At 41.3% G+C, this 140,600-nt stretch overlaps 12 protein-coding genes across 20 annotated transcripts in view; 5 read left to right on the forward strand and 7 right to left on the reverse strand.

Annotated features, from left to right (window-relative positions):
- The first annotated feature begins 12,241 nt into the window (after window positions 1-12,241).
- Window positions 12,242-22,322, forward strand: nkpd1 (NTPase, KAP family P-loop domain containing 1). Its single transcript, XM_030046671.1, has 5 exons — window positions 12,242-12,309; window positions 17,491-17,607; window positions 19,694-20,022; window positions 20,160-21,641; window positions 21,986-22,322. Exons 1-5 carry the CDS (start codon window positions 12,297-12,299, stop codon window positions 22,271-22,273), a joined length of 2,229 nt encoding a protein of 742 aa, XP_029902531.1. The 5' UTR covers window positions 12,242-12,296; the 3' UTR covers window positions 22,274-22,322.
- A 1,034-nt stretch (window positions 22,323-23,356) lies between these two features.
- lims1 (LIM and senescent cell antigen-like domains 1) lies at window positions 23,357-31,148 on the reverse strand. Of its 2 annotated transcripts, none has more exons than XM_030046687.1 (10): window positions 30,950-31,148; window positions 29,638-29,794; window positions 29,395-29,461; window positions 28,082-28,202; window positions 27,731-27,880; window positions 27,376-27,526; window positions 26,761-26,853; window positions 26,447-26,495; window positions 26,246-26,321; window positions 23,357-25,273 (listed from the first exon to the last, which is right to left on the reverse strand). In XM_030046687.1, the coding sequence occupies exons 1-10, from the start codon at window positions 30,976-30,978 to the stop codon at window positions 25,159-25,161; spliced, it is 1,008 nt and encodes a 335-aa protein (XP_029902547.1). In that variant the 5' UTR covers window positions 30,979-31,148; the 3' UTR covers window positions 23,357-25,158. The 2 variants fall into 2 exon arrangements, with proteins under 2 accessions (XP_029902547.1, XP_029902538.1); XM_030046678.1 differs by having other exon boundaries at window positions 29,638-29,797.
- A 1,793-nt stretch (window positions 31,149-32,941) lies between these two features.
- LOC115355499 (F-box/LRR-repeat protein 3-like) lies at window positions 32,942-44,821 on the reverse strand. Of its 2 annotated transcripts, XM_030046342.1 has the most exons (7): window positions 44,538-44,821; window positions 43,034-43,244; window positions 40,316-40,480; window positions 39,985-40,107; window positions 37,228-37,399; window positions 34,979-35,663; window positions 32,942-34,934 (listed from the first exon to the last, which is right to left on the reverse strand). In XM_030046342.1, the coding sequence occupies exons 2-6, from the start codon at window positions 43,241-43,243 to the stop codon at window positions 35,023-35,025; spliced, it is 1,311 nt and encodes a 436-aa protein (XP_029902202.1). In that variant the 5' UTR covers window position 43,244; window positions 44,538-44,821; the 3' UTR covers window positions 32,942-34,934; window positions 34,979-35,022. The 2 variants fall into 2 exon arrangements, with proteins under 2 accessions (XP_029902202.1, XP_029902194.1); XM_030046334.1 differs by having other exon boundaries at window positions 32,942-35,663.
- A 1,314-nt stretch (window positions 44,822-46,135) lies between these two features.
- Window positions 46,136-60,199, reverse strand: tgfbrap1 (transforming growth factor, beta receptor associated protein 1). Its single transcript, XM_030046355.1, is given in 14 exon segments — window positions 46,136-49,613; window positions 49,903-50,369; window positions 51,419-51,578; window positions 52,663-52,809; window positions 53,127-53,270; window positions 53,378-53,435; window positions 54,085-54,245; window positions 54,354-54,534; window positions 55,101-55,182; window positions 55,439-55,600; window positions 55,829-56,023; window positions 57,881-58,179; window positions 58,181-58,591; window positions 60,063-60,199. Coding segments are annotated over 13 exon segments (2,637 nt in total). The 5' UTR covers window positions 58,573-58,591; window positions 60,063-60,199; the 3' UTR covers window positions 46,136-49,424.
- A 116-nt stretch (window positions 60,200-60,315) lies between these two features.
- On the forward strand, window positions 60,316-72,942 carry cul4a (cullin 4A). The gene is made up of 21 exons (XM_030046322.1): window positions 60,316-60,433; window positions 61,035-61,322; window positions 62,057-62,172; window positions 62,652-62,755; window positions 63,918-63,987; window positions 64,098-64,171; window positions 64,287-64,449; window positions 64,540-64,629; window positions 64,800-64,882; window positions 65,309-65,376; window positions 66,175-66,293; window positions 66,447-66,639; window positions 66,809-66,913; window positions 67,033-67,143; window positions 67,639-67,724; window positions 67,916-68,023; window positions 69,009-69,122; window positions 69,214-69,319; window positions 69,443-69,615; window positions 69,984-70,136; window positions 70,891-72,942. The coding sequence occupies exons 1-21, from the start codon at window positions 60,364-60,366 to the stop codon at window positions 70,984-70,986; spliced, it is 2,490 nt and encodes an 829-aa protein (XP_029902182.1). The 5' UTR covers window positions 60,316-60,363; the 3' UTR covers window positions 70,987-72,942.
- Window positions 72,943-73,943: 1,001 nt separating this feature from the next.
- Window positions 73,944-82,769, forward strand: lamp1a (lysosomal associated membrane protein 1a). Its single transcript, XM_030078075.1, has 9 exons — window positions 73,944-74,344; window positions 77,727-77,833; window positions 78,579-78,798; window positions 79,709-79,870; window positions 79,973-80,172; window positions 80,267-80,392; window positions 80,503-80,569; window positions 80,649-80,816; window positions 81,451-82,769. The coding sequence occupies exons 1-9, from the start codon at window positions 74,293-74,295 to the stop codon at window positions 81,588-81,590; spliced, it is 1,242 nt and encodes a 413-aa protein (XP_029933935.1). The 5' UTR covers window positions 73,944-74,292; the 3' UTR covers window positions 81,591-82,769.
- An 826-nt stretch (window positions 82,770-83,595) lies between these two features.
- Window positions 83,596-95,887, reverse strand: grtp1a (growth hormone regulated TBC protein 1a). Its single transcript, XM_030078087.1, has 8 exons — window positions 95,254-95,887; window positions 92,787-92,938; window positions 92,540-92,698; window positions 90,134-90,258; window positions 87,295-87,391; window positions 86,575-86,747; window positions 84,668-84,853; window positions 83,596-84,532 (listed from the first exon to the last, which is right to left on the reverse strand). Exons 1-8 carry the CDS (start codon window positions 95,325-95,327, stop codon window positions 84,440-84,442), a joined length of 1,059 nt encoding a protein of 352 aa, XP_029933947.1. The 5' UTR covers window positions 95,328-95,887; the 3' UTR covers window positions 83,596-84,439.
- Window positions 95,888-102,506: 6,619 nt separating this feature from the next.
- On the reverse strand, window positions 102,507-107,649 carry adprhl1 (ADP-ribosylhydrolase like 1). The gene is made up of 7 exons (XM_030048123.1): window positions 107,275-107,649; window positions 105,645-105,809; window positions 105,392-105,517; window positions 104,748-104,888; window positions 104,379-104,506; window positions 103,656-103,788; window positions 102,507-103,564 (listed from the first exon to the last, which is right to left on the reverse strand). The coding sequence occupies exons 1-7, from the start codon at window positions 107,486-107,488 to the stop codon at window positions 103,395-103,397; spliced, it is 1,077 nt and encodes a 358-aa protein (XP_029903983.1). The 5' UTR covers window positions 107,489-107,649; the 3' UTR covers window positions 102,507-103,394.
- Window positions 107,650-109,132: 1,483 nt separating this feature from the next.
- On the reverse strand, window positions 109,133-118,174 carry dcun1d2b (DCN1, defective in cullin neddylation 1, domain containing 2b). 3 transcript variants are annotated; one of them, XM_030081132.1, is made up of 7 exons: window positions 118,037-118,174; window positions 116,025-116,241; window positions 115,708-115,876; window positions 115,139-115,269; window positions 113,450-113,532; window positions 112,877-112,973; window positions 109,133-111,937 (listed from the first exon to the last, which is right to left on the reverse strand). In XM_030081132.1, the coding sequence occupies exons 2-7, from the start codon at window positions 116,197-116,199 to the stop codon at window positions 111,858-111,860; spliced, it is 735 nt and encodes a 244-aa protein (XP_029936992.1). In that variant the 5' UTR covers window positions 116,200-116,241; window positions 118,037-118,174; the 3' UTR covers window positions 109,133-111,857. The 3 variants fall into 3 exon arrangements, with proteins under 3 accessions (XP_029936992.1, XP_029936987.1, XP_029937000.1); XM_030081127.1 differs by lacking the exon at window positions 118,037-118,174 and adding an exon at window positions 117,095-117,345; XM_030081140.1 differs by lacking the exon at window positions 118,037-118,174 and adding an exon at window positions 116,728-116,834.
- On the forward strand, window positions 116,677-130,520 carry tmco3 (transmembrane and coiled-coil domains 3). 5 transcript variants are annotated; one of them, XM_030081024.1, is made up of 15 exons: window positions 116,677-116,861; window positions 119,234-119,328; window positions 120,093-120,373; window positions 120,918-121,085; window positions 121,911-122,090; window positions 123,726-123,926; window positions 124,131-124,259; window positions 124,434-124,526; window positions 125,938-126,124; window positions 126,342-126,459; window positions 126,567-126,762; window positions 126,959-127,109; window positions 127,230-127,309; window positions 127,410-127,559; window positions 128,630-130,520. In XM_030081024.1, coding segments are annotated over exons 2-15 (2,049 nt in total). In that variant the 5' UTR covers window positions 116,677-116,861; window positions 119,234-119,327; the 3' UTR covers window positions 128,744-130,520. The 5 variants fall into 5 exon arrangements, with proteins under 5 accessions (XP_029936884.1, XP_029936878.1, XP_029936899.1 ...); XM_030081018.1 differs by lacking the exon at window positions 116,677-116,861 and adding an exon at window positions 118,173-118,286; XM_030081031.1 differs by lacking the exon at window positions 116,677-116,861 and adding an exon at window positions 118,244-118,286 and having other exon boundaries at window positions 119,234-119,363.
- A 1,508-nt stretch (window positions 130,521-132,028) lies between these two features.
- On the reverse strand, window positions 132,029-136,334 carry LOC115380062 (potassium-transporting ATPase subunit beta). The gene is made up of 7 exons (XM_030081115.1): window positions 136,042-136,334; window positions 134,093-134,221; window positions 133,884-133,997; window positions 133,527-133,732; window positions 133,341-133,403; window positions 133,143-133,235; window positions 132,029-132,463 (listed from the first exon to the last, which is right to left on the reverse strand). The coding sequence occupies exons 1-7, from the start codon at window positions 136,151-136,153 to the stop codon at window positions 132,305-132,307; spliced, it is 876 nt and encodes a 291-aa protein (XP_029936975.1). The 5' UTR covers window positions 136,154-136,334; the 3' UTR covers window positions 132,029-132,304.
- Window positions 136,335-138,363: 2,029 nt separating this feature from the next.
- The window catches only part of grk1a (G protein-coupled receptor kinase 1 a), a 7,568-nt gene continuing 5,331 nt past the window's right edge, over window positions 138,364-140,600 (forward strand). The window contains exon 1 of the mRNA XM_030081082.1: window positions 138,364-139,485. Coding sequence (XP_029936942.1) covers window positions 138,778-139,485 — 708 coding nt within the window. The 5' untranslated portion in view covers window positions 138,364-138,777. The remainder of the gene's footprint in view (window positions 139,486-140,600) is intronic.

Raw genomic sequence — 140,600 nt, forward strand, 5'->3', positions numbered from 1 at the left:
ATGGAAGTTGGCGAGAAAAAGAAGGACATGGGGAGACGGGGTGAGCAAACACATCGGCCTAAAACATTAGCAAAAGCCTAGATATTGCAAAAAAGATGAGGACATGTGAAGGAGTTAGAAAGAGAAGAAAGGCAGAGGAAATAAAGAGTGTGAAAGATAAGATAAATTAGGAAAAGGGGCGAAAAAAGAGAGACCAGAGTGGAGTAACAGAGACATAGAGAGAGTAGGAAAAAAAAAAAAGAAGAAGCTTATTCGTTGTGAATAAGAAAAGCCTGGCGTCTCGATGGGCTGAATAGTGAGTTTCAGTCATCATGTCCCTTTTTCCTCTCAGAACAACCTGTTTGATGTGCACAGAGTAATATGGTGAACAGTGGGGGGTGTCCACAACATCAAAAAGAATTTATACCACACACTGGACCATTACATTCAGCTTTAGTGTGTGTGTGTGCGTGTGTGTGAGAGAGAGGCTGCATGTTTGAATAGATATAACTTAATTCATGTGTGCCACTGTATGCATGCAGCATGTCATACACCCTGCGATTACCGTATCTCCATATTCAGACAATTATCAAACAGTGTGTGTTCCTAGATTTGTATGTCTTGCCAGCCAATCACAAGCAGACCCATGTCTGTTGCTCCATCGCTGAATTTAACCGTGATAGAAAAAACAATGAGCTCCTCTTTATGATCCATACAGACCAGGCTGGGGATACCGTTTGTTTCCTAAAGGGCTCCGTCGTGCCCACCGCATACACGCTTCAGTAAACAGGCTCTGCTCTCTGGTAGAAGAACGGGGTGGTGGCGCATAACTCTCCTCAAATGCACACAGCTAGAGACTTGATTTTCTCTTGAGAAGAAAGTCAATTCCATTTAGAGTGTGCTGATTGATGGTCCACTTAGTTTGGCTCAGAGCTCACATAAATAAACATGCAGGGCCAGTGTTTTTGGGCGCTAACTCCAGCTTTGACTATGCAATCAGATAACAAAAAAAAAAAAAAAAAAAATGAGTAATTTAAAAACTGTGTAATCTGATTATGGATACTGCTCGAAGGGATTTCAATTATACCTGAATTGCTAATATGATTTTTGAAGGTTACAATTACGAACCACAGATTTTTTTTTTTTTTTTTTTTTTTTTTGTCTCAGCTTTGCCTAAGGGGAGCTTTTGAAAGTGCACAAGCAACTGAAAGCCACACACGACCATGTTCCTTTTGTAAAAGCACAAATAAGCCTGTTGTGCATTGTGGGACTTCTATTATGTACTTGACATGTGACTGCAAGGCTATGAAATGTATGCAATCACCGAACTGATTGCAAGTATAGTCACAGCTATACCTGGTTTGACCTTAAGACCTCTGCTAAGCGAATTATTAACATGAATTTTCACGTATAATTATGAAATATAGATTTACCAGTTTAGCCTTTATCTGTTTCCATAAGGCGAGGCATATGATGAAACCCTTGGGTTGCTCCTGGACAGCGGTTGATTGGCCGACGCTGCATGGCTGTGGTAGTACCAGGCAGCGTGCACCTGATTTTGTATAAGTGCATGACTGTGACAAATGGCTGAAAATGAGCATGCATGCACCGTAATATTCCTAGGAAAAATGAAATTTATTAGAGTCCTCTGAGACAGTGCACAAATTAAATATCACATGTGACTGCCCCTTTTGTTCCCTGAAACAAACATAGCCAAGTTGGACATGTTTTTAGGGGATTTTATGGGTATGAAAAGCATATTATCACCCAATAAGAATGGGATTCACTTCCTTTTTGTTCAGCACTTTCATTTTTGCCATGTGTGCTAGCAATTTTTGTCCAAATCACTCCATTTTTGCAAATTGTGCCTTATTTTAATTAATCTATTTATGTAGGGAAGTGAGCATTACTTTTCTTTTTTTTTTTTTATGGCCCCCAGCCTGGCACATGGAAAGCAGAACATTGTATCATCATAGTGCCGTCTGTGTGTCTGTGTAAACACATGGTTTGAAAACACAACAACTCAAAAACAATACATGATAGAAACTCTCCAACACCACAGGTTCCCCCTACAGAGAAGATGATTTGATTAGATTTTGGAGCGCTTTTCACATAAATTTGCATATTAATGAAGGGGGGAGAAATGATTCTCTTGAAAACACTACAATTCCTTAATGCTTTAAGATATGGAGTTCATAATAATGCCGCCCATGTGTTATGAGAAGTATGCTGACACGGAAATATTTGCTAATTAATGTACTAATTAGTTTAATTAATGACCCCATTAGCATAACGGGTTGTGTTTAATATATCATGGTGATTATTTTGTTTTTCTGTTTAAAACAGTGGGATAGCTGAGAGGCACAGCTACATAGAGGCTCGAGGGACTTGAGGGTTAAAGACAGGGCACCTAACTACTACACCATCTCTGGGCTGAGGACAAAAGATATTTTTTGCCTGGTTAACCACACTGAATCAATTTTATAATCATTAGCATTTGCGTTAAGTTGGGTCCTTAACCTAACTCATTTTATGTCCTGAAATAACCTAAAAAGAAATCGCTGAGCAGTGACCGATTGCTCTGAAATTTTAGAGATAGCAACCGATTGCTTTTCATTGACAGGTAATCTGTTCAGATTACAGTTTCAGAATAATCCAGTCAATATGGTATAGGGTTTAAGCAATATTACAGTGTTCATTTTGAGGGGTGTAACGCCAACCTTTAACTACATATTGATCCTGTCTCCGCAATTTAGTACTGCCTCTCTTCCCTCCGGCTCTCATCCCTGGAGGATAAGCAATATAGCCTTATCATACACACAGAGACACACACATGCACACACACATAATAACACGCGCAGTGAACGTGGGTGGGGACAGGGAAGTGTGTGTGTGGAGGGGGGGTTCACACTCGAATACATGACTAATAGACTGTCGACATAGATAAATGACTTTTTAAGCAACAGAAAATTGTTCTGTATTCAATTCACTGGCCAGGGAGCTTCCTCTCTTCTCTCTACTTGTCTGTCCCTCCTCTTCCCCTTGTCCTCCACTCATTCTCTCTTTCCTCCATCTCCTCTCTCTCCATCACGTCTCAATCCTGCCATCCTCTCATTTACCCCCTGGTGACGCTGAGTCTTTCCCCTTCCTCCTTTGCTCTCATTCTTGCCCCACGTCTCTGGCTTTTCGACTCCTGCTCTCCGAAGCAACAAGTAGCGGTGGCTTGAGATTTTCTTGCCATGTGATGATGGGCAAAGGAGGAGACAGGAAAAGATCTAGGACTCCACAATGGTGGAATTATGCAAATTAATCCACCCAGTGACAATGGATTAGAGCAAGCTCTCTCACAGCTGACAGAAGGGGTTTAGAATGAGCTGTGAGAGTCACTTTAAATGATTCATGCTTCACAAATCAGATCCCTATTCACACCAGCTCTGCGTCCACCCACTTTCTTTCTTCAGCCTGGTGGTTTGAATAGCTGGTGAATCTATGCACCAAGTAAACAGGACTGACATCAACTTCTTCTCATCAGCGGCTACAGTAAAAACAAAGCAGATTAAAACATTGCACTGGATAAGAGGACTTTGCCATTACATCTTGATGCCTCTGTAATCAGGAGAGTTACTGGAGACGAATCTTTTTTCTCCTGGCAACAGAAAGCTAAGTTAGCCCTACATGTCATATGTATAATATCCCAAGCCCTCTTTGCACCATGCTCTTGCAGCTGGATCGTATCAGTTTATCAATTATCACACTTCTCCTACACCATTGCCCTAAAATGCCGCTCACATGGAAGTGGATTACACTTTCTTTTGCAAACTGTAAACAGGCAAAATGATTAATCTTGTGTTAGGGGTGTTTAGCAGTGTCCTGGGTGTTTATAACACTGCAAGTGTATTCACTTTAATTCAAAATTTGGCTTGACACACCACGAGCAACAGCTGATCAATTTCAATCAAGCTACTAATCACACATGAAGATTGCTGTAATTCTTCTACAAGTCTGAAATTATCTCTTGCAACAAGAACAAATACAAAAATAGTAGACAATACATCAACAGCGCAAGATACTTATGTGATTATGGGTTTATTTCAGCTTGCAGAGTTGTTATAAGTGGTTCACTTTTTTTTTTTCATTGACATTTTTTGTTACAATCTCCAACTGCCTCTTTACGTGTGTTTTGCCGGTTGAATCCTATCCTTTATGCATATCAGAAGCATTTGCACATTGACTTTTTTGGTTTGGTCCAATAAAGATAAAATCCAAATTCTGAAGACGTGATTATCACAGGCACAAAAAGGTTCTAATACACAAAACACTCCTGTGTTGTAAAATCAAACATCATCTAACAAAAGCATAAACAACAAAGTGAAATAGCTTGAGTGCTTCTGTCGCCCCCTCCCACCCCCCTACACTGTGGATACACTCAAGAGAAGATCAATGATTTTTCCCTGCAGTAAACCTCATCATTTTGTTTGATCTTTCTGGGTTCAGTTAATAATATACAGCAGGTACATATACATCTATACAAGACAAATTCAAACTGAAATGTCACGCTCGTGTTACCATTTTACTGCTTAAATACTTTATCCAATCCAGTGTTTGCACACGTGTGTGTGTGCATGTTTGTGTGTTTGCACATAAACAGTTGATACATTATTGCAGATGCATACAGTTTGTTATTGATTTGCTGTAATGATTAGTGGAATCAGAGGTGTCCTAAAGTTTTTCTTCTTGTCCTCTTTTTGCTTACGAACGCATTTCAACTGAAAGCTATTTGGGACAGTTTATTTGCTGCTTCATCATCAGAAATGGACGTGTGCTTTTGATGAAGTAGTCTCTAACTGATGTTGCACAAGCCTGCAGCAGACCAGTCCAAGTTTTTACCAAACGGATATATTACTATTATTCTGACAGTCTATATTTTGCTGATTATCATGGGCTATGCAGTAGCTCTATGCAGTCTTAGCACACATTCATGGATGAAGCTTTTTCCTCAGCCTACGCTGATGTATCCATTTCCTTAGTGTGCCAAATTCTGACAAATTCTACTCATGCAATATTGCTTCTGCGAGATACTGGAAATTAAAATAGGCCCTTCCTACATATCAAAACACTGCTGTTGAGTGAAAGCCTCCCCCTACCTTTTTTATCCAAATAATTCTGAGAAAGTTTCATCAGCCCACAAGTTATAGAAACTACAGAAAACATCCTATCTAGGATATCATGGAATCCTTCTGAGGAGGTTAAAACATGAAAACCCACCAAACTGTTGATATGATGTTTTCACCCAGCAGAGACAATGATCCCTTATGGTCTTTTGCTTCTGTTATGGTTTCTCAAGCTTTGCCAGTGATGTACACATCTCATCATGTTGTGGGCGTGGTCACTGTGACATCGCTGAAAAACTTCCTGGAGGGTGCATCTGTTCATTGTCCACAGAGGGACACTTCAATAGTGGCTTCTTTCATTGCCTCTATTATTAAGACAGCAAGAAAAACATGGCAGCACTGACATCAATCTCCAGATTATAGAGGAAAGAAGAAAGCAGTGAGGGGAAGAAGGAGGTAGTGGAGGAAAGGAGTGGGTAGTGAAGAAAAGGAGAAGGCAGTGGAGGGAAGGAGGAGGCAATGAAGGGAAGGAGGAAGTCATGGAGGAAACAAGGAGCCAGTGATGGAAAGGAGAAGGTAGTGAATGACAGGGGGAGGCAGTGAAGGAAAGGAGAAGGTAATGGAGGAAAGGAGAAGGGAATAGGGGAAACAAGGAGGTAGTGAAGGAAAGGAGAAGGTAGTGGAGGGAAGGAGGGGTTATATTTGGAGCTCTGGGATGCAGCCAGGTGTTGTGTCATGAGTCTGGGAGCTTGTGCCATGTGCCAACAGGTTCTGGTGTCATGATGTAGTGCATTCTGCATGCCTTGAGGTGCAGGTGCTTATGAAATAAAAAAACATACCAGATTAGAGTCCCTTCTGATCTGATAATACAACCCCTTCTTGCAAGTGTGCAGGGAGACTGCAGGCTGTGTTGACTAAAAAATTGTTGGTGCGATGCAAAAGGGAGATATGCATATAGCTTTACCTGTTCTGGAGGAAGAGAGAGTTGATGATGAGAGAAAGATGTCAGTAGGCAGGAGAGAGTCAGCACTTGTACTTTGCGTTGTATCTGGCTATTTCCCCCCTCAACCATCCTCGCCTCGGTGAAGATCTGATAGGCAGCAGATTTCATAACAGCCTAATAACCTCCAGGGGTTCCCAAGATGCCGCTCTAGTATCTCTGCAAGACCTGTCATTATCTTTACCTCAACAATCCAGCTCCCGTCAACCCCTGCACCCTCTCAGCCGATTGATACTGACAATAAAACAGGAGAAGAATAAGATGGCTGGTGTGATGTGTGAGAGCATGTGTGCATGTCTGTGCTGGCAATGGGTCCAAGGGTGAACATACTGTCCTGCAACCTTATAGAAACATGGAGAGGAATATAGAAAACCAACCACATAGAAAAAATTATGCATATTGATCTCCATTGTCACAGCTATGGCTTTTCAGCAGATCTGGTTACTTGCAATATGCCGCAGAGGAGATGGAAAAGTGTAAGTCTTGTCATGCATCATAAATGTAATACCATATGGGAATACACCTCACACATGGCGGAGAATATGAAAATTGCCGCTCCCTATAAAGAACAATGTATAGCCTTTTATGAGGCAGTGCATTCAGGACACATTGTATGGCAGGCTCCATAAACACACATTTCCCATATGAGTTTTGCTTGGATCTGAGAGAAGGGTTGTACAGAATGAGAGAGGCGGATTAAATAGAGGCGGATAAGCGGAGACACTATTTACATTGAAATGGCTGGACTGCTTGTGAGGGAAGAGGATGAAGAGAAGGACTTGAAATGGAAAAAGATGAGAATGAGACGGCGTGATCTGGGATGAATGTGAATAGGAAGGAGGTTGAAAGTGGAGGAAAAAAATAATCATGTATAGGATGTTTGTGCTGATAGATACAAGATCAGCATGCATACCATTTCATTCACCCATGCCCCAGAAGGGCTCCTTCTCAGCAATCTCATATCTGCTATTTTTCTAATATTCGCTACAGTGGTGTCAAACAAAAAGAGGATCTTAAGAGTGTGGCGGGGATTTCATCTTCCTGCCTGTGATGGCATTGTTAAAGCAGACAGTGTCTACAGATCTTTGGGGGTCACAGCATTCAGAAACCTCCATTTGGTGGAGCCATCATTCCCTTGGTAACAACAAAGGACAATCAGTGTGTGTGAATCAGCTTGTGGCAAGGACCTGGACCCCTGCACCCCAGGGGTGGAGATCCTATCATCGTCTTTGCTTGCTACACAGCTCAGCTCAGCGAGCAGCAGAGCTTAAGACATCATGTCCTTATATGGCAGTGGTCACGTACTGTATATCTGTCTGCTTCTCTGTCCTCTCCCTGCGACCCGTCTAAATCAGCTATGTGACTGATCAATAGAATGGACCAACAAGAGGTCTCTTGGCCAATTACGCCAGGCAAGCTGGATCAGGGCCAAGTTAGTGTCAGGCTGCATGTCAATACAGAGGCTCGTCTGCCCTTAAGAGCAATGGATAAGGAATAAAGGCAGACAGATATGCTATTGATGTATGTGTATGTGTGTGTGTGTGTGTGTGTGTTCCGTGTCTGTGTGTTCGTGTCTGATGTCTTTTGTGCACTTGTTTGCTGTTACCATGAATTCACTATGACAACCTATATGACAATCCCTTCCTATCAGTTTCTGATTTACACCAAGTGCTCATCAGCCCATCCCTTAAAGTTGTAGCGGCTCTAAAGCCCTCGACCGCACCCATTTTTATTCTCCCCACTCAAACAACACTGAGTACCATCTTCACTGACACAGTAAATGCCTCCTCCACTGTTGGGTTTGCTCCTACATACCAAATAGAGCAGAGAAGTGTGATGAAGGGTGGATGATCAAATGTCACTGTCCTGCTTTCAGCCACGGTGCTTTAGCACCCTCTGTTGTTGCGTTAGATGAGAGCATGTTTGTGCAAACCTATTTCACACCATCTTGGTCACACTTTGCTATTTGGGGGCTGCACAAGGACTTGTTTATGCACCACCATTAACACAGATAATCTTAAGTGCACAAGTTAGCCTGGAAATGTAAAATGCTTTCCTGAGCCAGAACCACTGTCATTTCTTACAACGAATATGCCAGTGTAATTTCCCCTTGCCTTTAGCAATTTTCACAGCCAGAGCCAATCCTGAAATATAGTTAATCAAATCTGCGTTTGATACCTATCTTGAATTAATCATGGGTGAATTCATTAACCTTAATTGCAAGCTTTATATGGTGAAAGGGCAAGGTGTTGTAAAGGTTCATAGAAGAGGGGATCCAATCCAATTCATTCTGTATTGATTTGCAACAGACCTCTGGCCGAGCAGAAACTGAGGATAAGTATTCTGTGTGTGTGTGTGTGTGTGTGTGTGTGTCTCCCTCCCCCTCTCTGCCCATGACAATCAAGTTAATTAAAGTAGTTGAACAATCAGGTACTTCAAGTAAAGACAGAATTAGACGCCCTCAGGCCAAGCACTTTAAATCTTAATCAGAAATACACTAATTAAACGTCATCTCAGCATCTACCGTAAAAATGTAGAAGTATTTTTAGCCCCAGATGCTTTTATACAAGCATGGACATCAAATGTGCGATTCTCATTAAGTACACACACAAACACGAAAAAAGAAAATTCCCACATTTAGAGTGTAACATCAGCCTGTGTGTTTTGTGCGTGTGCCTGTTTGTGCTTTTTTGCTGTATGCATTACCAGCTATCATTTCAGATCAATCTGAATATCTGTCTGTTTATAAATTAGGCCTATGCACAAATATGATGCGAAGACATTCTGCAGTATGAAGTTACAGAATGAGAAAATGCCAGCCTGATGGGAAATATATAAAGTATATACACATGTTGAGGAGGATGTAAGGGTTTATGGTGACACCAAATGGTAAAGGCAGGCTAATGCAAAAAAAAAAAAAAAAAAAAAAAAAAAAAAAAAGTGAACAAATAGAGAACCCATTAGTAAAAAGGAAAATTTTTGAGATGTGCACAACATGAAGGGCCGAGAACTAGCCTGAAAGTCAATATGACCTCTCAACACATTTTCTGAGCAAAGTAGAGGACTCTGACCTAGTCAGAGGGACAATCCTGTAAGAGGTCGCAGGTTTGACCTCTGCAATAATCAATATTTCAATCAACATACATTTAAGTGCCTTGTTTAAGTGTCACTGAGCCCTACATTTGCATGCATGCAGTATTGAGGTATTATTCAAATTACTGTTTACTGCAACTGATTGTTTCTGTTGCCATGAATAAATCAATAAACAGAATTTTTTCACTGATTCCTGTCAAGCTGCCAGCTACCTCCTCCTCATATCAGTTCTCAGCTCTTTTGGTGTCAAGGGCCCCAAAATTGATAAGGCTGCAGACCTGTATTTGATAAGATGTATTCTCAGGGATCCCTATCTGATCATATTTACTTATTACATAACTATCAGAACAGTCATTCGTATACATTCTCTCTATGGGCTAACTTCTAGTCCACAAAATAATCGTGAAATTAAAATATCCCCCATTTTTCTAGGGACCCTCTGGAACCCCCTCAGCGACCCCTGGGGGGGCCTGGACCGCAGGTTGAGAACAGCTTACCTATATGACTGAGGTTACTGTAATTGTAATCCAGTGGAAAGAAGTGACAATCCCAGTAGTAACAGCAGCAGTAAAAACTGTGTGCTGCCATGTTTTTTGTTGACATCATATACCCATGACACTGCGTGATTTTGCACAGACAGCAAAAACCAAAAGTAACTTAGGTAAGGAGCGTGTGTGTGTGTGTGTGTGTTACAGTAACCTGTTTAACATCAGAGAAAACCAGGCATCAATTTTCTCACATTCAGAGTATGACCAGGTTATTCTGAACTGTGATAATCACACACGCTGACCCAAAACTAGGCTCTTGTTAAGGATGTATCACTCTGTGCCTTTAAATGTAACACCTACATCACCAGAAAGCAGTACTCCCTAATGCTCATAGAGAACCTAAAATATTTTTTTTCCAGCAGCACACAATCACTGTATTTTACCCTGTGCCAACCAAGTACATCACAGTAACAGGGGATTCAGTATTTTCACCAAAGTTAGCGCTTAATGCAGTGAGGAAAAGTGATTAAGTCATAACTGTTTTCTGCTTTTTGGAGGGTTCAAGGTACACCATCTGTAACACGCATAAGCACTGAATGGCTAATAAATTAAAGGCCATCTCAAACGTGCCGCTGATGCAGCAGTCAAGAATTATAAGGCAACCCTCAAAGGCTTATAATAACTCATTATGTAGTACATTTTATCCTTCGGTGCTTAATCTCTACTTTGAATTTTGAAGCAGACATCACATTCCGGTTATGGGCAGAGTGCATTGACAAACTGCATAATACCTGTTGGAAATCTTAATTACACATTAATCTAACTGCATCTTGATTATGATCACAAAAATTAGGAAACATGCAACATCTACACGGTTATGAGTTCCACTCTGAATAAGATGTAATTATGTGTGGGCTGCCATGAAATGAAAAGAGAGGTACATTGTGAGGACAAAGTATTTTTTGGGTTGCACGAGCTTTACTATTCAAATCACCTTTTGAACGAGTTGAAGAATCAAAAGTTTTTACATCTAAACTTTGTTCTGTTGGCAAACGCTGCATGTGAAGATGTGAACACCTGTACTTCTAGATGGCAGTCAAAGCTTGACTAACAGTTATGATGTAATCCATCCTGCTCTGGGGAAAATGGGTTTGGTGCAGGAGCTGCTGCCGTGGCAACCTAACTGCGGTGCATGTCAGTACAGGCCAGAGAGAGCAATCCAAAAACTCTCAACCTGAGGGGCTCAAAACTAGAAATTCTGCTTTGTTCGTGACTCGTGCAGATCCTGGACCCTCAGCCATGAAATCTCTCATTTGTTCCATTTTCCAAGGATTGAAAAAGTTAGACGGTTAATGCCGAAAGCTGTTGCAAGAATGTGGATTTTTCTGCATCATAATGCTCCCAGCAACCATCCACCTCGCTCAGATCCTGTGAATACAGAGCAGATTGGAGCCAGGAGTATGGGACTCGCATAGAAATGTAGCAGCAGGGCAACGTCTGTCCCCTCTGAAATAACGCTGCATTCTTTGTGACCTCACTTCCTGGAAAGAGCCGGCCTATAGTTGCTTTTCTCTGTTATCACTGTTGTAAAGTTTTACAGCCTCTTGGTCCTGGTGGCATAAAGTCCAGGCTGTGTCGCAGTGCCTTCTCCATATTCGGATATTTTACCACAAACAAGACAAGATCCCATGAGTGGCAGTTTCGATTAAACCAGGTAAGCCGGTATGATCACTAACACATCTGGCGAGGAATAACTTAGTGTTTACAATCATGAAAGGTCATAACATATTTACAGGAATTTTATGATCATCTGTGTAGTTAAACGCACGCCCTGTCGGCTCTTTTGAAAAAACAGACACGCACAAACCAGAGGCTGTGAAGAAGTGCCCAGATAAAGCCATATATTCTTGCAGTTATAAATGTTTTCTGTCTGTCAGCCCGTCTGTCAATCTATGTCAGACGAGGTGACAGAAAAGCAAACTGACAATCAGTCGAGTAAGTTTGCACAGGAGATTATTTAAATACAAGCAGATATGCTATGGCAGAGACATGCACAGGGTAATGTCATGGGATTTTGAGCAAACAAACAAACAAAAAAAGAGCTCTAAGTCTTGGAAGGCACATGCACATGTGTGAACGACAGGATATTACCTTACAAATTTCTCTAACTGCCTGTCAAATGACACTTGTTGGAGCTGTTACATATTCCAGAGGATGTTCATAATTTAGGAGTAAGAAGGAAAACAGCCACTTGAATTTGTGTCTTTGCAGTGTTATAGCTCTAAGCATTCTTATGGAAGCTGCCAGGAAGAGCACATTCATTCATTCATTCATTCATTCATTCATTGTTGTTGTTGTTGTTTTTCTTTGAGCTGCAGGAACATCATGTTATTGCAATGCATTCCAAAGGTTTTACAACAAATGGCAGCTAGTCAGCGCTCACCTTAAAGTGTGCTGATGTAAATTATACCATGATCAAATGCTCTGTGACATGATCCAGCCACACCCACAAACAAACACACACTCACACACACACAACGACGCTACTTGTCTGTTGCCTCTTATTGTTCGCAGGCTGAAAGGTTGGATTTCCATTATCTCTGAGAGCTGTCCGGCTAAGTCACCATGCTTGAAAAGGGTGAGTTCGCCTCTCTGCAATAACGTAATGGAGAACAGGGCAATCAGAAGCACGCAGCTTTCCCCATTGTTATTGATTGTATTTTTAACCTATATCTGAGATGGGCTGCTGCTGCTTCGTCTTATTAGGACGCAATATGATTGGTTTCGTGTGTACCAGTTAATGCGCTCCTACTTGCTTTATTCAGTTATTACAGGGCACCGGCACAATACTGATGTCGCAGCATTGAAAGTTGCACAGAAATAGATCTGAATCGCTCTCTGCTCCTAATCATGTCGTGTCCATCATTTGAAGACAGGCCACACAGTTTAGACAGACACGTGACAGGCACGAATTGCACCAAATCCGGCCATTTATGTGAAAACGAAAGCAAAACCAAAAAATTGCGCAGGTGTTTATTAACTGTTTCATACTAAAACTTTTTTTTTTTTTTTTTTTTTTTTTAAATTTGCTTCATATTTGATGGCTTCTCCTAATTTAATGGGGACAACTGTGTAAACATAAAATTAAAATGATTATGTGTTTCCAATGTCCTGTACACTTCTGACATCTGTATTTCATTGAGATTAATTTGACTTTTTTTTAGCGCAATAAAACATATAATAGATATCAACATTTTACACACATTTGCTTTAGTTGTTTTGGATGACACTAAGTAAGTATAATATGCCATTTGTAATTGTCAAAAATTTTCCTCTGCCTTAGGGCTCTAACCCTCACTAACTAAGCCCAAATGCTATAAACATACACTGTATTGGAAGACACTAATTTTCACATTTGTCAAAGAATGGCTCGTTCTAAAGAGCTCACTGAATTCCAGCGTGGCACTGTAATAGTAATGTAACAGGATGCCACCGTTGCAACAAGTCAGTTTGTGAAATTTCTTCCCTCCTAGATATTCCACCATCAGTTGTAAGTGGAATTACAGTGGTCCCTTGTTAATCGTGGGAGTTATGTTCTAAAAATAACCCGCAATAGGCGAAATCCGCGAAGTAGTCAGCTTTATTTTTTACAATTATTATAGATGTTTTAAGGTTGTAAAACCCCTCACTACACACTTTATACACTTTTCTCAGACAGGCGTTAACATTTTCTCACTTTTCTCTCTTGTTTAAACGCTCTCAAAGTTCAAACCTTCTTAGAAAAATAAGTCCAGTATTATAGAATGAACGCATTCTGTACTGTACAGGAGACACGGCACGGAGGAGATTGATTGACAATGGTCTACAGTCCCTTAGCCAATCAAGACGCAGAACACAATGTGTTGTTCAATTGCACTAAAAAAAATCCGCGACTGTATTGCAAAGTGGATTTGTTTAGGAACCACAGCAACTCAGCCACCAGGTGGCAAACCACATAAAGTTACAAAGTGGGGTCACCGAGTGCTAAGGCGCATAGTGCGTGAAAGTGGCCCACACTCTGCTGACTCAATAACTGCAGAGCTCCAAACCTCCTCTGGCATTAACATCAGCACAGAAACGGTGCGCTGGGAGCTTCATGGCATGGGTTTCCATGGCTGTGCAGCATTACATCACCAAGCACAATGCCGTCACCAAGCATCAGATGGCGCAGTCTAAAGCACGCCACCACTGGACTCAAGAGCAGAGGAAACATGTTCTGTGGAGTGACCAATCATGCTTCTCTATTTGACAGTGTGATGGACAAGTCTGGGTTTGGCGAATGCCAGGAGTTTGGTGGAGGAGGGATAATACTATGGGCTTGTTTTTCTGGGGTTGACCTCAGTCCACACAGAGCCCTGACCTCAACCCCATTGAACACCTTTGGGATGAACTACAACAGAGATTGTGAGCCAGGCCCTCTCAGTGTCTGACCTCACAAATGCTCTTCTGGATTAATGGACAAAAATTGCCAGAAACACACTCCAAAATCTTGAAATCTAGAAATCTTGTAGAAAGCCTTCCCAGAAGAGTGTCATTCCAAAGTTTATATATATACAGTACAGGCCAAAAGTTTGGACACACCTTCTCATTCAATGTGTTTTCTTTATTTTCATGACTATTTACATTGTAGATTCTAACTGAAGGAATCAAAACTATGAATGAACACGTGGAGTTATGTACTTAACAAAAAAAGGTGAAATAACTGAAAACATGTTTTATATTCTAGTTTCGATGAGCTTCAAGAGCTAGTCACCTGAAATGGTTTTCCAACAGTCTTGAAGGAGTTCCCAGAGGTGTTTAGCACTTGTTGTCCCCTCTGCCTTCACTCTGCGGTCCAGCTCACCCCAAACCATCTGGATTGGGTTCAGGTCCGGTGACTGTGGAGGCCAGGTCATCTGCCGCAGCACTCCATCACTCTCCTTCTTGGTCAAATAGCCCTTACACAGCCTTGAGGTGTGTTTGGGGTCATTGTCCTGTTGAAAAATAAATGATGGTCCAACTAAACGCAAACCGGATGGGATGGCATGTCGCTGCAGGATGCTGTGGTAGCCATGCTGGTTCAGTGTGCCTTCAATTTTGACAGTGTCACCAGCAAAACACCCCCACACCATCACACCTCCTCCTCCATGCTTCATAGTGGGAACCAGGCATGTGGAATCCATCCGTTCACCTTTTCTGCGTCTCACAAAGACACGGCGGTTGGAACCAAAGATCTCAAATTTGGACTCGTCAGACCAAAGCACAGATTTCCACTGGTCTAATGTCCATTCCTTGTGTTTCTTGGCCCAAACAAATCTCTTCTGCTTGTTGCCTCTCCTTAGCAGTGGTTTCCTAGCAGCTATTTGACCATGAAGGCCTGATTCGCTCAGTCTCCTCTTAACAGTTGTTCTAGAGATGGGTCTGCTGCTAGAACTCTGTGTGGCATTTATCTGGTCTCTGATCTGAGCTGCTGTTAACTTGCGATTTCTGAGGCTGGTGACTCGGATGAACTTGTCCTCAGAAGCAGAGGTGACTCTTGGTCTTCCTTTCCTAGGTCAGTCCTGATGTGTGCCAGTTTCGTTGTAGCGCTTGATGGTTTTTGCGACTCCACTTGGGGACACATTTAAAGTTTTTGCAATTTTCCAGACTGACTGACCTTCATTTCTTAAAGTAATGATGGCCACTCCTTTTAGTTAGCTGATTCTTGCCATAATATGAATTTTAACAGTTGTCCAATAGGGCTGTCGGCTGTGTAGTAACCTGACTTCTGCACAACACAACTGATGGTCCCAACCCCATTGATAAAGCAAGAAATTCCACTAATTAACCCTGATAAGGCACACCTGTGAAGTGAAAACCATTTCAGGTGAGTACCTCATGAAGCTCATCGAGAGAATGCCAAGAGTGTGCAAAGCAGTAATCAGAGCAAAGGGTGGCTATTTTGAAGAAACTAGAATATAAAACATGTTTTCAGTTATTTCACCTTTTTTTGTTAAGTACATAACTCCACATGTGTTCATTCATAGTTTTGATTCCTTCAGTTAGAATCTACAATGTAAATAGTCATGAAAATAAAGAAAACGCATTGAATGAGAAGGTGTGTCCAAACTTTTGGCCTGTACTGTATATATATATATATATATATATATATATATATTAACTGCAATCACATCTTATATATATATATATAAGATGTGATTGCACCATTAGGTTGCCTGAAGATGAACCGATGATTTCCGTCTGGAAATGATGGGGAGAATAATAGTACCCTACGTGGACGGATTGGACCATAGTGGGCAGCTGGTGGGAAGGAGCATGGGTGCAGGTTGCAGCACAGAGGAGCTCTGTTTAGTGAAAAATGTTGTGTCCAGTCCAGTCATGAGTCATTATTGATTATCTGTTTCTGAATGTTTGTTGATAAGGCACCCCATACCTTGCATGCTGTGGCGGATGCCCTCTCTGTTATGATTGGATTTTCTTTTCCAAAACAAATTAAAAATTACATTCTGTTATGTGTAGGCGTGGAGAGTGTGCAGCAAGATAAACATCTAAAAAGAGGGTCCAAAAATAAAAATACACTTTGAGTTGCTTAAAAAGTTACAACAGTTAAACACTTGAAACAGCTTTTAAAATTCCAGACAGCTGATGTGAGATGAGTGGGATTGCACCTTTTATCAAACAACCTATAATTGAGGATGGAGTCAGGGATGATCAGTGACACTGGAGTGTGGCGTAGAAAAACCCTCCTGCCTGCTGGATCTTTAGAGGAGGTTCACAGCCTCATACGGTGGACAGCGGGGGAGGTAGACAGTCTGGGTGCAGCCACAGGCAGTGAGAGCAGCTGTGTTACCTGTATGTTCAGCCACAACATAAATCAGAGTCAGATGTGACAGAGAATTCACATTGCTGGCAGTGCTGACTGATCTATACAGGGGGTCCATCCGGTCTACTCCTGGTTCCCAGAGCTTCATGTTCCTTCAGTGCTTTTTTTCCAACTTGAAAAAAAAAATTCCTTCATTGAAACCTTTTTTCAAACTAATATAGCCCCATGTTCTTGTAATACTGTTTTCTCTCAGTATAAATCAAGAGCGTTCATAATGTCCATGGCCTCTGGCATATGAACAAAAATGGATGGATAATCTGATAGCATGTGTTCAGTAAATAATAACTGAAATGGTGTGAAAAGATGGTGTAGAAAAAACAACATTACATTGAAGAATATAGGGCCCTGCAATACATGGTCCCCATCAAAGGAAAGATAAAGTGGCAGTATGTCAGCCATGATTGTGAGAAAAGGTCGTCTCTGAATGGCTTTCTTTCAGTTTCAAGTTGCCTCTCTTTTGTCAGTGTTAGAGTGTACTCACAGTTTCTCCTCTTTTCTCAACATTTTCTTGAACCTAATGTAGTGTACCTGCTCACTTTATCAGTGTTTGAATGGACCTCTTTCATGTAAAGGCACTAAGGTTGCACAGCAGGTACAGTTCAGCATTATTGAGCCAAAATAGGTAAAACAAATATAACTGCCTTTAATCATGAATCATGCTGGTTTTGTTAATCCTGTGAGCGGGTCCAGCTGGGTTTCTCTAATGGTTTGGTTTCTTTCTGTTTGAATTTGCAATAATCTGTTGAATAGGTTGCAAAGTGTGCCAGTTACTTAGTTACTTGCTTGCAGTTCTTCTGTATGAAAGACCTGAGGTTACTGTAATGTTGCACACATAAGTCGCTCTGGATAAGACTATTAGCAAACAGGAATGTAAGATGACTAATCCAAGTCATTTTTTGTATTGTAACTCTGTTTCAGATGACATTTACGCTTATGCCCTGTCTAAGACCCTTACAAAAGTGTCATCGCCTGCAACTGTGGGACTCTACTCCTCATGTCAGAACCGAATCCACATGATCCTCAGTCAAATAGAGGGTATGTTTATAGACTTCATGTCCATCTGCTTCTCTGTCTGTCACTGTGTTTGTCTGTTTGCTGTATGGCTCACATTCAACCTCTTCAAGCCACAACAAAATGAAAAATGACTCTCACTCTGCTCATCAGTTTTACATAGCTTAATATACAAGATTACAATAGGCTTATTTATTTGTATTTTTTAATATATATCAAAATCCCTTCACTTTCCCATTGATTAGCCTTTTGGTTTATAACTTTGAATGATTCCTTCTGATTTATGTTTGGCCTGAACAATCTTTTTTAACAGTACATACATGGATTCATTAAGCAAGATGCTGCCAAAAGGCTGTTTCACTGTAACTTTATATTCCTGTGACAATATCAAGGCATCTGTTCATAGATGTTCACAGTGGAAATTTGCTTTCAAATGATTTGATAAGACAAACTAAACATAAGATAAACCTAAATTAAAGAGTAACTAAACCCCAAACTTGAATCTCCCTGAAGCCTGACCTCTAATGTTGAAAAGTGGGGTGCCTGGTCTTTGGTGGCAGGTGAGGTCACCGCCCAAACAACAGGTGGTGGCACTGGGGTTTAATTACTCTTTAATGTAATTTACATGCCACCAGTGACTCCCTTGCTTTCATAGTTGAGTCTTTAAAAGAATAGCTAGTGCTAGTCCACAAATATATATTTAAATTAACTGTAATACTCAGACTAATGTAATTAACTTTACTTACAAATTTGCTCATGGTTATTATCAAAAATGACTTTGGGTGTGAGCATTCCAGTGAGTTAACCGTCAGCACTTCCACACTGTGCCAGACATGCAGGTATGTCTCCATGGTTCAGTGCTCAGGTTTTTCCATCAGCATCGTCTCACTCTCACATAGACACATGCAGGTTAATGAGGTCCAGATGTGCCTCGTTGGCCTGCTGCACTGCTCCTCACTTTCTGCAGCTCCGCACTAAAGCTCAGTGCCCCTTGCTACGCTCAAATCTCACTCTGGGATGTTTTTAATCTGGGCATGCTATAGCTCAATATCATAATCTCACCTTTTGTTGCACTATTTATGAGTTTTAAACAAATGTTAGAATGGCATTGCTACTGTTTATTATTATTATTGTTGTTTTTTTAAAGTCACATTAAGAAATATTACATGCAGTATTTACAGTAAAAGGACGCCTTACAATGTGTCTTTCCACTACACAGCTCACAACCAGCCTGTTGTTATATCCTGGTTTCAGCTCTGTATCAGCCTCCAATGAGCTCCTCTACTGCTCGCCTCTTCTTCCCTTAACCACTTCAACTTAATTCAGAGCTTCACTGAAACTTCACATTCTGCAGATAAACGTATCCAAATTTCAGATCAGTCGTGCAAGTGCCTCTGTCACTGCAATCAGCACTGCAGCCACAGAAAAAGTTAATTCAAAGCAGCTTACCTTGTAACCCAAAGTCTGCAGCATCACCTCACTTTCAAATTGGAGGTCAGATACAAAATAATACAATAAGAGCCTGGTGAGAGCCAAAGGTATCCCTCATTTCCATCCCAAAAACACATAACTAAATACATAACTTTCAGTTTTGTCCAACCAAGCTACCATGACAAATAGTTTGTTTACAAACAGAGTTTGAGCTCTCAACACCCTCTAGTGGTCAGACATCACTTAGAGCTTTAAATTTACCCAGCATTCAAGTCTTGTACACACTGGATAAGTTCTGTAAGGCTTCTTGTAGTCATATTTATGTTCCTACATACTGCTTTTAAATACTGCAGTATGACAGATTCATGAAAATCTGAAAATCATGAAAATTTTTACTGAACACTTGTTATAATCATCTTTTGGAAATTAGAAATTAAAAATGAAATTTTTTTTTTTTTTTTTTTACATGTGACTGTATGCTTTTTTTTTTTTTCAGAGTCAGAGTGCTTCATAAGGTCACTTCAGCAGAGTTGATGAGAACAAAAAATGCACTAATAGCCACCCCCTCAGTCACCAACCCATAACTTAAATATTCCCACAAATCAGTTTCAGGAATCCAGCTAACCAGCCAATTATCTTAGTCATCCTAAATGTAAACATTATCAATCTTTCGATTCAGAGTACATGGCACGGGAAGCTGTGAGGATGGAGCAGGAATACAAGGGGGGATCCAGGCCTCGCCCAGCTCAACGCTCCTGTGCTGACAGTCTAGCACTGATTGGCCGACTGCTCTTCTACAGGCCTGTTTGGACTGAGGAGAACCGGAGGCACCATAATATCAGGTTCATTTATGTGCATTTCAGTGCCTGGCACTTTGCAGGCAGTGACCTGCTATGGGCAGGGCTGGCAATACGCCTGTTTCTGGCCATGCAGGCAAACTTTAGCAAACTCCCACTTGCTCTGTACCGAATGGTTCAGCATGATGAAGAGGAAGAAGTCATCGAGAAGGTTATTAATTTGCTTTTACTTGAGATCTTGCAATATTGTAAAAGTTATGTCAGTTACGAGAAATATAGCATAAGTGTCTTAACTTTGACGTTTTTTTTGGGGGGGGGGGGGTTGTTGTTTTTTTCATGAAAATTCAGAAAATCAAGGATGGTCCAAATGAGTGGAGGTCCAAGAAGATTTGCTGTTGCCCTCTTTGGTTTCTCTGTCTGTCCATCTTTCTGGTATCACTGATCATCCTCATCAACCTGGTGATATTTGGCTTTCCCAAGACTGAGCTGGAGCCAGATGAAGGTGGAAATGCCGAAACTGGAGGCCAGGTGGGCATGGTGGAGGGCCTTGCCATTGCTGCATTAGGAGTCCCTGCAGCAGGTGCAGTGAGGTTCACCTTCCTCATGGGTAAGAACCTCATCTTCAATCAGGATCTGAACATCAGAAGAGGGATGGACAACGAGCAGGTCAGCAACAGGCTGGGCTTCATGAATGAAGTGAGAAAGGAGATGTGGCTTCTGTCCAGCTTCATCCATTTTATGGAGGTGTTTGAGAGGAGAAGGATTCGTGTGGTGCTGAAGATCACCAACCTCGACCGCTGTTCCCCGCCAAAAATTATTGCAGTCCTAGATGCTATCAACATTCTGCTCTCAGATGTGGAAAGTCCCTTCATTTCCATTCTGGCAGTCAACCCAGGGGTTATTGTAGAGAAAGTGAACTTTGCAGATGGCTGCTTTAGTAAAGAGGACAGAGCTTATGCATTTTTGAGCCGCATAGTGACTCTGGCCTTCACAATCCCATCGTTGTGTGATGAATGGAAGCACAATTTATTTCAAAGCCTCACTGGCCGATCAGCAGTCACTGAAGACACAAACATGAAGCGAGGCAAACGAACAAAGAGCTGCAACAAGACATGTTATATCTCAGATGAATCTTCAATGGAGAATGCATGGGAAGCACAATCAGGTGTCCAACTGGTCGATAAAACTACCGCCGTGCTGGAGGCGAGAGATGAGGACATAGAGAAATTGATCAGCTCTGCCTTTGAGAGTGTCCATCACAAAGGGAATCTAAACAAGTACATCTCGGATGACGCCATGTCCATGAGGAGGGTGATCAACTCCATTCGAGTGACTGTGATAATCATGAAGGCCTTGAAGACAGAGCCTCCCCAACCAGAGAGCATTGCAGCCTGGGTGGTCTTGGCCAATCAGTGGCCCTGCCGCCTCAGCTGGATCTTCCAGTGTTTGGAGGATAATCAGCAGAGAGCACAAATTGATGATGATGAATGTGATGGTGCGACCAATGCTGATGACACAAAGACCTTATGGGAAATCTTCAGTGAGTCCAGAGCTGAACTCTATGTGATGAGGACACAGATAGAGGAGCTCCTAGAGCAGGATGGAGATCCAGAAATGTTTGAAATGTTACTCAAAGAGGATTTTCCTTTCACAATAACGGATCTGAAGAAGTTTAAACCTGCAACAGTCAACCTGGACCTCACAATTAGGAAGGAGCTGGGTCACATCAGAGGGACGTTCAGACTGAGAGATTCTGATTGGATGAGGAAGCTAGCCCCTCTGCCAGTCAGATCAATTATCAACATGAGTGAGGAGGATGTCTGTAAAGAGGTAAGAGAGCTCTGCAATTTATTTATTGTCAGATTGCTGAAGATGTACTGGATATAAGGTCAGTTATTAATTTACACCATTGTGAAAGCAAACGGCATGTATTACTGCAAATGCAACACAAAATGATTACTTAGACTAAAGATTACTTAGACATAGACAATATTCAACAAAACATACTGTAATTCTCATAAATAATGGTGGTTTGGACCAGATTTTGCTGGACATACATACATCACAGCCATCTCAACAACATCTCAACATTCTTTTAACACCGCTGTTGTGCTAGTGAAGATGATTAACTAAACTATGTTATTACCTTATGCGCTGTTATCATTTTTTCCTAGCTGGAGAGGCTGGAGTACCCCAAGAAGTATGCTGATATTGTGAGAAGGAATAAACTCAATGGCACAGCATTGGTGTTTGGCAATGAAGACGACCTCAAACAGCTGCTTGAGATGAGCTTTAGTGAGTGGACAACTTTCAGACTGCACTTCCTGGGTTTCCAGTCACATCTTCACCTACAGAAAAAGACACTGCCACCGGCCCCTTATCATCCACAGAACCAGCCGCTTAGATCCCCCCACCATGTTCCCCATCATCACTCATCCCCCTTCAGCCTGGCTATCAGATGAATGTGGAGGTCCAAAATATTTAGTCATCTTACAAGTCTGACATCCCTAAATGATGTTAAGACCTGTTTTTGGATCTCAGCTGATAAGAAAAAAATGGTATTAGTGTCAGCATTTAATAAGTAAAAATAGTTTTACCAGAAGAGCTTGTGAAAAGAAAAAATTTTCGTATGTGCCTTGTCTAGTGATAATGATGAATAGATGGGCCTCGGGGTGGAAAAGGTTGAGAGCCCCTGACCTACTGTGTCCCACAACATGTGATTCAGCAGCACTTGGCATTATGGTATTTAATTTTTCAGTGATCTAATTTCTCTCATGCATTACTTCTTCCAAAAACCCTACTCATGTGGTTAAACACTGGTTGTTTTTACTAAATCCTATGACAAGTGAAGTATTTTAGTTTGTCTGGAATGTTATTTTTTAATGAGAATTATGTATTAAGTCTGTCTACTAAAATGTGATTTTAACCAGATTTTAATCATAGCTGTCAAGATAATATAGCCTTTCTTGCCTGTTCATTGTCACAATCTTGTTTTTTCAGTATCAACCTTGCAGACACTGAAATAAAAGGAATGAAGTGGTGATGGAAAATATAATGGCCTTTTCTGCATGAAGTATCTTGAATTCAGCACTTACCCATTATACACCTGCACTTGCAAGTATCCACAGTGTATATGTGCAAGATCGTAGCTCAAAGGTACTTGGTTGGAAGTGTATAAGATTTAGAAATTGCAGGTATTCATTTGCCCCGAGGAGGAAATTGAAGGAGATAGGACATGTTTGGGAATTCATGGGGAAAATGCAGTTCACTGAAATGTGGTCAATACTTTATTGAACACTGAAAAGTGAGAAATGAAATCTGACCATGTAACATGCAGCAGTAAACTAATCCTTTGCAAACATGTCATCAACGCAAGTGGTAAATCTGAAGTAACTACGAAGAAAAATGTCTGCAAAGTTTCCATACAAAAACACACATCCTAGCAAAAGTGTAACTTGTCTAAACTGTTTTTAAAGTTGATGAGTTCAGTGTGTAGTGTAAGATATTACACTGTTGTACTGTAAAAACTGACACAGTTGAAGACCTTAAAGCAATATTTTTTCTTTAATACAACATTTACATTTCAGTGTTATTCAGTGAGTTCAGCAGTCAGCCTCAAACATTTGCCAACAAGGCTTTTTTTTTTTTTTTTTTTAAAGGGATTTTAAACACCAAAAAAATCGGTTCGCATTAAGGTGGACTTTATTTGTAGCTAATGTACAACTGCAGATATGTGAAAGACTTCAGCTCATCTCTCTGCACCACTAACAGGATCCCCATTGTTTAGTGATGCGTTTCTAATTCCCAAGAAAGAAACCGCAGGGGCCAAACACAGGAGACATCATGGAATGCTATTTCGAGCAAAGCGGACTGTAAGTCAGCATTCCTGCCATTTGGTGTGTAGTTCAAAATCCCTATGGAAAATATGCATGGCATGTGCAAGAAGCATCAAAAGTGATCAAAAGTCATGTCTTATTAGCTATTGTTTTGCCACATGAATTAAAACACATCACTTTTGTTAGTGTTCATCCCTTAATTACTTGAATAAACTATTGCTAGAAAAATGCTTGTCATTTGGAAGGAACACAGCAGTTGGAATCAGTGCTTGCAATTTTTTTTTAATATTATGAACAATAATTATTCCTACTGAATAACAAACTGAAAATCTTAATTTGAATTTACAACGGTTGGGATGACGAACCCTAACCCTAACCCTAACCCAAAGTACAAAGAGGTACATCTCTGTCAAAGCAATGATTCACCACTAGTCCACTTAGCCTGATCATTAGCATTTCACTGGCAAAAACTGATGTTAAAAAGGAAAAAGATAAAATGTCACAAATGTGATACCGGTGTTATGTATTTTAATCCTTAAAGGAACATGTCTCTTGAATATCTGTTCAAGGCAGCCTTTGTTTTGCACATTTTCAATAGAGATTTTTGACTACACGCCCCATGGCAGATATGCAAATATATGGCACACAAAATGACGACATTCACTCTTGCCCACTATGGAACATGCAAGAAGAAAAAAAGAAAAAAAAAAACAAAAAACAGTGAACATCAGATTTTGACCCCAGCCATTGAGAATCAAAGAACAAAGGCTTCTCTGTAGACCAAACTTTTTCAATCAACTACAGTCGGAGTGTAAAAAAAAAAAAAAAAAAAAAAAAAAAAAAAAGAGCAACTCAGCCTCAGCAAAGGACACAATACTAGTGGTTGAAACACATGAACTCATGGAAGTATGGTTGCTAAAAAGTCTGACATTTGGTAAAGGGAACTGCTGCTCTCAGTACATCCTTATTAAGGCAAATACATGTAATACAAGCATAACAGTATATTCGAAAATGCATTTTACACATCAGTTGCATATTAAGACACGTAGTTCATATACTCAAGGCACAATACAAGTCTCATTCAAAAGTGCTCTGGATGCAGCACTTTTTAAACTCAAAGTTGTTTTCATAACAGTGGGCACAGTAGTTATAAATGGCTCAAGGTTTAAGTAATAATGATGCATTAGTATTCACTGTGTCAATAGGAGTATTACATTTCTTGGCTGGGAGAGAATAACAAGTTCTGACACTTTGAGGAATGTAAAAATAATTAAACATTTACTTAAAAAAAAAAAAAAAAACTGGCAATACAAAACAAGTACCAACATGATGACAGCTCATGACAGTTTACAAAGAGAGGAAAGGCAACCAAGATTTAAATTATTATACATTGGCACGCTGGTACAATGCTGGGCCCTTCCCATAGGAACTGCTGATTGTGCAGTTCTCACGTTAAGGTTTTAGCAACAGATACAACAGATACCCCCAGGGTGTTTTAGGTATGGAAAACACTACTTGCGTCCAACAGCCTCAGCCAGCTTCTTCAGCCTTTTCTTCAGCTCCAGAGGAAACTTCTCATAACATTTTTTACACACAGGTTTCATGTCAAACTCAACAAACTTGTTCCTGCAGAAAAGGAAGGGAAGACGCCGTGAGCACTCGAGCTGTAGTCTAGAGATGAGCCTCTTGCCCACAGTGGCATCTCATGTTTACTAATCAGCTATTCCTTATTGTTTTTCCCAAAACAGAGCTGCTGACACTACCTATCATCTCAGATGTAAGCAGGTTTAAAATGATTAGAGGCACCATGAGGCTTGCTGACGGTCAAGAGTGTTTCTTTGTCACTGACCTCTCACATTAAATTAAGATAAACATACCACCTCAGCCTCCCATCTGGAATCTATCTTTAAAACCATTATAATAAGTCTGCAACTTCAAAATCCTTTGCCGAGCAACAGGCATTATGGTGCACATTATAACATCAAATTGCAGCTCAATGAACTTCGAATCTATGCCAATAAATGCCATGAATACAAAAACATGCAAGGTGAAGGCTTGATTTTAGAAAAAGAAATAAACGACAAATGACACCATGCTGTCCTGTCGAGGGTAAATGAAGAGCACCACAGAAAAAACAGGAAAGGCAGAGATGATACCGACCAACGGATGGAAAAATGAGGTGAAGGAGTGCAGAGCTGAGAATGAAAAAGAACTAGAGACAGACAGCGGGTTTTTTCTTGCGGTCTCTGGCGTCGCGTTCACGGCGAGCGAGGCGGCGTTTCAGCTCCTCGGGCATGTGTTCATAGCAGTGCTTGCACACCGGCTTCAGGTCAATTTCAACAAACTTATCTCTGAGTTACCCAGTTAGCCGCAGTGAAAGTGGCATATTGGAAGAAAAATTGAATGCAAAAGGGAGAAGGAAAGGAGCCAAAGAGGGAAGGAGAGAGGGGAGGAAAATGACATACAGAAAGGCAAAATTTAGACGCCACTAGTGAGATAGCAGTGTTATAGAAAACTACTACAATTTAATGACACATCTGGTAGTATTGGTCAGGATCAGTTAGTCAAAGAAACTTAGAAATGCCCTGTGTAACTTACTTGAGGGTGAGTTTTGTGTTGCAGGTGGAGCAAGAGAAACAGCTGACACACCAGGCCTTGTTCAGCGCCGACACCACTGAGGGGGAAACAAGGGACAAAAGGAAGAATACATGGGTTTATGAATATATCTCCAAGCAACAGTTTTATGTACCGACTCAATAATAACACTAAATATGAAATGCTTGTCATATTGTCTCTCACCATCGCCTTCAATCACACGGTTGCAGTGATAGCAAACGTCGCCAAAGAGCTAGATAAATGAAAAGCAAACACATCAGGTGTTTTACACAACAAACAACTTGTCAAATACAATATGAGGCTATAAACAAATTGCACATATCAATTAATCTGGATGACTAATGAAGGATTAATGTATTATGTCATTCAGACTTAGCAATTATATAATACATGGCATGACTACCAAAGCCATGAATTCAATCAGTTATCTGAATGGGCCAATGTTTAGTTCATGTTAGCTGTGTTGTTTGTCTGTTTTTTTGTTTGTTTGTTTTTACCTGGTTGTAGTGAGTCTCACAGTAAGCCAACCCCTTCCTCTCATAATGGCGGTGACCAAGGAAAGGCTTCTCACACTTTGCGCACACAAAATGCTGTAAACACACACAAGTACAGAACAAACTGTTTTAATCTGGGCTTGCATTACTCCAGGCAATTAAAACAGATTACTGAAGGAATGTGGACGAACTAAATTTTCCACCAGGTACTGTTGAAACAAACACTTCACTTCTATGAACACTGTAGACAGCTCCCACCCCAGTCATTTAAGGACACGAGGCTGGGCTGCAGCAACACAGAAGTGTTACTGTGTATATGGGGCTAGAAATGGCACAAAAAAAAGAGAACAGAACTGCACAATAATAAATTCTTTGGGTTGTTTGGTCAATAAAATCGTGTTGAACATGAGGACAGAAATCCCCAATCTAACTGAAAACTTTACTCTCCGCAGCTAATCATAGTGAATGACGAAATAAATCAACCTCTTACATACTGCGTACACAAGGTGCTGGATCGAATGAGCAGAAAACAAAGAAAGACAATACTGTTATTTATCCATACATGGGTAAGTAAATGTAAGCAGGTGAAATCATCTAGTCTTATCCTCGCTCACAAACCTCCACATGCCACTGCTTGCCCATGGCGTTGACAACACGTCCCTCGATGGGTCTCCTACAGGCACCACAGATCGGCACACCCATCTTGTCATGGCAGGGCAAACAGTAGAGCTCTCCCTTCAGCTCCCTGGCATCAGCTGTCAGCTCCTTCCTACAGAGAGAAAAACAGTCAGCTCCGTTCTACAGGGACGACGAGCCGGCTGTTAAGCGCAGCCTCCACCTCATGAAGGCTCATAAAAAGGAGAGGAACATGGTGGTTGACCCCACACTCATACTTAAGATATTATGTGGAGCTGAAGTTTATATACAAGTTAAAGCAGCAGTTAAGAGGGGACGACTGAAGCGTAAGACTGACCCACAGTTGTTGCAGTTGAAGTGGTCAGGGTGGTAAGGGTCATTCTTAAAAATGAGCGGCTGCTCTTCAATTATGGCGTGGCACTTCTGGCAGATGTACTTTCCGAGGCCACGGGCTTTCTCACGGTTATGGCATGGGCGGCACAGGTGCCTGTGGTAAATGGAGGAGAGCAAAATACAGGCATTTCAGGTATGTCAAAACAGAAAGGTGACTTTTTGACTTATGTAACAGCAAGCCTACATTACATTCTTCTTTGAAATATAAATGTCAGTCATTTACTGACTTGCATCTAACTCTAGGGTTGCCATGCTGTTACATAATATTAATAACGCAATAAAATGGGATACCAACCTGCCAGCGTTTTTGACAAATCCGACATCAGCAAGCACAGCCTGGCAAATGTCGCAGCAGAAGCAGTCAGGGTGCCAGCTGTTGTTCATGGCCTTAATCACACGACCAATGATGAACTCTCCTAGGGGCAATAATAAGTGATGCAGGTCTGAGTGTGATTTCTCCACTATACTTTGACACTTACTGGATCTGAATATTCTAACAGTTTCATTTTTGCTCTGTACTGTGTAGATCTTGTGCACTCCACTATGGAGTCATGATATTAAAATGTAGTCTGTTTTTCCAACACTGTTCAGAGTAACCCTTCTCAGTAGAAAGTATTTTAAATATCAGTGTATTTAATTTACATTATACAACAGTTTCAGTGGCACAGTCTGACTGGACAAGAGGTGCTCCACGAGTGCTGATATTTAGTGTAACAGCACTCTGGTGTGTTACTATCATGCATCACTCTGCTTTATAAGTGCTCAGTAATAACTTAATTGCAGTAACACCCGGGATCTACGCTGTAACATTAACAAACTTTGCACTGCGTCAGCACAAAGATGGAGACCATTCTAAAAATAATTTGGGAAAAAAAAAAAAAAAATTGAGTTAAATTGTGAATAGTGATCAGAAGATGACATGTGGCGGGACAGAAGTATGAAGACGAGTGGCCACGTTCTTCCTTTTTGCCCCCACTGTTGATTGGCAGCACTGCCTCCTAGGCTGTGGTTTTGGACTTGGTTCTGAATCAGCAAGTGCTGCTTTACACATTTTTCAGGACAAGAAAGCAGCATGAGCGAATTGTACGGCGGAAACCTCCCGGCAAGCAAGATTGCGGTCAGTCTATAAAACAGTGAACAACCTAAGCTTGTTAGCTACACTTAGCTTTGCTGGTTAAAGCTAGCCTTGTTTTTGTGGCCTTATTATTATATTTAGCTTTCTAAGCTAATGGCAAAAACTTTCCTGTGTAAGAGTTGCTAAGCACATGAAAGCAATGCTATTTTTAGTTAACAAGCTTAGGTTTTCACTGTTTTATTGAGGGTCTTATCAGGTCAAATTTCTGATGTACATGTAAAGTACCGATGGGCAGCGAGAACTAATGGGGTAGCTACGGTGTTCAATTTAATTGCAGTTATTTTCAGCACTCGCCCTGCAGCTTCTTCCCTTCAACCAAATCACAGCTGTATTGATATTAAATAAAAAAGCACTCCCTCTTGTGTGATACTGCTGTAGTATGTGTGTGTTCCCCAGGACAAAGACAGGTCATAGTTAAATGAAGGTCACAGCTTTACAAAAACAGTGTTTATGTGACTTTGTATTATACTCACCACACTGGTGACAGCAAGGAGCAAAGAGCATCTGGAAATCATGCTCACAGTACTTCCTGCCTTCAAACTGCACAGGAAAAAATGATTCCACCAGTGAAGAGAAAAATTCACACAGTATATGGCAAGGAGTAGCACAAAAATGGACATGAATGCACAGTACAAAGTGCGGCTTGACAGTCAATCATACGACTGATTCACAGAATGAATGAAAATCAGGTTTTATGATCCATGCATGTGAGCTACCTCATAGAAGAGTCCCTCTGGAAACTGCTGGAAACACTGGGCACACACAAAGCACTGCTCATGGTACAGCTCTCCATTACTATTGACTATCTTCTCAGCAGGAGCAAAGCCACTCTTGCAGCGCTCACAGGCCGCATTGGCCAGGGCATTTGCCATGCTGCTGCAGGTGGAGAAAAAACAAAACAAAACACATGACGTTATTTTACAATCGGATATTCATCATCGTGGCACCACGTGTCATGTTTCAATTTCAGATCCCTTGTACGTTTTCAGGCTGACAAAGAAACCAACCCTTTGCTAGCAGCACTTGTCCACTGTGCATGCAACAGCTGCTGTCACCATGGAAAACAAAAATATTATGCGGATCTGTGACGGCATGTGACTCACTCTGTCTCCTTGCTCACCACCTAGACATTTCCTAATTTGGTAGTATAGGATTACAAACACTGAATCTCAGCTGAGAGGTAGTTTTGCAACTAACACTAGAGACATACCAAATTCTGTTTCCCTGGTTTGGTTTACGGTATTTGATTGCAACTACAACCCCAAATCCTCACCCTGCTGTTGTTGCCAGTGTTGACTGACTCTGTTGCCCACATATGGTGAGGGCGTCTGGCTCTGTTCAAACATCTGGCAATTCAATGCATGTGCCTTGCCTTGTTGAGAGAAATAACTTTAATACCTCAGTGAATATGACTTATGATCTTTTAAGAATTATGAGGTTCTTCTCACAAAATGTGCCCCAGCTGGAGATCCATACTTTATTTCAACAGCATCTCAACTTTTAGGATTGTTTTCACACTGCTCCATGCATCCATACAAGTTAGAAAAGAATGTGGGAATTACAGGAGTAGAAGTTTGATTGAGAGATTATAGGCATGCCTAACTGGAAAAAATACCTTACCCACTAAATGAGGATTGAGGTGTGTTTTAAAAGTGTGCCCTGTGGCAGTAATGTGCTAGCAGTGCTCTCCGTGGAAAACACAACGGGCTTGTACACGGACAATCCATTAACTACTGTACGCTGCAAGCACTGACATGCTGGCTAACCGTGTCTGAAAACGAGGTGCACAGTTATATTTAACCAACATTAACGTTAGCTGGTAGGACCAAGTGTGAAAAGGCATAATGTCATGCAGTTTGCTACTCAGAGAAACCGAGGTTTACTGGCAAGAATGGTTGTGGTATTCAGAAAAGGTAGCTAGGTTAACGTTGAGTTATGCTAGCGCCGCTAACGTTACACGGTAAGTTTAGCTGGTCCTTGGAGCTAACTAAGTTACTTAACATACACCTCACGTCGGTGAAAACTTACTTGCCCGTCATTCCGGCTACCCCCAGCATCACCTCTCGGCACTGCTGTTTAGAAAGCGTTATACAGGCAAATTGCTTTCGTTAAGCTGGCAGTTTGCAAGGGCTAACGCTGACGCTAGCCGCTCTGCGCCGTCCCCCTCCCTTCCGCCTGCCGAGCCGTGGCTGGGCTGGGCCGGGCTGGGCTGCGCTGGGCTGGGGCCTCCCACCCGGGGAGGGACGGGTCATAGCGCTGGATGTGTCATCTAGCATCCACCAGTCAAGCAAGCGGACCAGCGTCTTCTACTTCGCTGGAGTTTATAGAATTAAAGTGACTATTAACTATTAACAGACTGAGCAGTTTCAAAGTGTAGGGCACCCCACTTTATAATATTAGAATGTGTTAAATGATCTGATGGTGAAAGCCGCTCAGTTCTCAAAAGAGGGGAACTTAGAAATGCCAAAGGAGTTCTGCATTTTTTGAACTTTTGACATCAAAACATTAGAGTCAATAGAGGCATTTAAACGTGGTAGCCAGTTATTTCTATGGGTTTTTAGTCTTGGCGTGGACCTGAGGCGTTTTGTCCGTCCTCATCCTCAACGTTAGCTTACAGAGAGAGGTGCCCTCCCATTTCAAGCTGATTGTGCACGTAACACTCCCTCCATATGAGGGAGAAAAATGTGATTGCTCCCCCAACCTCATAACTGTGACATTTTTCCTCGCAACTGTAACTTAATTTGGCAGAACTGACTCAATAACTCATAATTGTGAGATTTCTTTCCCTCACAATTGCCACTTGAAAGCAGAATTGCCACGTCATAACTATAAAACAATCTGAATTAATTCTGCGTTAAGTCACAGTTGTGAGAAAAATCTCTCAGTGCTACATTATTAAGCCATAACTGAGACAGAATCTCATGACTCTAAATTATTAAGTCACAAAGGAGAGGGGGGCAAAAACACAATTCTGAGTTATGAAGTCACAGTTTTGGATTGTTTTAAATTAAGTCTGAGAAGTGAAAAGTCTCTAGCAATGTCTGTTTATGAAGAAGAGGCACATCTGTTGGTTTGTCAATGTTTGGCATTTTTACCAAGAATCGGCTTTTACCTAGTGTTTTACAATATATAAGTTACTTGTTTTATATTTGAGAGACATAAGGTTCACAAACCATCAAACTATTCAAAAATTGTATTCATAAAGGCAAATTAGGCAAATGATCCTGGTTAATTAAATCCAAACCTGTAGCCATGTCTAGTTTTTTTTTTTTTTTTTTGCCTGTTTACAACTGTCATTCTCTAATTTTCTGTAGTTGTGTGACTGCTAAACGTGTATTTTAATGTATCTTGCTGTATTCAGTTAACTTTCTATTATTTTTTAAATTTACCGTTTTAATGTGTTAGTCACACAAGTTCTTCTGCTACAAACACTATGATGTTTGCATTGCATAGCTTTCAGCTTAGCTTTCAGTTTACACTGTATCAGTCCCTATCACATCAACCATAAATAACTAATAATCAACCACCTTGTGTTGAACCCACACTGGACTCCTAAATAGGACTTGCTGTGCTGTTTAACAGTTGTTTAAGACAGGGCTCATCACAGGTCACTGAAATACATACAAAGCAAGACAGCTGAGCTCAAAGTTATCTCTCTTATATGAAACATAATTCTGTTTCAAGTACAGAGGGCTGTGTGAGCCCTCAGTCCAGACCTTTGTTTGGACATGTAACACACTACAGAGGTAGTGGAGTAAGTCTGTAAACAGCATTGATTGTTTCAGCACAAATAATCAAGTAGGGAATGCACCCCATATTTGTAGTAATTACTCATGAGAATTTCTATTCCTAGAAAAAATGTCTGAAAGGAAGTTTATATTATTAAATTTGTCTTTAGGCCTGCTTTATCTTGAAATAACTACAAGACAAGCTTTAGCATCAAGTGGAAAACAACACTACAAGAAGCTATCAGCACTGTTTTTTTACTGTCTTTAAGTAATCGAGACATGAAATAGAAAATGTATTCCAATAGGCATTTTTAATATGGCTATGAACTTCATACAGTATCCTACGTATCTCTGGAAAAGATACAAGAGGTTGATTTGTGATTATTCTTTTGCAACACTGCGTCATCTCAGTTCAATGCAGCCTTAAAATACAATAGAAACACCACACTGTACACTCTATACAAACTGTTACTCTGCCACTTTTTGAAGATTACAACAATCATCTATAGGCAATTAATACAAATGCAGTAAATATTCACCAGTAGATGGCATGGGTTTATAAATATACAGTAATAGTGTAAATCAAAAAAGGGTCAAGCCCATTACCAGGCTTTGCTGAACTTTAGACAAAGAAAGGGTAATTAAGACAAAGTGGGTCCCTGTCAAAGGGTAACTAAAGTATAAGTATTTCTGTGAAGTTGTGATGTTTTTACATGAACATTTGGAAATGAGATACACAAAAGGAATACAGAACTGAATGTTAATCCTGCTAAAGAACGATGTATTTCCTTATGAGATATTTCTTCAGAGATTTCTTTCATTGCACAAGTGTGGCAGAGTGTTTTACATTGTCCTTAGGTAATGTCCTTGATGTGTCCACCTTAAGCCATATCCCCACAGTTCTTTCACTCTATTGCAAAAAGACATTAATAGAAACTTTCTTCATGCCTACACATTCAGGCAAACATTCAGTTTCATCAACATTCAGCTGCCAAACTTTATTTAGAGCTGCACAATTATTCAACCCCCCCAACCCCCCTACCCCTGACCACCCCAACAATTAAGGCTATCATTTTCATATTTTAATAAATATTCTTCAATTAGCAAAGTTGCCCCATAAGTGATGTAGTTTCTGGATTGACACGGTCCTGCTAGGTTCATCTTACATATGCTATACTGACAATCATTACTCCAGGAACACTATTCTGCCAACATGAGTGTGTATAAATGTTCAGCTAAACTTCATTGTGCTTGGTCAGCCTATGACTTTTGTTTGGCCTCAGAATATTTGGAAAAATATCTGACATTAGCCCTATGTTGGCAATAATTGTGCAGCCCTGTACTAGTGTTACGTACATTTTCATCTGAGGATTTCTGAACTACATAAAACTAGAATAGTTCTTGTACTCCTTTAAACAAGCTGTCGTCCTTATGGACTTAGCATGGCTACTGTGCTGTCAAGTAGAGTAGATTTGTCCATTCGCAGCAGCCATTCCTGTGCAGGTAAATGCTGTGGTACAAACAGGTCGGACTGACAAACAACCTAGCAGTGTTGACAGGATGTATATCTTTATCAACTGTCCAAAGTGGCTAGCAGATGCAGGATTTCAACTGTCAATTTTATTTCTTACAAGCCCAATTTGTTTTAAGAAAACTAGCTACCCACCAAAGTGTCTTGTAGAATAGACTGAATTACCAAGAACAGCCAAAATCTAACACCATTTTTGGCTGGGAGTTCTGTTATTTTCATGCCCTACTGGCATTACTGAAACTGTGATCCTTCAGTAGGGGGAAAGTGCATCAGTAAGACTCAGTAAACTATCACGATATATGCATGACATGTCCAGAACTAAAACATCTTTCTCCCATTTGTTTAGTAACAACACATTTGACATTTACAAATATAGATAGGAACATGGGTCAGGCAACACAGAAATGTAGCTAATGTATATTACATGGGAAAAAGATGCTCAAACATCTCATATACTAACATGATAATGGCCCAACTCATATAAGAGCAGCAACTGTACACATAGCTCCCCTCAGAAAACAGGAGCTGGAATCATCTGCAGTCCAGTCCAAGACAGAGGAGAGGAGAGATGCACAGGTCCACTCCTCAGACTGAGGTGTAGCGAACGGAACTGTCTACATACCAAAAGCAATATTCTCTGAAATATTGACTCCCATGAACACTTCAGACATGAAATGGTAAAACAAAGCTGGGAGGAAATAGCAGAAGATTCTCTCTCTCACTCTCTCACTCTCTCTCCCTCTCGCTCCCTCTCCATCCCCCTCCCTCTCTCCCTCTCTCTCACACAAATACACCCACACACGTAAACTCATACACGTCCAAATCCTACGCCTTCATCTGCTCTACCAGGTGGGCATCATGTCTGGGAACCAGACCCGTCCCAAATGCTTGGACACCTCCCAGTGGATGTCGTCCAGCCCATAGCGGTGATCTGGAACCAGTACCTCCTCCATGATGGACAGCTGTGTCAGCCTATCACCACACATCTTGACAAACTCCACAAAGGCGCTGCAAGACACCTCGCACTCTCCCAGGCCGATAGCGGCCAGCTGGGTGCAGCGCTGGGCGATGCGGATCAGCTCCTCATCCAGTGGCCGCAGTCCGTTGGCACACACCACCAGCTCCACCAGACGCGGGCAGGTGAGTCCGACGCGGCCAAGCACATCTTTGCTGACAGAGCGGCCGAAGTAGAGATGAGTAACAGGGATTTCATCGCGGAAGAAAGGGCCAAATTCATCCTCGTACAGAAAGAAGTACATGACCAGGTTGAACTTGGGCGAGTGACGCACCATGGCATCCCAGCTGCTCTTCTTGATGGTGTGGAAATGCTGGCCTGGATTCTCACTTACCACATCAATTCGAAGGTGCTCGAGGTGAACATGCTTCTCCGAGGAAAGGGAGATGAGCAGCTCATCACTCAGCAAATGGTAGTTGAGTGCTAGTTCTCTCAGACCGTGGCACTGATCAGCCACACACAGGATACCTGGGATGGAGAGAAAATGTACTGTAATTGAATTTCTGAGGAAGAGGAATGTACACCTGCAAAACATACCTGAGTACAGAAATGAATGAGGACAGAGCTGCGCAATGTTGTTCTGTCTCATAGCAGGTGTTTGCTTTACAGTTTAATTCTGGAGAAAAGAAAAGTCTTCTTTATGATCCACAAAACAAACAGCATCATTCCTATCTACTTTCTTTGAGTGGATTATGATGGTTATTTTTAAGAAAGTCAGCTGGAGGGAGTCCAACTCAGTGACAGGAGTCAGCATTTAGAGCATCCAGCACTCAGTAACAACGAGAGGAAGACAGCACCTTTACTGTTCTACGTAACAGCTACAAGGGGAAGTGAGAGGGGAAGTGAAACAGACAGAGACAGATACTGTATATACATATAAAGAGAGAGAGAGAGTGAGAGAGAGAGAGAGAGAGAGAGAGAGAGAGAGAAAGAGGAGGCACAAAGATTTTGGCTAGTTGGCTGGCTACTGTCTGATCTGAGTATCTGAACATACTGTCAATCAGATCATTTGGAGTATTCATTAAAACCTGGTTGTAGGTCCTAGGTTCTACCAGGAAGTAGACTGGAAACTCTATCTCTGAGGTAGAGTTTCCAGAGGTAGAGTTTTAGTCAGGCATTAGTCAAACCTCCTCAAAGCTGAGTTGTAAAAATGTATAATAATGGCAGGTCCTTCATTAAATTATGCCATGAAATTGTGAAAAGCTATTCCTATTGCACTGGAGCTTTAAATTACTATATGTTTAAGACTTTAAGACCTTCCAATATTAGTACACAACACAGATGGAAATTCCTTTTCACCTGTAAGTGCACTTGACAAAGTGGGAGAGGACGCCTGGCTGCAACTCTCTCTCTAGAAACTGACATCCTATCTGACTGTGTGTGTGTGTGTGTGTGTGTGTACGTGTATATATATATATATATATATATATATATGTATGTATGTATGTATGGGGGCTAGGGCCCTTGGAATTGTGCTAACTTTTCCCCCATATACGGCGCCCCTGTGCACTGGTGCATGTTCTTCTGATCTGAAAATCTGATCTTTGAGTTGAAGAGGCAGCAAATAATATATTCATGTTCCTTACTAATTATATATAGATATATTTTTAGGCTATAGATCAAATGGACCCTCTTCAGATGGGCCTCTTCATCTTTAGGAGATGCCCATTATCATGTGGATGAAATTGCTTTAAATAATAAAACATTTCTTGACAACCACGTAATTACAGCTTCTCATTAACACACGAACACACTGGAAATAGTATACGGCTGGAATTGATGAGAAGGATTTCTGGAACAGCAGCACGAATGTTAAGTGCAAAAATCATTCCGTTCTGAATTAAGGCCAAAACACCTGCTGTGCTGTGCCAACTTACAAGTTTCAGTGACACACATACTATCCCTTTGCTCCTTGCTTTAACATCCAACTCCCAAAAGCAGCACGGCAGTTAAATCACATCCTTTGTATGGTAAATTTTAAGTTCATCATCCCACCATCTCCCTTTATTTGCCTCCCTTGAGCTGTGAGTACCTGCAGGTGAAACGTGTGGACAGCTGCTCATTTTCAGCAGCTTGAGTGTGTCACTGTTGTTGGCCACCAGAACTTTGAGGGAGGGGTCATCCACAGGTGTATCATCAATCTTTAGGGAGGATAGGGACTTGGAGTTAACAAAAACCACCGTCAGTGCTGAGATGAAGTGAGACTGTTGAAATGAAAAAAAAAAAAAAAAAAAAAAAAAAAAAAAAATTCATTAGACATACTTCTGAAGTAAACATGAATCTAATAAGCTACTGTTTTGTGTTACAGGGATATTTTATAATTTAGACTTTCTTAAGTTAAGATTAAGTAATAAAATAACAGAAAAATCTCAATAGTACTCAAGCGCATACCTCTGCCAACACTATGCAATTGCCAAGATATGCCAATACCACATGTTGGATTTCCACTATTCATTGCCACACACCCCTTTGACCAATCAGAGTGAAAAGTGAATCAGTTCTTCCTCAACCCATGACCAACCTTTCCCTAAGATTTCATGCAAATTCATGAATTTCTTTTTGAGATGTCCTGCTAACAAACAAACAAATACACTAAGAGAATGGGGTGTAACACATAACCCTCATCCAATTCTGTTGGTGGAGGTAAAAATCTCAACAAACGTTTTAAAAATAAAAGACACTTCACTTAAACAAAAAACATCATGATATCTTAAACATAATCAGGGCACTAACAGGGTTGTTAATCTAAATAATCATGTATTGATGAAGATGTTTTTCTGTATCAACAAATATGTTAACACAGAAACACAGTAGTACCATGGTGGCACTAATACAAACTCAAGAAGTTGTATTAGTTTCAATATAGGTTGGGGCGATATCGATATTGAGTGATAAAGCAGGGGTGATTATTGTTGCTTTCATAAGATATTAAGCAAACAGTAAACCGTTTTAAACAAACAGTCATTAGTAATGTGGATATGATGACTGAGCTGGTAGAGGTAAACACCTAGAATAGTCTACCAAGTTCAGAAAACTGCATACTTTTACTGTGATGCAGCCTTTAAAACCAGGGAAACACTTCTGCCACATCATGATATTACAATATCTAACATCACAGACACCATCTAGTGTCATATCACAATATGGATATAATATCACATCAATATATCGACAAGCCTGGCTCAAGAACACTTTTAATCAGTTTTTCCGTCAGTCACACTGACAGACAACAGAGTAAAAGTGGGTCTTTAAGAGATCAGGAATTAGGGTTGCACAATTAGTCAAAAAATATATTCCCACAAAATATGAATACCAGAAATTAACACAAAATAACTTTTGTGTTTTTTTTTTTTTTTTTTAATGTTTCACAGTGTTGCTCGGGTTTTATTAGACATTCTCTGGCATTAGTTCCAAAAATCTATGAGTAAGTGACTGATTCTTGGGAATTTGGATAAAACATAATTTTGAAAAAAAAAAAAAAAAAAAAAAAAAAAAAGTGCGTTAAATTACAAAATCTGAAGGTATATCATTATAGGCCAAGGTCTTGGCTGTTCAGCAATGTACCGGTGCAACCTCCTCATTTTGCATTTTTTTCATAAAATAGGTTTTTCCAGTTATTAGGCTACTTTGTTTTTGTCAACACCGTCACCGTAATGTTTTTTTTTTTTATTTGAAAAACATATTTTTGTATTAAAGAGACTATTACTTTAATAACTCAACAGCACCAAAGAAACATATTGTAAGCATATTCATTTAAAACCAATATAACTGCCTCTGACGGTGGTGACACTAATCTGACGGTGGTGACAGTCGCCTCATTAAAACATACATTTCCAAAATTTATACCACTCAAGTCAATGGCTTCTTGCTTAACAACTTTATTTAACTATTTGGTATAAAAAATAACAATCCTGAGGACTATTATAAGCATTTTTCAGACTTCAGTCATCACCGTCAGACAGAAAACCTGACGGTGGTGACAAAAACCTACTCTTTCACATGATAAGCATGAGTTGTTCACATTAGCCAGCTTGTTTCCGTCCTGTTGCTACCTACATCAGACCTCTTCTTAAAAAGTATACATTTATTCCATAATCTAATTTAATATTTTTTATACAGAAGTGACGGTGCTGACAATTTATGGTTGTGACAGTAGCAGTGTCCAAAAATATGAAGAGATTTAAGAGAAAATAGCAAACTTCCAGGAGCCTCAGTGGTCTTGAAGCATCCAGTAGAGCTGAAGGTTTGAAAAGGGCTCCTCAGGAATGTAATTGACCTTGTAGTTTTTTTATTATTATTTTTTAAATATATATCTGACGGTGGTGACGAATATGTGGGACACATTTTGAGCAACCACAAAATAATAGTAAATATTGTTCAAAACCCATCATTTGTAGTTTTTAATACATATTATGATGTACTCTTTCATGTGGTAAAGATATTATTCAATGAAATTATTACTTTTTGTTGTTTTAATCAAGTTGAAATGATTATCTCCTATCCGAGGACAACTGGTTTTGTAGGCCATGGGCCAACATATAATCATTAAATTAATAAAAATTAAAAATAAACCTATAAAAGAACCTTACAAATGTGCAAAGGACCCCCTGATTATGCCCTTGATTCTTTTTATTCATTAAAATGTTGTAAATTTCCAGCAGAAATAGCATTTTTCTTAGTGGGACGTGATTTATCCAAATTCTCAAGAATCAGTGAAGTGTGTTAGTAACTGTGATCTCAATATTGACCAAATAATCATGATTTTAATTTCTGCCATAACGCAGCTTACCTTGGGCAGCTCCATGAAGCTGGGTCTGGCGGTGGAGATGAGCCCCAATGTCTTCAAAGAGCAGTTCACCAGCTGGGAGAGGATGTCACACGCTGCCTCAGCAGACTCTGTGCTGCTGTCCACCTAAACAGTGCCCCACACACACACACACACACACACACACACACACACACACACACACACACACACACATACACACAAGTGAGTAATTCACTGTGACACTTTTGAACAGGAGAGAAATTCAATCACTTCACCCACAAATACCCTTAAGCTATTTCTCTCTGTTCATCATTTTATCTGTCCCACCCAAACACTCCACCTCTCTCCTCACCTTAAAGCTGACATACTGCAGATGGTTGGAGTGCCTTTTGATGATTTGTTTGATGAGGTCTGGGTGTGTCGCCTTCAGGTAGGAGCTGGCTGGCTGGTTCAACTCAAACTCAAAGCACCGCCACAGCTCTGGCATGTGAAAAGCATGATTCCAGCCACGGCACACCTGAAATTGTAACAGAACCAATATGACCGAGTGTTTTTTTCATTAACTGACATAACCCGCATTCTGCAATGCTATATATGAGAAATATCATATCATTGCTGATGGACTGAAGAGAGGAATACAAGTGGGATTTAAGTATCTCATCTCTCTGATGTGTCTCTCTAAATCTCTCTGTTTGTCTTTTGGTGTGTCAACTTCACCTTGAAAAAAGACAAAGCAAACTTGCAGGGGTGTGCAGCAAATCGATTTGGCTAGAGGGAAAAAACTGAATGCATCTAGGAAATACTGTTTAGAACACTGCATTACACTAAATCTGATTTCACCGGTGTGACACCAAGCCATGTTTTCTGCAGTCGGCTGAAGGTTAGAGAAACAGGCTTGTGCTTATTTGAATTCTCCTACCAGCTGAGAAAATATGACTGGGGCAAAAGTATAACAGACATTTTTCTACCCTTAGGCACGAGGCCTTGAGCCAGGCACCACAGTGCTGAACCAACACTATCAAACTGGTTACAACAGGAGACCCCAAGATAACAAAGTGTGCATGTGTGAAATGCGTTTTGAATCTATTTGACTAGATAAATAATGGTTAAAAGGACTATATTTCTATATTTCAATTGATGTGACAACAGCCAAAATGTCACTGGATGCCTGCAGTGTATAGCATTAATGGGGACACTTGGAAAAAAATATTCAGACAAATGGCTAAAGCAAGACGTATAAATAATGCACAATTTCAGTACATCATGGTAAACTGCGAGCCTGGGTCTCAGCAGTTTAATGATGGCAAATTATATTTGTAGGTATAGGCTATGGATGTAATTACCATCCTTTTTTCTACAAACCTTACTTTTACTCTAGCAAGTACAAACAGATTTACAGATTTATACAATTATGGCTATTTGTAGGAGTGGGTATTGAGCTTGCAAACGTATGCAGTTTCAAAATAATTGAGATTAATAAAATGGAACATTGCACAACATTGCAGATGATGACAAACTACCCCTCAGTGTGCTAAGGTATCTCCCAGACTGCAAACCAACAGTGCTGTGGAGAAAGTGACTTACATGTCACTATGGATTGCCATTATAAGCAACAGCAATCTGCTACTGCGTTGATTGACAGGTGTGCTGATACGGTGCAAACACACAACGCAGTAAGCTGACAGCTACTGAAAGTCATGGATCAAGCTAGCCACTAAGCTTCAAATCAAGCCAATGTTATTGTGAAAATGGTGTGGAAAATTCTAGCAAGCCATGAATGACCAGCTGTCAAACAGGATTTATTTGATATTGTATTTTAGCAGTGATCTGCCACAGGGCTAAACGGGGCTATCGGCCCTGAACTTCAAAATGAAGGTTATTTATTTTATTAATTTGTGCACTACAGGGCTAAAGGTGATTGCCTGGGCTCTCTCATGTGTCTTATTGAAGTTCCTTGTTTATATAGCTTATGTTTTCTTTACAGCGTAGACAATTTTTAATATGGGCAAAAGTTTAAAACCAATAACTCTCTACCTTTGATACTGCATTGCTGTGGAGAGTGAAGGGGAAGCTTGGCTGAAGGACTGATTGCTAGAGTCTAGGTGTCCGTCTCTCAGGCTGTTTTCATGTCTTTGTCTTTACGTCTGATGTAAAGTTTAGTCGAGTCTTTAACCTATTTAGTTAAACTGGTTGGTCTGATAGCATGTGATGTAATTTGATAAAGAAAGCAGGCTCTGTACTGAAGACTGCTCTGGAGCCCATGGAATTGGCTGTCGAGAGGAGGATGTTAGTTGGCCAACATGATGGACAACACACACACACACACACACACACACACACACACACACTCTACACAACCATGTGGTCAGACAACAGAGTCTACTTTTTTCTCCAACTTATTTTATTTAGTATAGGCTACACACACCTTACTGTGCGTGTTTTTGTAAGATGTAAGATGTGTCTTTTTCATCATTTATGTGAATTGCTGCTGCAACACCTGAATATCTCTCTCTGTCTCCCTCTCAAATTGCAGTCTGACCACCATAAAATTTACACCATGGTGGACAATAAAGTTGTACTTGACTGTATCTTTATTGTTAGTAAGTTTCATAAATAAACTGCATAATTCTGTTCTGTTTAGCTGTTGTCCTTACTGCTGAGTGTTGTGGTTATGATTGTTTATATTTATGTAATTCTGGTGTTTTGCTGTCTTATCTAATCATAAAATCAGTTGCAAAAACTTGCAATAATATAAAATGTGTTTTTACAAGGAAACTGGTTTTGCAATTTGGACAAGTGCATTTATCTAAGAGACATCTTAGGGAGATTCATCATTTAATTACTTATCATGACTCATAAAATCCCCTCATTTCAAACAGCCCAAGCCTAAGTGTACTGTGATGATGTAACCTCTAATGACGAGGACACCAAGTGATGTCTGCTCTGTTGCTACAGGCTGCCATCTGACAGTTGAGAGTGAGATATGAGTTGTTGAGTAGTGCTTGCTGGAAATAATTTTTCATCAGAGTCCTGCAAAATGGTAAATGGTGGCACAGTATTACAAGGGTACCTGAGAGGCATAAGCCCTATCCAGCAGAGGTAAGTACTGGAAAATGTGAAGCAGGATCTCCTGTGGAAGACACTCCCAGCGTACTCCCCCCTCCTCCTCCTCACACTCTTCCTCTGTCCGGCGCTTGCGGGACTGTTTCAGACCCTTCTGAGGCCCTGCACTGGTGCCACCTCCATCCTCCTCCTCGTTCCCTTGAAGACCTCTTTTCATCCTACACAAAATAAAAGACGATTGCACAAAATCCGAATGGTTAGGCCTGTTTTCTTGCATAACTGAAAAGCTGTAGCATGTGTGCTGAGCATTTAAAGACATTTGTCAAAGGAAAAACATACATGACCCAGCTCTAACAAGCTTGCAGTTCATGTGTGTTGTAGGGCTGGGGCGACCCCCACCCCCCCACCCCCGATTCAATATCATCATGATACTTGGGTTACGATTGGATATGTATTGTGATTATTAAGTATTGTGATTTGATATTACGATTTATATATATATTTACGATTTATTTTTTGAATCCACAAGAGTCTCAGCTTTCCAGTCAAACCCAATTTATACACCACCAAAACTGTTTAAGGCCCAGTACACAGAAATACACCATTGCAGAACAGCCAAAATAACACATTAGTACTGCATTCAAATATCTGCATGGTTTGTGGCCTAAACTGCATGGGGTTAACATTAGGTGGGCATGTCTGCAAAGGTGAGACACATGGGCACCCATACAACCCATTTTCATTCACATATCTTCAGGTCAGAGGTCAAGGGGCCCCTCTGAAAATGCCAGATTTTCCCTAGCCAAAATAAGGACATAAGGAGGTTGATTGTCGTTGTAATCCATTAATTAATTATTAAAAAATTACAAATCGTACTAAATAAGAACCACAACACCTAAGTGAATCGATTGCCAACATGAGCCTGGATTTACATGTGGCTGTCCATTAAAACATAAATGCCGGGTGGGGAACTACCTTTTACATGCATGAGAAGTTAACCAGTTGTTAACCTGTGAAGCTAATGGGGAAGGCTGTCCTGTCGGAGTGTGGTGGACCAGGCAGCTGAGTGTGTGTGTGTGTTTGAGTGTAGTGAACCAGGCAGCTCTGCGTGTGTTTGTGTGTTTGAGTGTGGTTATGAACCAGGCACTGTGTGTGCGCGTTTGGAGCCTCTGAGCAGGTGACATGGCTCACCTCGCCTGACTGAGGGACACGCCTCCCACTCACGGCAACAACATCAACATATGATTTATCACACTCGCCTTTACATCCTGACCCGGCTAAGTTACAACACTTAGGATAAGTTATGGGGGCAAGATAAACACAGAGAGCCGACCAAAGCTCCGCACAGTTTTAACTTACAAGCTAGCTTAACCACGTTACCAGGAAAGAGAAACTTAGCTAACTTAACGCTAACTAGCAAACATGCCGAGGCTGACGCACACTGCAACAACATGAAAAACAGAGAGTTTACACTAGCTTCTCATCTCATATCCACCCCTTCTTCTTCTTACCTGGCCTTCAGCTTCAGTCGTTGCTTGCAAAAAAAAAAAAAAAAGGTTTTCACGTCAACCGGGACCAACACAAGAAAATTGCGTGCGAGCTGGCCAACCGATCAAGCACATTTGAACATAAGACAACACGATGTGTCGGGAGGCTAGCAAATCCTAATCAGAGGCTTACGACTGGAGATATTCAAAAGTATTTGGTTTGCAAACGCCTGACCTACTTTCTTGCCACAACTCTCTAAGTAGTTTCTCTGTCAGCTAAAGATGGCGGATGTTGTTGTGTCGAGGGAAGGGAAGGGGCAGACTGGGTGTACTTACAGCAAAACGTCGGCAGGGGGAGCCAGTCACAGGCTCCACTGGACAGGTTTAGAGCTTTTATTTATTTATTTATTTATTTATTCAAATCATCAGCATTCATAGAAGTAAAGCAACAACATCATCACGCACAGACAGAAAACAAAGAGGAAAAAAGAAAAGGAAAAAACAAAAAGAACATTTAACATTTAAAACTGTCATGGCAGCAGTAACAGTGCTTTGATTTCCCCTGACACCTGACTGATGATTGGATAGTAGCCTGCATGAGTGTGTATACAGTCCTTAACCTGATCACTAACTAGGGATTCCTGCTCTTTGGCTGAAAGTTCAGAGACTTTGGGTCCCCTCCTGTTAATAATGGACATGCAGCCTTCTAGACCTTCAGGATTTCACTTGAAACCAAACAAATATAAATTAGATTAATAAAATGGGCCACAGCTGCTATTTCTTAAAAGAACAGGTTCCAAATTATCTGTTTTTTAGGGTTCAACGGCTTTAAAGCTTTGTGAACATCAGCAACGGAAAACAGAGTTATGTTATAAATTTGGTCAACGCCAGCAACATTATTCGAATTTAGATTCCACCACAGGAGACGCATTGTTGAACAAAAACCCAGACATAATAAAATGCTCATTAAAACAATTCAACATTTCAGACATGCTGGAAGGGAGATTACATGCATTTTGAGATGCAGATAAGGATTTATCTGCATCTCAATATCTCATATCTTTTACCTTCCAGAACTTCCTTTGATGATTCAATCTCTCTGTTGTAAGTGATGAATAAAACTTAGATTTGGCTTTCCTGACGAGAAAGAGCATTTATTTCTTAGTTGTTTAAAGAGAAGCCACTCAGCCTCAGTGCCTGACTTTCTTGCCTTTGCTCAGGCCACATTATGCTCATTTATAGTTGAGCTGTGTAGCAGTAAATCAGAATAGTAGCATTTCTGCCTCGCGAGACTGATATGATTGATATGTCATTCAGTTTATATAAAAGTAGCGCTGGGTTTAAGTAATCGAAATAATCACATCCATAAATTTCACTGTTCTGTCAGTGCGAGTCAATGCTCAGGTCGCATGCCTTTCCAAAAGTGTGCGTCAGTGGAAATACTAGAGTACAAATGCCTTTCAAAATGGTTACATACAAAATGGTTTTCTTTTTGCCCATTTACAAACTGCTTCAATCTAAAAAGGACAGCTGGGGCTATGGAGAGCAAAAGGAGCAGAGGCAAACTATCAAACACGCTGAAATGAAGTTGTTTTAACTGAAATGTAAACTGGTGAATCCAATTTTTTTGTTAGCATACAGTTCATGTTTATTAAAATGGGACGGCTTTACAGTTTGTACACTCCATCCACATTGGCATCAATTTACAAAGCAACAAACGGGTACAAATACAGTATATACATACCAGTATACATATATTTATAAAATACAGTGAGATTTATTTTTTTCCACACAAAGGTCCTTTTTTAATTATTGTATTTCATGGTTGTAATTGTTGGGGGAGGGTTGGGGCTTTTCAGCAAGCTACATGTACAATATTCAGACAGAAATGTGTTGTGCATAAGCTATGCATTTCTGTCACGATGAATGAACAGTGAGTCAGACCTATCTACAACAATCTGAATTCCATCTTAGAAAAATAATCCAAATTTTTCGCAAAGGTCCCTATAGAAAGGGGTAGCATTTACAGAAGGCTAGCATCAACAGCACAGGCACCACAGAAACAAGTAAAACCTGCAACAGCAACGTGTTAGAAAAAGCAAGGATTGGACAGTTGTAGTTTGGTTCAAAGATGAACAACTGTGCCGACAAGCTTCATTCTCCAAGTTTTTGTAATTTCTTTTGTGTTAGTGATCTATTTCACACGCTGTGTTGTGCATTCACTGAACATGTTTCTCCATGCATTTATGCTTGATATGACTCCTCACTGACTTCCAAGGTTGGGCTGAAGCTGCACTGACTCAGATTTGGCTTGGCTGGGACATAGAGTTGGTACAATTTGTAGTGTGAAAGCATCAATGACAGTTTCTTGTCTTCTGATTTGCTGTCACTAGAACAGTTTGGGTAATCGAGATTATTTTTCCTATGTTTGATTTTCACAACAGGCTCCTTTCACAAGAATCAGACAGTGACACAATTCATAGACCAGAGACTGGAAACATTCATGCATGTGCCGACCAAAAAGACAAACTGATGAAGCACACACCAATTTTATGGAGGAAAGGTGAGCATATCAAAATTTGTCCTATTCTGCATGACACCAATGTTACACAGACATATAACCATGCTTTGATTTTGTCAGGATTTTTCCTTATTCCGCTGACAAGAAAATTCTCTACACTACATATTTTAGGGTTCTCCTACTATCTTGAGCAGCTCAGTTTGAGAGCTGTTCTCATCACTTTACCAACTACAACGATTTTTGTAGAGAATCACATTTCAGAATAAAATCCCCAATTCTGTCAATTACACAGCTGATGACACCCTGACTACATGACTGTAACTACTACTTCCCTCCGGGAGAGAGATTTGAAAGCACTGAGGACCAAATCATGATCTGTGATGGCAAGCCTCTCAAAGATTTTCAAGGGTTCAAAATAATTGCAGACGGTTAACCTCAATTTCACATAAAATATTATTTTTACGATTGAAAGGTCAGAATCATAGTATAAAATCGGCATCATGGGTGCTCTAGTACTGAAATCAGTATAGCATATACAGCAAGATTTATTTTTTAGACCAAAGACCAGCATAAAGTATTTTTTACCACTTTAATTGTTATGCACTCACTATGAGGTGACAAATTTCTTGAACACTTATTCATTACCTAGTAATTCAATCTGATAATCATGAAATTTGGTGTAAATCTACCATAGCTGAGTTACTGTGGCGTGTAAGTATATTTATTTTCAAATTGGCCAGAAGAAGCTGGGCATAAATAATGCAATTGTATCTCTGTAAATTTCACAACCTAAAAGTTATAAACTATTGTGTCATAAGTTATATAACTGTTAGGTTTGTTTTGATTAGTGCATGGAGTCAGGGCAGATCACATAATAGCTTAGGCCATCAGCAAGATTTTTTTTTTTTTTTTACTATCACTTTTGAACACAGAGAAATTATGAATGTATAGCTAACAACAGATACAAAGAATTAACATTTTTCTAGTCTTTTCAGAGAGTTAGCCATTCTATTTCACTTTGACTGTCACCATCTTTCCTTTTAACCCAGGCCCAGGGTAGCTAAACCAATTTAAACTCTATTTTATTGCTGAATGGCAGAGTGATGAGCGACAGGAAAGGTGAGAGGAGAAGAAGGAATAAAATGTGACATCTTTTAGGAGGAGGCCTCAAAATCAATAACTTCTGTAACACAGTGATTGTGCCCCAGTCTTTAGATTCACAAAATGGATCTGTGATGAAAGGCTGAGCAGCTGGTCTTACTGATCTGTACCGATTCATGACAAGTAAAATCTATTGTTTACATTTGTTACTCAAAACCAAGACAAGTTTATACAGCTTAATTTCACAGGATCTGATTTTTTTTTTTATTATCTGCTGCCATATAACTGTGCTGTAACATTTCCTATCATGTTTCACACTACTACTAAAGTTTCATCATTCATCACTTTGAGCATTTATCCAAACCCCCAATTGGACTTGACCATGATCACAGGAACAATGTATGCTTTAATATAGTGTTTCACACTACTGTTGCTGCTCACACTTTACACTGAGATAGATAGCTTATACCCTTGTTAGCAGGACATTCAAAGCTAAATGGACTTGGCTCTGTTTGCTGTCAGTAAGTCACCCCACAGATAAAGTGAAAACAATATCATTCGCTCTTAGGGTGATGTGAAAACAAAAGAGCTGACTTGGGTAGAAGAGTGAAACCAGATCTCAAGGTCAGAGAGACTTAATGCAGGCTCCATTTCCATGAATGCCAATGCATCTTTCCAGTATTTCACATTAATACATAACAGTGTCTGTGCAAGGTCGAGCGATATGAATACAATACCAGTAGATTAGACCAGTTCATTAGACAAGGACCATATGGTGAGAGTGGTAATAATATCCATGCTTCAGAACTATTTGCAACTGATCCATGTATTTATGTATGTTCTGTAGTCCAAACAGTTTATTTCAGTACAGATTCAGGTTTGGATCTGTATTAGCACAGACGAGAACAGGTACTGAACCCACAGGTAAGCACAGAAGCCTGGCTTGGCTTTACTCATCTCTTTGCTGTTGTGCAGATGGATTAAAGGGGATGGTACTTGACTTGTTTTTGTTACTTCTCTCATCATTCACAGTTTGAAAGTGTGACAGAGGAATAAATAGCTGAAATCATCTGTTTCTTGTACACTGTTACTCTCTCGCTTTCACACACATACACTCCCAGCTTTCTTTGTTTCTCATTAACCTCCAGAGCCGTTTCTACAAGGGGCAATTGGTTTTCTGTGCTTTTTGTTACCCCCCGATCCTCAGCCATCCTCAAACTCAACTTGTCGTGCCTTTGTTTCGTGCCTCCAGTCACAGCGTCCCACAGCGAAGCTCGGACGGTGAATTCTCATGTATGGTTACTGCTATTGGTTAACTGTCTCTTCGTGGGAGAGTCTCTAATTCTCTGGGCAACACAGTGTGTATGGACAGGAACTCCGCCTGGCATACATACTACGTCAGGCTCACTGAAGGTGTTGTGGCACAGGTGGCATCCCTTCTTTTCAGACACAAAGATTGGGTTTTTCCGCTCTTTCAACTGAGGGCAAAAAGACGAGAGAAGAGTTATACTGAGCTGGTCATGGTCAGGCAGTCATGGGCAATAGCATACAAGACAAAAGAAGGACTTAGAAGGCTTAGAATTAGCAAAAATGCAATGAGAAAAGGGAATAATCCAATAAATTATGGAAACATAACCAAGCCGATTAAAAGAGTGAGTAAACGCGTAATCCCATTAGAAGAGGGAGTAAATGTCCATTGTAATTACAGGAGAATAACAAAGCCCATCCCTTAAACTTGCACAATGGTTTCTCTGTGTGTGCACTCACCCTGTCATGCAGTAGCTGCAGGTTTTCAGAGCGGGCCAGCCCTAGAGCGACCTGGGAGGTGCGGCAGGCGTGCATACTGGCCCTGATGGCACGACCTAGAAAGGGTCTCAGTAGCTGCAGTGACCAGCCCTCAGGGAGCATGCTCAGTACACGGACTGCGTCAAACACCTCGCCATGACGATTCAGCAGGTCCACTGCTGCCATCTCCAGCTCTCCACCACCACCACCACCCGCTGACTGGGCTGTTGCTGGGAGGTTCCTGTCCAGATACACCCCCAAGAGAAGGTGAAACAACCGCTGACGGTAAGTAGAGTCCCGAGAGGAAGAGGCCCATAAACAGTAGGCCTCAGCGGAGCCGAAGTCTCTGAGCTGGTGCACCAATATGTGCAGTGCCTTATCATGCTCCTCCAGTTTTCCATGTAGTGTCGCACGCTCTAGCAGCAGCTCTTGAGAGGTCTCTATCTTACCTAAACAGAGCAGAGGAATAATGAAACCTTGAGGGCGGAAATCTGCAAGAGGAGTAGACAGCTCTTTTGGAACAGGGTTCAAATCTTGGGAACGGGGCTTAGATCTCAGTCATCCATTAACACAAAGTCACACTTTGTTTTTAGGTTTACTGTATTTAGATTGCTTCAGTATATGCACAGAATTTTATACAAGGATCCCATGTCTCACACATAATGAGTTGAAACTGACTTGACATAGTTATTAAAAAGGACCATACCAGTGATTTTGCATATTTAGTGCAATATCTACAAAATGTATATATTTCATGTTTCTGCTAATGATTTTCAAAAACAAGCAGTTATATTTTAGAACTCCAATATATTTTTTTCTACCTTTTATCCAGCCACTGGTTTCCATTCATTCCACTATGATATGAAAACCAACTTTTAGAGACTTCACACCAATATTTCATCATCGTCCACACCAGTTTTCCTAAAAGCAGCCCTGTTGTGTTTTGATGACTTGAAACTGGGCAGAGTAAACAGGTCTGTCAACTGGAAAATAGTCCCAGGAAAACATTTACTTTACATAGTCAATTATCAGCTCTGTGGTTTGTGAATGGTGATGGCTTTGTTAGCGTCAGAAGCAGAATGTTGCAAGGTGGTTGTTTCAACCAAAAATTCATTCTTAAAAATCGAGGGACTCTGATTATATTTTGTGAAATCTTTAGAACCCCGCATGATATGCAAAATGGTTTGTTACAATGCAAAATGTGTGAAAATTGTAGTAAATGGGCCAAACATTCACAATAACTTGCGCGGTCCTTTCATAAAGGTGAATGAAACAATTTAGTCAACTCAATGATTTTCATTATCAAAGAGCAAATGAAAAATGCAGCAACAATACACTGATCGCAGTTTCTCAAAATATAACTTGAAATGTTCAGATGCAACATATCTGCAGCAAAGTCATTCAGTGTTAATAGTTTCTTTTAATTTGAAATCAGCTTCAATCTGAGAACAATGCATTTGACAGATTAAGTAATCATGGCTGAAGACAAGAGTCTCACCCAAGAGAAACTGTACTCGGTACAAGCTGGACTCCCTGAGCAGAGCCTGGAGCCTCTCCCGACCTCTGGTCACCTGCTCTTCATCTGCTGGAGACTGGGACAGCAGTGACAAGACCCGCTCCAGGTACAACACAGCTAGGTGTGTGTGAAACTTCTCCTTCTGCATCCACAAAGACAGACAGAAAACAGCAATGTAATTCTGTAAACTTTCTATGAGGAAGGTCAAGGCTGCAAAAAATGATTTTCCACAGCAGATTAGGTCTACACACCAAACACAAGAGACTTCCCTAAAGCCATGTCCAAACTAAGGCTCAATCCCCACTAATCCGGAGAAATTTGATCTTTATGTCTCCATTGTATCCTTTCATCCACATTAACACGCTCTTTTCGTCCACCAGCTTTTCATCCTGGCTGGAACCAGAGCAAACATGGCAGGCATAGTAATAATAAAAAAGTGAAGTGTTGTTCTATGCATGCCTATTGAAGAAATGTAAGTGTTTTAGTGTTTTGGTGTTTATGCTTGAGTTTTTGAAATTTTTGTGGAAAAACAGTAGAGTGGATATTAAACAATGACACAAAAACAGCATTTTCAGATTGTACTTGACCTAAGCCAGGTTAATTTGAAAACGCGTCTTTTTTCTGCATTTTGGCCATCAGTCCACAGTAAACTGGTGTTTTCCACTTCTGAAAATGGCGCTTCTTGAAAACTCTTCAAAGTGTGTAAGCCACATATGGCAAACTCAAGGCCTGCAGGCCAGATATAATTGTGTCACAGGCCTGATCTGGTGAGTGATGGAGATTATTTTTGATTTTCTATTAATACAAACACCTATTAATGTATGTATGAGTAAAAACATGCACGACTATAGATTTCTCTTCAGCAAAATATCAGTTATTTAGTTACTTTTGATTCCATGTGTTGAAACTATTTGTCACTGGAAAGGGTTCAGGGTAGGATTGCAGATCCAATGCTCAGTTTGATTTGAGACATATTTGTTTTGTTTAATAGAAAGACAATTTGGGAGGAGGAATGCTTCATGTGAAGTTGATATCTTGATCACTTTGGGTCAAAAACATTCAATAAATATAAGCCATGTTTGTCCTTCAAATTGGTTGTGATTATTATTATTACTATTTTAATATTTTAATATGGGGGGAGGACTACTGTCTCCAGATGTCTCTCACCACATGCCATCCTGCGGCCTTTAACAGTGTCATCATCAGACTGTGTCTGCTGCCTGTACCTGTAGCCGTCTTTCCAGCACGAGGTGTTCCAGGTAGAGGAGCAGGGCCTGACTGTGCTTTCCAAGGTAAGTGATGACATCATCAGGGTTCAATACACCTGACTGATCTTTAGTGGTAGGCCTCTTGGTGAAGATTTGGACACCTATCTATGAACAGAAAACAACACTCTAGATTAACACCATAGCTCTACCAATTGTGCAATGTATGTCTAAAAAGGGCTGTGTGATAAATCTCATAACATAATATAGGTGATTTCATATCCTGGTAACAATATATATCAAAATATAGTACTTTTTCGGTAAGTTACATGAATAAATAGTTTATATTAAAGCCTTTGTGATTCGTGATTATTTAATATGCACCTTTGAAATTGACTTGTAAAATCAAGTTGACACAATTAACAACATTTCATTATTATTTCAGTGTTTGCTGTCATTTTGAAAAAACATTACTAGGAACTTACGGTGGGATCTTTCCGCAAGGCCCAGTCTGCATACTTCCACACCAGGTCAACGTTTGAGCAGAAGCTCAGGAAGTCCACGATATACTCATATAGGTCAGATCTTGTGGAGTCCTGCAGATCTCCATCTACCACACGAATCCATAGCTATTGGAAGGGGAAAAAAAGATGGATTGCTAACAGTTCCAAAATGTCATTTTTGTACTGCAGCCTCTGTGGGAACCAAAAATACTACAGATTTTACATCTATATACCTGCAGTGCTGCCGAGTCCTGGCCGTTATAATTGTAGAGGAGTCCAAGTGCAAAATATCTAAAATGTAGGAGGGGAAAAGCAAAACACCAAGTAAATCAAACCCTCTCCCTTCAGATTTTGTATTTTATAAGAAAATAATTGACTGGAAGTACTGATCACATCCCAGGGGGTACAGTATTTAACAGTAATGGCAAACAAAAGCATTTGCCAAAGTATTTGCCAAAACAAGTGTCACTTCAAAAAAGTAGCTCTTCAGTCAAGACCCTTGAGGTATTTTTCGATTTTGTGATGGTAGTAATTCATGCAAAATCAAACAATCCCCACAATGGTTTTTAGTGTGAAATGGAAAAATTAATGAAGCACTTGTAATTTTGGCTAATCCCACATACTTTATGATAAGGTCCTTTAAAACCACATATTACATTATGCCCACCAAGGTGTTCTTACACTACAATGAATGACTCCTCAAAAAAAAAAAAAAAAAAAAATTGAGAGGGAGGCTCTGATGGCTGGACGATTCAGGTGACGGTAGTGCATTTCATATGTGAATTTTATTAAGCTGGAAGACACTGAGCACGCATTTTTTTAATTTAACCTATAGTAATATACAGGATTGGCTCAATACATCACTTGTTTCTCGCTTTAAGAAATAACCCTAGGACAACAGCCTAATCTTAGAATCAGAGGCCCAGGCTGCAATACGCACTTGTGGTACTTCTCCAACCAGGGGATGCTGTCTGCAAGCAGGCAGGCATTGTCAGAGGCTAGCAGGTCCAGCAGGCTATCATGGTCCTGTTCAGCGTACAGTTTTAACAGTGCAGTGTCCACATCCTCTCTGCAGCCATTGACCACTTCTGTGCTCCGAACCTGTGCGTGTAGATACAGCAAAAATCACTGTATATAACATAGGTGGTGCAATTCAGATCTATACTATAAAAAATACATGTAAATAAAGTTAATTTCTACTCTAACTACCTCTCCTAAATACGTGATTAGGAACTTCTTGCATCGCAGCACTTTTTCCTGGTCACCCTGTGCCAGGTGGTTCAGATCAGCAAATTCATGGAGGGGAGGATGACAGCGTGTGAACGAAGAGGAAGCAGGCAGCAGCAACGGGTAGAGAGAGATCAGCTCCCGCACGTCCAGCTGACCCTTCCTGCAAATATGGTTGTCGGTTCATTAAAAGTTCTCATGCATGAGACAGTCAACAACTAAGTAGCCATGAATTATCTGGCCACAAATGCACGACTAAAGACTGGGCTTAGCGAATATGAAGTGCATGAGCTGATGTGGTACATGAGTGCATACCATTGTTTGTGCAGCTCCACAATGTGTAAATTCAATCAGGACACCAACAAGCTATAATCCAAAAGCCCCACACATTTCTCTCACATATTTCCTGCAAAAACTTTAAAATAATAATACTATAAAATATTGGACATCTATGTGAAAAATCATTTTTTCACACAGCTATAAAGATGACTTAAGTGTCTGAAATATATTTGTAGTGTCTTGGTTTCTCGCCACGTCAGTTTTCCAGCTGAGCCGTGTGAGGGTCAGATCAGCAGAAAGAAACAGACAATGAAACTATTATAAATGACAGAATAAAAATCATACTAAACAAACATTGGGCCTGGGTCATACTGAGGATGTTTAATCATGGAATAGAAAAGAATAGAATAGAATAGAATAGGGCCCTTAGCCCTTACCTAAGGCCCTTACCTAAAGTGTTCTTTTGCTTCTAGAAACTGAAGTTGGCCAAACTGTATGAAGCCGGCCTGCTGTAGGATTCTTTTGTGCAAATCTGTACATGGAGGAAATGACAAATATATCAAGACAAGTCACTCCATTTCAAGTTAAAATAATAAATCAAATAAACAAACAACGGAGACAAATTGCTGCATTTGGTTGTATATGACAGATCTTAGTCCAGGCAAGGTTATGAAAGTGGACTGGTAATGTTGTTTGGGCCATAAACAATAATTGAGTAATGACACTGAAAAAATAAAAACAATGGTACTCTGTGTGCTAGTTTATGCGTGCACACACACACACAGGACCTGTTACCTGGAACTTGTCTTTGGGAATATTCCTCTGGGCTCCTTCTGTGAGCGTGAGTGCCTCCTCCACTCTGTGACTGGCCAGCAGGTCCTGGATCTGTCTCTCCAGAGGCAAGGGAACCAGAATATACACTGCCTTTGTGGAAGCCAGAACCACCTTCCCTAAAACACAACAGATTATATCACATCTGATCCTCTATAACCAACCATATAGACCCTGCATCATTTTATTCTCCTTTTTGCACAGTAGCCTTAAAATCATACTTTACAGGTGAACACTTCTAACTCCCTATATTTTGAATGTTTATTTTGATATATAATTCTAAAATTATTTCTGATAGCATAGTGTACAGCTCTAAAAATTTAGACCACTGCAATAAAAACTGATACCTTCGAAGTCTTGTAGAATGTGGCCGTCCCTGAACGAGAGGGTCTGTTTCAGCTGCTGATCCAGCATGCTGTGGACGGTGATAAATCCCTCATCCAGAGCCACCACGTAAGGGAAGCACACAGCCGCACCAATCACGCTCTCTGACCAGTTCACCGGGGCCCGCTGGGATACCCCCTCTGCATTGGCAAACATTCCTGAAGGGTCCACGTGTTAGATGAGGAGAGAGAGTTGAAGAGATGAGAGGAGAGAGCTATGTCAACAAAGAATTCCCACGACTCAATAAAATGATCCTCACATTCCAAAGTAAAGACATCAAAAAAAGAAAAACAGCAAATACAAACAATACAAACAAAAACCTTATTAAAAAAAACTGGGCATTTTGGCATTTTTGTAACAAAATTTCCTTTGAACTGCCAGTACAGCTGAGCAATAAAACAATGACAATAATCACCACAGTATATTTTTCCTTACTATCAAAACATTTTCAATAAAATGCTGATAAATTTCAAAGTATTTATATTCCATTACTGATGCACAAATAGTTGGCTATTTGTGCATGTGGTAAGAACAGACAGAAAGCACACAATAACAATGCACTATTATTTTGTTAGGCTACAGGAGACTACCATAATGAGCCTTCTAGTTTCATCAGGTTTCACTCAGATGCAAAAAGTAGCCTTGAAATGTGATGTATTTGTTTGGTATGTATTAAGATAATTACTGATATCAACTGAGAAATTTTATTACAATAACATTTTTGGCCATACTGCCCAACCCTGAATGCAGAATCAGTGTTTCACTATGTTGTACAGATTCATGTTTAACAGCTGAACCAGCTGAGGGCTTAGGTTGTTGAACAAGGCATGTTTGTAAACTATCCTGCCAAACATGGTAATCAGTGCCAATTATTGAGCAGAGTGTGTCCCAAAAATCAGGAACCAGCCCTCCTTTCCTCTGCCACCTGGTAAGTGATATTTTGCACAGCCATGTTGTTTGGTGACCCAGTATCAGAGACCAGAGAAGCCACTTCTAAAGTTTCCTTCAGTGGAGAACACACAGGTGTATCTTCCCTTCTATGAAACCTCATTTGTGTATCCTACCCAGAAAGCCCTTTTGAAGTAAGTGACCTCACTGTCATTGCACCCATGATATCACATCACTAACAAAACTTGGGTAAAGAACTGGTGGGAAATTACCAGCTCATAAATGTGAACATTTATGTATCTTATTTTCCAGGTTTTTTACATTGTGATGATTGTGTTCTGAAGTCATTTGTAGCTTGACTGGAACTACACTTTGGCAGTGAATGCTATCTTCTAACTTATAACAAAACTAGTTACATCAGTGGCTTTAGGTTGATGTGCAAGCAGTGAATAAAAACTTCCACTTGACTATGAGGCTTGTTGTGGCCCTGGGCTACATCAGTTATCACAAAGCCACTTCATCAATAGCATCCATTTTTGATGACGGGAGTAGCAAATTAACTCTGAAATGGCATCCACTTTCCCTCTCTCACTTCTCTCCATCCCTCCCCGTGCCTCGGTCAAGTTACTTCCTGGTAGGAAAGAGCGGTGGTGAAGGAGGGAAAGAAAAGAGGATGAGTGAAAAGGCTCTGGGACACACCCATGTTCATTTCTGACTGTTTACAAAATATCTGCACATTTATGTACTGCAAAGCTTCCCTTTGTTCCTGAACACATCAACAAACCTGCACCCACTCTGTTCTAAAATGTGTTGAGAGTTGAATGCAGTCATCCACCAACGCTATCAGTGTACCGTATGAGATGTCTTTTTTTTGTCAGATGGAAACACGAACCAAGACTAACAGAGGACTATTACTGTCCGCTTCTGGAATTTGAACAACCTTATCCCCCCAAAAAGAGGAGTGAGTGCAAACATTCACTCCCTTATCTTTTGAGCGATACAGAAGCAGCAACTGTTGAATTGGTCGACTAACTCAGTTTCAGCCCCGATCAGGTTAAACTGAGGGATCAAACATGATCAAATCCAATCAAAGAACTGTCAACACTTATGTTTTTATAGTAACTTACCAAGACCACCAGGAGCAGCCAAGAGGAACTCCTCCCTGCCAATCCTCTTGACGATGGGCCTCCGTCCTCGTTGTTGTATAGGGAACAGATCTTGGGCGGCTCCTGTGCTGTAGTTTAGGATCATGTACTGTGTGGTGAGGGCCAGCACAAGAAGTAGCCATACAACTTACAGCACAGGTTGTGCTTCGGGCGTGGTCACCTCCTTCACCAGTTGTACCCTGTCCTCGTACACCATGTAAATCTGCACTGTCGGCGCTGGACGAGATACACCCATTTCCACACAGAACGGATCACCATCACGGGTTCTCGTTCATGCAGAAAGCTGTCACACCTTTGATCTTGGCTCCACCCCCAGCCGCAGAGGGCACAGTCTCCAGTGTGACCATGTCGACAAGAAACACTATTCCATCGCAAAGTACTATCAGACGCTCCAAGGCTGAAGCAGCCCGCAGCTCAGCAACAGGTTTCTTCAGGCCCAGGTACTTGTGCAGCAGCTTCTGAGCCGAGTAAGTCAATCTACCTTTGGAGGTAGTGACCTCATCGAGCAGGAAGTGATGGATGAAGCAGTCATTGGTGCCCACATACAGGTGCTTCCCACAGCATTCTAGACACTCGATGTTGATGCGAGCCTTGTCGCCCATCAGGAGCTCTCGCTCCACTGCGGGGACAAGCTCAAAAGCCTTCACACTCATCTCCACCAAGGCATTTACACTAAAAGACAGCAAAACGTGCAGGCATCAATAATAGGTCATCAACAATACAGACTAGGGATGGAGATAAAAAAAAAATCAATTCACTTAAATATCACTTTTTTTTAACGATTTTTTTAAAAACTTCTTTTTAATTACTAAAATTGATTCAGTAATAAGTAGGGAAGCTGGTATCATGTGAAACTGTATGACCTAAGGTATCTGTTGGTACCAAGTACGCCGTGCTAGGTTGTCGGAAAGGGGACAAAATCTTGCTCCAAAATTAAGCTAAATTTTGGTGAGGGGAAAAGCTAGCATGACTGTTTTCAAAAGTTCTCTTGACCTCTGACCTCAAGATATCTGAATGAAAATGCATTCTGTAGGAAGCCACAGGTCTCCCCTTCACAGACATGCCCACTTTATGCTAATCCCATGCAGTTTGGGGCAAAAAATAAGTAGTTTTTTGTATGCAGTACAAATGTGTTATTTTCACATATGCGAAAAAGGCATATTTGCCCATACTGGAGCCAAAACAGTCTTGGAGTTGTATAAACTGCGTCTGACTGGGAAGCTGAGACTCTTGTGGATTCAATGAGCCACATTTGATTCATGTGTGATGATGTTAGCCCCCATAATAGCCATATCATTTCATTGCACTGAGAGCATTTTTTTGAAACTTAATATCACTGTATAACATGAACTATAGTGACCTCTAGCATAATCACAGCCTCATGAAACTTTACAATCACAAACTAGAGGATCATTTAAAAAACAAAAGTCACAATAAATTGTAATATCACAATACTTGTGGAATCACACTACATAATGAACTGCCACCCCTGTATTGTGATATTATGGAATCGGGAAATACGCATATCGTCCCAGCCCTAATACAGACACTTGGAAATAAGCAGATATCTCATATGAAAAATGTTCATAGTACACCTCTTTAATTCACTCTGAGGTTTTTCTACCATCCTGGATAACCCTCTCACGTTTCACATCACTTTTGAAACTAAACATTTCATATGTCTGGACTTGCTACACATAAATATAAAATGCGCTTTATTTACTTGCATAAACAGTAGAAATTGCCTATTTTGTCAATGATACCTGCTCCACCATACAGTTCAGCTAGCCAACTCTCACATTCAAACGTTAGCGTTAGCTAGCTATCCACACCATGAAAGCAGACGTGACCAATGGTACTCCACCACATGTATAGTGAATAGTTAAAGCTAGCCGTTGCTCAAGGAAGCGATTAACAATTTCATAAACTGAGCATTTCGGGACGCTGTGAGTAGTTTTAGTTTGAACTGATTACCGGGCTAGCAGAAAGTGCCCTGCTAAGCTAACGTTAACGTTAGCGCCCACACTGCCCTGCCGTTACACTGCCCTCACTGTTAGCATGCTAGCCAGTGAGTCAGATGTTGGCTGTGTTGGTTAAATTTGCTTCAAGTCGCTGTCATTACGTTACCACAGTCTCGGAGCACCTGTCCTGAGAAGCAGCTAATGCTCAGCCTGGCCTTCCCTCTGCTGAGAAGATGCTATGTGCGGCACCAGCAGCTCCTCCCCGGCTCTTCCTGAAGCTGTGTCCGTCAGAGCAGCAGCAGTCATACCCAGGCTGTGGACGGGGCTGCAGGCCGGAGCACCGCCGATGGGCGTGTCTTCATACTTCAAAATCAGTGCAGCGGCCGGAATAACATGGAAGGACAAGCGCGACTTTAGCGAAATCATCATGCTCGGCTCCGACACAACAGCCGACCAGTGCAGCGCATGTCTCGGCTCTAGCTGATGTCCAGGGCTCCCCTGCCTGGCTGCTGTCAAACGCCGCCCATCTGCATGGAGCCCCAGCTGGCTGCAGGTGATAACGGGGCACGTTCAAGACTGTCCAGCGGCACGGGGAGTTATTTTTTAAAGAGCGTTAAAAGGCCTGCATACGCATCTAAAACTGATTCTTAACGTATGTTATTCTTTTAGCTGCACAGTGGCAGCAGTAAGGTTTTCCATCTTGTTAAATTAGATCATCCGGCACACGGGCCTGTTCATGTAAACAATTACCAGCTCCAGTTATTAGTGAACACAACTCAAGCGCCGCTCACCCAAGATGCACCTGTCCAACTGAACTGTCTAGAGAAAAGCCATTTTGTTATGCTAGCTAGCTAATGTGGCTAAAGCCACTGGTAATGTTGCTGTGACATTACAGCTAGCGCTATGTAGCTTTTTTGTTTGCTACCGCAGATATCTACAATTTAACTCGTTAATATTGTACCAGTTGTCTGGAGTGGAGGGGAATAATGAAGCTGTGACTTTGAAGTGTTCTTTGAGATTAACCCGAGGCTAAAGTCAGCTAACATTACTCTTATAAGTAAGGTATCGTCAGCTAGCTATTTGTTTACTTAGCTAGCTATGTAATTTGGTCAGCCAGTTAGCGTCTGATCGTGAATTTGTGTTTTAACTGTCAGGTTTGTTTACTTCATTCAACCAAAGACAGTGGCTTCAGCGAAGTGACGCTGTTGCTCACAATAACAGGCGACTGAACAATCCAGCCAAACGCAGCCGGATAACCCAAAGTACAGAGCTAACAGTAAGTTGCCAAGCTAATCTCATGATGGCAGGAGATATGCGACAGGACAAGAGAGCCAACTTCTCTGCTCTGACCGAGCACAACACCAACGGGGTGGCCAGGAGCTCCGCCGTGGCCTCCAGCAAAACCGGCGCTTCAAAGAAACTAGTCATCAAAAATTTCAAAGGTAACGTGTGTGACTCACATCTAATTTTAACACATGATCCAACATTAGTCGTGCTCGCGAAATCGTCGCGAAATCCTGTTAGTCTGTTTGTTTGTTTGTTTGTTTGTTTGTTTGTTTTTAATACCCAGCAATACAACGGCCATTCTAATCTAAGTTAACTGTGTTTATTCCGCAACACATCGTAATGTCTATTGATTGTTTTTTTTTTTTTATGCATTTTTCTATATCCTAATGATTTAAATAATTTATGTTGGTTGGTGCATGGATTTGATGGGCTGGAAAGCAGGGCATGACTAGTTTTTGGAGGTCGCCTCTTCTCTCGGTACTTTGCCAGATCTAGCCTCTTCTGGTAATGGCACAAAGTGAGTCTGGCATAACTCAAGTCCTAATGTAGGACAGCACATACGTCCTCTGTGTAAATGAGTAGGTCTTAAATAAAGCCCATTTTATATATTGTAAAATCAGAAGTAGGTGATACATGTGTTATTAGAGAAGGTGTGCTCTTAAAAAAAAAAAAAAAATAGAAATAGTTTAAAACCTCCACATGACTTCCTCACTTGAAAGGAGTTGAACTTATCATATGCTGCCTTCTCCTGTTTGATCCAAATGTTCTCAATCCAAAATCCTAACTTTTTTTTTCATTACAGCCCTGAGTTCTTCTTCTTCAGCTTGTTTTGAAGTTCTTAAAGTGTAGGATTTATAAATTAATATTTTTGTATGCTTTGTGTAAACAGACAGGCCCAAACTAGCCGAGAACTACACTGAGGACACGTGGCTGAAGCTGCGAGATGCAGTGGGTGCCATCCAGAACAGCACCTCCATCAAGTACAATCTAGAAGAGCTCTATCAGGTTTGCACAGTAGTTCAGTTTTTATGTATTTGTAGCACTTTGTTAAATGTAGTGCTGCCATTTATGTTTGTGCCTGAGGTTTGTTTTTAGATGTTCTGTTAGTGGGACAGTTTGAAATTGTAGACAGTGTGCTGAAATTGTTCCTTTTGAAGATTTTTGAAAGATGCACACAGTAAATGAAGCTTTTAATTTTTTTTAACCCCCAGGCAAGCCTTACACAACAGCACTGTGCAAGTTTTGCTTTTTCGTGGTATTTACTTTTCCTCCTAGGCACTAAGAGGCAGCAGTGTTGGCTTGGACACTATAATTTCAGGAGCACATGTAGATTAATATATTTAAATCCGGAAGTCATCCTTAAAAATGCTGCGCCTGTTGTTTGTACTGTACTGTATTGTATGTATGCTGTATAACATTCTGTATTTTGGATTGTTGTCTTCCCTCCATGCCTCTGGCGCTCTCTCTTCCTGAAACACTCCAAGGCGGTGGAGAATCTGTGCTCATATAAAGTGTCTCCCACGCTGTACAAGCAGCTGCGGCAGGTCTGTGAAGACCATGTGCAGGCCCAGATCCACCAGTTCAGAGAATATCCATTTTTGTGTGAGACAGTGTCAGACAAGTTGTGTCAAATGTGTTTAAATATTTATTTAGAGAGTGGATAGATGGGAGTGATGCATATCTGCATAGTTACATGTTTTAAGAAAGAGACTTGCATTATAGTAGGTATTTGATTTCATGACACTTCTGTCTATCACTTTTAAACTGTAGTCAGAGGGAGTCAAGAGTCTGCTCCTTAAAAATATTTAGATATTGATCAGCTGAAGTTACAACCTTTTTCCACAAGGGGGCAGTGTAAAACAAGGAAGCAATTTGGTCTTTGTAGCTCAGAATTTTACCTCCATCTTTAATTAAGTTGTTACTATTAGCTGGCATGTACCTAATTTGATACTTGGTGACATACTCATGTAAACCTTCTTCTTTACAAGGCAGGATAAAGACAAGGACTTAAAACGAGCAGAAATGTCTGTCTTGGCAGATGTAATGATGCAAAGATGACATCCATTTGGATGAACTGACATCTTTGTGGCAAAACTGGAACTCACTGAAGGTCAAAACTGTCTTAAAATGTTAAAAGCTATTTTAAAAGATCTTTAACTGTTTCATTATTTTTTTGGTCTATTTGTCAGTCCTTTTGTTTTTATTTTTAGACTTTTTTTCCAAGGCAGTCTATTGCCATGTGTTGTGCTATTTATGGCATCTAGTGTAATTTCAATAATGTATTTATTTATTTTTACAAAAGCAAAATGTCAAATCTTTATATCCCAATAAGGACTTCATTTTGCTCAGTCTAAATGACAATGACAAAAACATGTATCAAGTACCAGCAGGAGTCAATGACAGTTCAGTTGAGTCTGTTTCTAGTCACTTATAAGCCCCTTGATGACCAGATTGTAAATATAATTTATGCAGCTGCCTTCTTCATAATGGCCTGGCCAGCTTTTGTTAATTGCCTGTGTAGAATGTATTAATGCTATAATGAGCATGAGATAATGAGTGCCATAACAACACCAGTCATTCACATGCATGCTTTCAACAACTAATGGAGACTAAGTGCGTATTACTGTAAAATGTGGCCATGGAGTGTTAAGATGGGCTGCCTGGCTACAGTAGTGAAATGAATTTTGGTCATAAGTGTTGTTTAAATTGAGCAAAGTGAATGGAACAGTTTTCCTTAACGCAGAGCTCACAGAGTCCTTGGACAGCCTGTCTTTCCTGAAGAGGATGAATCGCTGCTGGCAGGACCACTGCAGGCAAACTGTAAGGTTTTTATGTTTGTCAGTTGTACATATTCAAAACTACATGGCAACAGCAATGGCTGTACATGTGAACATTTCATGTTTAGTCTGTTTTGATTTTCTCCTATCTAGATCATGATCCGGAGTATATTTCTTTTCCTGGATCGTACCTATGTGCTGCAGAACTCCCTGCTCCCCTCCATCTGGTAAAACCCCAGATCCTTACAACTGTTTGGTTAGAGGCTCTTGTCACCCAGTTTCTCTTTGCAGCTGCATTTAGGAGGCTGAAGTCATGTGTGTGTGTGTGTGTGTGTGTTGCAGGGACACAGGGTTAGAGCTGTTTCGTACCCACATCGTGAATGACAGCGGCGTTCAGAAGCGCACAGTCGACGGCATTTTGGAGCAGATAGAGCTGGAGCGCAATGGAGAGACAGTAGACCGCAGTCTGCTCAGGAGCCTGCTGGGCATGCTGTCAGACCTGCAGGTAACTGGGCTGGCTTTACCACAGTTACTCATTAGATGGCCCATATGTACGCCATTGTTGTTACTCGCTGTGTTTCTCTCTCTTGTCTAGGTTTATAAAGACTCGTTTGAGGAGAGATTTCTGGTTGAGACCAATCGTCTGTACGCAGCAGAAGGACAGAGGCTGATGCAGGAAAGAGATGTGAGTGACACCAGTCATTTATGGGCCCATAATTCTAATCTATCTCATGACATGGTCAGTTAGTCATGATTACCTCAGTTATAAACATACCAAGGTTAGGTTGCTTACGTGTGTGTGTGTGTGTGTGTGTGTGTGTGTGTGTGTGTGTGTGTGTGTGTGTGTCCGTCCAGGTACCGGAGTACCTGCATCACGTGGCTCATCGGTTGGAGGAGGAGAACGATCGGGTCATGAGCTACCTCGACCAGAGCACTCAGTAAATGTCCTTTTTTGTCCCAATCTTTTAAAAAGCTTTCAGCAAAATATCAGTGTTAATTTAATTCTGAAAGCATAAAAAAAAATCAGCCCCATGCCACAATTTCTATAGGCCAATACCATCAGTCATTTTAAGCATCTTAGATTTTTTTTTTTTTTTACACTTGCTCCAGACTGTATCGGCCCTGTGAGTGAACAAACAGCTCTGTAATCAACCTCTTCTCAACTTATAATAATTGTCAGTAACAATAAAACACTGATTAAAGCTGTAAAAAAAGCTCTGCTCTGTCAGTGAGGCTGCAGGCATATTTTTGAAACAGGGTCAGAGAGAGGATAGAAAGTCAAAAGACAGACTTTGACTATTTATCTGTTTATAACAGCCTTTGAATGATCACTGATTTTTCATTTTCTCTTCATTGTTTAACAGGAAACCACTTATTAACTGTGTTGAGAAACAACTTTTAGGAGAACACATGACAGCAATACTACAAAAGGGTAAGGCAGCTGATATAAGTCCTTAACATAATAATGATATATGTTATTGTCTTATGTTAATATGCATGTTCTGTATTTGCATTGAGTTACAAGTTTAGGAATTGGGAAGGACCTAAAAACAGGATCATGCTTTGTTATTAGGTATATTAACTTTCAAAATGCGATTTGAAACTGTTTTGCAGCATATTTTGCCATTCTTAAATTTAGGAAGACAAACAAACTGTACTATATTTTTAACAGGTAAAAATTCTTGACCTGCACAAGCAACATCAACGCAGGCTACCAAAATAAAACATGAATTTTGATGTGCCATACTGTATGGGAAATTACAGTAAAATCTAAACATTTACACATTTGGCTAATATGGTCTTTTTTGTGCATACAAGTAAAATGGAACATTTTACTTTACACTTTGACTTTATTGTTGGCTCTAGTTGTCAACATTCTAGTTGTGTGTCATTAGGTGAGTATGTAAGTTTATTTAACTCTGAAGGACACTGTTTGCATACCTTTTTAGATAAGAACTGAGCATATACAGTATATCTGTTTTGAGTCTAGCTCATGCTGGAGGTATTTTACCACTAGTCAACAACAGAGACTAATCAGACATAGCAACAGCTGTGAAAACCTTATAATGAAATGAACATGAAGAAAGACCACGTTAAAAGCAAAAAGTCTCCCTTTGTTTTACAGTTGTAAAATGTCCCGTCCATTCATTAATTTGTGTTTGTATTATTTGATTTACAGGCGAATGGGATACACACTTGTATACATTAATGTGTGATGTTTTTGTGTCAGGTCTTAGTACCCTGTTGGATGAGAACCGTGTGACTGAGCTGGCCCTCCTGTACCAGCTCTTCAGTAAGGTGAAGGGAGGACTCCCCACGCTGCTCCAGTTCTGGAGGGATTACATCAAGGTATGTGTACACCTCAACAAGCACACACCCATATTAAATACAGCATTATCCTCGCGTGCAGGTGCATACAGAGGAGTGATATTTGTTTGCCATGGCCTTTTATATCCCAGAAGCAAACATGAACACTGCCATGAAACTTTTCTCTGGTCTTAGACTTTCGGAGGAGAGATTGTAGGCACACCAGAAAAGGACAAAGATATGGTGCAAGACCTGCTGGACTTCAAGGACAAGATGGACAATGTGGCACAGGGCTGTTTTGCACGCAATGAGAGTTTCATCAATGCTATGAAAGAAGCCTTTGAGACCTTTATCAACAAGCGCCCCAACAAACCTGCTGAGCTCATTGGTACGCCAGGAGAAAGAAATATCATGACAGAATTGGCTCAGAAAGGATATTTTTTTTCCAGCACTACTGTAGAACTACAGTCAGTTTTTTTACTCTTCAAAATGTTACCATGGCTTTTATTAGCTCAAGTTTGTATTAACAACTTCTTTGATTATTGCTCCCTATCCAGCTAAATATGTGGACTCCAAGCTCAGGGCAGGGAACAAGGAGGCTACAGAAGAGGAGCTGGAGAGAATTCTGGACAAGATTATGATAATCTTCCGTTTCATTCATGGTCAGTTACACCGTAGTGTGTAGTTGTTGAGTAAATTGTGCAGCGAATGTGGATTACTTACCACTACGTTAGTTTGTTTGATTTTGATGGAACTTTTGGTTCCTCTCTCATCCCTCTAGGAAAAGATGTGTTTGAGGCGTTTTATAAGAAAGATTTGGCCAAGCGACTGCTGGTTGGCAAGAGCGCCTCTGTCGATGCTGAGAAGTCCATGCTTTCCAAGCTCAAGCACGGTGAATCTCTATTTCCATGTGTTTCATGTGTTAAGAAATATATGAATTGTCACCAGCACTATATTGGATTTTTTTTTTTTTTTTTTTTTTTTTTTTTAAGTCATGTATAGCTTGTGATTGTCTTTCGCCTGTCATAAACTCATGACAGTATAGGTCATGAACTATCTTTAAATAAGACTGCTTGCTGAGTGTTCAGGGGTTTGTGAAATAGTGATCAGCTGTCACTTCATGAGAACTTACGAGATATGATGTGTCATTGATATAACAGGAAAACTGACTGTTTCCATCTGCATGCTTTGATTTAACTTTTAAATCAGTTTTTCTTTGATGCTGCCCCTCAAAGCAGACTGTGGAGAGGAAATGCTCTTGATGTAGTGTAGCTATAGGAACCGTAAGCCTAAATGACAAAAAAAAAAAAAAACTGAGGTGGGCCTTAAACAACAATGAGGGTGTAATAACAAATAAGCTGAAACTTGTGGTTTTGACTTCCTCTAGAGTGCGGAGCAGCATTTACCAGTAAACTAGAAGGGATGTTTAAGGACATGGAACTGTCCAAAGACATCATGATCCAGTTCAAACAGGTATAGTAGGCACACATGTACATACACATACATGCACAACTTAATTTGGAAATATTCATATCATGTTTATGGCATATAAATATTTCTATCGTACTTTGTCATTTTAATCATTTTTTTTGCATCATAAAATGAGCTGTACAAACTGAGGTTGAGATAACTCTGTATGCCCCCCACTCCCCCTCCCCCTCCAGTACACACAGAACCAGAGTGAGCCCAGCAACATAGAGCTGACTGTCAACATCCTCACAATGGGCTACTGGCCATCATACACACCCATGGAGGTCCACTTGCCTGCAGAGGTTAGCTCTTGTGTGCATGTTGGTGTGCTGTTTTGCTTATGCACTAAGTTTTGTCCTTACTAACACATACAGGAGAAATAATAACCAGCAGATTGGCATGATGAGAGCACCCAAGACTTAAAAGCTGTTTAATGTCAAATTGTAACATTTTTTGCGATAAATACAATGGTTCGTTTAAAGCTGTACTAAGCAGTTTCTGACTGCTAGAGGATGGCGAGAGCTCAAACTCCATTTGTAAGAGAGGGTCACAGTAGATCTTGTGTACAAAACCGAATGTTAAGGTGAAAAATTTTGTTTTTGGGATCGAAATGAGGGATCTATTTCCCTCTTAGGAGGATCTTGTTGGATTACTGATTATTTTGTCTCTGACTTTCAATTTGAAAATGCGGTGAAGCTAAAAGAAAAGCTGCTTTGAATTAACTTTGTCTGCAGTCACACAAATGATCTGAAATTTGGATATATTTATCTGCAGAATGAGGTTTCAGAGACGTTTTGAATGAAGTTGAAGCAGTGAGGGGGTGAAGAAGAGAGCAGAGAAAGGGCATTATCAGGGAAATATCAGGGCAATATAGAAATTTAGAAAGCTACAACCAGGAAATAATAGCTGGGTTGTACATTGTATGGTGGAAAAATGACCCTCAGTGACAACTCTCACATTTCAAGGGAGCATTTTACTGTAAAAAAAAAAAAAAAAGAAAGAAAAAAAAGAAATGCATGTAATATTGCCTATTGTAACTTTAAACAAAATTTATTACACTTTACACATTATTACACAATACATATTAACTGATTTTGTGAACGACAAGGTGGTGTGGTTGGTAAGGAATCCATTCTCTAAATGTGAAATATGTGGGTTCATTTTTCTGTGTTAGCTGACTCATCAAGGCCTAAGTGTTGGTCATTCTAAATTGAGCAGGGTCATCAGCTGATTCATAACAGAGTGTGTACAGCCTTATTATTAATTGTCCCCTCTGTCTCCTGATAGATGGTAAAACTCCAGGAAGTATTTAAGCTCTTCTATCTTGGTAAGCACAGTGGAAGGAAGCTGCAGTGGCAGCCCACACTGGGCCACGCTGTGCTCAAGACAGAGTTCAAAGAGGTGAGGTCATATATTCAGGTTGCTCTGTTCAAATTTCTTGTGCATCAAAGTATGACTGACTCACACTAAATTTAACCACTTTATCCCACAGGGCAAAAAGGAGCTGCAGGTCTCTCTGTTCCAGACGCTGGTTCTGTTAATGTTCAATGAGGGAGAGGAATTCAGTGTGGAGGAGATTCGCACCGCCACTGGCATAGGTTTGACACTTCTATGTCTTGCTCTTTGAACATGTAATACTTTGTTTTTTTTATCACAGGACAAGTCCCAGTTGTACCACACTTGACTGTACAGCTCATTATTATCCCCCTTGCCCTGTACAGAGGAAGGGGAGCTCAGGCGTACATTGCAGTCCCTAGCCTGCGGGAAAGCACGCGTCCTCAATAAGAACCCACGGGGGAAAGACGTGGAAGATGGAGACCGTTTTAATTTCAACAATGACTTTAAACACAAACTGTTCCGCATCAAGATCAACCAGATCCAGATGAAGGAAACGGTAACAGCTCTGGCTGAAGAATACATTTCCCAGTCTCTCCCTCTCTCTCCCTCTCTCTCTCTCTCCCTCCCTCCCTCTCTCTCTCTTTTCCTCTCTCTCCCTCCCTCCCTCTCTCTCTCTCTCCCTCTCTCTCTCTCTCTCCTTCTCTCTCTCTTGTTCTTCAACTTGGGCTTGCTTCATTGCTTTCTGCTGCTGTAGACGGTAGCCTCAGAATGTTATACAGGATCAAGATATTTTTTTCCTTTGCAAAATCTTTGTCACATCCAGAGAAGGCAAGGCCATGCAGGGTAGAGAGAGTGATCATCCCCAGTTTAATTTATAAAACTCCCTGCCATGTGTGTGTATGTTTGTTGGTCGCCCCTCATCAGGTGGAGGAACAGGTGAGCACCACAGAGCGTGTGTTCCAAGACCGGCAGTATCAGATTGACGCAGCTGTGGTGCGCATCATGAAGATGAGGAAGACCCTTAGCCACAATCTGCTGGTATCGGAGCTCTATAACCAGCTGAAGTTCCCTGTCAAGGTGAGATGCTTTAGGTCTCTGTTGCCCCTTTTCCACCAGAAAGTAGACGGGACCAAGGTTCCCAGATCTTGTTTTTGGAAGAGGGTTCCAGGGTTCCTGGATATACATCACCCGCGTGCACAGGCAGTCGAGACATACACTACTCACAAAAAGTTAGGGATATTTGGCTTTTGGGTGAAATTTATGGAAAATGTAAAATGTTCACGCTACAGTGATATTATATCATGAAAGTAGGGCATTTAAGTAGAAGCATACACTGGCGATTTCCTCATCTCAAACAATTTCTTGAAACAAAAGCCAACAACAGTGGTGGATATACCACAACAAAAAACATCAGTGTTTCAATAATTTGTCATGTGCCCTTGAGCATCAATTACAGCTTGACAACGACGTCTCATGCTGTTCACAAGTCGACTTATTGTCTGCTGAGGCATGGCATCCCACTCTTCTTGAAAGGCGGCCCTCAGGACATTGAGGTTCAGGGGTACAGAGCTCCGTGTGCAGGTTGTGTATGTTGGTAAGCATTAGTGCTTACCAAATGCCAGTAGTGAGTGAGGATTACAGTGTGGGCCTGACCCCTCATTTCTTCCTCCAGTGGAAACTGGTAAGGGTTCCTGTGTTTGGGGGACAGTTTCTCCAGTGGAAAAGGGGCATATACTTTTGTCACTTTCTCAACTCTTTACATTTTTACCTCCCCTCATTTGCACACAGATATACTCAAATTCCATCATCTCACTGGTGGTTCTCTCCACAGCCGGGTGATCTAAAGAAGCGGATCGAGTCGCTCATAGACAGAGACTACATGGAGCGTGACAAGGAGACACCTAACCAGTACCACTATGTTGCCTGAGGGGGCGCCGCTGTCTTGTCATGCTTTCCTCATGGCGAGCTTAGAGCTGGCTCCCGAAACAGCATACAGCCCTTCAGCCACCCGACTCTCCTCTGGTGCCCATCTTCTTCTCCATCCATGATCCTGGACCCAGAGTCCAGGTCAGCCACAGCTCCAGACGGACAAGAGACTTGGCTGCACTGTGTTCACTCTGAGCGTTACCTTCAGCGGGACTCTGAGCACAGCTGGTCTGAGATGGGGTTGGAGGAGTGGCCCGGGTTGTTGATGGTCGGTTGATGTGACTTGCAGATCTTTTAACGCAAAACTCAACTGAAAATAACTAGCACTTTTCCCATGATTTCTTTTCTTTTTTCTCTTCTTTTTTTTTTTTCTTGGAGTTTCTTTTTTTGTCTTCATCACTTTGGTCTAAAATCTTTTTTTTTCTGCTGTAGTTGGTTTGTCTTGATGTTGAAGAAGGCTGTTTTTTAGTTCTTATGGCCACCTACATCATTGATTTGTAACCCTGGCTGGTAGTTATCGCTTGATTTGCAAAGCAGTTGTTGAGGGCAGCAAGTCATGCGCAAGGGCAAGAAGCTTAGTGACTTCAGAAAGATGAAGTTGGGCAGAGGGAGGATTCATTTTTTGGGATGCAACAGCTAAAAAGAAAACACATGGACAAACCATTTGGGTATTCCTTTAGATATCATATATTTTGACCAAAATGTCCAGTGTCTTGTGCTGATTTTTTTTTTTTTTTTTTTTTTTTTTTTTTTTTGTAGGTCAGATTGTATTCTTTGTAAGAGTGAGAAAAGTGAACCTGAATAAATGGATATTTAATGAGTCAGTTGCTGATTGGCAGATGATCAGTGAGTCAAGCTGTATTGAGTTATGAGTTGGGACTTTTTTTTCTTTCTTTTTCTTTTTTAAGAATGACTCATTTGTCAGTCAATGTGTGAATGATTTCCCCCACTGTGGTTTGTGTGCTATGTTCTTCATGCTGACAGTTTAAGGCCACATAATGGCCTAATTTGATTTCTTCCCATCAATTTGAGTAAATATTTAAAACAACAAATTATTGCGGGTGGAACAAGGGCAGCTCAAACCCTTGTGTGTAACAAAGGGAGGATGTGTGTGTCTGGTATGCAGCTGTTCATAGCTGAGTAACATCAAATTCAAGCAACAAAATTTGGAAGTCGCTTAGACTATACAGTGTTAAACATTACAGCCCCAAAGCTTCCCTTTCACAGTTTGTATCACTCAGGCTGAATGATTGAGAAAGTGGGTTGTCTTTCCTTGAATTTGATGTTATCAGAAAGGCTTTACTCATAACAAAGGTCTGTATTCCAAACACTGTTTCTCTCCTTGTATGTTATGTATTTGGAGTTGTGAGCAGTCCTTTGCTTAGCATCTGAGCTCCTCTCTGTCACCATTTGTCGATCCTTCTGGGGTAAAACAAGTAGGTCAGAAGTCAAAGCCAAACCATGTAGCTGAAGGAAGTGGTATTCAGTTCTTTACAGGTCCCTCCCTTGCATGACACTGAAACAAAAGTGATTTGGGCGGGAATGTTATAAGTACTGCATTGAGCCATACACACACACAGCCCTCCATCTGTTATCACTGATGTCAACAAATTGGAGCCATTAGTTTTTGTTATGGGCTGTAATAACTATGTTAGGAACTTCCTGGGCTTATGTTTGGTCTGTAGAACAGATATGTGTTTTAATCTTTTACGCACAAGGTCAAGGTCAACCTGTGGCTTTACAGCAGCTCCTAGCAGGCATCAAGAGATGAATTTGGATAAATATGTATGCGTTTATGCTTTTAAATCTGAAGTTGTTTAACAGTCAAACTGAAAATGAAAATGCATCTCTGCATACTTTCACTATCACAGCAAGGAATTTTCACCTATCATATAATTGAACTACTGGGTCTAAAGCAAACATGATAATAAAGTAATAATAAATTTATTTCACTGTAGAATTAATATAGGGGAGCATTTTTTTTTTTTTTTTAAAAAACATGATTTAAACATGTATTCCCATTGGTCACATCTTGAAATAAGTGTGAGTCCTTTGTTGAAAACCAGGTTGAAATATGCAAGAGGAATGTAGCAGGGTCCTGATAAGTCCTGGACAGCAGCATTTAAGGCATTCACTGCGTTCCTTCTAGGGTTTCTGCACAGCCTCGTGAATTGATGAAAGTCATCAGCTGACTTCCCACAGCACAGACACTTAGCAGTGTGCATGGGGTTGCATGTGGAGTCTCACATGCTGCTGGCGTTACACTAAGCTTTACGTAGTGGTCCAGATCATACTCGTCATAGCTGAAACTTCTTTTTTTTTTTTTTTTTTTTTTTTTTTTGTCTATCTAATTTCCACTTTATTCCACAGGCAGATGGAGGGTGCACCCCAGAATTCACCCACCTCTGTCACTCTGCTGTGGGCCAGCTACATACATTGTAACAGGATGTTAAAATGTTGGTCGGTGATCTTTTTATCTGGCAGGAAGACAAACCATCAGCCACATCTAGACGTCTCTCACACTTGGCTTGTGGTGGGTGTTATTTTCTCACCCTGCACATAAATATTCTAAAGCTGCTCTTAGCTGCATTTTAAGCACTTAAAATGTTTACCTAACCAGGTGAAAGTGTCTCAGATTAAAATATTTTTTGCACAAGAGAGCTGGTCCATGGAGTAGCGGAAAGAAAACCACATGTTTGATTTGCCCGGAAATGATGAAGAGATTGTGTAAAGAGGATGTTGTTCCAAGCCTGTATAGGAGGCTGAGCAGGTCTCTCTCTCTCCAGTGTATTATTAGTATATAGTATATTATTCAACCTGTGGGTGTGTGTACCTGTGGGTTCATAAAATGCTTGTATTGTAGGACAGAGGATAGACAGTGGAATAGATTTCTACATAGCATTTGGTGTTGACAATAGAGCTCAGTTGAGAATGGGGTAGGGGGTGGTGGGGGTTGTCACGTGACTGGGTAGATCTCACAGCTACTAGTTCACATGACGAGACGCGTTCCTTACTCTGGGCATTACAGACATCCAGCAGCTCTCCTGGTGGTTTCTGCTCCACAACATGAGAGAGAGACAGAGGTGACGGACACCAAGAGGACTAGATAGCTCGCAGCTGCTGAAGACAGGCGCAAGCAGTCAGGAAGCCCGCCGAATCGACGCTCAGTTTTTGACGGACCTGGAAAAAGACGCGGCCGGTGCGCTGACTGCGTAGAGCCGCCCGCCTGCACCTGTCCCGCAGCCCCCCGCTCCTCCGAGGCTCTCCTGCCGCAGGTTTTCCGCTCCGACACCGCTGCGTTTCAACCATGACACGCTCACACGCTTTGGGCGCGCTTGTCGTCTGCTTTGTGATTTTCGGTAAGTGTTTTGTGGACTATGAACGCCGTCCTGCCGCTGCCACCAGATATAACGACGTCACATAAACTGCCAGTGTTATGTAGCTTATCGCTCACATGACCGTGATAGCGTTTTAGGCAACATGTCGCTGTCTCCAGCATGCTGGGACGTTTTGTATCCACCTGCTGTGTCTCAGTCCTAACTCTGTTTGTACAGTAGACCATATGTATCTGTCCAAGCATGTTCAGGCCAGGTGGACCGACTTATCTGCTCTTTGCGTCATAAAATAGTTGACGAAAGTAGATTTGTTTATTATGAGGCTCTTATTATTAACGCAGTAATATGGACAAGGTAGTCGTCATGCTTTAATGATGATGCGAGCGTTTCTTCTCAAGCTTTCAGTCAGTTACAGGTAGTCTCCAGTTTGATCCCAAGTGGCTCTGTGTTGTGCCGTTCAAAGTTTAAAAAAAAAAAAAAAAAAAGATTTACCTTTAAGTACAGCGACCCCTTAAGGCCAGTCAGTGTATTTTTAAGAAACGCTGGAGCGCTACGTGAGGATGAATCATCATCATCATCATCATCATCATCATCATTACACCCCCAAGCGTCTCACATCGTCACATGGAGACCAGTGCTGTGATCTGATGTATACCCCCCCCACCCCCGTCCCCTCCACCCCCTCAGCCTACCATGCAACATGCAGCAGTGCCACTGACCGTCAGTGAGACACGCGCTTCATTGTCTCATTTGACTGCCTCACGTGACCGCTTTGAGTTGACTTGCTTTGTTGTGGATGAATAGATGAACAGTGGGCCTTCCCAGCATTTTAGTTTATGAGCATTGTGCCACACACACACACACACACACACACACACACACACACACACACTGCTGACACAGGAAAACAGGCCAACAGGCTATCACAGCCCAAACAAAGTATCATAATACAGGGACTGTGTCTATGGTACACCATCATGTGTTTATATTAACTTTATCTCAGTTTACTGCATTTGTTTGTTCCTTCTTTTACTTCAAATAATTTGTTTAAGTTTAATTTGCTAATTTGCGTCTGAAGTCCCTGAGCACTGCCTCTGATGATCACTTAGTTGTAACATATTTGTATAATACCCTAAAATATTTTAAGCACAGTGGAGTTGTCTCTCCCGGGATGACACAAAGAGGCCTCACTGAGTGTTGTGATGATGAAAATGATGTAAATCATATGCTGTGGTCTTTACAGTCAAGAGCTCTAAAGCCAGTTGGACAGAGGTGTTAGACAGTGCTCTCCACTGTCATCATCATCATCATCATCATCATCATCAAAACACCAAATGAGGGAATATCTTTTGGAAGAATAGTGCTCCATCCCTCCAGTAGGGTTCCAGAGACTTGGGCAGTTTATGCTGACACATTTTATTGTTTTTTCCTTTAATTTGCCACCCGTCTGTTCCTGTCCACTCAGCAGCCTGTTGCACACACCTGTTGAAGGCTGTTATGTTGCCTTTCACTTTGTTGATTCACGACTGTCCTCCATCAATAATTTCCCTTGTAAAATTGATGTCAGTGGAAAGGTTTCTCCGTTTGGTATGAGACACAAACAACCCCACCCCTTTTTACCTCAGGTGGCCAGGATCAGATAGCTCAGTTGTGTACAGTCAGTCGTGTGCGTTTACACATTAAAATACAAAGGTGACTACAGAGTCAGGTTTCAGCCGGGCAGCAAGGCGCCCGGCTGAAACCTGTAGATGTATCATCTAAGGCTACCTCACCTTAGATAATCTGGCGGAGGACAAAATTCAATTGGCAGTTCATACACCAGCTCACATGCATGAGTGGAAAGAGGACATGGTGAAGCTGAAGGGGTGAATAGAGAGGGGAGGGGAGTGCAGTCAGTTGGCTTGGGCTGACATCGGATAATATCAGATATTGTGATATTTGCAGCTGCATGCAATATCCTCTATATCAGTGATTCTCAAATTGTGAAGCCTCGGGGTCCATGTTAATGTTAGTTCTTAGTTTTTAAATCATGATCCACACATAGGCTGACTTAAGAGCCATTGAACTAGATCAGTTCATCATCCACTATCGTTTCATGCAATGTTAACCCTCTGAGAGATAATCACTTTCCCTTTCCAAAAATATTTCAAAATCACTACTTTGGCCCATGAAGATGCAGTCATCTATGTAAGTATTTATTTATTGTTAGTAAGCACAGATTCCCATCTGTGTGTACAAATGGCTATCGTAGAATTGTGAAAAAAAGGTCAGTTTAGGATATTATGGAAGAAGAATTCAAAGTAAATAAAAATCAAATGTTAGAAAAGTAGACTATGCAAAACTGCTAAGTATCAATTGAAGTGAGGACTCTTTGCACTCAACTGAATGAAAATGGAATAAGCACATCAGTTTATGTTTGACTCTACTTGGTTGTCATTGTTGAACCAACTCTCCAGATTTTGTGCTTACTCACATTTTTTTCCAGTTAGGTTTTGCAAAATGCACCATTAGGATATCTTTATGAGACAATTTCACAACATAAAATTTTGGACATCGCCCAAGCCTAGGTGTCAGTCTGCTCTGTAATTAAAGAGTTATGAAAATACTACCGCTAATAATTATTTAGATAGATAGATAGATAGATAGATATACTTTATTGATCCCAACCAGGGAAATTCTGAAATTCTTACTGATGTCACAGGGGGCATGTCCTTTATCACTAAGACAGCACGAGTGAAAATTAAAACAGTTATACAGAGAATAAAACAAAATGGTAATATACAGTGAATATCAGCATTTTTGCCTTAAAAACATTTGGTGAAAGTACTCCTAAATGAATTTAGTGTGTTGATCAACGGGTGAGGAAGATTTTCCAGGATGATTGGAGGTATGTAGGGTTAAGGTGTCAGATCCAGGTATCATGAGGTTTGGTTTGTGATGGATGTTGACTTAAGTGTCCAGGGATTACAGCCACAGCCATTCTTCAGCTCACACAGGGGAGTGAGTTGGCAGCTCCTGGGGCATGCTGGTATTAATAGCCCGAAATGCAAGTGTGTAGGATGCCGGGCTAAGGTTGTAAATGCTATTTGGTAATTCTGTCAGCCGGAGCCATGCTTTGAAAGGATGGCCACAGGGAGTAAAAGGAGCTGTGGAACTGTTTCAACCAGCATGACTTCTGACTCCATCACATACAGGAAGTTCAGTAACATCTGTCAGTGGAGTGGGAGCTCATACAGGCTCATCATTCTTTGTGAAAATAATCTTGGGGGAGCTGCAGCTTTGGTCTCTCTCACTGGCTTCCTACAGCCCCCTGCTGGCTGCTGATGTGAACATTTTTTGCTGTGTAGTTGGCTGGCTTCTGACATTGTGAACACTAGCTATGCACTAATGATGTGGTGCTCTGCAGGCTGCAGCCAGGCTGTTACTCTGGAGGTGAGGGAGGGGAACTCCACCTGCATCAAAACTGAGCTCTCCGCCTCTTTCTCCATCCAATACAACACCTCCAGTGGAACGGTATGAACAATGACAACAACACTCTGGCCTCTGCAAGCTCATGTTTGTTTCGAAACACTGTGCACTATAATCTCTTCAGTTCATTACCAGCAGGGATATCACAGTTTAGGATTTAGGAAGTTGATACCAGTACCTGTCTGATCCCTTGAGTCTTGATACCGTATTCGATACCATGGCAAAAATAGAAATCTCATTCAGCACACGGTCCTTTAAGTAAAAAAAAATAAATAAATAAATAAAATAAGATCATTAACAAGTGAATAGATAATTGACTTTTCAAATGTTAATCAAATTGGCCACATTACAATAACAACACTGTTATACAAGTGTAACATTGGCCTGCAGTCCTCTAGTAGAAAATACTCATACTCAATACTCATTTCAAATTAGAGGAACCAAATGAGATGTCTTGCTGTAACAATAAATACACTGTTAGGATTATGTGATCTCATATTCATTTACTCTCATGTAAGCATGAGGGCAATTTCAAGTGTTTTAAGTATTGAAACAGGGAGGCTAAGGCTACAGTAGAATGACAACAGAGTAACAGAGCGAGGGATCAAGTGGAGTCAACATCACTGAGACTAAAAACACTAAAATTGCTAAGTTTTGGTATTTACTTGGTACTTTAGCATCAATTCTTGAGACATCCAGTGCTGTATCTCTTACTGTTAACACCAATACTGTATCTGACTGTCCAAACCCAATCCACCCCCCCCCCCTCTCTCTCTCTCTCTCTCCTTAGAGCACAGTACAGGTTCCTCTCCCCACCTCCACCACAGTTGATTCCAGCAGCAGCTCGTGTGGCAGCGATGGCAGCTTGCCCTGGCTGGTGGCGGTGTTTGGAGCGGGTCACGCGCTGGGCCTGGGCTTTTCCACCAACGGAAGCCTGTACAGTTTAGCCAACCTGACACTGCAGTACAACCTCAGCGACCCCTCTGTCTTCCCCGAGGCCAACAGCTCTGGTGAGGCCACCTCACGCCGTACAGTAAAGAGTGATGGAATAACAACCACATTCAATTTGTCTGTAATAAGCTATATAAAGCTAAATATAACACTATAGATTCAAGTTCAAGTTTAAAAGATACAGACGTATTTGCTGCCGTACCACCAGACTACAGAGCAGCTTCTTCCCTCAGGCTGTGAGACTACTAAATGCACCATCTGAACTCCTCCATGTTTAATAATTTTATTTTTTATACAATCAATTAATCAAGAGGGAACCACATTTTAATTTCATTATACAACCTGTTGTATAATGACAAATAAACTTCCTTGTATCCTTGTATTTAGTGCCCCAAATCACTGTTTTCAGTCTCAAAGGACTGTATAGGCCCATAAGCTAACAACAAACAAAATAATATGATCATGCAAATTACTGATCATGTAAAACGCCCCCAACAAACTCAACACAGTCGGTTATTATAACTGCTCATACATGCTCCACACATTAGTTAAATGTTTGAGGATTGGATTGTATATGGAACTAATTACTCCCTGCAGATATTCTTAGTTACCAGCAGTACCCAAAGTTTAATATCCTAAATTTCTGGAGCAGTGCATGAGGAAACAGTGTGAGTTCAGTGGACTGATGCATTACTGAGGGTCATTATTTTCAGGAGGTTGTGGGGATTAATTATAATGTAGTTTCACTTAATGTATGTGCACCTGCACCGTATGCTTCAGATTTAGCTGTAATGAACTGTGCTGATGTTTTCGTCAAGTAATTGAACTTGAAATTAATTCAATGACCGGTTAGCAGAGTTCTCTCGCTGGGGTTATTAAACAAAATATAATTAAGGAACACATGGGCTCATATTCCACAGGTGTTATGGGTTTATAGCTAATTTGACTCACTCTGGTGCTTTGTCCTAGATGTGGTCACTGTGGTGTCGACTTCAGTCGGGATCTGGGCAAGAGTCAATACCACGTACCGCTGTGTGAGTCCGGCCTCTTTCAGTGTAGGAGGAGCAAATGTCACTTTCTCTGACATGAGGATGGAGGCGTACATGCCCGGAGATGATCTGAGTCCCACTGGTACGTCTGCGCCTGTGTGTGTGTCTGGTTATTTCTCTGTGTGTTTAAGTGTGTCGGTTTGTTGATTGTCTGTCTGAAGATGTGATCTTTTCTCCCCCACAGAAAGTGTATGTACTGCTGATCAGGCCAGTACCACAGCTCCACCTCCCCCTGTTAGTACAACAACAGTGCCAACCCCTGTCCCAACCCCTCCCGGAACCCCTGAACATGGCAACTACTCTGTCACCAATGGCAACGGCACCGTCTGTCTCCTGGCCCAAATGGGACTGCAGCTCAATGTCTCCTATTTATCACAAAATAAGGTATTCCACGGGCACAAATAACACATGAACCTAAGTGGATAAAACACATAACTGCATTATAAACTCATATGCATCTTTCTGTCCTCTTTGCCAGACTGTCCAAGCAGTTGTGAACCTGAATCCCAGGCTGATGGCTGCCTCGGGGTCATGTGAAGCCACCAATGCCAGCTTGGTGCTGACGCAGGAGCAATCCACCACGCTCACCTTTGTCTTCACTCTGGTGAGCTCATGTCTCTCCTCTAGTGTATATACTCTCAGCACATGGACAGCTGCTTGTCTGCGGGCATGGGCTCATTTCTCTTTCTCTCATGTCGTTGTTCTTGTCTGCAGAATTCCACATCCAGCAAGTACCATCTGAGCGGCTTATCACTGGTCGCGACGTGGCCCAATATGACTGGTAAAGCACATTACATTCATCCATTCATCACTCTGAATTGTGAAACATATAAGCAATGCTGTTCCTTCTCTGTCTCCAGCTCCCCTTTCAGCCAGCAACAGCAGTCTTGACTACCTGCGGAGTACGTTGGGACGCTCCTACATGTGTAATTCAGAGCAAACTCTGCGTGTAGTGCCAGCCTTCTCTCTCAACACATTCAGACTGCAGGTCCAGCCCTTTGGCCTCACCACCAACAATTTTGCTACAGGTACACCTGCTTTTTCCTCTCTCTCACGTCTTACAATTGTGTTCTTTTTTTTTTTAATTGCAACCACCAGCAACAATAAGTCATTCTGTCAATTGGATGGTAGAGTCAGTAGATCTGTCAATCCCAGTACTAAAAAAGGAGCTAAAACCTTGGGATATAAACTATTATCTAAAACTGTGAGCCAGCCACACTGGTATTTTAGCTCACTTGGCAGAGCAGCGCTCCAAATGCAGTGGCTGCCAGTTATCACTTTTGTATTTGGTTTCGCAGAGCCAAATAGGTCACAGCTAATCAGAAATGACATGTTCACTGAGCAGTCGCTGTTGACCTCTATTTAGAGAGTGGTTAAATTTTTTAGGAGTCAGTTGCTGGTTCAAACCCACACTAGCTGGGAAAATCTGAGGTGAGGAAAGTGAATGAGTACATGTTTTTTGCACGGAAAATACCACGGAAGGGGTATTTAACCTCCAGCTGCTCAAGGACCCATCAATAAAAACTTCTGGCTGTGTTGGGCCGCTCCCAATGAGGTTAAAGGACGTTAACTGTGTGAATGTTGAGCAAGTTATTGTATAAAAACAACATGGGCTCAACAGAATATTAATAATATTTTTTCTTCTTTGATGTGTGTCTCCAGCGGAGGAGTGTCAGATGGACCAAGACCAAATGCTCATCCCAATCATAGTGGGAGCAGCTATGGCCGGCCTGGTGCTCATTGTCCTCATCGCATACCTAATAGGCAGGAAGAGGAGCCACGCTGGATACCAGACCATCTGAAAAGACCTCGCGTAACCTGACTGACTGAATGGATTCTATAAAGATGAACCTGTGTGTGTGTCTGTGTGTGTGTGAGGGAGGTTAATAGACTGTGCGGGTGCAAGCATGAGTGAGTGAAAGCAGTTGTTACTCTGCGGTGTGCTTTTTTGTGTGTGTGTGTGCATGTTTTTGCCTATGTGACCTCTGAATATTTTTCTTCTTTGACTTCATCCATTGATGATGAAGAGAAGCCCAATATCTGCTAGCTACTAACCACACTTTAGTAAAACTTAGCCTGCCTCGGGGCATCCTGGGCAAACCCGAGGGGACTAGACTGAACTCTCAGATTTGCCGTTAAGACTTGGTTCTGCTCTGCCCTGTCATGTTCTTGTTTAAATATTTTCTCCAACTTGGTCGAATTTGCTTGAATTTCTATTGTGTTGTTAGTTGTGTATTTGTTTGTAAATAAATCTTAATTATCATGTTTGATTTAGAGGCAGAGGGACAGGGTTTTAAGTTAACCATTTCTGGCCTGAATGGCAATACAACTGGGTTGTACTGGAAAACCAGGTTTTCAAATCAACCCTCGCCCTGCAAAAAAATAATTTCCTGTCCAGTATACATTTCTGTGCCGCTGGACAAAGATGATTTTTCCCCAAAGGCTTGTGTGTGTGAAGTTTATATCTTGCACACTGCTGTTCGATGGTTTTGCAGTAAATAATGAAAACAAAGAAAGTCTTTGCAAGTTCAAAGGTTGATTTTTGTAGGATGCTGTCTTTTTTTAGACATTGATGAATATCAGCACAATACAATTACCTACAACAACTCCCGATATCTTTATGAAAAGGGAAACCTCTGAATGTCTCTCATCCTCTGTCATGTTTCTCTGCAGTGGAAAATGATAAAAGCCTGTATAACTTTGTCTTAGATGCATCAAAACACAATTTGATTCAAGTAGCGTAGCAAGGCCTCATAACCACAATCTGTGACTCTGCATTACTACCATTTATTAACAGGCCAGATGCAGGGACTAGCATTATTTTGTTCAGAGGCTGTGTGAGGTACTGCTCTACCACCACCACAGAAATGTTAATATGAATAGCAGTGATTTGATCTTTTATTTTTATAGAAGAGGATTTGATCTCGTTTTCTATTATGCATCTTCTAAACTCAATAAAAAAAAAAACTCTTTAAAGTCTACCAGTGCTGCCTCTTGCATATTCTGTCTAATGTAGAGGGGTACACTGCTGTTTGTCATTTATCAAAAACTAATAACACTTTATTCTCAGGTTGGAAATATACTGACAATGGATTAACCTTTTGAAAACAAAGCAAGTTCACTTGATTTCTTTAAAAAACGTGGGGAAAAAGGCAATTAGCAAAAATAAATAAATAAGATAAATAATACTGGGAAATTGGTAAAACGCAAAAAAACAAAAAAAAAAACAGAACCTTAGCCTAAGTAAATTACCACACAGTTACTGTGAAATCTGTTATAAAAATGAAGATGAAATTAAAAATATATAGAAACAATGTGAATTTTGTTTAGAGGGTTAAATAAAACCTTTCTAAAACGAAGCCACAGACTCCTGAGTTTCAAAGGGTTATGAGTGCTGGAATAATATCGATTGCCATTTTCCTGCTGAAATCAATGACGTAGTGCAAGCTGTGACTGACACAAACATACCGAATATGGAGAGATACTGACTTTCAGTAAATATCAAGACTTCTGTGACGTGTATTAGTGAAAAATAACTGGACTAAGTTTTGGAAAAATGATGAAACAGAAGCTCTTTGTAGTGAACTCAAACACTGAACCCCACTGTGCTCTACAGGTTGTATTAAAACCCATGTTCCTTTTGACCCAAATGCACATGGCTATTTATCAGGAGCTATTTCATTTCACAGAATACACATTGCTGGGCCTGATATCAACACCACGGCTATTTTTGTCCCAACCAACTAACAGTAATGTCAGTGCTGTGATGCTTTCAAGAAGCCCAACCCGAACACAGAACACCACTGCTAGAAAAAGTAAGCAGCCCTTTTAATTGTGCTTGGATCATTTCTTCATAGTGCACATGAATGTACAAGTGAAATATGGACCTACAGCGTTCCCATGCCGCGAGTGAGGACCGGCCACTGCTCCTGCAGCGGCCACATGGTGTCTCCAGTCCCAGCTGCAAGATCAAATGTCTGAACAAAACCTCCAGACTGAACTATCAGATTCTGAAATGTTTAAAGGAATCAAAGTTTGTCACAAATATGATTCACATTTGAAAGGACAGCAGTTACACCATCTAGTGCTTATTACTTTTTGCCCCGAGACATACAAAATAATCTTAATTACCTTTATGTTATTATTCTTTGTAATAGTCATAACAATTGCCCTTGAGATAATGACATGAAAAACAACAGGTAGGATCCTCTTGGCTGAGCCTCAAGTGTGCAACACACATTTAGTCTATCTCTGCAGTGTCTTTCACTGCCAGTAGTAAAGTGCATATTTATGCATTTTAGCAAGCTCACAGAAAAGAAAACATGTATTCACTTAAGACAACCCATATGATCCAAATGTCAATTTGAAATGAATCTTCAAATCATACAAAAGACAATGCTAAGTGTATACTAATATATGCAATATATTTACACTTAGGCTGTGCAATTATCTCAATGTATGTTTAAGACGCCAACTAAATGGACTGAACACTATGACAACAAAGTCAGTTATAAACAAGTTATTAAGTTATTGTTATAAACCTCAACACCCTAAATAAGGTGTAAATGAGGAGCTGGGAGACGGTGACAGACTATTGGGAGACAGCCCTGGAATGTGTAATGAGTTTCAGCAACATGTCGTTAGTCAGGGGTCAAGACTCCTCTGCGATAATCCGGGCACGACACGTTTCCCGGAGCTTAGTAATAGTTGCCATGGACAGACTTCCTGGTTCAGTGAAGATTTTCTAGGAAAGGCAAGAGAAAACAGATTATAGAATTAGGGAGCCAATGACAAGGCATACCTGTTTTTGTACACTCACAGATGCTGTATTTCAGCAAACCACAAAATGTTACAATGATATTTTTTTTTCTTTTTTAACCTGCATGAAAGTGTGACATTCATCAACAAATGGTCCGCGTGTGATCTGCTTGAAGTTCTGGCAGACATCTGGCAGTGACTGGGCCTGCTGGATCAGCGCCTGGTTGTGGTGGATCAGTGTCAGAGCGACACGGAACAGGATTTTAGATCCCTCATAGAACAGGCAATCCCAAATCCGCAGGACTGTCTGCAGGGGTGGAGGGAAATGGGTGTATCACACCAGTGAGCCAAAGCATAGTGAGCTGTACAGTGCCAGGCTGAGACACGACAATGGAGCGCTGGCACAGTTTGATGAAAAAGCTTCACGTGAGACACGAGAGCACAAAGATTAAGGCCAAATCATAGTGCATGAGTATTCGAATTAAAACTGAAACTGTAGTTTGAAATAGCACAGCGTGGGTGCTATTTTTTGTGATGCGACTTGTTGGCCAGTTAGAGCTCTGACAGCTCTTGATCCGCCAGAGGCCAGAGAGCAGCACCTAACTGTCATATCAGATTAACAGCCAGATGGTGAGGAGTGGGTATTCAGCAAGCCAACCTGAAATTAAAAAAAAAAAACAACAACACTGAAGAAGACTTGAAAACACCGTTAGTGTGAAGGATGATAATGTTCCAAAAATCAGTCATCTGGCAATATGTTTGATTCAGGAGAGCAGATGCATGAGACACTCAGGTCATAAGTAAAATGTCAACCCAATGTCAACAATGTCAAAATGTCAACGGCTGACAACAACACTGCTGACTTCTAAACACTTCCAGTAACACCTTAGTCAACTTGGATGACAAATGATAATCAAGAAACCAAGAACCTGTAGTGCAATCCAAGTTCACCAGATAGTGCCTTATCAAATAGCATTGTTCAAAATTAAAAATTAAAACCATATTTCCCATAATCCCCACTGTTCATTGTAACAGGAAGGATGCTGCCAGTTGTCTCCCTTCCCTCTCTTTGCTCTGCAGAACAAGAAAAAGTTTGATAAAGCAAATTAATCTTGATAAATTCAAGCTGCGGTATGCACTTAGAAGAGTAGAAAAACACAAAAACCAAAACATGGATTCGGTTGTTGTGGATGATGCATCTTTCGTTGTCTTTTTGTTGTTCATTTGAGCATGTGGGCCATTTTAGGTTGGAGCTCCATCCACAATGACAGCAAATAAGAGGCGCTTTCAGAGATGAATGTCAACAAACAAAGTAAGCATATCTGAACCAAAAATTGCAGCCGAGTACCAAGGCCTGCAATGTGTTTTTGTTCAGTGCCCAAAAAAAATACAAAAAAAAAAAAACAAAACAAAAAAGAAATCTCCATTTGCGCAACAAAGGATTTCAAACATCTTTCACACAATCCAACCCAGTGACACACAGTGGTCTCTTTTGTTTACATTAAATATGTTTCAGGATTAATATGATAATGATTTAATGATGTTAAAAGGCCAAACAAAGCCCTTTAAATATCTTGAGATGCTTTATGGTTAGCAATCAATATCCAAGATATAGCCCTTGCTCTTAGCTGTATTTTACCAGTAACTGTGGATTACTTCAGCCAGCTACAGTAAATTAACCAACAAACTTGAAAAGTGATTTTTTTTTCCATGTTTCGTACCCCTATGAGCACACTTAAGTTTTGAGAGGCATGTTTTCTGGCCTCTGTTATAAGAAATAATGTGGGTAAATGAAAGAATATATTAGGGTGCTGTCTTGGTTTTATTTTAAAATTCGATCTGTGTGTGCCAGGTGCGGAGAACAGTGCTTGTGCAGCGTGTTGAATGGTGGGTTGTGACATCACGACTTTATCCATGAAGGAATTTTTCAAAGCAGATTTTACAAATGAAACCATCACATCAGAGCCCCCTTACCCACCACCACCACAACACACACACACACACACACACACACACACACACACTCACCTCTACAGGCAAGATGTCTATGTAGAGGCAGATGAACCACCGGGACACCACCAGGGTCCACATGACGTTGTGCTCCACCATGGTCTGCCAAACTGTGGGGACTTTAACTTTCACCAGCTCCCCCAACACTTCCTGGTCCGTCTTCAGCCCCAGCATGGCTGGACTGTAGTAGTCTGGTGACCAGATACACATTACTGTCAGTAATCCATTTCTCCTATTTCACTGTGAATGATCCACGTTCTTCCTGCAGGACCTACAGCTACAGTGCTTCCATTAAAGACATCAAACTGTATTGTATCTAATGGCCCGTTAATAGTGCAACATGGATGCATGCTCTCAACATAAACACAAGGAACAATCATATAATTACCTCACTAAAAATAAATGTCGATACAGTGAAAATGCACCTGAATATTGCTGGCTAAGGTAATCTTTCTGGCAACCTTTTTGAATTTAGTTCTCTGCCATGTCCACCTGTTTGGCCAGACTACAGTAATTACTAGAGTTTACGGGAGAAGCAATAAAATATGTATGCATGGGTTTGAGTGTGTGCAAGACAGGAGAAAGGCACAGGTCTTAAGCCACAGACAGATAAAGACCCATGTGACCTCCTATTCTTAGCGCAGGGCACAGGGACTGATCAGAACACACACACACACACACACACACACACACGCATCAAGTGACCAGAATAGTGATAGTACTATCGGTGGTACACACCTGGTAATATCCTGCCCAGCAGCGCATCCATCAGCCAGAAGGATTTCTCTTCATCTTTAGTGATGATAAGTAGATACCCAGCGATGAAATTCATTCCCTAAACACAGGAGAGAGTAATACTCAGGTCACACACACACATACACACAGTTTGCAATGCTGGCTGAGCAGGGCATGTCAGAAGACTGAAGCAGGGAACATCAACAGAGTTTCTTCAAGAAGAATGGAACTGGTGTAAACAGGACATTGCACAAAATATACACCTCATCCTTTATTTCCATCTTAAGACCAGGAGAGAACAAAATCAGCACCTGTATATTCAAGCTGAAACACGCCACATGAGACCACATGGAGATGAATGGGCGCTTGTTTAATGCTACTGGAGATGAAAACATCAGATACACTTCTGCTACCTATTTGCATTGCAAACCAATTTGCCCGTGCTGTTGTGCTGAAATCTGCCTTTCAATTGCTAATACGCTAATCTTGCACTACACTCTGTTCCCAATAATAATAGAGACATACGCTTTTAGGGAAACAAAAGCTGGGTGACAAAAGGCTGGGCAAATATTCAGACATAAGCAAGTAGGTCTCGCCACATGCACAGAACATACGCATATGTGTTAAGATTTAATATATATGGTAAGAACCTCAGCTGACAAAACACACAACAAACAAAGTTAAAGATGAATAACATAGTGAAAATCTGATGTCGTGACAGTCCAGGTACATACAGCCAAAAGTAAGAATGACCTGGAATTAAACTGAAATAGTGGACTGATTCACTGATGCAAAAACAGGCAACGCTAATTTCAGGGTTTAATAGGTCACCATGCTGTTCTTATGACATTTGGGTGAACATCTATGCATCCGTAATGATCACTGGGTACCAGAATAAACTTATCACATGGTTTAGACAGCGAGAGGCACTTGTCATTCAGACTTTTGTCTCACACAAATAGGTGACAGGTTCTGAATTTGTCTTTCATTATGCGTCTGCGGCAGGTTTGTGGGGACAGAAATGTGAGTAAGAGTGAAAACCTACAAATAAGAGGGAGATGTCAGAACCAGACTGATAAGATTTCAGGTGTGGGGTAAAAAAGATGCACCAACGCACTACCATTTTTTCATGTTCAGAAATGATTGTGTAAATCTTGACATCAACACTTGTAACCCTGTTATTTAATAGAAGAGCAGGTTCTGTCTTTTCAGTTTTATCAAGACCTTTGCTCATGTAAGTGTGACTCTAGCACACAAAGGACTTTGATTTACAACTCCTCCACGGCTGCTTAAAGGAAGCCTGCCCCACTTTTCACTCAGCCAACCACAACAATGTGGCACTGTGATTCACTCATTTCCTCACCCTATGATCATAAAAAATTAGCAAAACTTGGTCGCCTGTTTTATCTTAGTGAATATGTTGCGTTAGAAGCGTATCGACTTCATAACTCATGATGAAATTGACTGTCCACAAACAGTTCTTTGCTAAGTGTCCCCATGGAGAGATTAAAAAATATATTTAACAAATACACTTAGATGTGCTCAAACATCTAGAGTCCAGATGCTGTCTTAAAAACATTACATGAGCACTCCTCCGTGCAAAAATTAACTATTTATCAGACCGTGACGATTCAGCCTTTCTTTCCTCACTCCTCCCATTCTGAATTATTTGTTTGCCTCCTCTCACAGTCTCTTCTCCCCTGATCTTTTTGTCTCTGTCATCTTCTCTCTTGTTCAGCTCAAGTTGTGGAGCAGAAATACACAGACATACTGTTATCAATGGATGTCTATAACTTTAAAGGCTACACAGCAGCAACACGAAGCAACTATTTTCAGACCAGAACTGGAATTCAGGTGGGCATATACATATTTATCTGGCATTTGATAATTCAAAAGCAAATGACAGCATCTCACTAGCACACATGTATTTATCAAAACAACAAAACATTAGTAGGTTAAATGTCATATGCACTTGTGTTGTGTTATGATGCAAATACAACCGCCTACAGTGTATTTACACAGCAAAGGACTCTTCTGTCCACCATCATGTGGACTCCATTTCAGCCCCTTCATATGCAGATGTTCAGGTCACAGAGTTGTGCGCTTTCGGTGTGTTTGCTTCCAGAAACACTTACTTTCATCCCCTACTGCGCACATATATGCATTTAATTGCATTTAATTTGCGTAATACAGAAGAATGGAATTATTTAAACTAGTCTTGATCGTTTTTGTCCCTAACCCTTTTTTGCAAACAAAAATTGAATGTGTACATAATCCTTCACTGCAATTTGCACTCATACACACAATATGTAACATACAATGTGAAAAATTGTATTACTCTGTGACTGAATTACTGAATTTTGTTTTGAAGTTCTTGCCAAAAGTAAAACTAATTTTCTTGGAAACATTACAGGTAATATCCAAACCATTAACTGAATTCACATCATTTCTATGCTCTTAGACTTAGCAATCAATTGTGAATCACTTGTGAATATGAACAAACCACAAAACATCACAAGATAAATGCTTGAGACTGATGTTCTGGGCTTGATTGTTTGCTTGGGCTTTTGACCAAAATAACTTTATTTCACAGCACTGACAAAAATGTAAAATGAATAAAAATATTAGAAATAATACCCTTGTCGGGCTTTAATCATACCTTAAAAATAGTCAGCTGCCCCCTCACTGTCACCTCGAGGTTTCTGTAAACTTGTCTCAGCTCTCATTGCCAACTTTGTGGGACATATTCATGTAACTAAATGTGGACTAATCTATCCAGGGATATAAGAAAGGTACTGTATAAATTCCATTTTAGGGTGGATCTTCCCTTGTCCAGTATTACCTGGCAGTAGCCCACAGCAGGATTGTGATGACCATAAGCAAGCAGCACATTGTGCAGAGCTTTCTGCAGACATGGACTGGACGTCTTGTGGAACTGGACATTGTCTGGAAATGTTCTGTTCAAGTCTGAGAGAAAGAAACCATAAAGATACACATATTATATCTGTGTGTGTGTGTGTGTGTGTGTGTGTGTGTGTGTGTGTGTGTGTGTGGGGTGTGTGAAAGAAAGGAAGCAAGAGGGAGAGTCCCCCTGACATTAACATTATTCGACATTAACATCAGTCTTGTGATCAGTTTGCATTTAAATCAGTTGAAATAGGTGAGAAGGATGCAAGGATGAAAAATAAGCTACTAAATGCTCATTTCTGAAGATCTCTATGACTACAAGGTGGCACTGGTCACAAGACAAAATAATTACAGGACTGAGCAAAAGAAACTTAAGAACAACTGCATATGATATGCTCCCATTTACAAACAAAATGAACAAATTGCCATGACTGCTATGTGAAAAGATGTGAATAAAACAGATCTGCACATTTCTCAAGTAGGTATCACACTTTACAGCCCTACTGACGTCCATTGTCACCTATGCAGCTAACCACAATCACCATTATATGTTGCACACAACATAATAACCATTTTACTCCATTCAAGTTCTGCGGTGTTACCACTGAACTTGACACTGAACATGTCACTCTTTTGCTTTGAGAAGGCTCGCTCACGACCAATTTTGTGACAAGTCTGTATGTCTGTGGCTGAATACCTTTCATGCCTGATATTAAAATTAGTCATCAGTGTCCACTTTGTAGCTAGACAGCATTTCCATTAACAAAATACAGAGTGCTGCGCACATTAATTCCTCTTGTAACAGTTCTATTAGAGGTACAGTTTTATGCTGGTTTGTCTTTACTCTTAACAGTTTGGTTAGATAAAATTGACAAAAGAAACATAGCCTTGCCTGTTTTCCATTACTTCACTACCCATTTTGGACATGGAAACTCAGCCCTGCTCCTTTCATGCATGTCCTGTGTGGGTTTTCCCCAGGTGCTCCACTTTCCTCCCTCAGCTGAACTGGGGACTCTAAATTGCCCAGAGTGCATTTTGTGTGTCTGTGTGTGGTCGTGTAAGTAGGCATTGAAAATGCACACTATTTTCAATACCCCTAGCTGGACTGCACTATAAATTCACATGAAATCCATAACTGAACCCTGTATGGAAACTCTCTCTTCACTTCCCCCCTCTTTGAGGATGTCAAAGTGCAGGATCTGCCGCAGGACAGCCTGCCTCTAGCCAGTATGGATTCTGTGTTTTGTTCGGGGGTACATCAGCAGGGCGGCTGCAAGTTGACTCAGGGGTTTGACACAGGTCTGCTTAAAAAGCAGTCTCTCTTAGACTGAGGTTCACAATTGGGCCGAGTCAGGCGTTGTCAGGGCTAGTCAGCAGACTTCAGTTCCAGTCAGAGTAGACAGTCAGCACAGAGAATGGACAAATGTATGAGTGGCACAGACTCTTGTGGGTGAGTCAGAGCCACTACCATTACATCAAACATGTTTGATTCTCACAGCAGGAATCTGGATGTAATCGAGTAGTGTAAACTCTTCGACACAGATATGATTGGCCGTAAACAGCTGTTGAAAGCTGAGAGTAGAGTAGACTCACTGTGACTGACTATCCCTGACTAACATGAACCATCTATAGTATCTCTATTCCAGTGTTACTGCAGCCTTTTCAACTCCCATTCAACTCCCATATTTTTGCACAACATGGAGTAAACTATAAAAGCGGCACCTTCTATTTCCTCTGTGTTTGCTGGATAGTTAATGCTCAACCTTATTTTAGTGTTTTTACTCGCCAACTTGGAATTAACCATCTCAGGTGTTCAGGTCAGTGATAGCTGAGACAGATAGCAGGTCACACCTGGCACTACCATGCATCTCAAAAATGTCTCCAGCGACTTGTGATCAGATTTGTGGTCAGCCTCAGACTCGTCAGAATTACTTCTCTCCCTTATTTTATTACTTTGGTTCCTCTGGGCCTTACTCCAGCTGCTTCATGTCTCATCTTCCCGCTCACTCCTGTAGTCCATGCTGTCACCTGCTATGTGTCTGACCCTTTATCATAGCTGCTGTGCCCAACCTCTGTATTTTTAGGATTACCCACAGGAGACACTACAACCTCCCTGCAAAACAAAACTTCATTCAAATTTGCATTTCAGCACCAACAGTCCCCTGTATCAGTGCATGTTAAAACCAAGTGCAAACAAGGTCGATCTCACCAATGTCAACCTGCTGCTCACGTGTTATGCTCTATCCAATCACAAACTACTGTGTGATGTGTGGTAATGCTAGGTGCAAAGAGGGTCAGGGTGAGTATACGAGTGAATGAGAGAGACATTTCACAGCCTGACCTGTGCAGATGGTCTCCACCAGTTTGGGGTCGTGCTGGGCCTGCAGCAGGGACTGGTAGTAATCTGGGTTCTTCTCCAGCTGCTCTTGAGCTCCGCTGGCTGTCATCCAGATCTGGGCCCGGTGCTCGTTGGGAATCCCCTTACGAACATAACGCTTCACTGCAGGAAAGGCACAGCATTCCTTTCATTATCCAGTTTTACCGTGCGCAAGTGAGAGTGTGTTTATGTACTCGGTCGTCACACTCACGTTTCAAATTCTTCTCCACTTTGCTTTTGCCCTTCAGCAGTTTGGACCACTTGATGGATCGTCTGGTGAGCACGACTAGATACTCTGACATCAGTTCTTCGTAAGATTCATAATCAAAGTCCTCTGAACGTGCAAAACCATATGGATCCACACTAGACCGACAAGAACAAATGATCAAAGTCAGAAACAATTAGCAGCATTATTCACATGACTTGAATCTGTTTTTCCACAGATAAATCACAATTTAACATGAACTGAATTATAAACCTGATCTGAGCCTAACAATGTATTTTACTTCATTACATTCAAAAATTCTGTGTTAATTAAGACAGTGGAGGCCTGCTGCTATGTCTTACCATTGAAAAAATCAAAATAGGCATATTCTAGATTTCACACAGTGTGAAAATCCCATGACAGTAAAGATGTCTTCTTTGCTAAAGACAGTAGTGTTGGCAACTTTACAGCCTCATCATGACCACATACTGACCATGTTTTCATGCTTAGAGCAGACTGAACAAAACCATTACAGTACAAGATAAAGAAACAGTAGTTGTGCTGGTTTATTGTCATGTTTCATTAACAGTCTCTCCACATTGTCTACATCTAGTGTCTATTTCCAGATTAAAAAGTTGTGGGAGAAAGTGGCTTAACCCAGTGCCTTAAAGATGCTTATGCAATACTATAATCTCGTTGCAGCTTAACCATTCCTAATTTGAGGAAAGAGAGTACCTTAATGGCAAGGAATGTGGTAGTCTACTGTAATAACCTCCTTTTGGATGTTCAAGCACTTGACTGCTCTGTCCTAAACACAGTCCTGGACTTGACCTGCATGGGTGTGTAACCACTGGGTGAAAATAAAGCAATGCAAATGCAAATGTTTTGTTCCCTGGCAGATAATGTCCTTGTTGCCAAAACAAAAGCAAAGGTAAACATTAGAGATATCCCTGTGAGTGTGGTGCCTGGATTTCAGCTGTTCAACTGGGTTATCACTGTTTCTTTAAACAGTGCACAGCACCACTAATACTGCAATAAAACTAAATTTCATATAGGCCACACTGCAGAGATAAATGCCCATTTAAAAAAATACAATTGGCCAGAAATGCATTACTGTATGCCTACATGCAGATACACTGAACATATCATATTTGAAGATATGTTGCCAACAGCTCAGGTGATGAAAATGCATCCAAGGTGTCAAAAACGTATACAAATTATGCTCTGAACGATGTACGTGCACATCAGCAAAATATCACATCAAGCAGGAAATATCACAAATGCCATGCCTGGTGGTCAAACTAGGGGCCAAAATTGGCGACTGGGCCAAAAACTGTAGATCTAACAATGCAGAGCCATATCAGTACTGAGTACTGGACAGAGCTTGGGACACACTTTTGGTTTACTGTTTGTTCTGAAATGTCCAACATATTTTCTGAGGGAGATTCCAGCAATGTGAAAAGGTAGCACATTCCAAATGTTCAAGTCAAGGAGGACAAAATACACAAGAAGGCACAGCGCCTTCACAGATCTTCCTCAGATGAGGAATGTGTGCTGAAACATGTAACCATTTTCCTAATGTGATGTGAGCCAAATAAACAGGGGAAATGTGAGTAGCCTACTTTGTCCTCCTTAACTTAAAAATTTGGGAAGTGCCACCTTTTCACATTTTTCTGAATATACCCATTGGATTTTGGGATTAACACTCCACGGAGAACCATATTGTTGAAGTGCAACCTCCTCTTCCAACACAGTATATTCTGAGGTAGGCCTGTAGGATGTCATGTGGTATGTTTTTGCAATTTTGTAAAATGTATCCAATTTCTAATACAAACTAGATGCTGTACTACAACATGAGCACACAGCTCATACAGTCACTTTATGAATAGCCTACCACAAACCAGGCAATTGTCAAAATGCATAGAATATAGTTCTCTGTGAATAAGTCCAACAATATTATCATGAACATTATTAATATTTTATTAGTAGTATTATTATTTGAACTTAACCTAATGTGTTGAGGAGCAGTGTTTCTTGCCCATGTAGTGCCTGTAAGTTAGCCGAGCTCGTATTAAAAGTGGTATGCAAAAGTTGAAACCTTTTAATGTGTTAATTAGACTATGCACCAGAAATATCTCACCACCACTTCCCTCGCAGTAAGTCAGACACAGACAAGCACATAACTGAGTTATTCTGATTAAAGTTATGTTTTACTGAGGTATCGCGATGTGTGAAAGAAAGCGACGGTTTGAGGTCGTAGTGGAAAACTAGCTAAATTAACTGGTGGTTGTACTATAATACAGAAACAAAGCAAGTTTTGACAGCTAGGTTAGTGAATTACTTTAATAACGAGCTCCTAACACATATAGTATGCTCTTGACGCGTTTTGAGATTGAAAACAACGTAGCACAAGAGCTAAAATCATTGAGGGCCGCTTGTTAAAGGTTTAGTCCACCCATTTGGCTAACGTTACCTGTCCACTCTGTCTTTGGCTCCACCGTCCGGGGAGCCGGTCCACTTGGTGGCTTTGTTCTTCTTCTTCTCCATTAAATCACTTATTGTTCAGACGATAAGGTCTTGGAAATCCGTGCGCAGAGGTCTCGCCGAACGACCACTTGAATGTTTTCTTCAAGAAACGAAGGTCCAAATGTTCAAGACAGACATTGTCGCAGTCACTGGTTAAGTTGGGATAACTTTCTCCGAGCGTGCTCACAGGGAACACGCACGGCACCACACGGCGCTGCTTTTACCCATTTACCTGGATTTACATGCCGCACAGGGTCAGAGTCACTTGTCTTTCTTCAAATGAAGGAGTTGATCAGATTTGGAGGCTGGGATTATCAATCCGTCCGTAGCGAAGCGAACGTGTCCCAGATTGTATCACCATCCACATGCACCTGTCGCTTCCCCCCGGTGTTAGGGTTAGACTGGCTTTAATACCGTCAACCAAATCAAAGATACAGCGACTGAATACACACTAAAACATTTTATAAAGTCACAAAATAAAAGTCACCGGCTCTCTTCACCTCGTATCCAGAGTTGTCCAAAGATTTCAGAGCCGAGCACCGGACTCCCGTGACGTGAGCTCGGGACACACGCCAATCAAGACTAACGCTGCCTTCAGGTGCTGCTCGTAAACTCCGACTACAGAGCTCCCGTAGCATTCAAGCGCTTATGGACACCGTTAAGATCTAAACCCCTAAACCCCATACAGAAACAGTGTTTTAACTTGAGTTTCCTTCTTTAAATTAAAGTATAATTTTGCCATTATAAGTTTATACAAATGTTCCCATCATATTTATTACGTTAGTTTTGTAGTGCGCTCAACCGATAGTATTTCCGATGTACTGAAGGAAGCAAAAAAGGCAAGTAGACACTCCCTCTCCAAAAATGTAAGCATAACAAATGCAGTAGTCATCTAACATGGTTCACCAGAAAAATAAGTCTATACGACACTATTCCATGGACTGGTACAAACTAAATTCAGATAACTTAAGACATAACAAAATTTTTAAGATATAGATCTTAATACATAAAATAAAGACAAATGTTGATATAAAGGAAACATGGATGTGGATGAAAAAAAATAAAGTTAATGGATAACAGTAAAGTCATCATGTGATTGCCATTATGCTATTATGAATTCAGAAGCAAAGTGAAACAAATCTGAATTAGATCACTGCAAATATCGAAGCACAATTTGGCAGTTTGGTCAAAAATAATTTGTGGAAAACTTCTTTAGGATACTGTGGTCAGACTGGAGTCTATCAACCTAAACATGAATATATTTGCAAGTGATATGATGAAGTGAACGCAGGTGGTTCTTATGAAAAGTCATCCCTCACCTTGTGCTTTTCTGTGTTGCATGAGGCATACAGAGAAGATTTCTGAGTGATTGCGCTTTATAGCAGCGGCTCTCATCCATGTGCCATGGACACCGAGGAGAATGGAAATTTTCATTCTAAGCAAACACTACTGCAGCTGATTTCACAGATTTGCACACCCTCAGCCAGAGCGGGGGTGGGGGGTGGGGGGTGGGGGGGTTATCTGTCACCTAGTAGTGTTTTGCTGGAATGAAAATGTGCATGACATATGGTAGAGAACAAAGCGAATAATGCTAACACAGTCATCTAACTGTGAAGTATTCCTGTGCCAGTGTGAAATTTTCCTGGATTACACCGCCCCCATCCACAAGGCCTAAGTGGTTCCTGAATGGTTTGATGAGTATGAAGATGCTGTACACTGTACACCACGGCCAATTCTCAGTCACCACATCTCAGCTTAATGAAGCACTTATGGGGCAGAGAGTGAGACAGCATGCCACCAACACGCTGCATTACTGTGTAAAAATGGTGTTGTGTCTCTCCACTGGAGTGACAGAGGCTTGGTGAATCTGCCAATTAAAGTGCAGTGAAGCTCCTCCAGAGGAACCTGGTGATTCAAGGCCGTCTTTAGACACATCATGTTACTTGTTTACTAATCTTAACTTAGACTCTCCATATAACTGTTTCCCAGGATTAAATCAATTACTGATTTTCCAGTGATGGAAAGTGCACCTATCATTTTATAGGGGTAGAAATGCTGTTAATTTAAAATTCTGCTCACAAAGCAATAAGAGAATATTTACTTAAAAAGTACAATAGTTAATACCGAAGAAGTTTGGCATAGTCCTTTTTGGAGATGGTGTGCCTTTTGTTATGTTTGTAGTGGCATAAAAAAGTTAAAGGAATACTCCAACGTTTTCGGCAAAATACCCTTTTCCTGACTTACCTAGACTGAGACAAGATGTTTGGGAGTTGTTAAGACTAGATTTTGACTTTGATCCCAACTTTGGTTTTAGATAAGAAGGAATAGTAGCTTAGTAGTTTGTCCTGAACAGCCCAGGGTAATCATAACCCTAGGAGACCAACAGCCAAGAAAAAATGATTCATTAAATGTTGTGTGTGTGTGTGTGTGTGTGTGTGTGTAGGCTATGCATTGTGTGCTCTATGATGCTGTAGGATGCATGCTATGTGTTGTTTTAACCAGGTTATTGGAGCGAATGAATACACTAGTCCACTAGGTCAAATTTGCAGAAAGTCATGTGTAGTCCTACTTAAATTTGATTACTTTAAATTAGATTACTGTGATTCTTCCCAACACACGCACACTCACACACACACACACACACACACACACACACACACACACACATTATCGACCTCCTCAACACTCATCACCATAACGCTGATCAGGATCAGCCTCGGGATGGACGGATGATGGATCATGTAGGCCTACACCTTTTATCCTCTTGTGAAAATGCCGGTGTAAGTCCAAATACAGACTCATGTTTCAGCGGTGTAATCCTTGTCCTTTGATCCTGCAGGCGGGTGGGCTGGGCGCTGAAAATTGGATGAACATCCAAACTCTGATATGTTTGGCACTGCTGCATGTAACCATTCATCTGCTCTGGCCTGTCGTCACTAAGTCCTTTTAACAAACACCCCCATTGTGTTTGTGTGTGTGTTTGCTTGGTAATGTCCAATATTCCAGTATGAAATTGGACTTGCAAGGTCATCTCAAAGTATTTTCTCTGGGTGTGTGCTTATCAAAGCAGTCAAACCTTGTGTTTATATGTTGGCCGACAGAAAGAAATGCATCACTTCCTGGTGTACTGAAACAACTGTTTGACTTCTATGAGCATATAATCAGCAGTTCTCTACAGTCTGGCTGACATATGCAGCACTCACTCTGTCAAAACACCCACTGTATCGAAGCACATTTCATGGTTAGCACTTTCGGCAAGATGACTATATTCCACTGTGATGACCGTGATGAAATAAAGCAGTGAGGTCAGAAGTTCACCTCCAGAAATCAACAAGCCAACAAGCTTTAAAACAGAAAACTGTTACAGGAAAATATTGAAGTCCCTTAAAGTAGCAGAGAAACTTCAGTTGTATGTATCTGATATCTTATTGTTCAGAAAATGAAGTACAAGTCAAGTAATGTCACATCAAATTGGAATATACCTTCCCATTAAGATTAAAAGTAGTCTTATACTATACAGTCTTCATCTCGTATTTTGCTGTGTAAATGTTTGTTCACATGTCACCCCCAGCCCTGAAGCAGCTAGTTGTGTTATGGACACAGACAGGAGCCATTTCCAAACCTTTGATGCTAGAAGAAAGGATACGATGTTGATTCAGTCCTGTGAATGAAGATGCATACAGATTGGTCTCCAGTGGTAGCTCTTGTGGTGTGTCTTACTGTATGTAACTGTGTAACCTTGATAAGCACATGTTCAGCCAACTTAAGTGCTGTAGGGTTATTTGAAAGTCGTTGCTGATATTACAAAATAAGGTACACTAGTAATGAAAAATAGCATTTATTCTCATCTTGACATAGAACCCGTTTATCAAGTAAAATGCAAATTAATTTCTGTGAAAGCACTTTAACACAAGCAGATGAAATGAAAAGAGCAAAACATCAGCATGAATGAAAAGAAATTCATCAAAATGACAAATGTACATTGAATAAATGTAAAAATGTAAATGACATGCATGTTGCAAGATTTCGACATAGCGCTTCATGGTCCATTGTGGTCCACTGATTGAATGATATATGTATATATATGTGTGTGTGTGTGTGTATTAGATTTCACAGTGGTGAGAGATAGAGTACACTGTAAATGAGATCATGTTTCTCTTTTCCGAAGCACTAACTTAAAAAGTAAAAGTGTCAGTAAAACGTATAACTTTGGGTTTATATGTGTGTTTCACTGAGGGATCTCCATAGTTTATAGTTGTGTACTTTGGTCGGTCCTTCTGGTTGTCTGTCTGAGGTTGAGTATTGTTGGGTTGTGCCAGGGCAAGGGCTTTACTGTCTTCAAACGGTGTCTCACAGGCAGAGACGTCACACAATCTAAATCCATGTGGCACACTGGTATCTTTTCTGTCTTCAGTTGTAGTTCTTCTCTCTTTTCCCTGCCTTTCCTTATCTTTGTCCTGCATTTTCCCCTTAGCTTCTTCCTTTTGTGTCATGGTATTAAATACATGTGGCACACTGGTATCTTTTCTGTCTTCAGTTGTAGTTCTTCTCTCTTTTCCCTTCCTTTCCACATCTTTATCCTGCATTTTCCCCTTAGCTTCTTCCTTTTGTGTCATGGTATTAAATCCATGTGGCACATTAGTATCTTTCTGTCTTCAGTTGTAGTTCTTCTTTCTTTTCCTTTCCTTTCCTTATCTTTGTCCTGCATTTTCCCCTTAGCTTCTTCCTTTTGTGTCATGGTATTAAATCCATGTGGCACATTAGTATCTTTTCTGTCTTCAGTTGTAGTTCTTCTCTCTTTTCCTTTCCTTTCCATATCTTTGTCCTGCATTTTCCCCTTAGCTTCTTCCTTTTGTGTCATGGTATTAAATCCATGTGGCACATTAGTATCTTTTCTGTCTTCAGTTGTAGTTCTTCTCTCTTTTCCTTTCCTTTCCATATCTTTGTCCTGCATTTTCCCCTTAGCTTCTTCCTTTTGTGTCATGGTATAAAGGGTCTGCACTCTGATGTCAGGAAGTTGTGAGTAGAGGTCTTTTAAATTTCCTGACGTGTTAAAATCTGAAGTATCTGAGGGTGAGTTCAACATGTCAACTACAGAGACCGTAGCTTCAGGTTGCAGCCCCAGTTGAAGTGAGGAGTTTGCCGGTTCAGCTCTTACTTGATAATTTAGTCCATTAACTCGAGGGATGAGGTACGTGGGCAATCGTCTTTGAGCGAACACAGCTTGGGGTGGGGTGGGGTCTCCTGGTACCTTGTCCAGTATTGGGATGAGGGTTGTATGTGAATGAATGTCCTCACTTTGAGGTTTTATAGTGCAGCTTCCTTCACAAACATTAGTGGAAGGTCCGCAGGTCTCCATGTGAGAGCCTCGTAGGGCCACACGAGGGTCTTCTTTCACCGAGTCACGTATCTTTTCTAAAGTCCCAGGTTTGGCTTCCTCAAAATATTGTTTAGGAGAGGACTCATCACAAGCCAAAGACCATTCAGGAGGGCAGGGCAGGATGGTTGCTGCATACCAGCTCACTGAGGTCTCTTCTTGGATGGAAAGCTTCTGAGGCTCTGGGAGAGACCACGCCACAACAGCAGCTGAACAGAGACTCTCTAGATGTCCATACTTTAACTTATTAATTTCCTCAACAGCACTGTCATTTTCATCATATTCACCTCCCCGAACCCTCACAGCTTTATCATAAAATTGATCTTTGATTTCTTTTAATAAATCACAACCTACAGAGTTTTGATCTGATGTCTGATCCCTCACTTGCTCTGCTCTTAAATTACTTTGTTCATCCTGGTTTGAATTTATTTTCACTGAGACATCCACTGGCTGCTCTGGTCTTTGTTTTTTCCCGCCAATAGTTGACTGATTTCCTCTCAGCTGTTGCCCAGCAGATTTACCTTTCATCTGCGTTAGTTGTCTTTGTTTAGGGAGAGTTTGATCTTCCACCTGTTGGTGCCCTTTTTCATGACATGATAGCATCTGTTTTACATTGCTTGTTACCTTGACCTCTCCGGAGGGCCTTCCATTTGGACATTTCAAGTCACTTCCCTTGTGTACAGTTGCCATGCTTTCAAATTTCTCCATCAAAGAAGACAGGAGGGGCCCTTTTTTAATGAGTCTTGTCTTGACTGGTCGTTGCTCCTGCATATTCAAGCCCCTTTCTTTCTGTTCAGCTGTAGCAAACCTGGCCACAATATCCTTCACACTGCTCCCTCTCTTCAGTCCACCGCCTTTGTAAGCCTGGTTATCTCTTTTGTCCTCCTTTTGCATGACAGGGTCTCCGTCTTGTTTCTGGGTCCCCTTACCTCCCCCTCTTCCTCTGGGAAGCAGAGGCCCCACCTCTCTTTGGTGGGTGATGGGGGGTTTGGGTGTGGACCTCATGAATTTGGCCTGGAGGAGCTGGAATGAGGTGAGACGTCGTGGTGTCATGTGCCCTGCTGTTTGGTCTCCTCCACGCCTGCCTGGTAACCTCTCTTGTCTTGGGTCTACTTTACATCCTCCAAGGGCCCTGCCATTCTTACCCTGGGTCAGTTTCTGTGCATCAGGGATCCTAATGGCGGAGAAATTTGTCTGAAGGTGAGTCTTTTCAGGCCATTCTCCATTTGTAATGTTTTTCTCAGCTGTAATACCTAACCCTGGCTTTTTCTGGTTTCCATTTCCGGTGGTCCAGGTGGGCAAGTCCTGTGTTAGGTACTGAAGGAGACTTTCCAGAATCCCTCTGAGCTCTGGGCGGCAGGCACGGTCTCTGATCAACTTCCTCACCATACTAACATCGGGGCTGATACGGGTATTCTGGGAATCTGGTCTGTGGAGAATAGAGGACATGCAAAGCTAAATCTCCATAGCCTTCTGCAACTATTAAAAAGCTTTACTGTGGAATTACAGATGTTGACAGCTGAGTGGAGCAGTGTTTTCATTCCATTATTGAAATTATTGTTGGGGTGTGGAGGCAGTCTTCAGTGTGTATTTGCAAAGAGAACATGTAGTTTCTGTCAGCGGAGGAAAAAAAGTTGGATGTTTAGACTTGAAGCGAAGTACTGTGCCACTACACAAGCTGTTATTGGTGGTTAGTTCAGGGGATGGTGGAGGTAATAAGAGAAAATAGTATCTTTGTAATTAAGATACAGAGACAGGGATGTCAAAAGTGGTGTAAAGTTGAATCCATTTTAATCTCCCATCACATGTTATTTTCACCATGTAGAAGTGGCTTCACAATATACAGTACACCATACATGAGGCCATGGAAGTACAAATAAAAGTCATCACAGTATAAGAAAAATTGGTTACTAGTCTGTAGTCTATTATTACATACAAGTTAAAATCATCTCCACCAAATTTTACATGCAATGATCAGCTAAGGATATACAAGTACTGATTTAATAAAGCGCCTGAGATTCAGGTAGTATTTATTGTTACAAGCTGGAACACAGGCATACTCAACAGGCTTCAAACAACCCTCTGAGGACAGGGGCTTGTATTAAAATATATTAGGATTTATCAAAACATACCATACATAAATTAAAATAATTCAGATGTGCTGAATGTTAATATAGGTTTGCTTGAAATGGAGAAAAGATCAAAGTTGGCCTGTCTGTTATATTTTTGTGTTAACTACTTCAAAAAGTTAAGTAGGATCAGGTTAATTTACCCCCACAGTTCATCATGAGTCATTTAGTATTAGGGGGAGTCATAGAAGCTAGTAAAAGTAAGTTTATATGCCCTGCCATCAACATTACATGTCTATAGAGCAAACTGATCCCAGATCCAGGGCAAGAAAGCCGATATCATAGAAACACTTAAATTATCTGCAGCTCAGTAGCCTAAATGGTCTCCCTTTGATTGTTTGCTGTCCCTCATATCTACAATGACAGAAGCATGCTATTAACCTTTAAGTTCACAGATCTGAAAGTGCAGAGTAAAGCGAGGGAGCAAGGAGGACAAGATAGGAGAGTGGAGGTTGCCGCTTAAGACAACTGAGATACTACCAAGGAGGACTAGGGGGCAGTGTGGGACAGAGGTAAGCAGCCTTTAGAGTCACGTGCAGTTCCTCTGATAGCCAGTAGGATTCAGGCCAGTGAAGAGCAGGATTACTTCTCTATGCACTTCTCTGCAGACGCTGCCTTGTGAAGTGCAGCTCCCAGCTCCTCCAGGCGCTCCCGTCTGTCCAGGTCCTGGTACAGCTCTTTGGGAACCTTGCTCAGGCTGTGCATTAGGCCGTAGAGACAACCTGCTATCAGGCCCGTGGCTTCACTCTCACCTACAATGACATAAGTCACAGTAAACGGGCAGTGTTTTACATTCCTCTATGTTTTAAGTGTGCTGCAGCCGCGGGATGCCGTGGCCCTTACCTCCATGGAACATGGCCCGTCGACAGAGTTCAGTCCAGTCGCTTCCTGCTGCCAGGAGTGCGTCATAAGCGATCATGGGGGCATCATGGCCCCTGCGGCCTGGACAGCCCTCTGAGCTCCAGCGCTTATACATCTGTGTGGATACAGCAATGGAGTAACAGGATCATACAGGTTAAGAGCAAGGGATTGTGGTTTTGTGAAAATCTGAATGAGTTTTTGTTTTGAATGGTGATAGTTAAAGGGGAAAGCCACATCTTTTGACTGAACCGTACTGAGACACAGGACAGTTCAGTCGGATTCAGTTGGATAATTTGTCCCACTGGGATGTAAATTCTGGCACTGCTCCACAGACAGTGAATGGGGCTTTGACTCTGTGGAGCCATAACACTTTTGTGTGACCCCTTGCACCCAAATGAGTTTTGAATTCTGGTTCATACCTGCTAGCAATGCTCAAATAAAAACTAGGCTGTCAGTGAACAACAGCAGGATATATCCTGAAAATGGCTTGAGTTTGGCTTGATGATGGCACTAGCGGAAAGGTCATGGGATCACCTTCTTCCTCTAGGGCTCATGAATGTGCACAGCAAATTCAGAAAAGATTCTCATAAGTGTTATTTGAGTTATGTTGTTGACAGCCAGGATCCCTGACACTACTGTTCAGGGGATATACCTGATAATTCCTAAAATGGGTGGCGCTCCCCTTTAATTGTTTGAGCCTGTTACCTTGTCTGTCTCCTCAGCGTCGTAGCGGTCGGGGAACAAGGGTTTGTTTTGTCCCTCCTTCTCTATTTCTCTCTCTTCCAGGTAGAACTGCCACTTGGCCTCAAAGTAGAACCAGTTCTCCTGGTACTCTACAAAGGGACACAGTTACCCAGATGACTGGTGTCGGCTAAGATAACTCCACTGATCTACTGATATTCTTGCTCCCTCACATTGCATACACACTCAAGGCTTAGAGAAACCCACACAACGCATGCATACTGATATTACAGATTTGTATATATAGAAGCTCTAATCAGCCGGGATTTATCTACCAAACTGACAAAATGATCTGCTTCTAATACAAACACACACAGAGAAACACAATCTGACCTGCCATGTGGCGTATGGTTTTCCTGCAGTACTCCTCAGCCTTCGGGATGACCTTCATTAGCTCGCGGCCCCAACTCACAGGGGGTTTCCCCTGGATAGCATAGGATGCGAACAATGCCGTTGTCAAGGAACCTAGGAAGCCTGAAGCCAAGAGTCTCAGCTTGAGTCACTGGCAGGGCTGCTTACCAAGAACTCAAACTAACCAACTTAGTAACTACCATGATTCATCTGTCTGGTAGGCAGATTGCAATTAGAGGTACTGCATATAATCATATGGACAATAGTCAACCTTAATATAGCTGATTGATTTGTTTGGCTAGAATAACTTTATTGTCAAGAGGAAATTTGTCTTTGGCAATACATGTACACATAATAGGCACCCAGGAATACACAGGGATAAACAAAAGCCATAAGCACAGACATGAACGGTATAATGAACCTAGTCATCAGATAAATCTCATACCAGTCAGGTAAATGCATTTGGCAAAAAGGACTTTCTGAGGGTTCCCCCCATGCTAACCATTCTAACTATATGGCCCTGTCTTTGCAGTTTGAGTTACCAAACCAGACACTGATAGTGTAACACAGAGCACTTTCAATTAGACACTTGTAAGCCATGGGTTAAAAACTGCCAACAGTTTCACCTGTCGGGTGGTTGTGGGTCATTCTGCCTGTCTCAACGCTGACCTCCACCAGGCTCTCCAGTCTCTCAGGTTGCCAGTACCTCATACCCACACACATGGCCTTCGCAGCTGCCCCAAACCCAGATCCTGGACACAAACACCAGTGTGTGCACATCCAGACACACAGCTCTTCAATAGTTATGCTGTACTCATGAAATGTTACATCAACATGTCAGCAGGCAGTGAAAAATAAATATCTGAGATTCCTAGTGACCTTTTTCATTGAAGGGTGTATGCCAGGCCAACAGGAAGTTGTGAGGCTTGAGGTGAGCGCAGCTCTCCACCGTGGCAGGGTCGGGGGCTCGACCCTGGAGGGACACCATGGCTTCTACATAGAGACGCACTAGCTCCCGGTACAGGTCCTCAAAACACCAGTAATCTGCACACACACACAATCACACACATTGTGTGTGACTGAGAGTTATTCACGATTGGAATGCAAGGCAAGATGAGTGGTGCTGTGATGGGCTAAGTTTAGCCTCAGCCTGCTGGACCGCAGATTAGGACCAGCGTGCCTGCAGAGCGAGTGGAGTCGCTTCCAGACCTCACAGGGTCCACTGGGACACACCAGCAGAGCTCACACGCATCCCACAAAATTTTATGTGCGTAAGTGTGAAAGAGAGAGAGTCTCTGTTGACAAGGGAGCATCGTTTGTAATTTAGTGTGGTACTGTGACGAAAGACAGAGACTTTCATTCCCTCGACTGGGCTGTTGTACAAATGAGTTACACCGAGGTTGAGGGAGGACAGAGAAATTAAGTCACTGATCTGAATACTATAATAAGTGTGTGTGAAGGAGGGCTGCAGAGGGCCTTTCACGCAGTGTTTCTATTAACTGATACTTGAGTCATTAAAATGCCTTTCTACCTCAAACATGCCATCTGCTGTTGGATAAAAATATGATATATGTTATATATATGTTATAGTGTAGGGCTTGATACAAAGAAAATTAATGGTTTCACGTACTGAACCTCTGTAACTTGGTCAGTCGTCCAACAATTGACAACACTGATTGGTGGGTTTGTGCGTGCGTGTGTGTGTGCATGTGTGTGTGCGTGTTTGTGCTGGCATGTTGGAATGTGGCTAAGCAGGGCTTCCTAATCTCAAAAGATGTCATCACCATTTCACACGACTGCTGTTGCTGGCTTTGAGCTGTATCCACAGCCAAATATGATACCAGTAGATTATGGAGGAGCCCAGCCTGCTATTGTTTATTTAAGAAGCGATGAGGCTCAGGTTTTCCGGATCATTCTATTTTGGACTCCTCTGTCCTGGCAACTCCTGGCCGGCCTGAGGGGGTGCTTGAGACGACATTAGTGTGTCAACATTTACATTAAGGTTGCCTGTGGGAGTCTGTCTAAGATGATGGGTTGTTTATAGCTGTAAGTATGGATTATGGTGTGTCGTCAGGTTTTGACATAAACAAACGTTGTCCCAGTGGGTGACTTGTACCTTCCATGGACTTCATTCAACAGTCTATTCTGGTTCCTCTAAATGCAGAAAGATGAAAAGCCCAGCGGGACAGGTGTGATGTGAGCGCCTGTATTTTAGGACTGGATTAGATGAGTATTTGAAACATACAAAAGGTTATATGTGTAAAGTTAGGTGTAAAGTAGAATGAGGGTGGCACATTTCAGATGTAAAGACTGAAATTAAAGATTTCAGAAGAAGAGAGGGGGGTATATAGAGATTTACAAAAACACTGGGTTGGTCCTATCATAAATTATTTTTTACCATGCAAAGTAAAATCTCATCTTTAATTGTAGTTCTTCAGTCTTCAACTCAGGAGATAAGCGATCATTTCTTTCTTTCCCCTTAACATCCACCCATTCATCTCTCGCCTACCTGTGATTAGTGCCTCTGCCGTGGTCATGTGCATCAGTGCTCCGTCACTCAGGGGCCAGTTATCAGGGTCCAGCTTCAGGGCGGCCAGGCCCCCCAGAGAGGCCAGTTCCTCCTGGATCTGTCGGCCTGAAGTGCAGCTTTCCCAACGCCCCTTTCTGTACCCCAAGGCGTCGCCAACAGCGCCCAGAACCATGGCTGCCTGGAATTTCTCCATGATGCCGGACTCCCCTCTTCTTCCTCTTTTTTTTTTCTTTTACAGGAGACCTTAACTCACCAAGCAAGATCTTGTCTTGGATGAAGCAGTCACACCTGCCCCGTTCTTGTCACATGCAAACACAAAGCTGTATGTCTTTTCAATAATATTCTACCATAACTAATAGCTACTCAACAAGCTCAATCCAGGACTATCCTACCACAAGTTCAACTCCGATTCACAAAGCAATCTTTCTTGTCCAAGAAACATCCCCAAGGACATTACACAATATCTCTAACACTCATGCTTTTGCTCTGTGATGAGATTTCCTCTTGATGTGGAGCTCTTCTTCAACTATACATGACAGCTCTATCACCTTCCTGCCCTCAAAGCTCAGCTCTAGTTTCTCAGTTTATCAGCGGTCTCTCACGGGTCTCTATCAGTCCCTCACACTCAAACACACTCTCTGTCCCAAGGGTGGACGCACACATACACACCCGCGCATTATGTTATCAGCCACAGCTTCTTTGTGTTGGGCGGCAGCGAATTCAGCTGTGATCAGGTGTCTCCTAAAAAGGCAATCCCCATGGCTCCACGAGCTTCATAGCCTAAAAGATTCGATGACTGGGTGTGGAGTGGCATTGGGGGCCGGACAGATTGGTCAGGGGGAAGGGATGCTAATGGGCTGCTGGGCTGGAGTGCAAAATCCTGTTGACACCCCCCCCCCAGACAGGAGAAGGGTTAGAATGGAGCATCATCCCGTCGCGGCGGGCCCTGCTCATAACGCCACCGCACGCTTCTGTCTCCTCCTTCATTGAAGCTCAACTGTCTCTGATCCTAACCGCACTATTTTAAACTTCCTGTATTAATCATCTCCTGTCAACGCATCAGTTGATCTCCTACAATGTGAGCTGCACTTTTCGAGTCACTGCCTCACTTCTTTAAAGCCACATCATTCATGTAATAACCTTGCTTTTAAAATTCTGTCAGCCTCAAGTCCTCTAAGTCAGCGGTTCTCAACTTGAGTCCAAGGACCCTCAAGGGTCCTTGAGGGAGTTCCAGGAGCTCCCCAGAAATAATTTCACAACCATTTCATTGACTTGAAGTTAGCCCAGTGACAGAGTAAATAAGAATGAATATTCAGTTCATAGTTTTCACACTATTGACTGTTAATCTGCCAATCTACCTAATAGACAGTCATGGAGGAATTAAATCCTATCAGATGGCGATTCCTGAGACTACATCTTATCAAATATAGGTCTGCATCCTGATGTGTATCAATTTGGGGGTCCTTGACACCAAAAGGGTTGAGATCAACTGCTCTAAATCACCCGAGTTTCTTGTCCACAACCTTCACAGTCCCACTCCTCATCTTGGTCCAAGCCAGTCTTTTTGGCTCACTTTCAGTTTTTTAATTTAACTGTCTTGGTGGATGGGCATCCAAACATACACCAAGTAACAGGAGACAAAGCATTATCAGGCGTCGGGAGAGCTGATGATGACGATATGCAACAGGAATGCAACTCGATAGGGGTCGAGTGTTCCTGTGCTGACATTTTACACACACGTTCAACGATACACTGTAGGCCAGTGGTTCTTAGCTATGTGCCACCATGGCCCAGCATTATGTAGGTTTTTGTTCCAACCAATCACAACACCAGGGCATTTCACTGTTTAGTTCCCTTTTCTCTGGTTTAATGTGCCCATATCAGTGACATCAGCAGATGCAGATTTTAGTTAGTATGAAAACCTGCGTAACTTCAGGCCCTGATGGGACACGACTGAAAATCACTGTAGTATGGAGTGTTGTATTCTGCATATTTTCATTCACAAACAACATGACAGTTAGTACATCATACATTTGGTGTCAGGGATATTACTATACATGTAAGACTGTAAACATACAATTGCCATACTTTGTTAAAAACAACATGCTTTATTGACAACTTTCTTTTGCCAAAACAATTTCCTGTATGCCTCCATGACAAAAGATCATATGCTGTCAATACTTTATCATTTGCCTGCGGAAATAATACTGTTTTGAGGAGAATGAGCTGCATGACTAGAAACACAGTTGACAAAATACTTGACAATTAATAACGTACCACACGTACCATTTTAGAACAAAAAGGGATGTCACCTTTCCCTGCTCCAGAACCACAGACGCTTGTTCCTGGGTCTACAATCAAAAGGGGAAAAGTTTTCACGCTGTCTTGCCACCTTGACCAAAAACAATTTGTACACAACATTGTACTGTAAAACAAAGGGACCCTGGGTAGACAGAGCTCCTTTAGACAGTTGAAAACACCTGAAATATCTTTGTGGATCAAAACAAATCCCACTCGCTGTTCACTTGAATTGAGCGATACATTTACCAGCTTGCAGAGTGACTGTTTTGATCATCTACACCTCATCTGCATGACACGTTTGACAGTGGCTGTAATTAAAACATAATTGCCTTTCGCAGCGGGTGTGCCAGCTTTTTAAAATCTACATTCCTGCATACATCCTTGGTTTAACGTAAATTGAGAAGTGTAATGTAAATGTAAGAACTGTAACAACAATATGTCAACCTAAAGGACAATTATTTCTCCTTTAATTAGCTGCTGGCAGGGCAGAAAAATCAGGTGGACTTTAACGTGCAACAGGGGTTGTATAATTTCAGTCACGTTTTATTTCTCTTCAAGACATAGCATAGGTTTGGCCCACTGTATCATGGCAACAAATAAAACTGACAGGGCAATAATATCAGAGTGGCTGGGTGGTGTTTTGCACAGAAAACATAGCAAATACTGATGTAACTAAAGCAAGCCTCCTGCTGCTCACTGAGGCTTGGAGAGAACTACTGGTACCTGAGTTCTATTTCATGTTACATGTTTTAGCCGAGATAGGGAGTGGATTCATCTAGCATGTGCAGAGTTTTTCAAGTGAACTGAGGCGTGTTTTTTTTTTTTTTCTCTGTAGTAGTGAAATGGTTCGTTATAAGCCACCACTGCCATACTCGCAAACACCACTGTTGTGAATCTATGAATGGCAACGGACCAAAAACCCCAACAGTGTAAACACAAAGTTAAAATAATATGAAGTAACTGGGAGGTACGACTTCATTAAAAAAAAAAAAAAAAAAAAAGTGTAGGATGCGAGTGAAACCTACTGTTATGTAAACTGAATAGCTCTGTAGCCGTGTGCAGTGCTGCCTGATAAAAGTCCTAACAACATAAAAAGTGTCAATCAGTGCAGTTCGTAGAGTTGGCAAGTACAAGACAAGTCATCACCTGGATATTAGAAAACAGTCAATGTGCCAGTCAGTTACTCCTTGTGTACAACAGTTTACACACTGCAAAACCAAACGGAACTAAAAATTAACGCATTAGCGTTGTAAAAACTGAGGATCTTATATGCTTCTCAGGTATTCATTGTTTATAAATGTAAAATTTCTCAGATATATATTGTCATTTTCCTAAAGCTCTACCTATTCTTAGTCCTATGGGTACAGTTTCTCAGAACTGCAACAATAGTGTATCTGCTGGTGCTGAGCTCAAATAGCATGCTGCTCCGTCCAATTCTCAATCTGAATACAAAATCTGAACTGTTAAACTGTTGCTCAGTATGAGTGAATGACCATTTCTAAACTTCTTCACATAATAAACCAAATGAGAACTTTTAACATGACATGGTAAAGAAGCAGAGCCTTTAACCCACAAAGTACACACATACACACAAACACACAATGGCAAGCAAGCACACTTCTTCTCTGTTCTCGGTGTGATTGTATGAAAGCCACACATTCGCAATCTCAGTGAAAATAATGTAATTTTCCTTCCTCAACTCCCATGGCACTGCTTAACACTAGCTGACAAAAACATGCAGATTTTAACATCCTGTTCCATTCAGAATTGGCAACATGTGAGGCCACACCATACTTCATCTGAAATCTGATCAGCTGCGTCCGCTGAAAGCTCACTTTCTGTTACTGTCCCCCTTCACTGTGCCAGCGGCAGGGGAGGAGGGGTGCAAGTAAGCGAGCCAAGTCCACAGCACCAGCTCTAAGCCACACCCATGTAGAGTTTGCTCATGAGTGAGGAGTACTAGGATTACCATCATTGCCATTAGCGTTTCCAGAGTCCTTCCTTGGCATTCCACTTGTAGCAAACTAAAAACAAATCTCTTCTCCTGTTGTTTCTTCTCCTACTTTCCTCTCTGAACTGGCTGTCCCAGCTCCCCCACCAAGGTCTCGTATTCAGCTGGAAGAACAATCTCACTGACAACCTGCGGACAGGCTTACTCAGAAGTAGTCTCTTTTTGGCTCATGTGTATAAAAATCCTTAGTCATAAAAAGAAAACTGGGAGAAACACAAACTCCACCCATCGCATGGAGCTGGGACAGAGACTATATGGTTTTGCGCTTGTTCCCTGTCACGATTGGCCGAGCAAACTCCACAAAGTCGTCTATGAGGACAGGCCATGCCCCTGAGGGAAGAGAGAGGAACATAAGATTAGTTACCTTTCCATGTAATCTAGTACAATGACTTGATTTATCCAAGCAGTGCCCAGTGATGTGGTGGTTGGGACATCTGCCAAAGCACCCACAGATGCCCCCTGCTGGCCTGCCAACACCGAATCATTGAATCACATTATATACCCTGTTACTGTGTTATTGTAGCATCCCTCTTATTGTCACAGTTTTGTCACTGGGGAGGAAAGACCTGAACAGCAACTTCATGTCACACAAATTATACAGAAACACACCAGAAATTGTTTACGTCCAAATAATCCAGTGAATGATCTGATTTAAGTGAAAGTACATGACTCTACCAATAACAGGACTTACATGGGCTTATTTGACATAACATTATATTATTTAGTTACTTACTTATTTTTACTTATTATTATTATTTGATATAATAGAATTCAATCCACAAACATCTCAATATCAAATGAAAACTCTTAGAACATTTTACCAGGTGGCATTGAGATACATACAGAGCACCTTGATGAAAGTTATATTTTTCTGAGGCTGTAATATGCTCCAACCGTACATGTGGCCTATCTTTTCTATTCTTGTCCATTTTTTGTGATTCAATTCTTAAATTTTATTGTTAATATGTTTTAATCTTTTCTGCCCAGCACCTTGAATCTACCTTTGTGTATGAAAAGTGCTTTATATTTAAAATTGCTTTGCTTTGTCCTGCCACATTGTTGTTTGTTCAAACAGGCAAACAAGCCCTGCAATCGTGTTTATTAACTTTGTCGCCTGTCTAAGATAATCAGGACAAGATGTACCATTAGTGGGCATGTTAATGAACGATTGAGTGTTTAGGTTTCATTAATGGGCCTGACAGCAAGATAAAAGTTCATTGTGGAACTAAGCACAGAGTTATTGACAGATGGACTATTTTAGTTGCTCACCTTCCTCATCATAGTTTGACATGTCATCTGCAATCATATTGCCAAAGTCCAGAAGGAGGTTCCATGTGTCCTTGGGAATTGACCGCTTGTGATGCTCCTGAATACACCACAGCAAGAAGACCAGAGAGAGAGTTCAGTTATCATCACCACCACCAGAGGGACTAAACAGAACATACAGAGGAGAAAAGACAGTGTCCTGCTCTTGCAGAGGGAAGCTGTATTTAGCTGTACAAAATATTAGGCTGTCTTAGAACATATTCTATAAGTGCAAACCTTCACAAATGTTGAGCATGTCTCCCACCTGATGTTACACCCAAACACATTAGTCTTATAACCTGAATTTTAAATTAAATTGATTTCTTGACCATGAACATATACATATGGGATTTGGAATCAAGTCTATCAACAATATTGTTAAACTCTTTAAAAGTTTTTTTTTTTTTTTTTTTTTTTTTTTTGAGATATCCTGCTGACAGTCAATCAGACTAACAGAAACAAACTCCTTGGTGGAGGCAACAAATAAAACCTTAGTAGTTGAAATAAATATTATTTTGTTCATGGCTCCACACTCACCAGTAGAAAGCGGTTCCAGAGGTCCAAGAACTTGAATCGGCCCGTCAGTACCAGATTCCAGTAAGCCACAGCCATCTCTAGCTCTGGAGCACAAAGCACAGTGAAAACTTATATCTCCACCAGGTGGCAGCGTGGATGGGATTATGCATTTTGTCGTGTGCATCTATCCGCCGCTAAGCTCACTTACTACTGGGTCTATCAGCCTAATATTTTTTTTGTACACAGTTATGACTGTATAATCAAAGACCTCTTGTGGCTGTGGTGATTCAAAACCTTTGAAAAACTTTGTTTTACACCACAACTGAGTTCTAACTCCTCACTCCTCTATACCTGTCACTAGGGGCTGCAAGTGATCAAAAACTGCTTCAGTCTGGCATCTAGCTTTGTTTTTTTTTTTTTGTTTTTTTTTGCATTTTTCCATTTCTTTCCTAAGGACAAGGGATCATGTCTTGTTGCTACAGATTTAAACACGGTTACATTTGTCTCTTCTTACCAGATATTCAAACTTCCAAATGTACAAACCAGGGCACCTTATTTGGCAGTTGTTGTTTTTTTTTTTGTTGGTATTTTCACTTTGAAATTGACATTTTACATCGCTGTCTTTGGTATTATTCCTGTCCAGCTTAGCACACCAAGGTGAGACAATTGTGGCTTGTATTCATTCAAACAAACACTACAGAATCGTGGTCATTTGAAATCATTCAATAATGTCAGCCAGATGCTGAAATGCCTTTGTTGGTTAACTTATCACTTATGGTGGCGTGAGAACGTACTCTGCATATTGTCTCCCCTTTATTCCACTACTCTCATACACACAAAGTAGCCTGCCCTGCAGTTCCTGTTCACCACCCACATGCCCCCAGACACACCTGTCAGAGATCTGCACTCTACTGAATACACTCCTCTAGTTTTATTCTGGAAAGGACACAGATACCAAGATACCACAGGAACCAAGCCATCAGTGCTGTTGCACAAGAATTCAACATCTGAGATACAAAAATAACACCAAGGTGAAATGTCTTTCAAACACTTTTACCTAACGGTATTAACTCAGCTCAAACTCAATCACAACTAGAACATTTGGTCACTCACAACCGTGTGGGTGTATGCCCCCCCAATGAGTTTAGGAGCTTTCATCAAAGTGGTTTTCGCCAAAGTAAATCAATTAATCAAAACACATAGAGATCTTTTTACAAATTATTTCTTGCCAAAGGTGAGACGAGGGACATTTTGCCAAAAAACTGTGACTTGTAAAGCATTCATAGGCAATGTGTCTGTGAGGTACAGTTTTAGGCACAAAACTGCACTCTATTCAGGCAATACCAATGCCATGTATATGAAAACTGACAGGTGTCGTGGTGTTATCACAACCTTTGTCCATATCAAATATTGAAAAAAATCAATCAGTAATTACAGCCTCGGGAGCTTCAATTAGGAAGACAAAATTTCGACGGACATGGGGACAGACGTGTGTTGATTACAAATCAGTTGTATCTATAGGACTTTGTCCTGGGATACAATGATGTCAGAGACATGATGAGTTTTGTTTATCTATGTGTTCAATTTTAAGGTGAACAATTTCATAGTAGTCACAACACACCAATGTAGTTGAAGTCTAGATGTCTGTTGAAAGCCGTTACCTCAAATGTAATCTGAGTTCCCTTTTTTACAGTCTGCTCCCAAACTTACCTAAGCCCTTCTGGCCGGGATTCTTGGCAAAGTTGAAGGTAAACTGGTAGAAGTCTTTGAACTTCCCTGAGTCTTTCAGCTCCTGTTCTAGTCTGGGCAGGATCGCCTTGAGTTTCTCAGGACTGTCACACCTGGAGGAGAAATTGAGAACCAAAAAGACATCAAGAATCTGACTATTTCAAACAATACAGCAATAAATTGCAAGTGATATGAGTGGTAGAGCTACAAGGCTCAATTATGAGATACACAAATTTCAAATTATTGTTTGATAATGCTGTTTGAAACTCAGTACATTTTTGGAAACAGTATAAAAAACATTTATGGGTTCAAAACACTAAAAACTCACATTTAGCTGATACATACAGTACTCTTACCTTTCTGTGGAACAGTGTCAGTTTTAAGAACACCACAGTCTCAGGTGCAGAATTTTTAGTTTTTAGTGGTAGAGCTACAGCTATTGTTTGTTTACATTTGAATAATGAATTGTGTCTTTAATCCTGCATTGACAACATTCAAGCTTTGTGGCATCTGTCCATTAAGTGGCACCAACTTTATCACTTGTTGCTCACCCAAGCTCAGCCATGCCGTCCAGGAACTCTTTCCTGCTGAACTCGCACTGTGTGGCAGCTCTGAACTTCCATGCCACCACCAGAACGCTTATGCTGGCCGGGTCCAGGGTCAGGTCATCACAGAACTGCTGGATCCCATCAATGCCGATCTTATTCTCATCCTGGGGATCTGCAAAGGGAACTAAGGTTGAGTGTGTGGAGAAGTGCAAGATACAAAATCAACTAGACAGTGCTGGTATAAATATGACCCGCTTTGTGCGTCAGTTCTGAAGCACAAGCACAAATAAAATAACCTGTAGTTGGTTCCCTGAGCTTGCCTTTGTATCTGTTGTAAAGCTGTTCCAGCTTCTTGCGGTCCACTGAGGTTTTCATGGATTCTTTGTAGTAGAGATCTGGGTTCTGAAAGTAGTTATCTGTGGCAACTTCTAGTTTCCAGTCATTCTGTGTCAGGCAGTACACGGCTGTCCTCTCCCCTGCCTGCGTGAAGGACATAAACTGCCGAACCTTGTCCTTCTGCGATGACTTCAGCTTGTGCTGGAAGACAAGTCCATGGACATGCATGCACACAGGTAAATGGGAGGCAAAAACATGCATGTGGAGTTTGCATTGCACATGCATAAACATGCACATGCATACAACCATAAGACAGCCATCAACTTTCTGGAGCTTTGAATCTAAAACCAAGCTCTGCATTTACATGTAAAAATGTCTTTATTGCAAATAATTCTTGTGTAATAAATAGCTGAATGAGGATAATCATAAAGTGGATCGCCTACATAGACTTAGGCTAAGTGTCAGTGCCACTGCTGAAAACGTCCATTATGTGTGCATGCAACTCACAAAGTAAAAGAATCGCAACAAGCTTGCTATCTACTTGAATTCTATTTTAAGGGAAAACACTGCTACTTGCAAACTGTCATGAGTCCGTTTGTTTACAATAAATACGTCGCCGTGCTAATTTAACCTAGATGGCCATCGTGAGAACTGCACCGTCTTTGCAGAATTGCAGACCTGACCCACCCGATGATCAAACAGCAATTCACCGTGACAGGCCAGTCTTTGGCGACCCAGTTTCCAAAGCAGAGGCGTGTGAACCAGCAGGCTCTCTCTCTCTCCTAACCCAGGGCAGCACGCAACATACCAAAAAGGGAAAGGTACGTGCCGCAAGTGTCCGATCTCAAAATACCAACAACTGACCTTCCATTTCCCTCATATTCCCTTAGTGAAACGACACATCAGTCTGACAATGCGACACTTGGCAGAGGACACCCCGATCCCCAATATCAGTGTGTCCCCATTCCGTGCAGCAAACAAGCTATCAGCACTTGCTTATTTACCACTGTTAAAAGAATGGTCTGGGTTTGTCTTTTTTTTTAATCTTACCTACCATTTTATCACCCGCTGTTTTGGCCAACTTGATATCCAATTACTCCTGCTGCGCCTGCGCAAAAAGCACTGCGCTACTGTCGGACACCTGAATGTTGGGGGTTGTAGTTTCATGGTACCGCTAATAACCTCGGCCTTATGTTTTGAATGTCCTTGGGTTAATGTTTCTGCATTAAAGCCAGCTGCCTCAACATATCGTTTTGCTTTATTACTGTTCACAGTGCTCCCGAGAGTCCTCTAAACCCCATTAAAATGGACATTTTCACAGTTTTACATGTTAAACCGCCGCCTTCTCTCGAGATAAGAAACTCGAGTTGGAGAGTGAACCAAAACGATGAAACCAGTTCTTCAAACGGCTAGCGATAAAGTTATTGCCTGACTCTTAGATCAATCTTAAACATTTTATGCCACCATTTAAGTGTGTCGACGCAACTTCACCGCCGCTAAAGCTGCCAAAGTTTAATGCACTTGACATCGATAGCGCTGAAGAAAAAACACCTGAAAACTACAATTCCCATTACCGTTGAAGATAAAGATATGTTTCGGAAGTAAAGTTAAGATGATCAAAGTTATAATAATTCGCGATAACCCGCAGTGAATGTAGTAACCACTGCTATATTTTTGTGGCAGTTTGCTGTGTTATGACATGCCACGACGGGCCGTTTCCCCAATAAAGTTGTCTGAGTTCACGGAGCAACAGCTATCGCTAACTCGCTAACGTTAGCAAAGTTAGGAGTTAGCTTAATGTTGTGTCATGGCAGTCGATGTCAACTCAGCTGGCTGGAGCTGGTCTGACAGCTCCCGGGGACTCGGAGCTAGCTGAAGTTAGCGAAGAGACTGCTCTACGACAGGGAAAAAACACACGCTCGGTTTAACACAATCACTACTTCAGTGTCGTTGGTGTTTCCGGCCATGTCGTGCTCCCACCGTCAGCCTAACTTACCTGGCAGACGGTAGCCTAACGCCGCAGCTAGCCGCTGTTAGCCGTTGAGGTAAACATGAAGTTGGTCGTCCAGAAGTAGCGAGCGCCTGCCCCGACGCTGGCTTCAGCTATGTGGCAGGGGAGGGGTGGCGGCGGCGGCGGCGGCAGCGGCGGCGGCGGCGGTGGTGGTGGTGTGGTACAACAGCATGATTGTTCCCTTCAGCAGTCGTGGAGTGGAGTTCAGAGCCAAGACAGTGCAGATATTTCGCAGGTAGCTATAGCCTTCGTTATTTACCGTCTACACTGTATGTGTGTGTGTGTGTGTGTGTGTGTGTGTGTGTGTGTGTGTGTGTGTGTGTGTGTGTGTGTGTGTGTTACGGTGTGCTGGTTTGGAAATTCTCATTGAATTCATATGGATAATCTTCATTTTGGTACAGTGTACAACATGATGATTTCACCGCACACGCTGTACTTCCTTGTAACATTTGCACATCTCTGAAACACCTCCGGGTGGGGGGGACGGGATGGTGGTGTTGGGGGGTGCGGGGTGCGCGCGTGCGTGCGTGTGTGTTTATCGGACATGCTAAAAAAAAAATTTGTCCCAAGGAACATGCACCTAACTAAACTAAATTATCACCAAGTTTCTTGACTTCTAATTGTAAGCATTATTCCTATTAATTACTCTATATTCTTAGCAGATTTACTGACGCTGGTTCATGTTATTGTTTTTATCCGTTTACATTATATTTACATTAGGCATTTAGCCGGCGCTCCCATTCAGAGTCACTTACACTGCGTGCGGTGTAAGCTTCATTTGCAAAACCACAGAAATGACAAGTTGCCAAAATGAATGAGAGCAAAAGTCAGGGCGTTGGTGCTTACAGTATTTTTGTAAATCTTTATTTAAAAGTAAGAACAGACCAAGAGATAAGGAAAGTTTTTTTTTTGTTTTTGTTTTTTGTTTTTGTCTGAGAGAAAGAGAGCAATTAATTGTTTGAAAATGTTGTCTATATATACTTGTGTGTAATATATGTAAAATCAAATTCTGGGAAGTTATATTGCGGAACCTCAACATTTTGGGGTTGCTTAGGTCATTATAATGACGTGTGTGTGTGTGTGTGTGTGTGTGTGTGTGTGTGTGTGTGTATGTGTGTGTGTATGTGTGTGTGTGTGTGTGTGTGTGTGTGTGTGTGTGTGTGTGTGTGTTCTTTTCACCAGGCAAGCCCTGAACAGTGGTGCTATTGATTATAGCAACAGTAGCGGAGTAGCTGCAGTCGAGTCAAACGAAGAGGGACAGAGGAGGGGTTTGGAAAGTAAACATCACTCAGCCTGACTCATGCTCACAAAGGTGTGACTCAGTTGGGCCTTGACTGAATGTATTTAATTCGGGGCCAAGTTATTATGCCAGTTTAGTAATAGTAATGGGTAAGTGCATTATTGTCAGGTTGGGGACGGCATTCAGATGAACTGGCTTCATGCTTTGTTTTTTTGTTTTTTGTTTTTTTTTTGCTCAAGGCACAGCTAAAAATGGAACATGGTGGTGTAGGCAGAATAGCAGGAATTGCACAGAATGGGATTCACTCCTGTGACAAGCCTGTTCAAGTAGTGTGTAAAGGACTCAGTGCTCTAAGGTGCTATTAGCCACTCAAACAATAGAGTATGACAGTTCACTGGGTCACTTTGAAACAGGTGTGTTGTGTTTCATCCGGAACAGCTGCATTCTACATAGACTGTCAAATAAGGAATCAGGTTTGGACCACGCCCAGCCTGTACACTAACCTGTCTCTTGAGATTGCACTAGTGAGCCAAAGTGTACACAGTATACCGAGAAAGGGTGTTGATAGAGGATCAAGCTACAAACACTGTCACCATTAATGCTTTCAGCTCTTTTGATGTCTGCTCTTTCTCATTCTGCCTCTGTAAGTCATTACTTTTTTTGTTCCATATATGGTGCTTTAAACTATTTTTTTCTTTCTTTCATTTCTTGTTTCTTCCATGCTCCATCTGCAATAATCTATCTCTCACTCTCCTTTTCCCTTTCTGCACCTCCTCCTCATATCGATCCCCCACACCCCAGTGAAGACAGAAGTCGACTTTTGGATGCAGGTTGTGTGTTCACTGCTGTGCCTTGGCCTGGCCGGGGCACTTGCCGTGCTGCAGAAGGACCAGGTGGCCCAGCATGCCATCAAGCTTCAGCGAGGCCGAAGGGCCACACACGGCCACAGCTGGGTGGTCAGCAACTGCAAGCCGCTGCTGGGCCTTCTGCGGCAGAAGAATGTGGTGGTCAGGAAGTTGGCAGCAGTTGCACACGCTGTTGGACGAGACCGGACCCTTTCAGAACCTGAGAGGCTCTTCCAGGTAAGGAGCCAACCTCCAAATAAAGTACAGATGGAAACAAGACCCTCTGTTTAAGTGCAGTGATGTGTTTGCACACAGTTTTGTGAACACAGTAAGTCAAGAATAATGCATGATACAAACTTATAGATTAGATGAGCTGATTAGGCTCTGGAGCACCTTGAGGCATACATTTGCATATGTATGAGGAACGACTGTTTTTGTTGAAACTCCTATGCTTTAAGGTAAATATTCCTTTGTAACACAATCCATGATTTATGTAATGGCAAGTGTGTAGATATGAACATATTTGCTAATTGATGCATTAAATTGCTCCATTAATGACCTTATTATTGTTTTGACTTATTCCTAATATGTCATGGTGATTATGGCATGACATTCAGTTACTTAAGTGCCTCTGTTAAATCCATTGCATCGTTAACATTGAATTTTCCCCATTTGCCAATCCCCATCCCTGCACAAGAAATGCATATAGCTTGTCTCCTCAAATGTTTCAAAGTATCACATATTTTACTATCTCTACACTAATTAGCGTCTTCGTCTTCAGGTGCACACTCTGGAGGTTTTCCAAAAGGAGCTGAATGAGAGCGAGCACTTGGTGTTCCAGGCAGTGTACAGCCTGCAGAGGGCGCTGCAGGGAGACTACAGAGATGTGGTCAACATGAAGGAGAGCAGCAGACAGAGACTAGAGGCCCTCAGGGAGGCAGCCATCAAGGTGACGGAGGGGGTTACAGCGGTATTTAATGGATATAGACAAGAGGAGCTGATGAGAGACAGAAAATGTCAGAGGGTAGACGTAGGGCACATTGCTCCAAGGTACTCAAACAGTGTTGATAACCATAGCAAGTGGTACTGATTTGAAGCATAACCTAGGTTTAGTCATATGTCTATATTTATGTGTAGATAATCGTCAGTCACATCTCAGAAAAGGCAAGGACTGTGAAGGAGCTAGAGATGGGTATGGATACTACTACTCTTACTGATACCAGTGTTTCCTCTAGAAATATTATACTCGAGGCTGATACCCAAGAAAAAGCTGCTGACTTCGTTTGTAGGAATAACATAACCACTAATACAATACTGAAAGGAAATTATATCACAATACTAACTTTTTTATATTAATGAATATGCACATATTGATATCACTCAGCAAAGTCAAAAGTGCAAAGTGCAAAAATTGGTTTCCTGCCTAATTTTGTCATTGTTTTTAACTAACTCTTTGCTTGTTATCATTAGTTCAGACAGCAAATTTGTGTGCCACAGTATCCCTTTATCACCATATAATCACAATGTGATACTGCTGAAACACGATAAATAATAATATTGAACAGTCATCCAGCCCTGTAACTCAAGACTGGTCAGAGTAGTCAGATGTGTATGTGGATAGTATTAAGCACATGACCCTGACATAATGTAAACACTGACTTCATCCTGTATGCCCTGTGAGTGTATCCTAGTAAGGATTTTCCTTGTGTGTGAACCGTTTGCTGTTGTGTGTGTCTTCCTGAGCATATGTCAACACGTGTGTGTCGTCCCTCAGGAGGAGCAGGAGTATGTGGAGCTGGTGGCAGCTGAGAAGCACCAGCAGGAAGCTGTAAAGAGCGCTCTAGCCCAGAACAAGACCCTGTCCATGCTGGATGAGATCCTGGAGGACGTGCGGAGGGCTGCCGACCGGCTAGAGGAGGAGATAGAGGAGCACGCTTTTGACAACAACAAACAGGTCCGCAAAAGAACACTATTGGGTTTGCAAAATGTTTGTTCTTTTGTTTAGATACTTGGAGACTGAATCCTACTAGAATAGTCACAATACCAGCACCATACACTCATTTTGAAGCGGGCCCAGCAAGTGAAAAGATAATGTCTGTATTACATGCATGTAGGCTTACAAATCTTTATTGGTCTAATCAAAACACTAAGATATTTCAGCCTACAGCGCAGTGTCTTCCCCAGAGTCTTCATGGTGCCAAAACATCAGCCTTGATCACTTGATTGCACCAATAAAATTTTATGAACCTGCATCCCTGCTGCTGACATCAACTTTTCACTGATAAGTAGTCCCAGTTCTGAGACACACTGGATCGACAGGCTCTCCAGCAGAGGCATAGATGCCTTCACTTTGAGGTCCCGGCACGTCTTCGCACAAGCTCAATCTTTACGTCACACATTTCAAAACACTAACGTAAGTGTGGCAGACAGGTGGCATTGTAAGTATGTAAGTAAGAGTCCACCCTTTAAAGAGATATAGAAGTTTAATAAAGCATGTTCTTAAGCTCAATTTAAGTCTATGTTCTGACACTCAGGTTCACCAGGAGTTCTGCTTTTTGCCTCGCCATTCATGTGCATTGCATCCACTAAACGACTCTCAAAAACTAAATTGCTTAACTAAAATATGAACAAGTTAAAAACATGACTCAAAGAGTGCCAAGACAAGAACCGGTGGTCTAATTATTTTTATATTATTATTTTATTTTTTCATGCTGACTGCAGAATTTCATAATTCCAGAAAGTAGATCCAGGCTCACTGGATCTATACCATGTGTAATTTCTCATTCAAACAGTTCTGTTATGAAATTCAGCAATGCACCATTTTAGCAGTCAGCATAAAAAAAAAAAAAAAAAAAAAAAAATCTTCCTTGCTTGATTCACCTGGAGTGTTCTTATCCAAAATGAACGAAGTGCACCTGGCCCAGCAAACAACATGACTTGGAGTGGCGACCAAAAGATAAAAAAAAAAAAAACAAAAAACTTAAAGATGCACAATGACATAAGTGGGACAATTCATTGACAATGCTCGCTTGCCCTCTTGCTTGCTAAGAACTACTTTTTTTTGGGTATCACTACACAATAGCGCTCTCCTCAGCACTGTTTTTTTTTTTGTTCACACACCTGTGAGACACCTGAAGCCGTTGCATAGTGATATAGAAACAATGTAGTTAGACCAGTTCGCAAGCAAAAGAGCCAAAAAAGATAATTGATAATGAATACCAAACAAATGTGAGTTGTTGCTCATCCTTCAAAACATTTTTGGACTTTCGACAGCTTCCTGCTCCAAATCATGTTGTTTGCTGGGCCAGGTGCGTGCCATTCATTTTGTAGAAGCACAGTTCCAGTCAAGTGCTTGTTTTTTTTTTTGTTTTGTTTTTTGACATAAACTTGCTGATGAGTCAAACCTGCAGGATCTGTTACACTTGTATTGAGCAGCAAATACCACTGCATGAGTAAACTATTGCTTTAAACAAGACACTGAATCTGTCTTCGCTCCATATGTGCTGTTCTACAGTTGACTGCACTGTTTGGCAAGGAATCAATAAAGTGTCACATTTTGACTCATGGCATGCGCTGTTCTGCTGTGTAGATGAAAGGAGTGAATGTAGAGGCAGTGCTGAGAGTGGAGGAGGATGAGGAGGACGGTGGGAAGAGGAAGAACATGTCCAGGCGGAAGGAAGTCGAGGACAATCTGGGCCTGAGCATGCTCATTGACTCCCAAAACAACCAGTATGTTCTGACCAAACCACGAGACTCCACGATGCCAAGAGCAGACCATCACTTCATCAAGGTCAGGAATTCTTACCCCTCAAGTTGGAATCTGTTTTTATACCAACAAGCCCTGTCCCGAGACTGTAGCGTCACCTCACATCTTCATGAGATCAGAATCCGAAGCCCCAAAACCCTCGCCCCTCAGTATTTGGAGCTGTAGTGTTTTAGTAACTAAATAACATTTGTTGTACCTTTGTGCTCTGTTTGCTTTGTGCATGTCCAGGACTTGGTCTCTGTGGTGATGTTGTCCCTCCCCTGTGGTTGGCTTTGCACTCTGATGGGTCTCCCCCCCATGTTTGGATATATTATATGTGGGGTCCTGCTTGGTCCCTCTGGCCTGAACAGCATCAAGGTTTGTGTGTGTGTGTGTGTGTGTGTGTGTTCCTGCACTGCACCATTACCATAACATTGATTAAGCATGCTATTTATCTTCTCAAACAGTTGCAAATTCCTGAAAATTAAACCTTTGTGCAGCAGCTTGTCAGTGTGAATGCCTCCTAATTGGGTCTTGATTTGTGTGTTGCAGTCCATGGTCCAGGTGGAGACTCTCGGGGAGTTGGGCGTGTTTTTTACTCTCTTTGTGGTGGGACTGGAGTTTTCGCCCGAGCGCCTTCGCAAGGTACACAGCAGGGATGAGGACTTGAATTTGTGACTCACACTGAAGTAATGCTTAATCCACATGCAGATTGTACTTTGTACCTGTCCTGGAGTCTACAGTAGCGAACTGTGAGCACCTGCAAAAGAATGGCATTGTTGCATTGTGAAAAGTGTGTGAGGGTTTATAAATTTATTTGTTGAGTGATTGAGTGATTTAGTGTAAATGGAGTAGCTTAACAGCACTCAGGCACCCATAGCATCAGTTGCAGTGTCTTTTGTGATAGCATTTGTTTTCAAAGACTAAAAACATTGTGGGTTTTCCCCCTATTTTAGGGCAATATACCGTACAGTATATCTACATATCTAAATTAATATAATAATATATCTATATTAAGTGCTTATCAACATTTGTGGTTGCCTTAATTTACGTTAGATTATCATTTTATTTAGGCAATATCTGATACACAGTTGGCTCAGTAATACATAACATTATCAGCTGGCATGTAAATTTCCAAGAAATAACCATGTTGTAGTATTAGCAGGCCATCTCAGACCTGTGAGTCAAGACGAGCCAGAGTTACAGTCAAACGTGTCCATCAGACATTTGAGACTTGACTTGATCCGGCATGAAAGAACTTGTGACCTTGGCACTGTACTGCCCCTACATTTGGCAGACGCTTTTATCCAAGGCGATATACATATGAGATTTTTATAGACCACAAGTAAAGATCTTTTCAGGTTTATACAGATCTATTCATTATCTCTCCTGTGATTTCTGTGATGAGAAAGAGCAAAGTTCTGGTTAACTCTCAGAGTGAAGGAGATCTCAGGAGATTGTGTGTCTTATGCAAAGGATGTTTTTTTGATGCTCTTCTGAGGAGAAGAGAGAATGAGCGCTACAAGTGAGAACACTTTGTTATACCACGCCAATTCTGAGGGTTGCTCACTGACATGCTTTATTTAAAGGAGGTATCTTTACCTAAGTATGCTAGAGGTCAGCAGATCTGTGTTCGTTAAAGACGTCCATCTGTCTGGTCTTGTCTCACTGTATCTGGCATGTCTCAAACATACGGCCTTGGTGGCATGGTGACAGTACATCTTATCAATACAGCTCAACGGGGGCCTAATGTGACCTACAGCTACAGAGAAAATTCCTTCACAATGTCTTTCTCCATTCATTTTTCTTTTTCCTGAAAATTGGCCAATATCTGCATCTTTCTGACTCATGTTTACCTGAGAAAGCACCTGTTATGGATTGTGTTTTATGTCTGAATGGTTCGACATCTGTTTGATTGTAACTGTCTTTGTTTACACAGAGCTTTATACATCAGTTACATTGTCTTATCACCAAAATATTGGCAGATTTCCATAAAGTGTGTTTTATGAGCATGTGTACATGCTGTGTGTGCGTGTGTGAATCGTGTGTGCCGTAGGTATGGAAGACATCAGTGCAGGGGTCATGCTACCTGAGCCTGCTGATGGTGGGGGCCGGTTTGTTATGGGGACAGGTCTTGCGTATTCGTCCCACCCAGACTGTCTTCATTTCCAGTTGTCTGTCCCTGTCCAGCACTCCCCTGGTGTCCCGCTTCCTTGCAGGAGGGGCCAGAGGGGAGAAGGAAGGTTGGTGTGCCTCCATCTGTTTGGGCTCTTGATGCATGTGCTGCTGCACCACAGAAATTCATTTCCAGGAGATTGTTAGTCAGTTCTTCTCAAGTGAGACTAAAGGTGCTAAACGTCGTCACCATATACAGCATACATCCTACTGGAAACAGTTACTAGTAATCACAGTTGTGTGTGTGTATGTCAGTGTGTCTGTGTATGTTTCTGTGTTTGACAGGTGACCTGGACTACAGCAGTGTTCTCCTGGGGATGCTCGTGATGCAAGATGTTCAGCTTGGCCTCTTCATCGCTGTCATGCCAACTCTCATCCAGGCACAGAGTGGAGACTTGGATAGGTCAGTCAACCCTCTTCTGCTTGCACACACACACACACACACACACACACACACATACACACATTCTCACAGCGTTGTAAGCCTTGTGTTTCCTCGGTATCCCACAGCGTTGTGTTCGGGGGTCTCCGTGTGCTCTCCCTCCTGGGCCAGGTCCTGGTCTCTCTGGCTGCTGTGCTGCTGCTGTGCGCGTTGCTTAAATCATTCCTGATTGGTCCTTACTACAAGAAACTGCACGCCGAGAGCAAGGGAAACAAGGAGATCCTGGTGCTTGGGATGACGGCTTTTGTCTTTTTTATGTTGATGGTATGCTCTTTCCTATTTCTCTTAATCTTTTATTATTACAAAAACTCTTTCCCTTGTGTTTATTTCACTCAGTGCTTTTTCTTAGATTTCTTTTACTTTCCTACAGATGTCAGATGCTACACCCTCCATAGCAGCATTATTTAACCTTTAAATAGAGTGGTTTGTGTTTATTTTTCTAGTCATGACTCTTTCCTAGGTGACAGAGTTCCTGGATGTTTCCATGGAGCTGGGCTGTTTCCTGGCTGGAGCACTGCTCTCCTCTCAGGGCCACATGGTTACTGCAGAAGTCATGGGGTGCATCGAGCCAATCAGAGACTTCCTCGCCATCATATTCTTCGCCTCTATTGGTCAGATCCAAAATAACGATTTTAGCACAGGCACCAGCTTTATTGTCACTTTTTACCATCAGTTCCATTTACAGTGAATCTTACTAAACACCTCGTGTGTGTGTTTGCGTGTTGCTGCAGGTCTCCATGTGTTTCCCACATTTGTGTTATATGAACTCACCATCCTGCTGGTGCTGACACTCTCACTCGTGATTATGAAGGTACAGAGGATTTTTCTCTCTTGACTCTTTTGCTCACCCTCCTTTTCTAGTACCTTCCATTCACTCACTCAGACACTCCCTTCGCCTCATTTCCTCCCAGTTCCTGATGGCTGTGGTGGTGCTGTCAGCTATCTTGCCGCCAGGCTCTCGACACATACGCTGGATTGTGTCGGCTGGCCTGGCACAGGTCAGCGAATTCTCCTTTGTGTTGGGCAGCCGCGCCCGTCGTGCTGGCATCATTTCCAGAGAGGTTAGTAGCACCAGATTAGTGGTCGTCCAATATGGGTTTTTCAATAGCCGATGCTGATGCTGATATTTAGAGAGCTGATGTATAATGCTGATATCATGTTGTTGTTTTTTTTTTGTTTGTTTGTTTGTATTTTGCATCTGATAAAATACAACAATTTGATAATAAGAAATGAGACTCAAAAATCAGCATTTATTTTATCTTTAATGTTATTGTCTGGTTTGTCTCTGTTAGTAGATCTACACTTGCCTGCATTGCCTTTATTTTAAGTAATAAATGTAACAACCACAGGTAATCAAAAAACTCAGCTTTGTAAAAAAAAAAAATAGTATGAATAAAAAACAATTTTACTACACTTAACATTTTTCAGCAGATAAGGGGTAGCGCTGACATTGCTCCAGAGCAGCCACACTGACAGGCTGCCTGCTGGCATTATTTGTTTATCAGCCTCATGAGCGCAGATGTTGGCTGATAGTGATTATTTTAAAATGCCAGATGTCTATCTCTACACCAGTTAACCTGTCTGGTTATATAAAAAGCTACATAATAACTACATATATAATTTAATCAGCTGAACATTGCAAAATTATGCTTTCTAATTCTGTATCAGTTCTGTAGCCCCTTGCATCAATATGTAGCCTTCATGGATGTTTCTTTTGTATGATGTTATGACTTGTACGTTTTAGTGCATGTGCCGTATATTGTATGATGGCTCACTGTGTAGAGCGCCTACCACGTAATACTGAGGCTGAACCGCAGCAGCCTGGGTTCAAATCTGGCCCAGACGCTTTGCTGCATGTCATCCCCTCTCTCTGCCCCGTCCTTCCTGTCTCCCTCCACTGTGGCTGTCTAATAAAGCAGAAATGCCCAAAAAATAATCTTTAAATAAAAATCACACACACAAATGCACAAATGAACCCATGCTGAATCTTCTGGCTGGATCGGGAACATTTTCTTTTCCTCTCAGATGCTTTTGAGATGCTTTTTCAGATGCTCAGATGATTTTTTTTTTCTCTCTATCAATTTTTCATCCTCCCCACACACCCCCCTACCATTCCCCCGTCCACCTCTAGGTGTACCTGCTGGTTCTCAGCGTCACCACCCTGAGTCTCCTCCTGGCTCCAGTGCTGTGGAGGGTGACCACACACAGATGGGTTCCCCGGGGTGAACGCAAAACAGTCACCTGACTAGACGGACGCCGGGGCCAACAGGCTCCCACGTTCTCCTGCAAAACGCAGAGTGGCATCACGAGGAGCAGACATGCGGTTCAGTCGGGAATTTAAAAACTTCCTCATGCCAACGCACAATGTCATGTATGGCATGCATGTGAGACTGTTTTTTTTTTTTTCACATTATAGACGAAATGTTCCTCTTGGGTTTAAAGACTGTGCCAGGTCAATTAGCACCAAACCCCCTGGCTTTTTGATGAAAAGTTGTGCTAATTAATGAAATGAACTGTGGAGGAAAAGAGAAAAATACTGAAATACTGTATATTAAAACCTCTTCAAACTAATCTCACCTAATATTCACACTTGGACGTGAAGCTACAGAAGTCTGTCCCATAAAAGGCTCTGAAGATCAGTCATCTTTTCTCCTGCATAACCTGGAGGAACATGCCTATATTAAAGGAAGCATCTGTTTTGCCCACCAGTGTTATATGGTCCCACTTGATAAATTGTAACAAAGCTAGCAACATCACCGATCCACTTTCCTCTTATACTCTTTCAAATCAGCAATCTTGAAGGCTTCGAAGCATCTTCAGCTTTAATGAATCTTAAATTGTGTACTTTGGAAGTCCACATTTGGCCCTCTCAAGTGAGATAAATTGGAAAGTGGGAAACAAAACACTCGCTGTCCTCGCAGCTCTGATATTTTTATGGGCTTTCCCTTCAATATGCATGCTTTTAAAAAAACAAACAAACAAACAAATCAGATGTTTTCTTTGTCCACAATCGCTGAGACCGACATGGTATAAAATCATTTTCGTTTGGTTTGTCATTGACTCTCTGCATTCTGTCTTTCTATCTTTGAACCTTATAATTTATTTCAGCACCTTGTAGCCAGCACATGGACCAAATATGAAGCTTGGACTCATTTTGTGCTGTTTTTTTTTTTTTTTACATTTAGAGCTGAAATATTTGATTTTTGTATTTTTTTTTTTATCAAGAGTGCACTTTCCTGTGTTTTAAAATGGCCTTCATCTTCATTTGATCTTTGTCTCAAGTGGTAGTGTTTCTGACAGATATGTGGTTGCACATGACTGATTGTGTTTGTGCTGTATTTGATAGAAGTAACATGTAGGATTTCCTCATCAAGACACCGCCAGGAATTTAGTTGGGTTGACACATTCTAATGATTTGTAGAAACCTACAACCGTTGCTTTTGCAAAGAGTAAGAACTGTTTCATTCTTTGATTTTCTTCAATGGGATCCATTAGGATTAATATCTTGCAGAATTTAACGTAAACTCCGCACAGTGCACAAGCAGCAGAGAGCGGAAATAATGAAATGAAATGTGAAGTGAACATACTTCTGATGTCACAGTTTATTCAGCAATGTTATATTTAGAGGTTATCCTTTTTAAGTTATATGAGAATGTCACACTTATGTGCCTGCTCAACAAAATACAGACCTGTCCTACCAAATGTGGGACTGCACTCCTTTGGCATCCTCTAAATGTCTTACCTTTCATAATGTGCCGTACAGGCAACACAGCTCCATGTCATAATTCACGTCATGTTGTATTCTTGTTTTTAAACATTCCTCCTGACGAGTGCTGACAGAGAGGGGCATTTTAATTTATTTCCTCAAAAAGACTGAATTTTCATATTTGTACTGTGGGTGGTTGTGAGTGAGACTTCCAGGCAAAAAGGGATACTGTTTTCATCAAAATGTTACTGTACATCATGTATTTTTAAATTGCTGAATTATTCTTTCCTTTATTTATTAAAGGTGGTATGACTAAGAAATGTCTACTCTTTGTATTTTTAGATGCAGTGCCTTCTGAAAACGTAGTTGCATGATAGAGATCCAAAGACTGCCTCTGCCTGTCTGTCCTGCCTCACCTGGAGGGCTTTGTGAAGCAAAAAAAAAAAAAAAAAAAATCTGCATTTAAAGTATATTTTACAATCTCCATCTCTGGGAGCCACAGGTTTGGAAAGAGAAATTTACATCAGAGTAATGTCCTTTTTTCTGGCCTCTTAAGTCGACATAACCCTGTCTAATAACCGGCTAATAACCACCAGCCAATTAGGCAGCTCATGTTTGTGTTTTTATTTGTGTGCGTGTGTGCATGTACTGCGAAAGCCGATAACCCACAAAGCCTGAAATATGAGAAACCTCATCACCATATCATCCTGCTAGCACAGGAGAAACATAACTAATTACAGCTAGTCTAGCAAATGTACATGTTCAGGGTTACACTGCTTTCATGTGGTTCTTCTCTGCAGTGGAATCTGGGATTTAGAGTAAAACAGTCACTTAGCTTTGTTGACATTTTACTGCAAGAAGTGAATGCATAATTAGTGTTGCTATTTAGAAGGGTTCATTTAGATGCGTATGCCAAATCTCCTTCACAGGATGTTTGATATTGTAAAATTTTCTCTCAATCAGCCACCAGAATGCAGGTCACTGAGTTTAGTTTTGAGTGAGTTCCCTCCCCAGCTAATCCTCAGATCTGCGTGTATTGTACTTGAATGTGGAGTGACGTATAGTGACTCAGTGGTTTATAGATGGATCTTGCAGGATTACTGCGCAAGTTTGACGAATGAGTGCTGAGTGTTACCACAGCTGAGAAAGACCTGAGACTCTTTGCCTGTTTCTCCCTTTCTCCTGCTTCCTATTGCTCTGTCACTCTTTTGCCAACTCTTGCACGTTGTGTGTCTTTGTGTGTAAATACACTGCAGCAATATCATGTTGGAAAAATACTCTATTAAAAGTAAAAGTCCTGTAATCAAAATGTTACTCAAGTCTCGGGTACAGTAACAGGCAATAAAAAGTCCTATCAAACGTGAAAATATTTGATCTGAAGAATTGTCCCTTTCAGAGAGTTAAATTCCATTAAAGGCCTTAAACTGGAAAAGGTATTTTAATTATGTGGGTGGTTCAAGGTCTAACTATTCTACTAATAACTACTATGGGTAGTTGAAGCTCTTAACCAATTTTATGATTTTATTGTACGTTTTGCATGTAAAACCTTATTCTGCAAAGTACTTTGTAACTGCAGTCATGAGATAAAAGTGGTGAAGTGAAAAGTAGAATATTTCTTTCTGAAATGTAGGGGAGTAAAAGTATGAAGTTGCACCAACTGGAAACACCAGTTGGTGCAGAGTCTCAAAATGCCAGAGTCTCCAAATTGCACAAAATCACACAGTACTTAAGGTAAATGTACTTTCCATCTCCATCTGTACAACAGGTTACATTATAATCAATAGACTTTAATGTTAATGTTATGTTTTATGTTAAAAACTGATAGAGATTGTAACATGAATCAATAAGCAAAGCAGGACAAATCATGTTTATAAAGGCAGCGCATTTGGCAGCAACATGCATCTTCACTGTAAATATTCCTTCAATCCAAATTTACAAGTGTGAGCCTTCAGTGTGAGAGTTGAATACAATTGGTTAGAAGGTACAATTCCAGACACTATTAACCTGTGGATACCTGACATATGTTTGATAGTGATGGGTAAGTAGTTACATGATGGAACCCCATTCTGCCCAAATCCCTCTCTGGTGCTGGCACTTTTCTCATTTCAGAGCTTGGATGTCGAAGATGACTTTTCCCTCGTAGGGGTCGTAGAAGTTTTGATAGCTGATCTTGTCGGAAACGACTCTGCACTGGATCTTGGCTTTCTTCTTCCCGATCAGGCTGAACCGAACCGCCACCAACGGGTTCACGTAGGTGGGCTAAACACAGACGGAGAGAATGAATGCACACCATTACTTTAGTGTGTTTCTCTTATATAGAAGGACATGAAAAATACATAATTTGAATCATCTGATGTCTATGTTGGCACAAATGATGGTGGACATTGTAATGCACGTCTCATAAACGTACATGTCATCTTTTGACATTTGCTTGCAAAACAGTTCAACAGTTTCAACACTTTTGCAAAATCAGTATACATTGTCATCTTCATTTATTGCTTTTTATTTTTTCCCATTTTATTTTTGACAGTGGAGAATTATGTGCTTTTTGTTTCTCTATCATGCAACCAAACAGAATAGGTTAGCAATAAAAAACAAAAACAAAAAAAGATTTGAAAGAAAGATCAACACTGCAATCAAAAAATTAGTAAAGCAAATAAATCAAACAACTTTTCTTTGCAAATCCAAACGTTTTGCTTGTTGAGCTGAATCTTGTGGCTGGGATGGCAAATGAAAATTTTTGGATTTGCAAACACAACTTGGATAGTTTTGCTGTCAAATCCATTTTTGATTGCAAACCTATTCTCTTAGATTGCAAAAGCACCCAACTCAAAATCAGTTGCTTGACTCTTACAAAGAGGGTATTTTAATGGCTTAAAACATATTTTTATGTATGACAACTTTCAGCTGAGGGTCTTGTTGCTACTTTGTTGCTTACCTGTGCCAGCCTGCCGTAGTAAGGGAAATAAGATAGGTCCATTATTCCGTTCTCTGGGAAATACTCAATTTTTGCCACATTTTCATGTCCCTCCTATACACAGAGAGTCACAGAATATCAGCATATTTGTGAAACCTTATTTATTTATTTATTTTTTGATGCAAGCTATTGAAATGATTGTTTGCAGTTGCTGCTCACCAGCATGGTGCAGTTGACATATGGGGGATGGTCAGTCTGATTGGAGGGAAGAAAATCAATGATCTGGAGAGACACAACAAAAATTTTTTGTCTATTTACATACATGACCTGAAAACATATCCCACAAAAGTGAGGTCCAACATTTTAAACTGCACTGTTGATCAGGATTCACAGCTCTGAACGTACCCTGTTCATCTTAATGATGACGCAAGGCATGGTGCAGTTGTAGCCGAATGTTGGGTCCTCAAGTCCCGAGCAGGGTCCCAGCATGCTCTGGGTGAAGGGGCAGGCCCACTTGGTGTGATCAGGGGCAGAAAAGGTCTTCTGGATGAAATACTTCCCCTTGGTGCAGTTGTGGTGATTACATTCCAGCTGCTTGGTGTCGTTGTATGCTGAAGGACAGAGGTGGCAGGAAGAAAGAGAGACAGGAGAGATTTTTGAGAGAAGTTTTTGGAGTGTGGACAGCGTTTTGGAGTCTAGAGTCTGGGCCCTGTCTTGCTAAGCAATACTGATAAATGCCAAATGGTTTCAGTAAAGACTAACGCTTCAGGAAGTCATGAAGGCAGTTGGACATCTTCTTCCAGCTGGCCTTGTCCGATGTGTTGTAGATGATTTCAAGAATCTCCTCTCCGTAGGTGTCCGGCCACGCCATCACCCCTGAGTGGACAGGCAGACAGAGAGCTTGTTAATTAAGAGGTATATTGACATCTAATACAAGTCACTGCCTTAAGTCTGTGTTGCTGTGTTGTTACCCGGAGACTTGAGCCGGTCTTGATAGTCCGGGGCGTAAGGGCTCAACGTGTACATGAGCACCCAGATGGACAGAGAAAAGAGTCCTGTCATGACCACGTAGAAGGCCACATAATATAGACTGATGTACACTGTCAGGGAGAGAGAAGGGTATATGTTTGGTACTGAAGGGTAGCTGTTACATGATTATTTGACATTGAAGTGTCCCTTTCTGCCCTAGCATCTCCGTGGTACTGTAATATTTGTTTTAGAGCCTTGCGGTAGAAGGTGACCTTTCCCTTGTGTATCGTGGAGGGTTTCACAGCTGATCAAATGGACCGATGTACACTATAAAACAGATGGCACATTTATCCCTTTAAATGCTTCCTGTAGTTACAGTATATACAGTAGCAGGGCAGTTATGCGTCATTGTAGACACTCATGCCAGAGAGTATGTGCAATTTTACGTGCTTTATTTTGACCTAAAAGAACCATTAAGGAAAAACTCCTCATTTACAGTTGTGTCAAGTACAGCTAAAACATGAAAGAACAATATATATCTATAACAAACAAAAATGGTAAAATACAGAATAGCACATAATGTAAAAATGAAAACAACAATTAAGACACTCAAGTAGTTTGGGCTGACCATGAATGTGGTAGAAAAGGTGTATGTGTACGCTGCCAGAGGTCAAGGTGTCCTCTGTCGAGGTGAGCTCAATTCATTCTGATTGCAAGATCAAACAGAGGGGAAGGAGTCTCACAAGCCACAGCTTATCACACCACTCCGCTTATCTCTCTGTCCACAAACCGAAAACACAAGAATACTGTGGTGACAGAAAAAGGACAGGAAAAGTCGTACAGTGTGGTGCGCCCACGAGAGTGAACACACAGAGCTCACGTGTCCGTGTGTGTGTGTGTATGTGTGTATTTGTTAGCGTGAACAAACCCTTGCTTCTGTGTGGTGCATTATGGAAATAGGTCCCTTTTAAAGTCATAAGACAAAATAAATGTAGCAGTTAATCATGATCCACACATCCCATTGCACTACAAATTAAATCAAACCTGCACAGAATGAATATAGTGATACTCCTGCTGCATATCTCTGGTTATTCCACTCCTAGACTTTTTTTTTTTTTTTTTTTTTTTTTTTTTTTAAATATGTCACATTGCAGAAAGTCAAGTTTGTTTATGTAGATAGCCCGTCATCAAAAACTATGATCTACCGCAATCGACCAAAAAACAAAATCATGCAATGTAGTATGCCCACAAAATAAAAACAGAGGGAACCAAAACAAAGCACAGGTCCAAACCTACCTAACTAGCCTAACCAGCAGCACCAACCTCAGACCCCCAGAAAAGACTGGGAACAACTCCTGATTCACCAGAAGAAAGTTAACAGAAATTAATCAGAGTATAATTTTTCAAGTGTTCACTTGCAGAAATTGGGCAAACATTGGTCTTTTCTGATATTTTAACCTCTTAAACTGTGGCACTCAGCACAAATGCATGCTGCACGGCCAAACTGTTCAGATCCACCGAAATTTATTTTATTTTATTTCTTGTAGAGATTCCAAAGATGCCAAATATGTCCTGCTGGAGTGTGTATATACAATGATGCAAAAGACTATATTTTCTATTTAATATGATGCTGCAGCCATAAATGGCACGTTGGGATTTTATATTTCATTCAGTTTAAGTGTGATGTAGCGTCAATGAAGTGCTGCTGTCAGCAGATACAGAATATCTATGTGATATTGTATGTGTATGTACGTATGTGACATTATATGAACAAATAATGTTTTTCTAATGTTTGTTTTCTAATGTTGCAGCTAGTTAAGGAGAAATTTAAGGTGGGAAAATCAGGTGTTAATGGGTTCATTCATATTTTGAAGATTCATTTAATGTAGCCCAAGAGAGATAAATCAAGTCTCAAAAGTACTATTTTGAGAAAGCCTTCTTGTATCCCTACCCCATTTCTCAGGTGTTCTTCCCATTAACGTTCCATTCTCTGAGTTCCAGACGAAACGTCCAAAGTCTTCGCAGCGCTGGCCACAAGTCCTCTTCTCCTTCAAGGTGGCCATGTTGAACTTTTATGCTGATCAAGAGCCACGGCACGGTTCCTCTATTCTCTCTGTCTTCTTCTCAGCTTTATGCACTTCTTCACCTCTGTTCAAACAACAAATGGTGTTATTTGTTTCTGTTGCTCCCCTCGCTCCTGTACCTCCTCACAGTTTTTGAGGTGTTCTCAGTTTTGTGCTCTTGCTGTGCACCCTATCTCATTCTCATTGACTCTAAATGCCCAAACTCACTCCCTGGCCCTCACCCTGGAGTGTGATGCCAGTGTTATCTCTTAATTGGTATTTATAAGGCCAAGATAAGGTGGGCATGTCGCGGGTGTGAACACTAAGGTTGGCCAGCATGAAAGCATGTAAATTTCCTCCTTCAGCACCAATGTCCTTTAATCTTTCAGGGAGACTCAGGATCACCTTGAGTACCCAAATTAACTCATGATGACGATGATGATGATGCTGTACCATGAATACAAAAGACATCATGGTTACTAATGATAACAGAGGAGGCCAAATACCTGATGTGAACAGATCACAACAGATAAATAATTGGTATAGAGGTATAAACAGCCCTTTGGCAACACAGTTACTCATCTACAAGGTGTTCCAGCAGGGTCAATGCAGGTTTAGGTTATGATATGAATGATGGGTTGGTTTCATTTAGGTATGTCAAAACACATTGTCTACACCAAGGGTTTTCAAAGACTGAGACTGTGGCCCTCCGTTTGGACAAGGCTTAGTGAACAGTGCCCTCCCATATCTTGGCTCAGATCCTGGATGTGTATGGGATCGTGTAGCAACTATTTGATCCCACAGACACCCAAAAGCTAAGATAGCCTTGTTCAACATAACTGCACACAGATACATAAAATGGGCTTGCTCTATGTTTGTTTGTCTGTCTTTGCTACCTATTGTTTTACGGTACAGTGCGCTCATTGGCTGGCACAGGACGGCCAAATGACAGCTCTTTAGGGTATTGCAACTCATGATTCCTTTAGACGACTAATAACATGCCTATGTCAAAAGCTAGTATATGGTATATACACAGTTATGCTGCTGTGGTGCTTTGCCCTTCCTCCACACACACAAACACACACACACACACACACACACACACACATACATACACACAACATACAGACACCAATGTCGTTCTTATTCAGAGTGTGTTACAGTGGGTAAAAGGGATGAGGTAGTGTCATGCCTAAGGTTGGATTTAGGAGGAACAATGCAGATTCTGACCAGGAAATGGAAAAGCAAGACTTGTGAAAGTTGTGTTGCACTGATAATCCAACGATGAAAAAAAAAAAAAACAAACAAAAAAAAAATCTGGGAATCTCTTAGTTACATTAATACTGTTCATGTGAAGCAGCTATCGGTCTTGCTGCACATGCACCAGGAAACATAAAATCATGGACATGCAGGAGCTTGGCTGTTCACCATCAGAAGCGTATTTCTCAGTGCGAGTTACTCGCTGTCTCTCTGTCTGTGTGCCAATAAGGAAAGTCCCACACACAGCCAATGTCTTTACTCAACTTTGATCACTCACCCACATACTCACTCACTAAGTCAATGACAGGACCAAGTCTAGGGCTGGCTGTCCTGTACAATCCAGCCAAAAATCTGTTTTTTAAGTCTTTGTCTCTGAGCCTCCCCTGAAGCTTTGGTGGTCGATAACAAAATGAAACCGACATTCTGTCCAAACTTGAATTTACCCTATGACAACTCAGTTCCTGGTCCTATGAAACCCTGCTGATATTCATTTTTGCCATCTAAGCAGGGGCTAATACTGTCTCTGGATCACCAGCTGAATACAATTAATTTAGGTAGGATTGAAAACCAGCCCTTCAGGTCTATTGTACTACTGAAAACCATGTATAGAGGGATAATAGTGGTGTTTTCCTCAGTGCATCTTCTCTGAGGACCAAGGGGAAACAATCTGAAACTTGAAAAGCTCAGTGCTCTCTGTGCTTAATGTTGTACAATTGCTCCTGTGTATTCTACTATCTGTCTTCCACTCATTGCCAAACGAGTGTTTGAATACCACATTTCTCTTCTCTCTGTCTTTCTGTCTCTCTTCTTCATCATTTTCCTTGTATCTCTGTCTGTCTCCCTTTGCTGCCTATTGTTTTACAGTACAGCGTGCTCGTGTGCTGGGACAGGATAAGGTATTATAGCGTTAGTGGCTAAAGCCCTTAGGGAAAGATGATGAGTCAGGCAAATCTGTGTGTGCATCTGCATGTGTGTGTGTGTGTGCGTGTGTGTGTGTATGTGTGTATCGGTGGGCTACACCTTTCACTCTCATGTGATATTCCTGTGATATTCATACTGAGGGAGTCCCTGAGTGCCACTTGGACACTGTCCTCTTCTTCTGAATCTGCGGAACCACTTGGAAGCAACAACAAATCTTCATCCTGTTTCTATCCTATCAGGACTTCAGTCGTCTGTCCATCTGCTTCTTTGTGCCTGTCTTCTTCTGTCCGCTGTCTCATCCTTACACATCTACAGTGAGACCTCCTTCCTGCTCTGGCTGATCCATCTGAGGAGCACACTTCGTCTGTAACTTCAGGCACCTTTGATTTTTCTTGTTGTTTTCACATTCATTCCTCCCTCCTCCTCACATTTTCTGTGCCATCATGGAGCTTGGTGGCATGTCATCAGTGGTGGCCAACTCTGCCTACCTCTCAGCCCGTGGACGTGGGAGCATTGATATTTCCGCCCAACTAGCTGCCAACCGGGAGAAGAAGTACCATTCCCGCCTCAAGCTGCCACATATCACAGTGTGTGAAGGTCTGAGGGAGACTTTAGACCTTGGTTTCCAAACAGTATGTGTGGAGCAGCCCATTGGCAAGCGTCTTTTCCAGGAATTCCTTGCATCCAATGATGAGTATAAGGGCCCTTGTCATCTGTGGAAGGACATTGGGGAATACAACATGGCTGAGGACAAGGACCGTGCAGAAATAGCAAGCACAATCTTGTCCTGCTACATGGAACCCAATGGCAAGGAATTTTGCCCCTTCCTGCCAGAGAACGGCATCACAAAAGTGAAGGAGAAACACCAGGACGCTGGAGATGACCTTTTTAAAGAGACACTGGACAGTGTGATGGACTTCCTCAAGGAAGTGCCCTACACCGTCTTCCTGGAGAGTATGTACCTCAAGAGGTTTCTGCAGTGGAAGTGGCTGGAGACACAACCTGTGGGAGAGGATTGGTTTCTGGACTTCCGTGTGTTAGGGAAGGGCGGCTTTGGGGAAGTAACTGCCTGCAAGATGAGAGCCACAGGGAAACTGTATGCTTGCAAAAAGCTCAACAAGAAGAGGCTGAAGAAGAGGAAGGGATATGAGGTAAGGGTAGTGAGGCAGCACAGGATTGGTTCTCTCAGTTAAGATCAGCAGTGTAGTAGCTTTGTGCTGTGTGAGTGTGTCGAGTTCATTCTGAAAATAATTCCCAGGAGTAAAGAGAGACCACAGTGTTGTGTGCAGTTCTGTTGCAGAGAGCTGTTGCAGTCATAACCAATAGCAATAGCTAGTAATGCTTGGTGCAGTTAGCCGGAGAGACAAACCCTGTCCTTAAACAGAATGTGTCAGCAGTCCAGTTTATGGATATAACTGTGTAAGACTGTTATTCAGAGATATTATACAATGGGAAAATAGCTGGCATTAAATTTGGCTGACTCACTTTTATGTTTATGGAGGCCATGTGTATGTATGCATATTCATTCTTTCCACACAGTGGTCAGCTAGTGAATGGTGCCTTGTGGCAGACAGCATTACGCACCCTTGGCTTATATGATTAGAGCCATCAGCATTACAATAATTTGAGCTCATTATGAAGTGCCAATCCCACCGTGTTTATAAATGGAGCAGCTCTGGAGTGTCCAAGGAGAATTGAATGGAGGGCAATTGGTCTGTAGATGCTTGAGAAAGATATTTCACTTGTCATCCAAGTGGCTTCATCGGTTCTGACTGACTGGTGGGGATTCCCAGGTATTTAACCTGTCTGGGGTCATTATCTGTTTCATTATCCCACTTAATGACACTGGTTAAATACCTGGGAATCCCCATCAACCAGCCAGAACTGATGAAGAGCAAAACATTTTCATGGATCTACAAACGAGTCCAGTTGTCCATGATTCAACTCTCCTGGATAATCATGACCTAGATGACTAGATGACCTAGATGAGAATCTTCACAGACAGCTTCATTAGTGCAACTTGATGGTGTAACTGAGGCAGGAACATTGTAGTTTATACAATGGCCTGAATCTTATCCCCTTAAATTGTCAGTAATTATGGCATTCTGCATTAGTAACCATTCTTTGAGATAGCATAAATCAAAAACATGGTCAGGTCTTTTGTCCATTCACAGCCTCCTGATACCTCAGCATCATTCAAAATGTGATTTATTGTCATCGCTTGGCCGACCATTTACAGTTGTCTGATCAAGGCCCAAGATCAGGG

The sequence above is a fragment of the Myripristis murdjan genome, chromosome 3, assembly GCF_902150065.1.
Source record: "Myripristis murdjan chromosome 3, fMyrMur1.1, whole genome shotgun sequence".
Taxonomy (NCBI): Eukaryota; Metazoa; Chordata; class Actinopteri; order Holocentriformes; family Holocentridae; genus Myripristis; species Myripristis murdjan.

Coding starts and splice junctions, on each gene's coding strand:
- nkpd1 (XM_030046671.1), top strand. Junction 20,023..20,159: donor AGGAAGAAGTCATCGAGAAG/GTTATTAATTTG, acceptor ATGAAAATTCAG/AAAATCAAGGATGGTCCAAA. Junction 21,642..21,985: donor AGGAGGATGTCTGTAAAGAG/GTAAGAGAGCTC, acceptor ATTTTTTCCTAG/CTGGAGAGGCTGGAGTACCC.
- lims1 (XM_030046678.1), bottom strand. CDS start 30,978: ATGCTGGGGGTAGCCGGAATGACGGGCAA. Junction 26,854..27,375: donor GCAAGCAGTGGCATGTGGAG/GTTTGTGAGCGA, acceptor GTGTGTTTACAG/CATTTTGTGTGCGCAAAGTG. Junction 26,496..26,760: donor GTGAGACTCACTACAACCAG/GTAAAAACAAAC, acceptor TCATTTATCTAG/CTCTTTGGCGACGTTTGCTA.
- LOC115355499 (XM_030046342.1), bottom strand. CDS start 43,243: ATGAAAAGAGGTCTTCAAGGGAACGAGGAGGAGGATGGAGGTGGCACC. Junction 40,481..43,033: donor ATAGGGCTTATGCCTCTCAG/GTACCCTTGTAA, acceptor TTACAATTTCAG/GTGTGCCGTGGCTGGAATCA. Junction 35,664..37,227: donor TCCACACGTTTCACCTGCAG/GTACTCACAGCT, acceptor TCTCCATCCCAG/GTATCCTGTGTGTGGCTGAT.
- cul4a (XM_030046322.1), top strand. CDS start 60,364: ATGTCCAGGGCTCCCCTGCCTGGCTGCTGTCAAACGCCGCCCATCTGC. Junction 62,173..62,651: donor ATCTAGAAGAGCTCTATCAG/GTTTGCACAGTA, acceptor AAACACTCCAAG/GCGGTGGAGAATCTGTGCTC. Junction 69,320..69,442: donor TCGCACCGCCACTGGCATAG/GTTTGACACTTC, acceptor TGCCCTGTACAG/AGGAAGGGGAGCTCAGGCGT.
- lamp1a (XM_030078075.1), top strand. CDS start 74,293: ATGACACGCTCACACGCTTTGGGCGCGCTTGTCGTCTGCTTTGTGATT. Junction 77,834..78,578: donor ACAACACCTCCAGTGGAACG/GTATGAACAATG, acceptor CTCTCTCCTTAG/AGCACAGTACAGGTTCCTCT. Junction 78,799..79,708: donor CCCCGAGGCCAACAGCTCTG/GTGAGGCCACCT, acceptor GCTTTGTCCTAG/ATGTGGTCACTGTGGTGTCG.
- grtp1a (XM_030078087.1), bottom strand. CDS start 95,327: ATGGAGAAGAAGAAGAACAAAGCCACCAAGTGGACCGGCTCCCCGGAC. Junction 92,939..95,253: donor GCCAAAGACAGAGTGGACAG/GTAACGTTAGCC, acceptor TTGTCGGTCTAG/TGTGGATCCATATGGTTTTG. Junction 84,533..84,667: donor AATGTCACACTTTCATGCAG/GTTAAAAAAGAA, acceptor TGCCTTTCCTAG/AAAATCTTCACTGAACCAGG.
- adprhl1 (XM_030048123.1), bottom strand. CDS start 107,488: ATGGAGAAATTCCAGGCAGCCATGGTTCTGGGCGCTGTTGGCGACGCC. Junction 104,507..104,747: donor AACCATACGCCACATGGCAG/GTCAGATTGTGT, acceptor GTCCCTTTGTAG/AGTACCAGGAGAACTGGTTC. Junction 103,789..104,378: donor ACGCTGAGGAGACAGACAAG/GTAACAGGCTCA, acceptor GTATCCACACAG/ATGTATAAGCGCTGGAGCTC.
- dcun1d2b (XM_030081127.1), bottom strand. Junction 113,533..115,138: donor TCCCGGCCAGAAGGGCTTAG/GTAAGTTTGGGA, acceptor TTTGTGCTCCAG/AGCTAGAGATGGCTGTGGCT. Junction 112,974..113,449: donor TCTGGAACCGCTTTCTACTG/GTGAGTGTGGAG, acceptor TGGTGTATTCAG/GAGCATCACAAGCGGTCAAT.
- tmco3 (XM_030081018.1), top strand. CDS start 118,222: ATGATTGTTCCCTTCAGCAGTCGTGGAGTGGAGTTCAGAGCCAAGACA. Junction 119,329..120,092: donor ACAGAGGAGGGGTTTGGAAA/GTAAACATCACT, acceptor CCCACACCCCAG/TGAAGACAGAAGTCGACTTT. Junction 121,086..121,910: donor TCAGGGAGGCAGCCATCAAG/GTGACGGAGGGG, acceptor GTCGTCCCTCAG/GAGGAGCAGGAGTATGTGGA.
- LOC115380062 (XM_030081115.1), bottom strand. CDS start 136,153: ATGGCCACCTTGAAGGAGAAGAGGACTTGTGGCCAGCGCTGCGAAGAC. Junction 134,222..136,041: donor AAGAACACCTGAGAAATGGG/GTAGGGATACAA, acceptor TCTCCCTGACAG/TGTACATCAGTCTATATTAT. Junction 132,464..133,142: donor ACTACGGCAGGCTGGCACAG/GTAAGCAACAAA, acceptor GTCTGTGTTTAG/CCCACCTACGTGAACCCGTT.